At 40.1% G+C, this 144179-nt stretch overlaps 1 protein-coding gene across 1 annotated transcript; it reads right to left on the minus strand.

Annotated features, from left to right (window-relative positions):
- Positions 1–1913: 1913 nt before the first annotated feature.
- On the minus strand, positions 1914–105191 carry NOX4 (NADPH oxidase 4; the record flags this gene model as incomplete). The annotated part of the gene is made up of 18 exons (XM_079549175.1): positions 1914–2034; positions 7288–7388; positions 9429–9497; positions 10037–10145; positions 13568–13687; positions 38712–38793; positions 58644–58704; positions 75367–75429; positions 75576–75740; positions 77463–77691; positions 82759–82839; positions 87175–87247; positions 89408–89435; positions 91383–91480; positions 92114–92198; positions 93274–93384; positions 104562–104657; positions 105135–105191. The coding sequence occupies 18 exons, from the start codon at positions 105189–105191 to the stop codon at positions 1914–1916; spliced, it is 1749 nt and encodes a 582-aa protein (XP_079405301.1).
- Positions 105192–144179: the final 38988 nt, after the last annotated feature.

Raw genomic sequence — 144179 nt, forward strand, 5'->3', positions numbered from 1 at the left:
TTTCAAATTGAGCAGAGTCAGAGGCAAGAACTTCAGTGCAAAGTCCAGGCAGTAAAAAACATCCCTGCGGGGCCGTGCTGCTGCACTGAATCCAGCTGTACCATTTTGAGCAACTCCTGAGCAGAAACTGTCATGGAAAAGACCAAATACACGTTCACTAGTTACACACACAACATGCCACAACACCACCTACCAGAGAGAAGCTTGCCTCTATCCGCTGAAACCCATACTTGAAGAATCCTGTATAGAGCCTGTGCTGTGAGAAATTACTGATTTGTTTTTACTAAAATGAAAAATGCATGCATGGAAAGCTCTATGCTGAATCAAATACACTGTGCTAAATACAGGTGAACTGTGCTATGAGGGATGCTGAGCAATCATAGACCTGCACATGCTGCAGACATTACAGGCTTTGCTCCTGAGCAGCTGCTGAAGGTCCAGGTTTTCAGCAAGAGTAAAGCAATGCTGTTGTATTAAGATGCTCTAGAATGAGGTGTACTTATGCCAACTATGCGACTGACTCCAGCTTAAATGTCCCTTTCTTGGCAAAATAGTAAGAGAAAGAAGGTCAAGAGAAAATAAGAGAAATTGGTTTGGCTACCGAATTGAGTAAGTAAAATGCTGCTACTCTGAATCAAAGAAGTTTTGAAGTGTCCGTTTCAACCTCATGGCAACTATGAGAAGTCAGGAAAGCAGCTGTGGTAATGAGAAGGGAAGAAGACCTTAAATTTGGATGTTTCAGACCCTCCCTTTTAGAACACACTGAAAACTGCAAATCCTGCAAAGTTTGTATCTGTACACAAGATGCAAAGAGCCATAGTAAAGAAAGCTTTACTCCTACCCTGCTGCAGATCTGGACTAATGCTGCTTTCAGGGACACCAATGGGACTGAACAAACAAGAGATCAGTGAGACTGAACAAGCATGACTCCAGCAATGGTACTCAAAGGACCGCAGTCAACCAAAGACATTCCACAACTGCTAAAATAGGATTTCAGCCTGCTGCATTGTACATTAATCACTAAGAACATCTGAATGCTGTAAGTATTTGACATTCAGGGCATGTGAGTGCAAAGTGAGTGCAACTTCCATGCTGAGCCTGTGGTATAATAAAACATCATATCCTGTCTCCTCCTGTTAATCGCTTTTCTTGCTCCATCTTTCTGGCTGCATAAATCACACTTATTCTGCAAACTCACTGAATGCTGAATTGATGCTAGATACTGAGTTTTCCAGGTACAGCTGTTTCCTTGCCAAAAGGCTGTGATATACATCATGGCTGAGTCTGCCCAAAGGTGCTAGGGCTGTTGTGCTCACTTTTCCTTACGTTGATTTACATCTTCCCCTAAATTCCCTCTCTCCTCTATTCAAAGTGGGAATATTGATACCCATTACAGAGTATGTTTGAAATACAGAATCCCAGTTTTGTAACGCATAAAACCTTGAATATGGAGTGTCTGCATTCCAAAGTCACAAGGTCTATAGGCCAACAAAAGCAACAGTTCTTTGAAATGCCCTATGACTTGTCATTTGGATTAACCTGGGGGTTTCGTTTATTGATCCAACTTCAGAAGATTGAAGTGGAAGAACATTCCACAGATTTTTCTTCCACTGGCTTTTAAAGCAACTGCATTTATCGCCAGCATTAGTACTTTTTAATTAACAGAAACAATTCCAAAGAATCACCGCTGCCACAAATACTGTGTGAGCACATTTGGCTTTGAGCAGGAGTGCTTAATATTTGTTGGTATACTGCCATAACCATCATTTTCCAGAGTCTTAAATAATCATAAATAAGAAAAACTGTGCTACTCTTTGGTACATTTCTGTTTAAACCACAGTGGAACTTTAAAGTTATACGAACAAAAAATTGCACTTTTATCTTCTAGAGATTCTTCCAAGTCCAACAGACTTTCAGCTGAAGGACTCTTTATTATACTCAAACCTCGTCCCGTAAGGGTTGCTGCTGTTGCTCAGTTTATGAAGTATCTTAGACATCTTGCTTGGTCCACAACAGAAAACTCCAATGGTTTTCCTGTTAAAAAAAAAGAAAAAAGTTACAACTTTGCCAATAAGCACTGACTTATAACAACTGACAGAACTGGATTCTAAGTCTCACTGAATTATACAAATGCCCACTGTGCAAAGATTTCAGGGTGAGAACAGCTCACAAGGTCATGTAACTCATATTAAAGAAGCCACTATCCTAGCATCAAACTCTGTTACATATTGTGACAGTGATAACTCTTGCAAAAAAGTACCTCATCTCAGCCTCAAGATACCACGCACGAAAAAACTAATACATCCCACTCTCATTTTTTCTATAATTACTCACTTTTTTTTTGTTAACATGTCTCATCGTAACGACTTCTTCATTGTAACTTGTGATTTACACTGGCAGTGGAACTAGACACTAGTGATGATTTGTTACACTAATGAAAGCAGAGCACTACTAACACATGATTATTTATGGCAGTAGCAGGACAACTTCACTGCATTCATTTCACACCAGCATGCAGTCTTTCCTCCATCAGCTGCACTGGAAAGCCTTGTGAAAAGCCAGAAAAGAATAAGACCTTTGCTCATCATCAATAGCTATCAGGTCAGGTCCATTACTTAACCCAACTTTTACATTCCACTCCGCTGACATCACCACTTTGCTCTCTGGTCACTTCAAACACAGACCTGAAGTCAGACTCATGGTCACACTACCTTTAAGGGCTCAAGGCAGAAGAACAAGGCATGTATACAACAGCAGGACTGAGACACTCATGATATTCATCACCTCCTTTTTTTTTTACAGATGAAGAAACGAGTATGGATGGAGCAGGGAAAGATGACACAGTGCTGTCTCTTCTATACTATTAAAAGAAATTCTTCATCTTCCTGCTGAAATTGTGGCACCGCACAGAAAATTTTGTAAGATTTACTGGGATGGAGAGAGAACACAAAAGCGAATATGGTTCTAACTATTAAGATTTACAGCATTCACAGGAGGCTGAAGACTTGAATTCTGCTCCTTGCCTCAGGACTACCTTAGTATTTGTCCAGTGACTAATATAACATGTCTTAGCACACAAGGATACTCAAATGCACAGTTTAATGGTGCCTGTATACGTATTTGGTGAGAGAATCACAAAATTAATGCATAGAAAAAGAAATCTTGGATGCATACTGCCAAGTGTATGTGCTCAACGTTAAGCAGCAGCCCAAAAAGCACAGCATGCATACATGCTGTATAAGTGAATACAAACACTGGCTTAGCACATCTGAGGACTCAGACATCAAAAAGCATCACAAAGTTACAGAGGTAACAGCAACTGTGTCATTGTGCAGGCACCTTACAATGCTCTCACAGCAAGCCATGGCAAATATTCATACTCTTTTTTTTTTTCTCATTCCTATATGTATCTACTAAACTCTTCTCTCCTGGCAGAACTTCTTTTAATGGCAAAGGATGGTTGCACTGGTGGTTGGATTCGCAGAAATAATGAGAAAGCTACTGCTTGTTCTCAAACAAAATTCCACTAGAAGAATCTGAACATCCTCTGTTCTGTGCACAGAGAATAAAAGGGTGTGCAAGCTGCCAGAAAGAATCTGTTTCCTACTGTGCATTTGACTGAATGTTATTGTTTTCATTAGTCTAACTAGTATAGAAAACTGCTGAATAAAACCCAGAATTCATCTGCCTTTCTCCCTTTCATTTTCATTCATACATACCTCCCAAGCACAGACATACCTAAGCAGTGTACAAATGTCTAAGCAGCACATTCTGCTAATGTACCCCCATCCCAGCAACATCCTTCCAAAGTAAACAGAATGGCTGGAGGGTGAACAGAGTTGCAGAAAAGTGAAGTGATCTGCCTAAGGTAACACAAGAGATCTGTGGTTGACTCACAAGGTCTCCAGAAACACTAATTCCTTTACCCCAGGGATTCCCAGGGATACCCCCCTTGATGGCTATTCTGGACATCACTCCAGGTACCACTTACCTCCCACAATTCACCTCCCACATTCTGCCCTACTTATGCCCACCATGTCCCTACTTGCAGGGAAAACTGATATACTTTGTTACTCAAAAGACGACAGACTCAGAGTTGAAATATTCCAGTTTTTTTAATTCCACGTTAGATATTCCTCATATTCCACATTACATTATTCCTCATAGAGAGGAATATCTTCTTCATAGTGCATGGGAAACGTATTGTGGTGCTCCATGCCCTCCTTTCTTATGGATATTTATATCATTTTCTAGGTCAGAATCCATCTCAAAAAATCTACTTGAACTAAACAAAGCTAAGAAAGTACAGCAGCACTGGCATGGTGTAAGCTTTGCACTCAGGCTACAACTGACCAGAAACAAGTGCTGCTCTGTCCTAGGAAAAAAAACCAACAAAACAACAAGAAAAAGAAGACTAATAATTTATTACATAAAGTCCCAGTGTGCATCTTTGGGACTGCAGATGCCATATAAAATATCAACAGTAGATGGCATGAGTGTGCCCTGCTTTCTTCAGAGGAAAGAGTTAGGAACCTGATGCTGGGTTGACCAATGTCATGCTCTGAAGCTTTGGCAAAGCTCACACTTACAAATGCACTTTGACTATTTGGGACTCAAACAGCAACAACAGCAACAATCCACAAACCACAAAGCAATCAGATGGTTAAACTGATGACAGGTTTGCCAGCTGTGTGTTTATTTATGCACAGCTTTTACTAAAATCACAAGATAAAAAATGGAAAATATCTTGCCTTCTTGGCTGCCCATAAACAAACCCAAGGGATTGATTACAAATGCATGTGAACAATTGAACACTGGCACCAGATGCTGGAAAAAACTTGGTTGCCCAGCTTCTTTTTTTTGGTATCCATAATATAACAGGGTTGTTTAGGTGGAATAATAGGAATTGGAATAAAGTTAGTAGGAGACTAGAAAATTGGAAGACTTAGACTACAGAGAAAAATGCCTTATTCAGGGAAACAGAGAGAACATTCATCTCTAGCATCTGAATATCTCCAGGATACTGAGTTACAGGTCGTACTATCTATCATCTAGATGTCATACATCAGCATACAGGTAACTGTATCTATAAAGAACTACCTGTACCTATAAATTGTGGTAAATGGATGACAGATGGTGAGAAATCCTACATCTCAGCCAGCTGCAGGATGATCAAAATACGCAGAACATTATTTAGGAAATGAAAGACATCTCACTTAGAAATGGTGGCACAATTCAAAGACCTGACATGAAAATGCAGAGCAAATGGCACTTGAAAGGTCTAATTACGTATAATGCAACAGAAAGCACAAAAGAAAAAGCAAGTAGGACTACCACTAAAAGCTTCATCCATATTCTGTGCTATTGCAACCTTGCAAGGAAGTGGCAGAAGCACCACCATTTCCATTTTTACTTTATAAAACTCGGTTTGCACCGTTAAACAAAAGGTACTGGAACGTACCAGAAAAGGCTAACAGTTCTCTATACAGGAGCCTGAGACAAAGCCAACTTGCTTTTCTGCCCTCTCTATTTAACTTTCCTTCCCATGGATCTTTACTACAAAGCCCTATTTAAGTGGTATTCACCTGCTTTGCAGCAGTCTTTGAGGCATTCCGGGCAAGGAACCCTTTCTACAACATCCTTCCTCTAGGATGCGAACCAACTTTATTCACTACCAACAGTGCAACATACAGCTTACTTAATATTACTCAAGATACAAGGCTCAATATTCCATACTCATATTCAGCTCCAGAAGAATCAATAAGCCATGGGCAACAGGTCAGAAATGAAACAGAAGACAAAATCTTTTTGACGTGAGTGAATGAGACTAGGAGAGTACCTCTCACACTGGTGCACCCAGATTTCCTTCAACAGCTACTGCAGGTAGCCTGCTCCTACCCTACTGACTCTGACAGAAGTGGAATAGGGAAAACTCGTATGATCTTTTCTTTGAAACCAGCTTTTGAGGGTGTCAGTAGGGGGTCACATAACCAATCAATAAAGCTGTATCTGGAAAATATATTCCATGGTCTAAATGTATGCCTTCTCTGGTTTACAATTGTCTTGTTTTAGACTGAACTATAGAACAGTAAAAAAGCATTGCCAGGTCTTAACAAAGAACAAAGAAGTGTCAGAAATCCCCAAAGACAATATATCCTCAGAATAAAAACAATACAGGGCAGTCAGAGTCTTTCTCATGCAATTTATTTTTTTTTAATCCAGTGATATAAATCACAGAAATTATAGTAAAAATGGTTTAGGTTGCAAGTGAGATATTGTAGTGGATAAAGAATACACAGCCTCTGTGGAGTGAGATGGAAATCTATCAGTATTATTTTTGGGGCCACTGAATACCCAACCTGCATGAAAAGATGAAGTATTTTGAGCTTTTAAAAAATCAAAAATTCACAGAAAAAGTGGGTTGCAAGGGCCCTTATAATCATCCAGTTATAACTGCCTTCCACGTACAGCGATATGTCCTATTAAATCAAATTGCCGACAGCCCCATCCAAACTGGCCTCAAAAACCTCTGAGAACGGAGTATTCACAGCTCATCTGAGCAACCTGTCCCAGTGCCTCACTGCACTCTTACAGTGGATAATTTCTTCCTTATATCTCACTATCTGGATGAAAATTCTTACCCCTCTTCCTTTCATCTGTCCCTGACAAAGAGTCCCTTCCCAGCTTTTCTGTGGGCTCCTTTAGGTATTGGAAGACCACACTGAGGTCTTCCTGGAGTTTTCTCCAGATTGAAAAAGCCCAGCTTAGCCTGTCTTCAAAGGAGAGGTGCTCCAGCCCTCTAAGCATCTTCACGGCCCTCTGTTGGACTTGCTCCTACAGCTCCACATCCTTCTTGTCTGTCCTGGATGCACTGCTGCAGGTGGGGTCTCAAGAGGAAAAACAGAAGTGGCCAATCACCTACCTGAACTGCTGGCCACACTACTTTTACTGCAGCCCAGGATACCGTTAGCTTTCTAGGCTACAAGTTCATCCTGCCATGTCAGGTTGAGCTTCTCATCCATCAGCTCCCAAAAGACATCCTCCTCAGGGTTGCTTTCAATACAACTTCTGCCCAGCCTGAATTTGTGCTCAGGATTGCCTTGACCCATGTTTCAGTTTGTGCAGGCAATCTCTCACAGCAAAAATACTAGCTAATTTCAACATTACTACCTTGAACATTACACTCTAAGATAAAACTCAAAAAACATTTTCATACAAACACAGCTGCAAAGACCTAATATCCCCATCCTTCAGACTGTGGCATCCTACAAGAAGACTGGTACTCACCGCCTGTTATACTTTGCTATTTCATCAAAAAGGAGTTTCCACCGGGGTCGTCCAATCAAAAGCCTTGAGTTTAGAGCTTGATACTTTTCACCAATTATCTTCTGCAAGAAAAGAAAAATTCCATACTGCCTGATTTGCAGATTGCCTCAGATTACCCAGGGATCCCATTTCTGACACTGCCCAACCTGAGATATCGATGAGGTGTAAAACCTGAACACAAGTATCAGACAGTTGTGATTAAAATTGGAGTTATTTCATGCATCGCCTCTGCTCACTGCCTTTTCAATGGGTCTCCTTGGTGTTTGCTATACACTTCATGCAGCTGCTCATTAATCTACTCATTATTTTTAAACCAATTTACTTGAACCACAAAACAATAACTGTGCTCCTATTATTCATTCCCTCGTTGGCCTTTAATGCTTAGCTGGAAGAAACACTGCTGATGCAAAAGTTTTATTTGTTTTGTAGTTTTGTTTTTTTTTTCCACTTCATACAAGTAACTATTAAGACCAGGCCTGAAAACATAACTAGGGAAATCTCCCATTTCTCCCTGAGAGTCGTTTGCCAGCTGCTTTGTGCTGCTTCAACAGTAGAAAACAGCCAAAATCAGTCCCCATGTGGAACCCAACTCATTCCAGCAGCACTAGGTCACCAGCACTTTACAAGGTCAAATGCCCTTCCATTGCAGGGCATTACCTTTCCTAGGTTTTGTGATCCACTACAATAGGAATGGAGAGGGGAATTACATCTTCTCCAGGCTCCCACATTCCCTCCACTGCTGAATGATTTGAAACATGGCTCACGCCAATGCAAATACAGGCTTGGCCAACTCATCCTCCAGTGGCCTTTTATATTCAAGAGGTATTTGCTGAAGGATGGAATTGACTGCCTGTTGACACACTGGCATACTACTCCTGAGCAAAGGGAGCATGAAATGAAACTGCCCTGATTTTGGTAGCAGTCAGTACTTGGACTGACTTCAGTGAACACATAAGCTGTAAGACAACGGAGAGTAGAGTTTAACATCCCCTTGAGAAATCATGAGCAGCATTATAGTTCATGCCAGCTTTGTTCAACAGCCACAAAAGAAAAGTGACTTTAAAGGAAGACTTAAAACAAAGTTGACTTAAATAATAAATTCAGAATCAGCTTCAAACACAGTATCAGAAAACTTACACTGAATTGTCTGTTATTACAATCTTGCTGTGTCTTTGCCACACAATCCTGCTTCAAGTTTGAATTTTAACCTTACTGCTTACCAGGTTCACAATTAGGTAATTTTCAAGCAGGCCATTCAAGATGACATGTCATCCAGGCATTAAATCTGTTCATAACTGCTGTAGCTATCACATTATCTAAACTATTGCAAAGTGCCTGTGCTGGAGCTATAAATATTATTCTGCCTCTGCCTGATACCAGGTAGATCAAAATTCTCCGGGCATGGCTTCTCACTGCATTTCATGTTTTGCAGTAATTGTCAGGCTCACTCCTGGGCCTGTGGCAGTGAATGGTGAAGCTTCCAGATGCAGAACAATCAAGCTCAGGATTGTGTGCTAAATAATGTAAAATGAAGATCATAAGCATAAAGAGCTATGGGAGATTACAGGAGTAGAGGAATGAGCACAGTACTGTGGTTTACAGTATGACAATTGACAGTTCAGTATAATTTCCAGTCTCATGCATCAAAGAATTTGTAACTTCTATATCTCAGACAAAACCGATCAGAAGCTTTCAAAAGTAGCTAGCTTCTCTCAAAATATTTAGTTTAGAAGGAGATCTGAGCCACCACGCTCCTACGACTATCCTGCTTTGATTCTTAGCCCAGCAATGATTTAGATTTCCCATCAAAACCTGCCAACTGTCTGGTCTGTGGCCTGGCCTGGAAGGACCTCTTTCCTAGAAAAGGAAGATATGGATTTTTGCCCACATATAATCAAGTTAAGACTGCTAGACTAGATTCTCTTAATGCGGTGGGGAGGAACTTGCTCTCCTGCCCTACTAATGAATCAATCACTAGAGTTTATAGCCTCATTTCCTGTTTTGGCCATCTGCAGTAACTCTCTTTTGCATATGACTGACAATTTGCATTGTCTGCTACCCCAAGGTCTAGTTTGGTTTACAAACAGTTTTTAACCACATACCTGTATTCCATCTGTCTGACTGAGGTACAGCTGGATGTTTATATAGTCTGGTCGATTCTCTTGCCAGAGCTGGGAGGATGATAAAAACAGCTAGTGAAATAATATCCTTTCTTCTAATATAAGTATAAAGTAACTTGTGACTACTATCTTGATAGACTGAAGTTTCAGCATCAGTGAAGTAAGCTTTTTAATGAAGATGTGCTTGCATAGTATCCCTTTGTGCAGTCCAGAATGCTGCCCATCAGGCTGTGAACAAAGTATTATTTTAGAAAGCTACACTGCTTTTAAAATCCACTTAAAATTGTAAAACCCTCTCCCTTCTCAATCTGTGTATGAACCAAAAAGCAAAAGCCACTCAGACTCCCCGACTTGGCATGTTCTTCTTCTATCTCATAAATTTCACAGATAATTCTCCAGCAATAACGTGCAGTGAAATACTATGAGATATACTCAAACTGCTTTGTGGAGCTTCAAGCACAATGGAGTGTGGGTCAGGTAACTCAGGCAAAGCTGCAGTTTGCTTGCATTCTCTATAGCATGCCAGCTGTAGAATGAACAAATTTTGCATTTATTACATTATCAGCATCCTTCCAAGCAACACCTATTACCTTGTTATGCAACATACAGAGCAAATCTGCAAACCAGCGGAAAGATTCGACGTCCCTGCATACCCAGATGAAGTAGAGTCTTCTCAGTTTGTAGCATTTCCAGTCATCACTTGAAAATGAGATGTTTGAAGAATTAAAAATTATCATTCAAGAAGAGGATGTTAACTAAGATGCTTTATATTCATTTGTGGAAACGCATTAGAAGCCAACTGCAAAGCTGTTTTTCATTTTGTGATCTATCAGACACTGAAATGATCAGCACAGTCCATGTGGATGATCATTAGAATAATAAATCTCAAGCACATGACCAACACCCCTCACAGAATGTGTTTCTGCATTAGAAGATGTCAAGTATACAGACAATTTGGGCTGCAAATACGGATTCATGCACCACCATCGTCAGACTTTTATTTCAAAGCAAAGCAGACATTCTAAGTTCAAGTGTATTATGTCAAATGTTTATTAGATTTATAAAGCAACCCCTAGGAGAAAAATACTGACAAACACAGTAATGTCAGGACTAAATTCTGCCAATAAATGTGAAAGCCTGTGGTTGATTATAATACTGCAGCAGAATCACAAAGACCAATTCAAATTACAGCTCCATTGTTCCAGGCAACTGTAAGAAACGCTACAGTCCTTCCAAAAAGCTGGTGATAAAGTGCAGTCATGGACAGATTCTGACATTTTGTTTAGAAAAACATGAATATTATGTCAGATTTCGAAAGCAAACAAAATGCAACTGCAGCACAAAGGAAGTTTTGGAACAAACTGGAATAGGAAACAGAAATGAAAATAACCCTAATGATTAATGAGTTTAAACCAAACAAAAATGTCTAGGAAATCTTTTCTTAGCTAGCCAATGCTGTCTGCTGTTTTTCGAACATTGAAATGTCCAGTGAACAGTTTGTGTCCACATCCTCTACACAAATTTTCAGACTGCCGACTTCAAAAACCAGATCCAGGAGCCAACTTCAGTGAAAAGGCTTCATAACACAACCCACCATATTATTAAAGTTGCTTGCAGACTCAGCCAGGTACTGTACTAACAGACACACAAATGATAGATCCAGCTACTGTTCTACCTCCCCATGCCCTTCACTTACATATATGCCTAAGAAGCAAAGATGGAGATATTTTTAGGAACATACTGGGCTGAGAACTCATATTTCACAGATCACATGAAAAGAAAATGCATCAAGACTGGGGGGAGTGTGTCTTCCAAGTCCTAACTACAGCTTTTACAATTGTAAGCTGTTGACCTGTAGAGTAGGATTTCCTCCTACTCAGGATTTTCTTCTGATTGCTTCTAATACAAGCCCTTACAAAGGGTCATAGTCTGGTCAGATGTGACAAGATAACCATAAGCAGTAGTGAGGAAAGTAAGTGCCTTTCACCATTAAAAAAAAAAAAAAAAAAAAGGATAAAAGAGAAAAATGTAAGGAATTTGTAAGGAATTACTATAGCTCAGCAACGGAACGCTACTCTTGGTGATGAAACACTGCAGCTGGACTGTAAGATTTTAGGAAACAAGTCAAGCATAAATTTAAAATCTCAACTCAGATAAACACACTTGGGTCTAACTTCAGGAGGATATATTAAGGTGAAATCTCCCATTGTAAACAAATCCAGATGTATACAGTACTTCTCACACATTTTTAAATGTTACCCCTGCCCATAATAGCAGCCATTATTTAAAGCTCCTCCTGTTGTAAGCCACCAGCTTTCTTTAATGTAAGTCATGATTTCTTAAAAATAGGGTGTAGGGTTCAAGAGTCAAGTGCAGGGAAGGGCAGGAATTAAATTGAGAACACAGAACAGGAACATAATTGAGCAGGAAACAAACGACTTTCCTGCTTGACAGGATTCTGATCTCTCTGAGGTCTGCATGTCCTTGACACCACAGGACTGGCTTCACTGCTCTGCAGCGCTGGCATCCTAAGGCAGTTTGCATTTTCACACCTGCCAAGTTCTTCTCAGCCAGGGCAACGACAATAGGCAACTCGCCCAGGACACTGGCGTTTTGTTGTTGATGTTTAAATACTGAGAATGAAAGCAGGTTGAGAGTGTTCTGTGTTTTGTTTTGTTTTTTTTTTTGTGTCTGGAATCATAGAATTATTCCCCTGTATAATGTTACAGTGAACAAGAGGAAGATGGGCTACAAAGTCAGATTATAGGATGGGCTGTTTGGAAACTTATTTATGGCTTTAACCAAAAGAACAGACTGCTGAAGTTTTTGGATGCTAAGTATCTGCATGAGTTCTTATAGCATCTAATAACACACTGCTAGAGGCAGCCATCTCATTACCTGCTGATGTCCTAACATTTATGATCTGTGACATTTTTACTAAACATTGCCAAGGATAAAACATCCCAAGGAAAACGGTCAGAAAAACAGGCAGCTTACTCCTCTGGACTGTAAGCTTCAAGAAAACTGTACCCACATTTCACAGTTTTTCTCTTTGAGAAGATGTTCGATATACAGATAGGGAAAGAAAATGAAGGGGCCCAAGATGGACTCACAGGGATACACTATGAGACAGATGGGGTTGCTCATTTTCAGAAATGCTCAGCACTGGCAGGTCCAGCTCAGATCAAGGATGGAAGAACAACATGGCATTTAAATTGAGGTTTTAATTTCACTTTTGTGTTAGAATTGCACATTGGCACATCCATCTTAGTATAAACGCTTCAGATGTGTACTGTAAAGAGTTCCCAAAGCCATCCAGCCTTCTGAGACTTCAGGGAAGGACTGTTGCTTTGATTGGCTGTGATGTGAAATGGGGGTTCTTAAGTGACTGAAGATCTGAGCTAACATTCCAGGAAAAAATAAAAATAAAAAAACCCATCAACAACAATCATAAAAACAAGCCTAATTCATGCAGCGTAACATTTTGGGGATCCATGTTGCCAGTGTGACAGAGAAGCAAGAGATGAAAGGTTTGGTTTGAAGAGAATTTCAAAGGTTTCATTTTAATACAGAGGGAAGAAAGTAGAGAAAAAGGCATATCTACATTTTTAAATTTTCAGATAGAATTAAAATCCAAACACTATCTGAATCCATGTCAAGTCCATTCCTTTAAAACCCTAAGGGTGCACACTTAAAAAATTCAAACAAAACATGAGAGTTGGCCTGCAATTCCAGCTGAAAGACTGTCAGAAACTACTGACTGAAAAATAGACTCTATCACTGTCCACAGCTTCCTCTAAGCAGATGCTGGGCAACAAATCTAGCTAAAGGGTCTGTGGTTATAGCAAGCATCAATCATAGTCCATCTAGTGTAAGGGTATAAATATTATGCTATTGTCCAATTGATGTGCATTAGTAGCACAACTCTGCCAAACTCTGGTTTACATAACCCATGAGATTCCTTATGCTCCCAGATATCCTAGCCCTCTGCCCCTCTTCAAGGAAACATTCACTTGTGCTATGCTAAGTTTTGAAATACTCTGAGAACCCTTCTGACATGTACTATTATAGAAAATTGGTAAGGGAGAAGAAATGGCTTTACAAAGTTTAAGTTCACTTACAGCAGAGCGTTGAGAACTGATGCAAATGGTGTAACTCCAATACCACCAGCCACGCAGAGGCTGACTTCATAGTTCAAGGATTCCTCAAAGGGACTTCCAAAAGGTCCGTCCACATACAGTCTGCAAGAAAAGCAAAAAGAACACTTTTGGAGAAAGCTGCTAAAGGCTAAGTTGAAAGGGAAGAAGAAATAGGCTGGAATTAAAACTGCAAATAATTTGTTTCAATTTTTTTATTATTCTTGGGATGCAAAATATGAAAAGCTTTTTCCTGGAAAGCTTTGTGTGAATGAGGATTGTGGAGAGAAACCAATGTACAGGTGGTACAAAAAATTATGCCAGATAAAATTTCTTGGCATGACTGCCATGATTACACAAGCCTGTTTTAATTAAGCTGGTGGAGATGACTAAATTATGACTGCCTTTTCTACCCTTTATGTCTGGTATTAGAGGACAGAGAAAGTGCTCCACTGGAAACAGTAACAAGATGGCGGGCCATAAGCAGGAGCACAAAGGGTTTGGCTAACTCTGCCTAGAATGTTCACCTCTTGAACATCAGAAACAACTGAGATGGACAAAGGGATATGAAAATCTATTTTTCCTGGCTTCTCATTATGCTTTTCAAGGGCTTCCAGAGGAGAAAGAAGAGGTGACATATATCCATCTTGCAGCACTCAAAAGAAATGAATTAACATCTCTCTACTCCTTCATGCCCAGACTCTTGAGAATGTGATCTACCCCAAACATGGAGAATATATGAAGAGGAAAAAAAAAAACACTGAGCTGTATCCCTTTAACTCATGCCCCTCAGTTTTACAACACTTTTATCTAATTGCTTTTAAAAAGCACTCAGGAGACTAAGTCCCATTTCCAAACCATTCTGAATATTTCAAAGACTGCTGAAAAGTCAGCCAACTGTAATTCAAAATGGGTCTTTACACATCTTCTCAGCTTCAATTTCCAAACTGTTGCTATACTGCTAAAGTCTGACCAAGGTCATCCATAGATAATCAAAATATATGATGGTAATTTTTCTAACAGAATCATAATAGAATCATAGAATCATGATAGAAGCACTGAATGGCTTGGGTTGAAAGAGCCCTTAAAGATCATCTAGTTCCAACCCCCATGACGTAGGCAGGGTTGCTACCCACTAGACCAGGCTGCCCAAGGCTCCATCCGAAGTAAGATTCATATAAGGCCTATTCTGCCTATGTAATACCTAGCGCATCTTCTGACTTCAGTCACAGATTCACCTTTACAAATGAGGAACTCAAACAATGAGAGAACTCCAAAAGCAAATCTAGTCAAGATTCACTCTGTGTAGGAGAGCTAACCTAGGAGATTACTGGATCACCACATTTTAGGCAACCAGTGGGACCTGCACTATGTTCAGCAGTGCAGCAACTCACAGTAAGGCTGACTGTGATCAACCTTTGGCATGACTCCTGAAAAAAGCTCCCATTTATACATTTTTATTCATAAACATACTACTAGAATTATGCAACAAGGCTAGGTATACTGCACATCTAAAAAATGGGCACAAGCTTCTTCTTAATACAATCAGACAGAATTAATAGCTAAGGAGATGTCACTTTTGCCAAAAAATGTCTTCCAATTCCTACCTGTTTCTTTCCTATTGAGGGCTGGCTCTTAGTTGTAACTTAACGTCATACAGTCTGATTCTCTTTCTTTTAGCATTGTGGCTTGATCCTTGGCCTCTGACCATTCAAGGCGATATCTTGTCTGAGCAGCTAACACAATCCTTTTGGAAAAATTTCTTCCAGAGCTCTACTACTGCTGACATCTTGATGCTTTGTTAGACTCCTTATTCTAAAATGACTTATCTGAAGATGTTTAAGTATCTACGTTCTGATGGAGTTGCAGGTAAAGGGTCTGATCCCTTTCTATACTCTGTCTTATAATCTCCTCCTTGGCTCCTGGTGTTCTAAATGGAGAGAGAAGAAGAAGGCAGTTGGCCTATCATACCTAGTATCAGAATGCATCACAAGTGCCAGTGTTACAGATTAGTAGAATTTCATAACTCATCAATCCCTAAATATGCTTATTCCTATTTCAGTCTTTATGTTCTGAAGTCAGAACAGTATTCTACAAACGTTATCTTGGAGAATCTAAAACTCTTTCAGTGTTAGGTATGTTAGTACCAGCATGATGAGAATACTAGAAAAACTAATTAATTCCTGAGTTAGGATGGATGAATTCATTTGCATAATGGGGCCAAGAAAAACTTAACTGGATGTGTGCATAAAATATAAACAGAATTTTAAGTGTCTTCTCATGAAATGATTCCTGCTACATAAAACTTCATTTCCCATTTGCTTACCAAGGGTTTATCTTCCACAAATAAAATGGGACTGCTGCTGGAGGACAGTGCAGCAGAGCTTCTTTAAGAGATCTTCTCAATATTCGCTATCGTTCAACTTGAAGAGGTAAAATGTCATCTCTTATTTAAATAAACAGCAGGGGCAATGTAGAGAAACAGGTAAATACTCTGACAGGAATTTGGTCCAGGGAAATTTTGAGATAAGTCTAGAAATGCTATGGGTCTCTGATGTGTGTATGAATGGGGATCTAATTTGTGGATATCTGGGTTGGGCAAGAAGATCAAACTCCGTACTGAATTACCGAGAACAGCCACTGAAGCCCACTGCCAATCCTGGCATACTGCCTATACGTGTGCCCCTAAACAGATCCTGCCCAGCTGGTAAAACTCGGAGAATCACTCCTGAAAGGCACTTAGGGCACAAGCACAGCCCTGAGGGCAACTTCTTGCATTTCACACATGAAACACTTTCATTTCTATAAATAGACTTAAAGCCAGTATTTTGGGAGAAAACAAGCAAGCAAAGCAAATGCAAACAAGCAAAGTACAGTTTTCCCAGAAATGACCACGGCTGATGTGACTACAGTCATAAATTGCACGAATGCCATACAACGCACTCAGGCCTGCTTGAGGACTGTCTGAAGTATGCATTCCTGACCTCACATGGGATTAAGAAACCTCTGGAAAGTGTGAGTGACGTTGAATATTACTGAGGTGTTCATAAACTGAAACGTGCAAAATTTGAAATCACTCTAAACCAGAAAAGCGTGTGCTCTATTTCATGCCAGAAATTCAAGAAACAAGCCTCAATTAAACATGTATTTCGATCAGATTGCTCCAGTTCATGGCCTGTTAGCCAGGTCTGGCCTGCAAAATATTTCTTCCTGCCCACTGGTTCTTCTGACAAGGGGGTGAGGAGCAGTTGTTTGGACAGCAAATGCAGTCAGAGGAGCCAAGGGCCTCCTGCTGTGCCTGCATGTGGCCCAGCACAGAAGAGCCAGAAGTCGCTGCTTCCAATTGTGAAAATGAACGAAAAAGCAGAAAAACTGCTGCTATTGCATTAACTCACTGCACCAGGCTGCTTGAGAAGACTGATTCATAGAATCATAGAATGGCTTAGGTTGGAGGGGGCCTTAAATCATATAGTTCCAACCGCCCTGCCATGACAGGATTGCCAACCACCACTTCAGGCTGCCCTGGATCCCATCCTACCTGCCCTAGAATACCTCCAGAGATGGGGCAACCACAGCTTCTCTGGGCAACCTGCTCCAGCAGCTCACCACACTCTGCTTTAAAAAAAAAAAAACAAAAACAACCTAACCTAAATTTCCCCTCGTTTAGTTTAAAGCTACTTCCCCTTGCTCTGTCCCTATCACACAACATAAAAAGTTGGTCCCCCTCCTGCTTGTACGCTCCTTTCAAGTACTGAAGACTGCAATGTAGTTCCCCTTGAGCCTTCTCCTCTCCAAGCCCAGTTCCCTCACCCTTTCCTCATAGGAGAGGTGCTCCAGCCCTCTGATCATCTCAGTGCCCTCCTCTGGACCCGCTGCAAGAGCTCCACGTCCTTCCTGTACAGGGGGCCCCAGGCCTGGACGCAGTGCTGCAGATGGGGCCTCACAAGAGCCGAGCAGAGGGGGACAATCACCTCTCTGTCCCTGCTGGCCACCCCTTTCTTGATGCCAGGTTGCTGTTGGCCTTCCAGGCAGCAGGAGCACAAATGCTGGCTCATAACCAGATTTTTGTTCATCAGAATCCTCAAATCCTTCCCCACAGGTTTGCTCTCAGAGTTCTTCTCCCAGGCTGCGTTCATGTCTGGGATTAAGAATTCAGAGAACAATATGACCTCTTGGGTTGATTTTGTTGAATGGATGCCATAAACATACTATTTAATCCCTGTTTACTATAGGAACAATTTATAACTGAAAGAAATGTGGCTCTGATGGCCTGATGGCAATGGTCAGATAGGATTTCAAGACAGAAGAAGAAATCTGATGCTATATCAAGCAGCAGAATGAAGAATGGAGCATGGATTCAGGCATGGGCTTCTGCAAAGATTATGCAACTTGCATTTCCTGTCAAAGTGCTCTTCATTTCATTTGGTGGAAATGCAAAGTTCTGAATAAAAGCAGTCATTATAAATGAAATCTCAAAGCTTCAGTAAGAAGACAGACAAGCCAAGGGAGATAAGATGGCTTTTTGTTTCTTCAGTTGCATCCCAGATATATCACACTACTATATTATGGTCCCCCCCTAAGCTTTAATTTAATTAACATGAAGGAAGGGAATGGAATTTTAGTAAAAGTTTAGCAATTCCCCTCCAGGCAAACTTATTCAAATAAAAAGTTGTTCTTTTCACATGCATTCATTTCCAGACTTTTGAGTGCTTTCAGTAATTCTGGCACAACTTTTCAGCTCACAAAAAAGAAAAAAAGCCCTTCAGAACACGATATATCACAAAAATCAGCAGAACACCATATTAAAAAGATAGATGGTGAACGTACTTTCTGGTTAAAGCATACATATTCTACAGTATGGTAGAAAAGAAATATCCCAGCAAGCACCAAGACGGTTTTTTTTTTCTTTTTTTTTTTTTACAGGGCAATGCAAGTGCAGTATCACATGGCTGTCCCTGAACTAACAGACATGGTCTTGGTGACACAGGCAGCTGCATTACTTTTGTGACCCAAGCTATTCTCTTCTGAAAGGAACTGCATAGGGACATGTGGAGGTACCTGTCCACATCTGTTCAGCTTGGATGACAGTGCCATGCTCTGCTGTAGGGTGCCCTGAGAGAAGTTTACTGCCTATATTGCACCTCATTGCTCAACTTTACATTGTAGCTTAGGGAGCTATTGTGAGACATTATCAGGGATATTAGTGGAATAACAGATGGATAGAAGACTAATGAAGAATTTGTAGGAAATGTTAATTAAAGTCTCAGCATTTGGAAGCCGAACAAAATGCGTGGATATTAAGTACTGCATTAAGCAGACAGTGAAGTCCTCGTCTGATTTAAGTTATGGCAAAACTGTCAAAAAAGTAAGGACTTCCCCAAGCAGAATGAGGTTTTATACCCTTGGAGAAGTATTCAGTTTCCTGCTATGACCTAAGGGTAGATATCTTTGTATAAATATACTGAGTAAGTCTCCTGGAGTCAAAAGAGATGGAGACAGGACAATGTACACAGGGTAGGATGAGCTGCATGCCCACTGACTGCACTGGCTCAGCTCAACAGGATCTCAGAGATAGTCCTGCTCTGAACAGCAGCTGACGGCCACACAGAACTGAAGTGGTAGCATAAACTTACGCTGAGCCAAGGCCTCAGCTCAGTGCTGCCATGACGGATACAGACCGAGAAGTCCAAGGAATTAACTCTGATGGCTGAATCTCTCTCCTGCTCTGCTACTGCAATTCCCCTCCCCTCCGATGCACCAATGAGATCCCATCCCCTCCCTCTAATAACTCACAGCACCAGCCTCCACCCTCATGTGATAAATATTCAGACAAGTGCCTTTATGTTCCTCCCACACTGCTCTTCGTGCCTGGGAGGGAATTCTGTAAACATCTACAGAGCTATTTCACTATCTATCTCCCACCAAATTCCTTATGAATTCTTGCTTCCTTAGTACCTAAAAAACAATAAAACAGGAGTTTACAGCAGTGAGGCTGCTGGCTTGCTGGACACAGCTCAGTGATATTCTGGCCCAGTACTGTTTTGCTGTTGCCCTGAATTCTGCTGTCTGGTTGCATCCATCTCTTGTTTCCAGTTCAAGTTTGCATTGGTTTGGTGAGGGCAGCCTCTGCTGTGTGGCTGTTTGCACCTGGATGCATGGTAATACAGATGAATAATATTGGAAATTATCCAATTCTGAAACTTATATATCAGAAAATCTTTCATATGCTGGGTTGGTAGAAAGCAAAGCAGATCACTGAAGTGTTTAGACATACTTAGAGCCAAGGGTTCCATTTGCAGTTTTCAGTAAAAACCTAGATACAACAAATTACACTCCTTTACTTTTCAAAGACACTATAATCAGCGTTTTTCAACCATTTTCTGCAGCAAAAATCCACAGAGATGCTTCATCTTTTGAAATCAATATATGATGCTTCATGTCATTTAAACTTCAGTAAAGCACACACTCTGACATTACGCTTCCAAAACACTTGTGATTATTGAGAGAATTTCAGTACCAATATCCTTTTAAAGCTGAAGAACCAACACTGAACAAAGTATATAAGTTTATCATCCTTCGTTTACATGGATATCCAAAAGTATGAGGCCTTTTGCAGCTTCTAAGGGTAAGAAAATGTGACATCTGGCATGTGAGATCAGAGATTCTCATGTGATCATCTGACACTGTGAAGGATGATGTTTTCATTGCTGAAAACAGCAGTCCTTTAGACAAACAAGCTTCTAAAACCCAGTGGGTTCAATTAACTTCATATATTATTTTGCACAAGACTGCATATTATTTGAATTCAGATTTCATTAGGCATCATCTTTTTTAAAACATCTTGAGGTTCATTTCTGATTGATTGCATACATTATTTTTTCTTTTTAACATCATATTATTTAAAGTGCATGTTAGAGCTTGTAGGAGTTTCCTTTTCTCTTTTATAGAAATTCCTTCTTTTAGCTGTTGGTGCAACATCAAATTTTGACAAAGTATATGCCTTTATACCACAAAGAATCAACTGTCATTAGATTTTCTTCTCATAGTAACATGGCCATTTTTTTTTTCTTCCAAGTTTTAGTAAAGCCACTGGATTTTAAACCACACAGTTTCATTTATTCCTCTTTGGTTGGGTATAACAAAATCAACTGTTGTTCAGCTTATACCCTCAAGGCCCAGGAATGACTGGAGAATAATTTCGTATTTGTACAACATAGTAAAATATAGTATGTTGAAGGCAGGATGACTAAAGTAAGAAAACAGAAGAGCAACGCAGATACCTACACCTTAATGAACAAAGTTCACTCTGCAAACCTTGAACCAAGATTCATGGTTTTCTGAGACACAGTGCAGGTTCAAGGAGACTCTCACTGGAGCAGGCTGGAGCTAAACAGCAGTGACAGTTGTTCAAGTACCAATGGGGAGCTGGACATTTATCACAGAATTGAGGAAGATGGATGAAGGGGAAAAACTTGGTAACAATGAATGAAATTTTCAAAGAAGCACAGAAACAAAACTTCCGCCGAAGGCAACAGAAAACAGACACATTACTGACAGACATCGTGGCACGTACAGCTCTTTCTTCTTCAGGACTTCTATGGCAATCTGAAGGCAAACTGCAATTTAATACTGCCTTCCCTCAGAGCAAGTACTTTTTCATAAAAAAGTGAATAAAGCTGCCTAAAAATTGCCCCAAAATATTTATGAGTAGCCTGTATTTCTTATTGCTCCTTGCTGACTATCACAGAAGTATCAGTTTAGACCATCACTTACCTCATTAAAAGGTCTGTAAAATCAGTATGAAAATTGCAATCAAATATAATTATATATTCAAACAACTTTGCTCTCTCAAAGAAGTACATGTACTTTCTGTACCAAATTCTTGGTTCAATACTTTTAATTAATGTTACATTAATTCTCCTCCATGGCAGCCTTTTTAACTGTCATTTTTATACAATGTTTCCAAAAAGTATTCCTTTGATTAAAGATCACAAACGATTTAATTTTATTACAAGAAGAAATCCAATTTGCCACTTATTTCCTTAATAATGACAATAACTTCGGTGAGGCGCCTTGCCTTTCTGAAAATTGTCTCCTACCAATTCTGTTCCAGATAATGAAGTAAAATTAAAAGGAGAGTATTTGTAGTGGCCGCACCACCCATTTTTAACTTGCCTTTTGAAAATTTACTTTGTTGTATCATTAAGTGATAAGATACTGCTTCAGACCAATACCCTCAGCCAGGCTGAACATATCAGCCAGGTTTCTCCACAACTCATTCAATGCCACCATTGCAGTTACCTGCCCATCTCACTGCAGAAAGTATTTCTGATTCAAAGTAATTAACTTCAATATTTGACTTTCTGTCTATTGTAATAGTTAGAGGAAGTTTTTTCTTGACTATACTGTTGGCTTTGGTGGCCACTTCAGAGATGCCATTTAGTAGAGCTCCCGGATCCTTCTCACAAGGAGTGATGACATTAGCACTAAGCCCTTTTCCTCCCTTGACAAACCACACTCCCCTCAGCCAGTGTTCAGGTATTTTCAAGTTATTATTAAAATAAAAAATAGAAAAAGGAAAGTAGACAAATATTTCCATTAGAGTTTAGGGCTCAAGATAGCCTGACAGTATATACAAGAGATGTAGTAGCTTCTCATGAAAGCTGCTTTGCACTTACACAAACACACACAAATTTATATATAAGAAGCACATATTGTATCAAAGGTTAAACTACTTTACATGACAGAGTAGACTGGGGGGGAAAATCACTGTAAGAGGACATCCACACTGCTGGTAGTCTTTTCTAGCCAAGCTTCAATACACCTTAGGCCTGAGGAAATAAAAGTTGACTGACAAAGATGACAAGCAGAAACTGAAGCCCTAGACATGAAGATGCAGAAACAAAAGGCGAGAAGAAGCTGGCCAGAGTGCTGGTGGACAGAGTTGGCAGCAGATCAATCCAAAGACAAGGCCAGGCAGATCCCAATCCATTCAAAAGCAGCCCACTTAGTCTCTCTGGGCTGCACTGAGTAGACATAACGAATTAAAAGTGACAGCAGGAAGGAGAACAAAATGAAGAAGAATAAATCACCCAACAAATTCTGCAGTCACAATGAAGCAGTCAGTCCTGGAATAAAATGGAATCCTCGGCATATAGCAGAACTGAGCAGAAATACAATATCCCCCAGAGAAAAACTGCCATGTGCTGCTGCTGCTCCCTCTTTTCTGTCTTTGGATGTACAGTGGGTAAGCAAAGCAATTTACTTCAGTCATAAGGCTATCTGTTCTCTGGAAAACTCCATCTGTAAGGAAGTCTCTCACAACTGCACTTCCTTTAAGGAAAGATGCTCTCTGTGAGCCTTATATCCTAAACAGGACTGTTAATGTGCCTATTGGAGTAGGTTTCCTTCAAGGGAGCTACAGAGAATCATAGAATGGGTTGGAAGGGACCTTGAAGATCATTCGCTTCCAACTCACTGCTGTGATCAGGGATAAAGCACAAAGAAAATGATTACTGGTTTGGGAGTATGTAAAGCACATCTGGTTGAACAGAGATGCTTTCTATCAGAAAGCCTACAAAGAAGTTTTCTAAATATTGCTCTGACTGTAGAGAAATGAGGTGTGCAAAATTCTGAGAAAGCAACTTCAAATGGCTTCCAGATGTTCAGTGATAGACAAGCTCATTTCCTTAGATACGCAGCTTCTTATCTGGAAAGTAACATAGAGAACTGGATAAGCTAAACAGAAAGAATGAACACCTGTCAGAAGCTAGAGTGAACCACACACACACAGACACAATAAAATAGCAGATTAAGGATGAGATCACTGCATGCAGAAGGAATTTCTGAAGTCAATATAAGCCTATAGATGAATCTATATACAGACTCACAAGCAGAAGCTTATCAAGCTACTGGAGCATATACAGCATTACATCACAGATGAGCTCAATCCAGCCCTGAACATCTTGACCTCTTCATTGTTTTTCTCTGAACAGGCTCCAACTTCTCATTTTGAGTTCTGTTTAAAGTGAATGGCCCATTATTGTCTGCAGTATTCCAATTTCAGCCCTGCCAAGGCTCTATATAATGGCATAATTATTCATAGCTGGTAGTGTCATCATTATTACCTTTCCAAACATACAAAGATGCGCCTGTACCACCCTCTGGTCTCTTGGGTTAATCAAAAACGAAGCATTTTTAATCCCTTTAATTTTGATATTTCTTTGTACTCTTATCTTTCTGTGTACCATAAGAGGGTACACGATAACAAAGAGAATCTTATTGTTAGCATTTCTATGAAATTCTATTAAAAGATGAGAGAGAAAAGATGACTCCAACCAAGACAGATGAGCAAGAGAATTTGCAAGAGAAAAGTGGAAGGACCGTGTTTAAACTCACTCTAGGCACTTCAAATAGAGCATTTGTCTCGTAGTCTGCCCCACTCTTGCTTTTTGTAAATATAGTGAAGGATGTAACCAGCTGTTTGCAAAACACTGCTATAGGGCACTGCCATGAAATGGCAAGAGCAGAGGCGGGACATCACTGCAGAACACATCTGGCACAGATTCAGAGTCTAAGAGGAAAGTACCCTGAGGCTTTTGCTGTAGGTCCAAGTGCAGTTTCTACTGACCAGGAGCTGTGAATTTCTGTGAATATACAGAGAAATCACAGCGTGTCACAGGTCTTGTCACTCAGGAGACACACAGAAAATCTGATTTGTGAGACTTCTTGCATAAAATCAGCGTCCTGGAGCACTGCGCTGGTTAAGCTTATCCCTGTCATGTTGTTATTGTAAAATGCAGATCACAGAACTGTGCCCCAGGTCTGACCTCAAATGCCAGTTTTGATGGGTCTGAGAGGAACAGAAGTAGTCCTGACTTTTAATACAGTCTCGCTGATCCACTGTCATTTCCAGAATGTCATTCAATTCTGCAGCTATGCTCTTCATTTTGGTGTAATAAAGCAGCAACACTTTCTCAACTTCCATGAGCTTAATTTAATAGGTATCTGATTCATCTTACTTTACTTCAGCACACCTCCTGAAATTTGCCAGATCATTCAGAAGCTTCAATCCATCTGCTCTGCACTGTACTACCTTCCCTGTCCCAATACCATCTGAGCACTTAATTAACTTGGTGTTTACAGTTTCCTCCTTGTCAGTCATTACTTAAGATATTAAAAACAACAAGTCCCAAGATGAATTGCTGTATATTTGATACCTCACTCCATTATAAATTGTCTGCTTAAGAATTATTCACTGGTTTCTACCTGATAGTGATTTTTTTTTCTCTTCATTTTAACATACTATGCAGTATTCTGCAGTATTTTGCCTTGAGAGGTGGTGGATGCCCCATCCCTTGAGATATTCAAGGTCAGGCTGGACAGGGGTCTGAGCACATTAACTAGCTCTAGGTGTCCTGTTCATTGCAGGGGAATTGGACTAGATGACGTTTAAAGGTCCTTTCCAACTCAAACGATTCTAAGATTCTTATTCAGACAATAATTTGATAAACTCTCTATGAAAAGATAGAATTGTAGCATCATAGAGTTGCTCAGGTTGGAGAAGACCTTCAAGACCATCACGTCCAGCTGCAAAATAGTTTGGTTCAAGGACAAAAATGTAGCAAAAATGCTACTGATCCCATGACTCTAGGATTTTATTCTGCAGAATTGAGAGATACTATCAAGCAAATACGGATTATCGATTCTGTCCAAGCCTACTTTTTACTATTTTTCCTGGTACGGTACTTACATTTGCAAGTAAGCAGAGCAGGACATAGGAAGCACACAATAGGTTAAATCCCAGTGCTCTAGGTTCTGTGTATCTACCAACAGTAATTCTTTGCCCAGCCCATTCTGTATCTATCAGCTGAGATCAGCACTCTAAGTGTTTCGCATACCACTTACTTTCTTTCTGCTTAAGGGCTTCCTAAGCAGTTGTGATTTTAACAAACCATAAAGTAAAAATCAGGCTGGCAGATGAATACAGAGATTCTGAAATTGCATTTATGTTATGTTTTTCCTCATGACTGCATTCACCAACCATTTGTTAAACCATCACATATTTCTAATGCTATTGCTGCTCTATCTGCTGTGGAAGTGTGCAAAGGATCCAAATTAAAAATTACTCTTTCCCCCTTAGCAAGAACTTTACAAAGAGCACAAAAAGAAAGGATGAATGTGGCAGCTCAAGTGCTGTGCTGGGACTTAAAGACCCCAGACGAATCCAGTTCTCTGCCATACCTTCCCCAGGAAAACACAGGCATTTCAGTTTGACACTGTGTGAAAGTATTTAATTTATACACAGGAATAATTCTGTTTGTTTCTCCAACACTGCAAAGCACTGCAACAATGACCTCATTAAAAGGCTGAGAGGCCTGGAGAAATATCTTACAGTGGTCATAAACCTTATCAGTATATAGATGACACTATTTAATAAGTAAATGAAAGGGAGGGCAACAACACACAAAGGACTGTTTCTAGAATTCCCTTGCTTTATATTTTCTCTAGTGACAGTTTTATCTGCGGACCTCTCAGATACACGGCTTCAACTGATAGCTTCATATCTCATTGGAGAACTCTCAGCAAGCCAAACGTGAAAGAAAGGATAAAAATGACTTCAGATAAAAGCTTCAGTCCTGTAATTTCCCTGTGAATTCTGTTTCATCATTTTGGTTGACCTTACATGGCACTTGACTGAACAGGGTTTTTTTTAACCACTAGTGACCCAATGATAATGAAACCACACATAATTTAAAAGCACTTTTGTTTTGTTTTCTTTTGTTTTGTTTTGTTTTTTTTCTGTTTATAGTTGTTATGGATAATGTCCTTTGAAGTATCATCCATGAAGCCACCTTTGGTGCATTGAAAAACAGACCCTCATCTTACAAAAATGAAACCCTTTTTTAAAATATATGTTAAGTATTTCAGTCGTAAGTCTCCACTTTTGACATCATAAGATGGATAGAAGAGGGAAAGAAGTCAAATTTAATTGGCTTTTAATTGCCAAAGTATTTCCACTCTGTGCAGATGTTATTCACTAATGCCAGAATCTGAGTGCAGGGCTAAATAATTAATAACAGACAAAGTTAATCCAAGGAAGGGGGTTCATCTGTCCATGTATTGCTTGCACAGGCAATGAACAAAGGAATGGATTTCTTAAGGTCTAGTGATACTTCTTAGAGTTACTTGCAGCCAACCTGCTCTGTTTTGCTATCAAATGACTTCAGAAAGGCAGTCCAAATTTTGGTAACCACCGTTTACATCCGTCTCTTAAAGTAAGAGAGCTGCAATTCTACACCAAGAAAAGTGTACTATTAACTACTATAGAGCTGGTTCCCATTATTTGATCATATGAAAATAAAATGCATATTGTTAAAAACAGAACAAAACAACTTGCACATTCAAAAAGGAAATTGCTGCTGCAAATAGAGCAGTGAAAGTTAGAGTTTCTCACCTCAGAAGTGCCTCTTCTGCTGACTCTGAAAGAGGGAAGCAGGGACTGAGCCCTTGGGGACAGCCCTTCCGCTGCAATTTACAGCTTGGAAGGAGATGCTCAAGTGCATGCTAATGGCTCCCTGGATGAGAGAAGCCTTGGGGACACCAGGCTCAGCCTATTTTCTCCAGGGAATATAGAGCTCAGCAAATAAATTAGCCAGACATTCCTTAAACCCTCAACCCCAACAGAAGACAGAAGGATCTCATGTTGTCAGTGTGTATCAGCACCTCTTGCCTGTCACATAAGTGCCTACAAGCTCTCATTACAGTTAGAACCTTATAAAGCTGAGCAAGCTCATTAAATTCTGTTCTGCTGATCCCATAAGGTAAACCTGTTCGTTTGAATTAAGGTGCCTTTCTTCATGTAACGTGTGGACTGCATGCAAAATAGAAAGCTGCATCTGTCTCTCCTTTCTCCCTTCTCTCCCTTCCTCCTCCCACTCAGATCACTCAATATCCAGCAGCATTCCACTTCCTTTCAAGCCCTTCAGACACCAGATTCAAATACAGAGCTTTTTCTTAAGTTCATCAGCAATTCTGACACATGTGAGCTGAAGCAAAATTTCCTGGCCTCTCTTTGGCACAAAGCAGGGCTGATAGATAAGCAAGAATGTAATGACTGTCTTTCACCAAAAGTTTTCTCCTTCTGGAGGGAAAGCAGTACAGTATTTCACTTGAATGTAAGTGGAACATGTAACCAGAGATTTTTACACTCCCCAGATCAGCCATGATCTTTCAGTACAGCAGCACCTGCCCTTCCCACTCAGAAACACTGGCACAGCCACTGAATTGTCTACAGAATCCCTTACCTAAATGTTTTGGGCACATTGTAGCCTTTTTTCCAGCTTATTCTTAATTTTTATGGAGAGCTTGAGTTTGGTTCAGATTTGGTCATGTATCAGCTTGAATGAAGTGTTTATTTCCTAGATTTGAGCAAAATGAGTGAGATCAATACACTTCAAACTCCTACTGATGAAACGATTAGCAGAAAACTCACTTTGAAAACTTTGCAGTGGTAGGAGATACTCTTGATACATTCTTAAGATCACAGTTTCATCTTTACAGTGCCCAAATGCCCGGAATAGCAAGTTTATGACTCCTTCACATGATGAAATTACACGTACATGACTTGTCTCATCCCAGTTAAAGCAGCACAATATGGCCCACACACACACACACAGAAAATATGACAAATAGTTTCAAAGTCTTTTGATATTTCTGAGGGGTTGTAAGTACCCTTATTTTGAAGACGACTCTGCAAATAAATGGTCACATTTCCAATGCTGTTCACTTACCCATGTAAAAAAGGACAATTCAGCCTATTTGAAAGAACTTCAGAAATATCTTAGCGAAGTGGCAGCAGTGTAATTAAGACATTCAATTTTTAATGGCAATTTATCTAAAACAGGATGTAATTACATCGTAAACATTCCAATCTTAGAAAACAACACTATAGAATCACAGACTCGTTAAGGCTGGAAAAGTCCCCTAAGATCACCATCACCACCATGCCCACCAACCACATCCCTCAGTGCCACATGTGGCACAGTGTTCACATTTTTTTTAATATCTCCAGGGATGATGACCCCACCACCATTCTGGGCAGCCCATTCCAGCATCTAACCATTCTTTCTGAGAAGAAATTTTTCCTGATATCCAACCTGAACCTCTCGTGGTGCAACTTAAGGTCATTTTTTCTCATTCTATCACTGTTATCTGGGAGAAGAGGCTGATCCCCACCCCACCAAAACCTTCCTTCAAGGAGTTCTGAAAAGCAATAAGGTCCCCCCTGAGCCTCCTCTTCTCCAGACTGAACAATCCCGGTTCCCTCATCTGCTCCCCTTAAGTCTAGTGCTCCAGACCCCTCATAGATTCACTGCCCTTGTCTGGGCACACACCCAGGCCTCGATGTCTTTCTTGTGTTAATGGCCCAAAACTGAACACAGTTCTCAAGATGCAGCCCCTCCAGTGCCAAGTATATCTAGAAGTTATTTTATGCTTTAGAAATATGGTAAACAGTGGAGGGAAATACAGAGCTATTACATCATGACAAAACATCATGAGGCACTGTGCCTTACGAAAGCAAGAGGCCAGTGCTGAGAAGCACTCAGACATTTGGCCTCACTTGGGCAATTGAGTATTTTATGAACCAGACAGGACACAGAGAACACTTACACTGTACAGGCTGTAGGACAGGTTACAGTCTCCAAAATGTTGAATCAGAGTTAGGGCAGCAGGACTGACCCTATTCCCATGTATTTTTTGGAGCATGAAGCCATTTTGCTTTCGAAAGGTTCTCGGAGAAATGAGGAAACTTCCTTGTGGAGTTTGGCTTTAAATTATTTTCTACCATGCACAAACTTAATTTAAATTTCATATTACAGATACCGTGACAGCAATGGATAATTAACACATAAAGTGCTACATGAAAACTATTAGGCTTTAAAATAAATGATCTCAGTATCTCTTCTTTCCAGTTTGTGCCTTGTAACTCAGCTTCTGCCATTGCTTTGAGGGGAGAAAAAATGTCATTACATTTATGATACCAAGGAAGAAGCACTGTGAGGCACCTCACTCAGCACATGCAATGCCTCACTTTAGCTGCAGACACTTACACTAGTAATTTTCTGTCAAATCTATAACCCACACACTTTTTTCATTAGAAAACAGCCACCAGGATCTCTGAGTATCACTCAATTTATCTTCCCTATGCAATAATTGTACAAATCTTGTATTTAAGTTGCTGTTGTGTTAGGATTTATCTACTTCAGTCTCCAGTACTAGTCACAAGCAGCTTGAGCTAGCTGATTAGGCAACACTTAGAACGGATTTGGCAGCTAATATCACGGGCTGTTGCTGCTCTGCAGCTGCTAACAATGTTTTCCAGCTGCTGGCTGTCTGGCTGCTCAAAAACACTTGTGCTTCTTGCAAACCACTTGACGTGGATGTAGAAGAATTTTCCTTTGGGCAAGACTGGCCTACTAGGCACCATCTCCCAGGAGCCAACTCCTGTCCCAGTGACTGAAGATAATTAACTGCTGCAATAACTTACTATGGGATGAAATGAATTCTCTATTACAGCCAGTTTTTAAGACTTGAGAGAGACTTCTGAGCAAAGTTCTAGCCTCAAAGCTGAAGCACGTTTCTCAATGAAGTGTGCTTGATGTATGTGTTTACTTGACGATGCTCAGTCCAGCATGGCCTGGTAGACATCCCACAGCCCAGATCTCCTATTCATTTCTCAGAGAAGATACAGGATGGCTGTCAGATCAACATGGGCACTTCTCTGTTTCTGATTAGCACCGAGAGCTTCAAGTCCAATACTGCATGAAAAATAACTGTGTAGTATCTCACGTACATAAAGGAGCCTGGCACTCAGAACTGAACCACTCCATCAGTGCTTACTGTCAATAGGTTGATGAAACTGAAATTTAGGCTCATGTCCTGACGAGAAAAGAGCATCCCTGTCAATTTTGTGAAAAACTGCAAGCTTAACTATCTCTTTTGGCTTGAATATTCATGTTCTCCTCTGCTCTTACGCAGAGCTTATACTTGCTCTGCTACCTCTGGGGCAGCACCAGTGTGTTCTGTTTTCTGAAGCATTAAGTGGTTTGAAGGGGACTGGTGGTACAGCTGAGTCTCTGATCTCATAGCTTTCCTGCTTCTTCAAACCTTGTTTGGGCAAGAGCCAGAACAGAGCACTGCTATAATTCTGCCCTCCTTAGACACCAGGAAATACAGTTTTTGTTGTATCTTATATAAAATTACATGAAATACAAAGGAAGGCACAGTAAGCAGCTCCTTTTTCCTTTCCAATTTCTTTAACATCTTTAGGGGCATAATATTGTCCATTGTCCTCTTTATTCCAATTGGAATTCACATCTTTCTTTTCTCTCCTTTTCACTTCTTTGTTGTAACTGGAATTCACATCTTTTCCTTTTTCACCAAGACCAACAAAGCACCTACAAAAGATGCTGGCTCCTTGACAAGTTCTATGTGAAACTCAGCTTCAGCGGTCACATGCTGAAAGCAAGAGGCCACAAATTAAATTGCTAATGTGCAGGTAGGTGTATAGGAGTGAATGAATGAATCTTTCCTTTTGTTCATGGACTTAAGGAGGAAGTCACTACTGTCAATAACCACGATACGTTCGCATTTGTTTTTCTCTCTCCAGAGCCCAGTGACTGGATTTCTGTACCTACGGTAATTGTGAAACTAATTTTTTTCAACTACTGTAAATCATTATATTTAAAACTTTGATAAAACTGGATATGGGGCCAGAAGGGATCACTGAAACTCCCTCTTGCATAATGAATCAAAGAAGCCTACTAGTATTTTATGTACCAAACTACTGTTACTTCTATTCGAGCTACGTAGAAAAAAAAACTTCCTTCCAGATATCTGGTGGCAGTTAATTCCACATAGTCTGGCACTGCTGCTCAGTAGAGGGCAGATAGATATTAATTAAATCAACAGGGTTCATCAAGGACTGTGCTCATGCTCCCAAACAGCAAAATGAAAACCAGTTGCAACATTCTGTCTTCTGCCATTCAGTTTAAATAAAACAATCTCCTAGGTATTTTGAAAGGTTTAGGAATCTTTTATTTTCAGTCAACCCTTCTCCCTTCTCAACTGGGAGCATTGCAATATTTTGCATAAAGCAGATCATGCCTGCTAATGAGCCACAGCTATGATGTGATGAACAGAGCTAAGTTGAACTTCAAATGTAGATTGCTTAGTACTCAAAAGAGAGTATATATGCCCACAAAGCATCAACTTTGTATGTATGTTGCTCCACCAAACTCTCAGAAGATACAGGTTTCTCCCCACATCTCTACTTCTGAAAGATCTGTACTTGTTTCTTCGAAGTTCCTTCAATTTCAAGTTAAATCTGAACAGCAAAATTCCCTTCTACTTTGAGGGGACTCACTGCCTCTACACTGTTGGAACTTGAACTCAAGGCCTTTGGAAACATAACAAAAGTGTCTTTATGTTGCACTAGAACTTACTGGGGCATTGCACTGATACTATAAACAAATAAAGCCTCTGTCTCAAGGAATAGATGACCCATATTTGAATTTAATGTACCATTATAAATATTGCAAGATATCAAGCTGTCCTTGCTTGATATTATGTGGATATGTCCACATTTCTCTTTCTAGGATCATAGCTCAAACATACAGAATGAATTACAGTCCTCCTTCTTTCCATTTTCCTTCTGGTTTCAAGAAAACCAAGCCAATATTTGCATTTTTATTGACACTACTACTTCTACAGCATGATTTTTGTTTTTATAAACAGCTACCAGCCTTTATCCTGCTGTCACTGTTGTTTGTGCCATTTGGTAAAAATCCCAAATTACAAGAAAATATCCTTCTCTTACAGTGGAGATTTTGTGTTCATGCAACTCAATTCTGCACTGGACAACAAACTGTACAGGATAACATAATACGGTCGAAAGGCCAATGTAAAAAAAGGAAAATGGGTGAAAGGTTACAGCCAAAAAAAACCCCACAAACCACTAAGAAAGCACCCCAAAACATTCTGCTTTATAAACATGTTGAGCTTATTTAAATGTCACCGCTGATTCCTTCAGCAGGTATCTTTTTTTAATCACTTAATCAATCTAAATGCTCTGAGTTCCCTGAGACTCAGGCTTACTGAGGGCTCAGTGTTGCTGTGAGACAGTTAGCTTCCAGCCTGCATTTTGCAATAAATCTTGGAGCACTTCTAAAACAGAAGTTTTCACGCTTGGAGCACTCAGTACAGTACACAAAGCACTGTACTGCTTGTGTGGGCACTACTGAAAAGCTCCTTCACTTGGTATCTTCCTATGTGATTTCAGCAATATAAGCAGACCATGTGTTTTTGTAGCTGGAAACAGGATGAATACTATTTTATATCAAAGAGCCAAAGGCACAAATCAGAAAAGACAGCAGAAGACCTGATTCCTATTTCTGGTGTATTTCTATTTCTGTAACAACATAGAATACCTTTTGTAAAGCACTTCACAGAAACCCAATTTTAGAAAATCACTGTTAAATTTGATTCCTTTTTTTTAAATTATAAAACTTGCCTTATAATGAAGAGTGAGTGACAAAGGCATAAGTCATACTTTTATCCCTTGCACAACACCAAGGAAGATGTTGCCTTTGCTTCTAATGTGAACTGAACTGGGTTTCTAGGACATGATCTTGCTGACTACTCCTGAGTAGTAAATCTGGGATGCAGGGGAACCTCCACATATATGATGTTTATGCACTGTAACCTCCAGGAGCCACATGCCAGGACTCGTTGCTTTTTCTAGTTAGCCACAAATTACTTTTCTCTCTAAAAGGAAAAACATTCTCAAGACAGTTACAAATAAGATAAAACATTTATTTCTGGGGTATTTATGAAATTTTAGAAGCTTCTTGGCTCCAGCCTCAGGCTGTAGTAAATTGGCACGAATCCATCACAGATCCATTATCATTAAAATGAGTAGCGATTGGGAGCCAGATGGCACAACAGTTCAGGGCACTCAGTTTCAGCCGCCTATTTGTCTAGACTGCTCCATGATTAGAATTGAATAACATCATTTGGCTTTGCTTGAGCTAAAAATTTCAACACCTTAACAAAGATGACCTTCAAAGATATATATTTGAGCCTACATATATATAAAGGTAAGGGTTTGGAATTTTGTTTTTTGTGACAAGAAAATGACCAGTATTTTGGTACGTGCACACCAAGTCTACCTTAATTTATGAAAAATATATACCAAAGAAAGGCTTATAAGTTTGTGACAGATGGAAATTACATATTTTTGGAATACTCTTTTATATTATTATACCTTCTAGGTTCTTTTTTTTCCTCCAAAGTTCAGCATCTTGTTATTTCAGTTAAATACTAATACAGTGTTCAGCTTCAGTCATTTTTCAATTATCCATAAAGAAGTACTGCTATTTCTGTATACGAGCATAAAAGAAATTCCTCTCCATGTTTCTTAATTAAAAAAAAAAAAAACAAACAACAAACAAAAAGAATGGCACAGTTTTAAAAAGAGAGCATAAGCTGTTACAGAACTTCGCCCTGCAACAAAGTTTTGCCTATTTAATTTGTTCAAGAGAAAGTTGTGTTATTAAATGACCTCTATCCACTCATACGGAGGTATCACTTTCTGTAGAGCTTCCTTGTTTGGCAGACGGTGGTACAATGAAATGGCAGATTGGAAACTGATGCTAAAGAAATTCATGCTATACATACATGAAGCAACTGAAGCAAGTGGATCTAAAGGTTTACGAATCACTTTTCCACCAAACCCACAGAAGATAAGAATGAATATTTCCAAGGGGAAAAAAAAAACAAACAAATAATTCCTCTAAAAAATCACACACATATTTGAGTACTTTGGTAGTATCTTGAAAATAAAAAAAATGCATCTGCAATCTCAAAAGTCACTTTTGAGAAAAAACAGAAACTTGCTGAAAAGATTTAACGCCAACAGCACTTGCGACCCATTCCTCACAAGCAGAGTTTTCACAGAATAACAGAATGGCTTCAGTTGGGAAGGGACCTCAAAGATCATCAAGTTCCAACCTCCGTGCTGCGGGCTGGGCTGGGATGCGGACCACTAGAGCAAGAAATCAGACTGCCCAGGGCCCCATCCAGCCTGGCATTGAGAACCTCCAAGGATGGGGCACCCACAGCTCTGGGCAGCACCTCACTGCCCTCTCAGTGGAAAACTTTCCCGACATCTAATCTAAATCTCCCTCCTTTTGTTTAAAGACATTCTCACTTGTCCTGTCACTATCTAACATGTAAAAAGTTGGATTTCTTCCTATTTTATAATCTTCTTTTAAATATTGGGAGATTACTGGAAGTTTTGTGCAGCATTGGCCTCACTCCTGCCCTTGTAACCTACCAACTTAACTCCTAACTCTCAGACTTATAACATTTCTCCACGTGTTTTGTCCTTCCCTTCTGACAGACCAGCTAACGTCAAGGTCAAACACAGTATGACAGTGGAAATCAGCATGGTGCCAGTCAGTAACTTAGGAACACACTGCTGGCTAAGCTCAGTGCCACATGCTGGATCTGATTAATGGGCATTACAACATTTTCAGGCCCAACCTTCTGCAGCCTGTGTTAGTACTGCAGCATGTTTTGCATTTTATGAGTAATTTAATGTGATAAACAGTATGAAACTCCTGGGCTATGCAGGCAAACAGGCAATGTACAAACTTGATTTCAACTTCAAGAAAACTCCTGTGGAAATACCTGAAGAGTGATATTTTTAAAAGGTCCTTTAAGAAATTTACGAGTCTTAGTGCTCGCTGTCAAAGTGACTGGTCAGGACAAGACTCACTGCAACAAGTTCAACTTGTTGATACGCCTGACTGTGTTCGTGTTTGTGTGGCCCACCTCAGGGTCCACTGCAGGCTCGTGGAGGTGAGGGAATGAAGAAGAAAGCTGCAAGCACATCTGCAATTTGGTTTGAGGGCTGAGGATCTTCCCAAGTGGTACCATTTGGAGGCTGACATGAGACCCTGCCTGTCTGGCTGCCCACAGTTGCAGGTTTATTCTTCAGTGTTCAGAATGTCACTTCCCACAGACAGGAATGGTTTCATGTCAGCTAGGAAACAGATTTTCTGCACCAAACATTTTACTGTGGATGGAGAGTTTCCTGATGAGGGTCCAGTAATGTCCAGTTTCATCTTCTGAAGCTCACTTGAGATATGGATAAGACTTGCCTGGACTGGACTTCTCCCCCAAGTTCAGTAACCTATGTAGTACAGTATGTTTCATTATGAAACTCCTCTGCAGGCATTTATGGGAGAACATACTCCCATAACTCTTCCCTAATAACTGCAGTTTTCCCAAGACACAGTTGCACTGTCATGTGAAAGAAGCACAAGATGATGCTGAACTCCCACTCTGCAAGCTCAATATGAAAAGCAAGTGCTGGTGTAGTGCTCCATCTAAGCCCATGGGCTGCACTGATAACAAGTGCTCAAGTTGCCATGCTACTTGTGGACATACACAGCTAAGCCAAGGAAGCACTGAAATGTGCAAAGTGGCTTTTTCAAGCTTGAATCTTTGTAAGCTCTGGGTCCTCTATAACCTGCCTCATGTGTCAGAGCAGGTATTCAATTTAGTCATCAACAGCAGAATAAATTCAGACAAACACAAGGGTCATCGAAAGATCTAACGTTTCTTCCTGCATCAACCAAGACCGCAAAGTACAACTGACATATTTACCTAAAGAATTCAGAACAATGTGTTTGTATATGCTACAAAAGTACTTCCAGATATTCCAGTGCACAGACATCTTGGAGAACAAACACATACTCAAAATTAACATGCTGTTTCATGAGATGGAGTTCAGATCTTAATATAACAAGAACATAAGTCAGCCCAGAAGACAAAGCTTCTACCTCTTTTGAAACTGATGGATTATACTTGGCTCATTTTGCCTTTAATATTTCTACTGTAACTCTGAATATCCTGGATGATACTGATCACCTTCCTTTCCCACCTCCTTCTTTTGGTATATGTCTCTCAAATACGTGCAAACTTTTGCTCATTCTACCTCCTAAACCTTGCTCATTCAGGCTATTCATCTAAAACATTATTGTAATTGCTCTTCTATTTTTAACCTTCCATATCTTTAGGTTATTCATAAGTGTTTGAGGTTTCATCCTGTGTTCCACAATAAGGTCACATTAAAATGACCTTACTGCTCAGATCCTTACATGGTACAAATGATGACTGCTTAGCTGAAGTCAAGGAACCCTCATTTATGAGATGTGTCTGCTAATTATCTTGATTTCTGTTGACTGATCTTTTAATAAAAATGAGCACACTGAAATGCGAATAAGACAGAATATATCATGAAGATGAACATGTTTTCTACCTTGCCGAACACAAGGATTTCACTTGAAAAAGAACCCCCAGGGAAATTAGGACATGTCAACAGTATTCAACTAGCTTGTAAATACACGATAAATTTCTGTAAGCAAGCAAGCAAATATGCATGGATTAATGATGCTATAAGCAGAAATCTATTGTTTGTAACAACATATGCAAAATTTTCTATCAATCAAGTGCCAAAGTGTGACTCATTTTTTGCATTATGGGAATCACTCAATCTTCCCAAGTAATATGGCTGAAAACATTTATCATTTCATATACAGGTCCACTTAAGTTCAAATAGCTCCATGTATGATCTTGAAAGAGCTGTAACATGGACTGAGCAGAGAAGAACAGATACTCATTCCCCCACAGATTTGATAATGCTAGTCTGCTGCACTTGACAACAATATTAGCAATAAATTGCATACGAACATGGAAATTCAGGTAGCTTGTGAATGATTTGTACAGAGGTAAGGAGGATAAGCTTCCTTCTCTGGCCAGTCTGACAGCATCCACACCATGACAGAAAACATTTAAGCTAAACAAAGCTTTTTACTACTATGGAAAAATTACTATTCTAGTGCTCCTACAGGTGAAAGACCAAGGTAATAATACATGGAAGTCCTAATGAAACAAGCAGAGCAGACAACTTAAGGTATCTCCCAGAGTCTCATATATTGTACCTCCATGATAGTCCAGTAAAACAATAACAATAGGTGATGCAAAAAATAGAACTGGGGATAGAATCCTTTCACCCTTGAAGTCAATGCAAAAGTTTCACTGTTTTGGGAATAAGGATTCACCTGAGTGCTTTTATTTTCCAGTATTTACAGTGAAGAGGTGACTAGTTCACAGCACTCAGCTCTTCTATCTGCTGTATGCTTTTAAAAAAGTTATTAGATTTTAAGAGCTGTATTTAGCAAGTAGCTCCACTGGCTTCTTATGTATTACAGGAACCAGTTAATGATTAAAATAATGATGATTGAAATGAATAATTTTGCTGATTGCCATCATTGTTGCTGGCTTGTCTCCAGATATTTATATTTCCTTTTCCTCCTTCTGTTCATCCCACACAATCTTCCCTCCATGGCTCACTGTGGCCACAATTAATGTGAGGTCTATTTCTTCTTCTTCCTTTCCCCTCATTGCTTTTTTCCAAAACTTTATTGAAATTCACAGTTTTTTAAAAATAATATAGCAAGCAGTGCTTATTGTTTCATTCAAGTATGTCATTTAAGAGAAAGGGACTGAATCAATACAATTACACAATGAAAAAACACACAACACAATTTTTTTTGTTTTGCCTGCATGTATATCTATAAAAAATGGCAGCAAAAAGTATTTTCTAGAGCTTGTAGTCTTCCTGAGGGGGCCTGTTAAAATCCAAGGGAATCTGTCACTGCAAATGATGGAATCCCAGATGAGAAGAGTGGGGATTAGCCTGACAAAACATCTGCCTATGTCAACACGCAGTGCCAAGTGAAACAAAGCTCCACCAGACTGATCCAGGCAGCTTAATGTCTGCACTCTGCCACCACCTCCCCCTGACAGCTAGGCGTGCTTGCAGAGAATGTCTGCTTCTTCCTGACACTGCTGAAAGACTGAAAATCTCAGTGCAAGTGTGGCTCTGCCTTAGCACAGCTCTGCCTTAGCACTTTGCACCAAAAGTGCTATGAATGCTTTGCCCTCCTCAGCTGCAAAGAGGTAAGGATTATAACTCTGACAAGACAGTGTTACTTACTTGGGATAGTTCCTCTGCTGAAAGATGGGCAGAATCTCTGCATCTTGATTCGACTGTAGAAGCAGTAAATCCCGAAATCTTTCTGTCAGGACAAAGAAAAAAAGAAAGCAAACCCAGACTGTGACTCTGCATTTTATGTTCAGGCTACCAGTAAGCAAGCAGTAATACGAGTGAATTCCCTTCTCCAGCACTGATAATTAGCAAAGGGCCAAGCTAAGTTTGTAGTGAAGAAAATCTATATATTCACACAGACAAAACTCCTAAGACTAGAAATCACTCTTTCCTGTAAACTCCTTCACTAGTTTTTTAAAATGTTTTGTTTTTTTATTTCCATGTAATGCTGAATTCCAATAATACTCTGAAGTTTCTGAGGTCTGCATATAGGACTTCTGCATATCATACATAGCAAGAAATTGTCCCTGCACTGAAGAGATCAGTCTAAACACAAAGGAGGAACAACTAAGAATTCACCAAGCACTCAAAGATCATAGTAGTCTAAATGAATGTAAATTAATTAATCAAAATTAAATCAACATATAAGTCCTTGGGTAACTGACTCACTGACATTTCTAAGGAAGGCTGAAAGACTGCATTGCTTTTTGCTCATTACTATTGCCTTAGTGTCAGATGGGACAGATTTGTTCAGTGTCTGGTATGATGCTATGTTTTGGTTCTGGGAGAAAAACAATGTTAACACATCGGTAGTTATAGTTGCTGCTAAGCAGTGTTGTACAAAGTCCAGACCATTGATAGAGAATGGTCCAAGTACCTGGAAGGGAACAGAATTAGGACAGCTGACTTAAACTGGCCAAAGGAATTTTCCATATCATATAATATCACACGGGAGGAGTTTTGAAGGGCATGGGAGTTCATCTCACTCTCTTCTGCTGCTTGGGGGGGGGGGGGGGGGGTTAGCTGGGCATCAGTCATGGGGTGGTGAGCAACTGTGCATCATTTGTTATATACCTGTTATATACATTCACACACACACACACACGTATATATATACATACACATAGTCCTAACTATTATCCTTTTATCTATCATAGTAAATAGTTTTATCTCAACCCACAAGTTCTATTTTATTTTATTTTTTCCAATTCTCTCCCCCACCTCACTGGGAAGAGGGTGAAGGGAGCAAACTGCTGTGTGATGCTCAGTCACCTGTCAGGTTAAACCACAAGGACATTGTATTTGAAAAAGTGAACCACAGTGTCATTTGCAGTAGTCAAGTTACTTGTAACTTGGCTTCTCTGACCAATAGGTGTGGGGACAGCTGCTTTGGGTAGCTGCCCTTAATTGATGTTCTAGAGGTAGCTCGATGCAAAACAGATGTGGGATCTGTACAAGATTCTATCAGTATCAATTTTTCAGTTTGCTGTAGATGGGAACCTCCTCAAATTATCTTGATAGAAAGAAGGAAAATACACTCAGGTCAAACTCCCTTAGCACAGTTCTCAGCTCTCCACATCATGGGCATGCTCTGCTTCTTTCCATGCTCTGCAACTTTTATTTAACTACTCCTCTAGTAGCACAGATACTAAGGACGCTGCTGATATATTTCCCAGCTTGGCAACTCCTGCTTTTCCTGCAACACCTACTGAGCTACAAGTTTCTCTAAACTAGCCATCTTTTTCATATACCATTCTCTTTCTGGGAAGTGAACTTCCAACAAATGTAGACCTTCCTTCCTTGGCATCCCTAGGTATCTCAAAATATCCTCCAGAATAAGGTTTACAGATAAGGATATCGAGGGACAGAGAATCAATGAAGATGAATCTTCCAGCTCCAAAAAGGAGTAATTTCCTACTTCTTACAGTTGAGCATGTGATGGTTTTCTCAACATTAATTTTTATGTCATATTATATAATTACAGCTAAAATAGATCAATTTGGATAAAGTTCTACTAAGTAGCCATTTAAACGAAAAAAAATCACCTATGCTTCATAAATTATATTACTTTGATGAAGGAACAATAAGTTCAAAATAAAAAGTGTCCTGATAAAGGCTCAGTTGTAAAGGTCAAGCCCTTCTGATGGTATGACCTAGTCTTCCAACAGCTGGCTGGGAAGTTTAGCAAACAAACTCCAGCAAAGAAGAAACAAGGATTAATAGTTGCTACCTTCATTTCCAGATCTCTTCAAATTCAATTTTGAAGCATATGTACCTGTGAAATTCTTACCACATCTTCAAAGGTAGCTCTTAGCTTTTACTGTACCTGCCTGAGACAGAAACAGGATGTGGCCAACAACGATAAATATAATGCTGTAAAGATGGAAACAAAATTCATTGGGCATTTGTCAAGGAAGATCCTGCTGTCTTGACAAAAACCTTTATCGTTTTTTTACCTCTTTCTGAACTTTCAAGAAGAGGCAAAGATTTTTTTTATTGCCAGTCCCCTGACACACGGCAGTATGCTGCATACAGGCATGCCATCATCCTTCCAGATGGTATGCTATGATCTTCGAACGCCGCAAGACAAGAGATGAAAGATTTAACTAGTACAAAATATCCAACTGTTTATGTGTCAGAGCAAGCACATTAACTTCCTCCCCCACCTCAGGAATCCTCATGTATTTTTGATATCTCCCAAGACAACTCAAGTTACTGGTGCCACTCTAGGAACTCTTTATAAATAGGCTTCCTATGAACAACAGTAGCCTTTGTATATGCCTGGTGGAGGAGTGAGAGGAAGTTTTCAATGGCAAACACTGAACAAAAGGACTTCCCTCTGTGACCTGAGCGTTTTGACCTTCAGTGCACAGTTTAAGTCACGCCTATGAAGGATTTGATTAATAAAATGTCTTCTTGGTGCCTGATCTATTTGTTTTTAGCACATACAACCAGGTGAAAAAGCAATAGAAAACGCTGAGAGTTACTCTCCGTTCAATACTGTGCAACGCTACAGTACATTTAAGTGTGTCAGACTGCTCTGGCAAATGTTACAAGAGCCTGTAATTTGGGAGAGACGAAATTCATCTCATGTTGGGCACAGATGTGTCCCACACTAGCATTCTACTTGCATCCAGGCTGGGTTCCATCTCCAACCTCTATTCTCTGACTTCTTCTTAGGGTGCTGCCCTTTCTCCTTGGCCTAGGTCTGCTGGCTGCATTCCACAACTCAGTTCAACAAGCTGCCATCTTGAAAATATTTCAAATAGCAATGCGACAGGGCTGGCGAATATTGGGAGTGAAAGCAGCCAAAGCATCTGAAATTGGCTTAAACAGCCCTCCTGTTTGGATCCTCCTGTATCGTGTTTTAGTTAAACTCTATTTTTTTCTTCTTTTTTTTTCCCCCTGCCCTATGGCAAATTTCCCAGACAGATGTGTTTTCTTTTCACCATATGAATTTATCCATTTTTCCATAGCAACACTCATACTTATATGGTAGTATTCCACATCACCTCACATACATCCTACAACTTTTTCCAGTACATGGAGCCTCCACGTCCTATAAATCTTCTTAAGAGAAACGGCACACTGAACAGAACTCTTCAGGATTAATTTCTCCACAGGATCATTATGTACATGATTCACCCTTCAGGTCTAAGATATTTTCTATTACACATGTGCACACAGCGCGAAAGTCAAATTGGTACAAAACACAACTGCCTTTAAGGACAATCCAGCAATGTGATGAAGGAGGTGATGAGAGCTTCAGCTGCAACTGATGAGACATAGGTACGTTTGATGCTTCTACAAGAGTGTATCAGAAGCCTAAAGCACAAAAAGGGAAGGTTTTTCAAATTACAGTAACAAACAGATAAACAAGCAAAAGCAAACAACCAGTAGATCACAACATCTTCCAAGACAGACAAAGGTGGGAGATAAAGAGGACAGGGGGGTTTCAAAAAAGAAGATAGAATAGTTTTGCTGGAAGGGACCTTCAAAAATCAAATCCAATTGCCTGATCTCTTCAAAGCTAACCAAGACTTAAAGTACATTATCTAAATGACTCTTGAACTGGAAGGTATAGGACTTATAGCCACTTCTCCAGGAAGCTCATTCCAATGTTTTGCCACCCTCACAGTACAGAAATGGAACTGGAAAAACAAAATAGTCTTATCAGTTGTAAAGCAGAGAACATTGCAGTCCAGGAATCTATCTGTCTACCAAAAGATCTATCTGTATATTTATACCTTTGAAAAATTAGCAAACATGTTTCTGTAACTAATCTTGGGTTTCTGCTGTCACTGGAGACGCAAATCTCAGCTCCATCTTTCACTACATGGACATCTGTAAACTCTATTGTTTCTACCTAAAAACATCTCCGCCTCTTGTTTTGCAAAATGCAGATTAGTCTGGAACCTTCTGAGTTATGGATGCCTCCTCAGTGTCTTGGAACAATAAAAAAATAATTAAGTCAGCTTTCTTAAAACTGCCAATGGTATCAGAAAAGATTTGAGACCCACTAATCTGTCTTGTTCTCAAGGTCTGTAAATTTGGAAATACTGTCATAAGCACTTCCTCAGTGCTTTGAAAAGAAAAAGCATTTAGGGAGAAGCCTCTGCTAGTGAAGGGCTATAAAAATTATGAGTAACAAGATGGGATAAAACCGAAACATCCAGTATATTACTTTGACCTGTGACTTATTAATGGTCAGAACTTCTGAAGTAAAGCAAGTGTCACATTAAGCAGCCTCAGAGCTCAATGCTGTCAGAAATCCTGCACGTTATACAGCAGCCCCCTAGCAGAGCTGGGGATTAGGTAGACCTCTGGAGTTCAAAACTAGTATCCTAATCAATAAATTTATTTTTTCTCAGATGTACCATACTTGACGAGCATTTTCTTCACAGAAGTGTTTATTCCAGAACATACTAAAAGGTAACTTTAACCTCAAAATATCATTATAAATACATGCTATGAAAGAAATGTTATTTGCACTGAATTTCGTAGCAGTGAGTCCTACAAGCTCCCTATGGTTGTGAAGGGCTGTTCCTTCCTGTTTGAACACCATGAGTCAATGCAGGGAGGCTCAATTAGCTCTTTTTTCATTAGCGATGCACTTTCCTCTTTCACATGCCACAAGAAACGGTGAGGCAATAGTTCTATCTCTCTTTATCTGCGAGTCATGATACTTGATGTAAAATACTCTTATACTCACCAAAGAAAAAGACTCTCCAAGTACTTATGGGCAGGGAGGCTCAGCTGATTCTCTGTAATCTGTAATCTGATACAGAAACTAGAGAAAGCCTACTGAAATGAGCTACTCTCCAAGTGTACGATTACTGCAGTACTATACAGCACTGCCAAGCTCCAAAGGGTATGCCTTTAAAAAGCTGAGCTTTACATGGTTTGTCTGTTAAGCCCCTGGATTCTCTTTCAAGTACTTCTCCAGTTGCCCACCTAAACCTCTTCATCCCTTCCACATCCTCTGTCAGGGAATTCCAAGGTGTTTCTCACCTTCTACATGAAGAACCACCATTCTGTATTTGCTCTGAATTAGTACCTGCGTTTGATGGCCAAAAGTTCTGCTACTGACAGAAACTGTGGTGTGAGCCTTCCTATTCACTATGCCATTGTTATGCATGGTTTGGTACACCACTGTTTTCCTAAATTTTCCTGTGTACTGATGTACTGAGTTGTCACCTGTTTAGAAGCCTTTTCATGTTTTTGAACACTTTCATCACTTTTCCATGAAGCATGTCCACTCCTAATGTATGCTGTTTGAAACAAAGAATCAAACCTGCATATGGGATTCAAGGCTTGGGAGCACCACAGAGGTACACAGCTGCACTGCAATCTCTCTCTAAGTTATTTTCTGCTTTACTCGTATTAATTCTCTCCTACTGGGCACAGTGTTGATGTCTTCCTGGAAATAACTGTCATAACTCTGCAGTGTCATTTGTGGGCTATTATAGTCACATCACTTCCCATCCTCAAATAGATTAAAATTAGCATGCAGCCACATGCATGTATGTACTGGTATTTTTAGCCAGGTTTATAAATAGGTTCATAAGTTAATATATTCTATACATATTCATTTCAAGAAGTACAAGTGCTCTTAAGTCAACATATTTACATGGCAGCAAATAAATAACTGAATTAATCCCATTCAAGGTTAAATTTTTGTAGTAGTCAGAACAAAACACCACCAGTCACTGACAATTTCTCGTGCTTTTGTCCGTTTGTATTTGGTCTCAGTTAGGATGCTAAGTAGGGGATACTTTCACCCTCTCACTAATACATACCTTCATTATTACAGTGAAATATATTATCATGTAACAACTTTGGAGAATCACAGAATAGCTGAGGATGGGAGGCATCTCTGGAGTTTGCCCAGTCCAACTCAGTGTTTTAGAGTGAGGTCAGTAAGAGGGGGCTGCTAACAGCACTGCTCAGCTGGAATCTGAGCATCTCCAGGGATGGAGACTCCACAGCCTTTCAGAAGACCGCTTCCTGTACTCGAGCACTCACACTGCACAAACCTTTTTCTCACATTTAGAAATAATTCCCTGCATTTCAGTTGGCTTCCCCTGCCTCTTAATGGCAGTGAGAAGAATGGACTCCAGTTCGTTCCTCTTTGCTCTCTCCCAGGTAAAATTAGATATGACAAAAGATTTTGTGGGGAACGACTGCTTACTATGAGACTTGGATTTGAGACCACAGAATCATAGAATCACCAAGGTTAGAGAACACCTCCAAGATAATCCAGTTCAAGCATCCACCTGCCACCTGTATTTCCCCACTAAACCATATCTCTTAGTACAACATCTGAACATTTCTTGATCACCTCCAGGTACAGAGACTCCACTATCTCCCTGGGCATCCTGTTCCAGTGCCTGACCAGTCTTTCAGAGAACAAATTTTTCCTAATGTCCAACCTCAATGAAGATCTAATGAACCATTCCCTGTGCAACATAAGGGGAAATTTAAGGCTGACAAGATTTTATTTTCAGCCACTGTTCTCCTGGGGGACGGTGATGCACAAAATCCTCTGCATACCCAAAACACAAACCAAGCCAGTCTTATACCAAGAAACAGTATGTCATTAAAACAGACAGGAGGGAAGCACTAGCAGATTTTAGCCTAAAAAAGGATGCCCCTAAAGAGACATCACTGCTAAGTACATTATGGCTCTTTGTGCTGTCTCATTTCATAAAAATCCCACCGAAGTTCACTTACTGCTGCAATCAGTAGGTTTGAATATGAGGGAAAAGAGTGCATTTTTACACTATCAGTACTTGGTGCTTTTTCCTCCCTGCCTTCTAATGTAAAGTAGCCCTAAGATCACCAACTCTGCCCTCTTCCTTCCAAACGCTGCTGTGATAAATGCTGCTCATCACTGAGACTCTGCTCATTTCATTTCAGTAAAGTCATTAAGCGTATTACAGACCTAAGCCACCTTGACCTCAGTCAAGCATCTGTAAAACACAGCCGCCAACTTCCATGTCCTCACAGCTCAGCTGTGTGAATACCTGCATTAGAGGTGCTAAGTTGTTCCCATGGCCTGTGTCCGGGGCCAGGAATCCATATAATACCCAGATTCATGCTGAGAGAAACCAGCAGTGATACTCATCCTTGTGAAAATGCCCTGAATCCTTCTACAGTTGATCTCGTGACTATAACAAAATTCTGGAAGTAACAGTAACAGGGCTCTGAATAAGAAACAAGAAGAGAAATTGGGTACCGAGGGACTCCACTATGTATCCGAACCATTTTTCCTGTGTTTCCTGCTGTGTGACTCTCTCTGACAACACATACAAGTTCTTCACTTACACTGAAGCACATAACTCAGCAGAAAGTGATCAGAGCTCAGCTGGACCCTATTTTTTATGTAAATTTTGCTAGTCAACTGGAGATGATCCACTGGGAAGAAATGAGCAACTTTTTCAGAGATCTAATCACATCTGAGGCTCTGGCTCTTCCAAAGTTTCTCAAAGGGCAATATCAAAACCTTAGCAGGTAATTATTTTAATGACTAGCAAATGAAATGGCCCATTAGATATCGGTTATTGCTTTTTCTTTTCGGTAGGTGATAAAAGTTATTCACACAGTGTATCAAGAAATATACCACAAGTTTAGTTTAATTTCACCCTGATGTAATTCTGTTATTTCTTCTTACATACGAATTAAAAGAAGCAATTCTTGACTACTTAAACCAACCCACTCCCTGAAGATAAACTTGCTACTTATGACCTAGTCTGGCTAGTTTTATTTTACACTTAACTAATAAGTGTATGAAAATATATATTCTTTTTGTTGACTTTGCTGCAGGATGTTCTAGTGATTTGTTGTATCCACTTTTCAAATATCACGTGTTATGAAAATAATAAAATATTAAGCACACATGTTTTCGCATGACAGAAAGTCCACTGCTGAATATTTTAATATTTTCTATCAATAGGACAATTATTCCTAATCTTGAGTGGGAGAGAAAATATTGAAGATGTTGGTGTAATAGGAGACTGATCAAGATTGTCAAGAAACCTGTGGTTTAACATGATTTAACACGATTTTGTTAATTCTTATATAATGATGAACTCTCATTTGATGTGTCTGAGTGATTCCTCTAGCGACCTGCAATGACAATGCACTTGATGCACCATCACAAATTCTGCAATACAGAATGGCATGGGAGTAATAAAGCCCTCTGCTTGCAGAAAAGGTGGTACATATGCTTTGAGAGATATGGGAGGCTTTTAAATTACTGCTATACTGGTTTTTGGATTAACAAAATGCTACTTTATTTGGAAGCTGCACAAAGAAAATTCCATTTGCCATGCTTGTTAGTGACAGGGCACAATTAGCATAATCCCCTCAGCTCATCACAAAAAAAAAAAAAAAAAAAAAAAAAAAAAGCAAACATCAAAAAAACTGAAATTATAAAAACTTCCTTTAATTATAGATTTTGCTGTTTTTAAACCCATTACAACTGAGCTGCAGGGATATTCGGCTCACACAGCGCAAGTAAAATCCTTGAGGGAAAGCCCTGTGCTGTCAAGGCTGACAGCAGCCACTTAGCAGAGCACAGCAAAGCATCTCAACTTCATCTCCAAAACCATGTGTGGGTGTCTGTGGCGTTTCCCTTAAGGAAACAGTGCTTACAGTGCCTACAGGGAGTAAAGGAAGATGTTAAATTTATGTGAAGGGATGGAATTTAAGACTGCTTCTTGCAATGAAGAGCACAAATTTTATTTCATTTGCTCTTATAAGAAGAGGCTTCTCAGAGGATCTAGATGTGCTAACTATCAGCAGCAGCTCAGAAAAATCGTCACAGCAGCCATTTCAGCAAACTTCAACCAACCAACCAACGACGACTGGAACTCCTCCTCCAGCCCAAATCTCTTTCAGTGCTGAAAACTGTGCCCACAGCCCTCTGTAAGCCTCCTTCCTGAGCCCCCAGTTGTCCAACAAATAGCAACGTGACTATTTGAATTCACAGCCCTTTTCTCACCCTTCTCCCATGCCCATGACCACAGAGTTTAGTGCAACAACACTTAAAATGTTACAGCTTAAAAATAAGTCACAGATCCAAACAGTTTATCAATCTTGTCTACCACAAAGGCTGCTCTCAAATTACCAGGCACACATTAATACTTTGCATAAAGTACTGTCTGAATTTTACTCTTTCTAGATGGTCAAGCATTTTGAATCTGAACTTTATTAAAGATAACATAACGATATTTTAAGAGAGGAAAAAAAGAACACAATAAAAGGTAAATATATAGATGCTGGAACAAAAAACTGTGTATCCATGTTTATATAAATAAAATTCAGTATTTCATGTGAATCACAATGATACTAGAGTCTACTTGTGTCTCTGTCTTTTTCCACTTAAGAGTTGCCAACCTAACCTGCATCTGCCATGATGCAAAAGCCTTCTCCTCCAGGAGAGATCACAGCACATTATAGCAAATACATCCTACAGCACCCTGATGGAGCTGTAGGTGTCCCTGTTTATTGCACGGGAGTTGGACTAAATGGCTTTTAAAGGTCCCTTCCAACTCAAATAATTCTATGATTCTGTGAAATCAGGAACTCAGCCAAGAGAAGATAAGGAAAGCTGGAGACATACAAATGCTAACAGGCAGTGGGGACAGCATTTACAAGTCACTTGTATTGTACTGTATATATTTTTGGCCTCATAACAGTGTTTTTGGCAATCTCAATTTTTGGAAAAACAAATATTATTTCTCATGGAAATGGTAAATCAACTAAAAAACTGCAGGGTGAAGGAGGGCATTTGCTATTTATTTACTTGTCTTGCTCATATTTCTGAAGAAAACAAACAAACAAACAGAAACCCTTTAAAATAAGAGGTAATATTATTGTATTCCCTGTTGTTTGCTTTGACTTTTCTGCCTCTTTGTCAAACCCGCTGAAGGTTCTGCATGCCTGAAGGCCTGACAGTTTTTTCTGTTTTATCTGATCTAATAAAAGACATTACCTCTCCCTGCAAAACTTGCATCTCATGGAATATTACTCCACTACACAGTACTCTGGACTAATCTGGTACAAATGTCACAAACAATATAAATAAAGAGCATCATGATATCCTTTTTTAAGCAAACTCCATAACTTTACTCCTAGTCATAGCACAAAGTAGTTTAAATAAAGAGGAAGAGCAAGAATAAGGCTGAGCTGTAGAAATGTGGGTTACAGTGTCAGTGAAATATATACAGGGTGCACCCTGCCTTCAGCTGCTGCCTTCCACACCAGCGCACCATTAATTAACAAGAAAGCACACTCTGCTTCACACGTCCCAGTGCACAACACTGCAATCCTATTTACATTTTGGCTAAGGGAGTTCCAGCTTATGAATTCCCTCCTACATATTCTCCTCAAAGCACATGAGTTAATAATTAGATGATTGAGCCATTTGTCTCATTTGGGAATGTCACATTCAGCACGTAACAAGAGTCATTTCAAATTTCACTCATGAACCAGAAAATGTAAATAGCCACTTTGCTGCATCTCACACTCCATACAGTATTTAAGGCATTTTTGCTTTGCCTTATTCTGAAATGGCAAAGCCCGAGAGATAAAAAGCAGGTTTTAGTTACAAATGGATTCAGTGGACTGACACTCACAAAAGGACTCCTTTTTACTAAGAAATGGCAGTTTCACTCCATTCCCATTAGGAATGAGCTCCCACATCTCTCTTCTGCACTTTTCCGACACAAAGGGGCACTAAGTTCATAGCCCAGTACAGAGTACTGCTTGGCATGTGGCTGATAGTACGTGGTTTAAGTTTGTACAAAAAGCATAGCTATAATCCTTTTAAAGTAAACTTTTCTATTCTGCTTACTGCAGAAGCCAAAATACCTATTCTGCCAAGAGTGGAAATGTGCTGTTGGCCTGGGGTCATGACAGCTCTTTCAGTGCATGTTCTGAGGTTTGGCTGGCAAAGGAAGAATGGTAAGTAATATTTCTGAGGCTGTCACACTCATTTTTATCCACAGGAATCTTATTTCCGCTGTTGATAATTATACAGTTGGGTGGTGACAGGTTTTTTATAACCTTTATGATTGAATGGGATAAATCTCTTGGGAAAGCCTGGGACAGAGAAGAGTTGTGGTTGCAAGATACTCCTCAAAAATTCTTGGATCACAAACTGGCTGTGTTGCCTCATAGAAAAACTCAAACTCTTCAGTTAGTGCTGTATGAAGCAGAGAATCAACACACATGCAAAAGTGAAAGTCTAGAGAGAGTAGCAAGGAAACGTGTGCGACAATGGAAAGCTGGGTTGCCAGGGGCTATAGAGAACCAAAGTAAAATTTGCTTCTTCTGAAGAGTACCAGCACTGATTTTAATGCAGCTTGGAAGAAAAACATTTTAAATCTGATCATTACTGTTTTGATGCAGTACAAAGTTCTGGGTGAGGACAAACAGCTGGCCAAAAGCAGGGTACTTATCCTTAGAATGAAGGAGAAAAAAGAAGAAAACAACACAGGAGGAGAGGAGAGGAGAGGAGAGGAGAGGAGAGGAGAGGAGAGGAGAGGAGAGGAGAGGAGAGGAGAGGAGAGGAGAGGAGAGGAGAGGAGAGGAGAGGAGAGGAGAGGAGAGGAGAGGAGAGGAGAGGAGAGGAGAGGAGAGGAGAGGAGAGGAGAGGAGAGGAGAGGAGAGGAGAGGAGAGGAGAGGAGAGGAGAGGAGAGGAGAGGAGGGGAGGAGGAGGGAAGGGGAGGGGAGGGGAGGGGAGGGGAGGGGAGGGGAGGGGAGGGGAGGGGAGGGGAGGGGAGGGGAGGGGAGGGGAGGGGAGGGGAGGGGAGGGGAGGATATGGGATCCCTGACTAGAACTTGAGCATTACTATCATGCCTACAAGTAGCTGTACAGCATTTGCTATTTAAATAATATTAAAATGCAACTCTCATATCGTATTATCATGGTATCGCTTGCAATATTGTCAGTTTTATTAAACACACCACCATGGTTCTGTACTGAACACAGAACAAATTCAGATAACATGATAATACCCTCTCTCTTCCCATCCAGTTGTTAGGTAAGACATTAGCAGAAATAAGCTGACAGGTAGGAGAGACCAAAGATTAAGGAGCAATACAAGACAGCATGATAAACAGTCATCTGAGAGGGCCATCAATCACCACTGTTGGCAATCTGTATGGTAATAGTGCTACACTTCACATCATCCTCACAGCCCACATCAAAGATGACACTGCTATTGAACAGTGACTCCAATTCAGTATTTCAAAGGAATGTTAAAAGTAGAGAGACTGCAAACCTGGCACTGGTTGTCCAGAGAAACTGGGATGCCCCATCCCAGGAAATGTTCAAGGCCAGGTTGGATGGAGCCCTGGACAGCCAGATCTTGTGCAAGGTTTTGGAGCCCACAGCAGGGAGCTGGAACTAAATGGTCTTTGAAGTTCCTTCCATACAACAATTCTATGATTCTGTGATTTTATGAAAACAGTAAATCATGGGAACCATCACAGAGTTGAACTTCATGCACAGAAAGATCCCATGGACATCCAAAGGCTGAACCTGAAAAATGTGCTAATTCAATCCCAAGTTTTGTTTCTGGCTTATGCTAGCTTCTCTATAGAAATTAATCATGAAATTCCAAAGTGTCATGCAGGAACTGGGAGCACATATAGGTAACTGTCCCTTCTGCTCATGAAGTTTATAGACATCAGCAGTTTCTACAGCAGTTATTCTATTCCTTTGACATTCCCAATTTGAAATACTGTTTTCCTAATTAACTACAGCACTTTCAGAGTCTGCTAGGAAAGGGTGCCAGAAATAAACCTCTTCAATCTAATTTTAAGGTATTTTAACTAACAATTGTGATAACTCCCATTTTCAAGTCTGAAATGTGTTTGCATTTTTCATCTGCCCCTGAAGGAGAAGCTTCACTGAACTGGGAACAAAACAAGAAGTTGGTGTGGAAAGCATTACCCAGCAAAACCTGAGAGGCATCCAAGCAAGTGGGCTACAGCCTCAGGGTAGTGCAGGCATGCATGAAGAGCTGGCATTTTTGTGTCAACTCTCCCATTCCTTTGGAAACCATTACAAATCTGTTAAAGGTGCTCATACAAAGGAACCATGAAGTCCAGCTAGACTTCACATATTAAGTGCCTGAAGCAGATCTGATCCTCTGCACAGAAACTACCACAAGAATGGGACCCTCATATGCATGAATCCAAAGAACTGGCAACTCCAGAGCAGCAACTTTGTCTTCTCAACAAATCAAACACTGCATAGAAACACAGATTACCATAGCAAAGACTTGCATGGAAGCCCACTCACCTGCATCTCTTGGAGCCTTCCTATCCTGTAACTCTGCTTTCAAGGTGGAGTGTGGGTTGGTTTTTTTTCTGTTTTTACTATATTCATTTAGTTCCTATCAGTTGTTATGTGTTAGTGAGCTCCAGAGCAAGAGCTCACTAACAGGGAGTTACACATAACAAGGTGTATAAAGAAAGGACTGCAGAGACTTCAAGGCAACCTTCTGTCCTAACAAACTTGATTTTCTTCTTTGTGGAGAAAAAAATTCACAAATTGCTTAAATCAGAGTCGATGTAAGTTATACTGGGTTTGGTATTCAGTCTGCTGCAGTTCAAGTGTTCAACAATCCACAGCTGGAGTCAAAACTTCAGACATGTTCTTTCAGCAGTAATTCTTTACTCAGGGAAAAGGGGCTTTCAGAGCACAGCCAGTGAACTGACTCTGTTATCTTCCTTTTTCTCCATTCTCCTAATCCTGCCTTTAATGAGCTGTTTACATGCATAAATAAAAAGATTAATGAATGTTAATAGCACTGAAGAATAGAACTAGTATTCTTTGTAACACACTTTGGCTAATTATATTGTTAAGGTATTTCATCCTCCCGGTAATGTAAGAGTACTACTTTTATTATTAATATCAAATTATGTAAAAGAAACACAATTAAACCTCTTTAGCACTCAATTCTGAAATCTTCCTTAGAAGCATAAGTAAGATTCACTGAGAAGATAAGAATCAGCAGTCATAAAATGTAAGGGAAAAAATAACATCTCTACCATCTCTGCCTTCAGCTTTCTGGAACAATCAACACTAGCACAACATTAACACCTTTATACCCTGCCTGGAATCCCATGGAAGAACTAAACACAACAAAAATCATGTTACTACAGAATGAGAAAGGCCCAAACCAAACAGAGCTGGAGGTAAGAGGAAATGAGGTGAGCAACTGCTCATCAGAATTGACTAGATAGCTTTAGAAAAACTCAGTAGCAATGACAGTGACCCCAGGACAACCCTGGCACATCCTGCTGGCAGACTCTGTAGTCATATTATTCCTTCTTGTCACCTTGTCACTAGGATATTATTCCTTCTTCACACTTCTCCAGTGAAAGAAGATCCGCTATGAATACAGCTGATACTGACAGTGATACAGTATTTCAGTATCTTCCAAACTATTCCCTGCATTACTAAAAAAAATACTATTCCTTTGCTAGCTCCTACACCAGCTAAGGGCAGCAATGTGCAGTGAGCTTCAGATCTTCTCTGTATTAGGAGCTTCAAGGTCTTAGGAGGGTAATGAAGATACCAGCAAAGATATGACAAACCCTCCCTGCCCAGAAAGTTTAGATTATGCCTCCTTTGGAGCTACTTAGAAGGCATGTCTATTGTCTTCTGGAGGGCAGTCAAAAAATCCTTACTCCATCTCCAACAGGTCAAACAACTGCATTACAAATTAAGCCTGTTCAAGAAATTAGAGATCTAGATGAGAATTCTGTTTTGTGTACTCCTTGCTATCTGAGGTTTTAGTGCATAGGCGGTTAAACAAGATCCATGTTTTCATACATTTGCCATGTTCTGGGAAAAGAGTTCTGTTGTTTTCAACTGCATAATATTTTTTTCCTGAAACTACCTGCTCCAAACCTGGATCTTCCAGAAAAAAAGACTGTAACAGTCTCTGATAAAAATTCACAACCTCAAGGACCTCCTGACCATGCCTATCCTCATCTCCAGCAGGAAGAATTAAGATAACATCCGTATTTCCTGGTGAGACATTGCTTTCTACAGCAATGCAGATCAATACACTAAAATACATAGGTCTCTCCAGAAGTAACATTTCTTATTTACTTCCATGAAAACTACAATAAATACAAAGAGCACAACAGCACTATTTCCCACAGCAAATTCTCAGCTATGAAACACTATTTCTCAATATAGTCATTGTAATTTATGGAATGACAAACTATAAACACATGTTCAGAAGTACAGCTGTGCATGGCTATTCAGAGTGTAACTTATTTCTCACAGCACCACCACCACTGCAGAAACACACCATCCATAGCATCACTGTGCTCACATCCCCTGTTTGATTTCCAGAAATGCTGAGAAAACATCCATGAATGTCAATGGGTGCCATTCTTTCCACATGGAGGGACTCAGTGACACACCTCTGCTTCATACACACTTCCATGTCAGATGCGATTTTGTCAGACTGCTTCTCTGCTGCCATCTGCAACTCAGCAAAAAAATGTAGCGAAATACTGAAGGGTCAACCTCTACTGCTGTACTACCAGCATCCACCTCTGACATTGTGGGCCAACATAATAACATAGGAGGCATTACTTTTGGAGCATCCCCCGTAGATCTGTTGTGATTCTAGCTCAGCACCTCCTGTTGCCACAATGTGTACTAAGTTGAGCGGATAGAAATCTCTGATTTAATGGGTCATATTAAAGTGCTTTATAGGGCTTTCATAATTGGCATCTTGCTGCTCAGAATGGCGGATAGGTTTTGCAAATACTCTCCAAGATCATAACCACCTGAAAGGCAGGAGGATTTCACTACAAGATAAAAATTACTGCAGAGCACAGCACAGCAGCAGTGTTTTAAACACAATCCCATCCCAATTTGTACCAGAAACAGCCGGCAGCATAACAGCAATGTTCTAACGCCCTAAAACATGCAGTTCACCTCAACACTTCTGAGTGCTGTCTGCTTGTTTCCCACACAATCACGTTGTGAGGCTTCAGACGTCTGTCATTTCAACACCATCAGTACCACTTTCTGTCTAGCACCCTGAAGTCTGGCCAGTAAATGAGACACATTGTCTTGCATTGCTGTGTTTTCTTCACTGCTGTTGAGAGGCTGCACACATCAAGCATGGTCTGTGGGTTCTCTCCTTTTCCCTCCAGAGGTGCCAGATGGAATGTCAGCTTTCAGACTAAACAAGTGGCACTTGATGCAGCAGCGAGGAAGGACACCCTGACAGCTGACAATGCTAGGACAAACTAGGCGTCAAGTGAGGAAAAAACAACCTAAAATCCTCCTGTAAATATTAAGACACCAAATTTCTCAAAGCTGACTGAGAAAAAGCTAACCAAAGACATATGAGAGAAGCAGAACAGAACAGGCGTTCAGAAGGTCATTAATAGCAAAACCTGCTCATCAGCTCATCTACAGATCTCATTACGGATTCATACAGAAACCCTTGCAGAGACACCAGTGATCTGCAAGGTTTAAAGCCATCACCCACCAGCACTACCTCCTGGGCAGCTGCACTGTAAGATATGCTGGTGTAGCTCCAAATGAGAGCTAGTCCAAGCTGCATGGCTTCACATTTGCCATTACTGACATCAGCCAGCGGAAACCCACAGTAAGTACAGGGCTGCCCAGAGAGGTGGGAGAGGTGATGGATGTCCCATCCCTGGAGACACTCAAGGTCAGGCTGGGGCTCTGAGCAGCCTGGTTAAGCTGCAGATGTCCCTGTTCATTGCAGGACGGTTGAACTAGAAGACCTTTAAAGATCCCTTCAATTAACTAAGCTACCTCTAAAGTAGAGATGCAGAACTTGACTTCCCTTAAAATCAATGAAGAGTAAAAATGCATGCTTGGGGCCTGGTTTGTCTCCTGAAACAGACACAGCAATAGGCCAGAAGTCTACAAAGGAAGCCAAAAGAAGCAGTCCACTAGAAAGAATCTACATAGGCATCTAAGACCACATTACAGGAATTCTACTGCCTGTGTATATCTATTTTCAGTAACAAACTTGAATGCTAAACACAATACATTTACTAACTACCATAACACAGACAAGAAATGAAAGAGCTCAGATTTATATTGGAAATACACACAGTGCTTCTGAGAAGTGCAGGTTCTTGACTGTTCTAAGTTCAGACACCTCCATTTGATTTCAATAAAGCAAAAAATACATTGCTTAGGGGATCTGCATTACTCTTAGCTTTGCAAAGGTCTTAGAGATATAATTTCTGAAGATTTGTTCTTTCTCCCCTGCTTCTTTTGTAAAACAATTTGTGATATTCAAATCACAGCTCTAAAAAGAAAATGATTACATATACTGCCTTAAAATCCACTATGTACTTGTTTCTGTGCAGAAAGAAAAGATAATTCTAAAGGGACTGCTTTTTTTCAGAAGCCACTTCTTGCGAGTTATTGGCAATCTACAGTTTTATGTATTGGGATATGGACGATAATTGGCATTAACAGCAACATCTCACCAGTAGCTGATAATTCTATTACCCCTTATCTTTTCTCTTTACACACAGTTGCTTTCCCAGCTGACAAAATACAATCACTAAGGCCACAAGGTATTCTATTCAATTTTCAAAACACGAAACTCAGTGTCAGAGAGTTGACCTGAAACATAACTTGCAGAATTGATTTGCCAGCATTGTGCATCCATCCCCAGCTCATGTTCTTACAGCTAATGGCAGGCAATTGTTCTTTCTGTATGTGTTTCAGGTGCAGGCGGCAGAAACTGAACTCAGTGAGGAAGGCAACATCTCAAATGAACTGGTTCTTCTCTGTATTTCACACTGTATCTGCACTCTTCTTGCATCCCTTTAATTTAAGCCTGTAATTGAGATCTCTAAAATAAATTGCTAACTCTCTTTGGTATCACGCATAAACTGTCAGGAAAGTGAAAATGTGATACATAGAGAATCTGAATAAATAGGATAAAGGCTGAGGGAACAGGTTGCGAGAGGAGCTTAAATGACAGAATGCTGCATAAAAACTCTCCCAGCCCAATATCCCGTTTCTGGGAGCAGCCATTAAAATATGCTTAAGAAAGATTATAAGGAATGTGGCAAATGTCTTAGTACTTCTTCAGTATTCTCCTCAAACAGTCCGAAGATTAGAGACCATTAACTGTCAGAGGGCTTAAGGGAATGAGTGCGAAGAGGGCTGCTTGGTAGAGATGCAGGGTAAACAGCGTGCTTCGTGCCAGCACATTTGACCCACGGGGAGATATCCCTGTGTAGCTATACTACAACAAATGCTCTCTGTATTGTAACAGTGTCATGAGTTCTACTTAAGACAGTGTCCACAGTACCACTCAGGCAGACCTGCTTCATAGTGGAGAATACAGATACAGAGCTGGAAGAAAGACATTTGAATACTATTAAAGAGCAATTCACAGCACTGAGGGAGAGACTTCAAAGATGCCACTTCATTTGGAAAACTCATTTAGCTAGCACTTCTCTGCTCCATTTGGGGTACCTACTGTCCTGCCCCAGCCCAGGTAGGAGGGGTGCACAAAAACAGCATACTGAGGCAGAATGAAGACCAGTTAGGCCCATACTCTGCCACTGTCTGGACAACAACTTATGCTTTAAGAAAGGCCAGAAAACTGGGGTAATTATGCATTATACGTACAACTGGCATTATCCTCTTAACCTTTTCCTATTAAAGTTTCAGACACTTCCACAGCTGAGTACGCACTTGGACCAGTAACTTGAACAGACACTGATGCACTTATTTTCCCTGAACCAGTCTAATCCGTTTTAGGGTTTAGTTTATTTGACTCCATTCCACAAAAACATGAGCCAAAACAAATTAACACAGAAAACATTGCTTCTTAGGAAATGAACAAGATGGTGTTGTTTATTTATCTTCCTTACAAGGAAATGCTATGCTAAGCAGAAGAAAGTCATCTGCCAAGCAATGATGACAACTAGTACTTGAGTATACAACTGTATAGGGAGCAGGAAATTAACATTTTTCTCTGCAGGGAATCTTGGTTTACACCTTTGGTCTAGAGGACATTCAGAGAGCAATGGAAGAGCATGGAAGAACATGAAAGCAACCTGTAATCTCACTGTTCCATGGGTGTTAATTGACCTGGCAGCCATTCAAATCGCTGGCATTAAAATCCTCTTATCTGAGAGCTGCACATTTCAGCATTTCTGCAGTCTCTACTATGTACAGAGGCATTGTACAGGGGCAGCAGGCTACCAAAAAAATAAGAAAAAGAGGCAGAAGCTTGAGGATGACTGCAAATCAGCAAATTGTGATCAGAACATCTGTTAGTAGTTAGAGAAACATGCTATCTGGAGAAATTCACATCTCAATAAAGCAAAGGTTCCATCAAGAATGTAACAAGAAGATCTTTGAGAAAACAAGCATAAATGTTCTCTGGTAAGAGTATGCTGCAATCAAGGTAAAACTGTGCTGAAGCCAGAAAGTTTGAGTAAAGATATTGGTCTCTGAAAGGAATTTTTTTTCTACATACCTGTCCAGTCTCCTACTACTTTAAGGTGGACCCCAAACGTTGCTTTGGTATCTGTAGGGCACTAAAAATATTAAATATATTAAGGACCGATTCTATGTAATGAGAAAGTAAAAAAACAAATGCATTCAAAATACAGTTGTTAAGACAGAATTTGTTGTAAATATGTCATTCCTGAGGAGACACATCAGCAGCTACTCCCTTTATAAAGCAGGTCTAGCACCAGTATGGTTCCTCCACTCAATTGTTTACAGAAGAGTGTGGGATCGCTTTTGTCTGGACGTGCCATTTGGAGCAACCACTTCACTAAGCATTACTCAGCAATGGTATCAAACAAGAATACAGCACTACAGAAGTACTTCTCCTACTGCCAACCCTTATCATTCCACATCAGGAACTGCCCCATCATCCCAAAATCAAGGCATTTAAAGAAACATCTTCCTTTTTAGAGATTTCTGGTTTTTCAGGGCTCATAATTTCAAGCTGATCACTCTCATACAACTGTTGCTTTCTTCTATATTAAAACTGAGATTTTGGTGCACTTCAGAAGAGCTTAGAGCCTGCAAAGGAAAAACATCAGAGTGCATGACATACAGTAAAATCACTTTGCAGCCTCTATACTCTCACTTTACACTTATAACCTCACCTCAGGGCTACTGAAATGTAACTATCAACAAAGGAATTGTTATTTACAGTCTTATTTACACCATGATATCTAGAAACCTCCAGTCAAGCCATGTCAAAGGACTGAGGAGCCTTCTCAGTTCCACTCCTTGTCAGCCACAGGGAGAGCTCAAACTCAGTGGCTGGACAACTTCTGCTGAGACACCGAATGATTTCACACATGAACAGGATAAGCATTATTCCTCAAAGATTCTTTACTTTCCTTCTATAAATCAACACTATTGGTTTGTCTTTGACAGATGATACTACTACTTTTGACATCTTTCCATCAGAGCCTGTGAACAACTGATTTAAGGTCCATCATGAATTCAACACCCAATCAGTGACACTTCTGTCTCTACTTTCTCCTGCTACAGACAAACACTGAGGAAAAGGTTGAAATCAATGGAACATATCTGTATTATAAATAAAAGAGGCTCAAGGATGTAGTCCAAGCACTGAAGCCTCAATCATCCACCAAGCCTGTGAGGAGTCTTCTTGGCTCTTTTTTCAACCATTTCCAGCATGAAATCAATCTCAGATAAGGCTGGAGCGGGAAACCACTGGCCTCAGGGCTTGAGGATCCACTCCTATTCCTCCTTATACAGCAGAAAAGAAGTAGGTAATATTTTAATATTCTCTGCATCTTGCCAAAAACCTAGAACACGGACTAAAATGTCCCTGCTAGTCATTCAATCTTCCTGAAGAGGAAGACCATTCTTTTTTAAGAGTACTGATCACTACTAAGATTTCTTAACTGTCATCTTCCAAGTTTTCCTACAAAAATTTAATACAGATACTTACTCAGGCAAGTCTTAGCCTTCAAAAATGCAGTATTAAGGTCACGGACAAATGTCGTATAACAAGATCTGTGTTTGCTATGGCAATTTGCACAATCCTCCAGAAGAAAAATATAAGAGCAATTCTCAACATAAAAATAGATGTGTTTTCTCTCAGCTAGAAAGAAGCATTCTATCTACAAAAATATTTGTTTTCCTGGGGACTTCTGTAAAAGCCTTTGGCAGAGTTGATTTTTCATTCTGGGTTGTCCTGCGGTTCTCTGTGTTTCACAGGAGACTGAGTGGTTTTCTTAGTACAACCATGAAAAATCCTAGTTCAGGACATCTTCCATAAAACTGCCTGCTATTCCCTCATTCCATTACAGTTAGTGGCTGAACAACCCTTGACTCTAGCCGAAATAGGTTCAAATCTATTATACTTTATGTTAACCTTGGGACAAATCCCTTTTTACATTACATTGAAAAATAATAAAAGAGATTTACATCTCTTTAGCCTCCAGGAAGCCTATTTTGATTCCTATAACTAGATATGAGGGTTCCTCAGAGAGTTCTAGAAAAATCTTACTATGCTACTAAACCTTACCAGAAGAAACACCCATCATGCAGGCAATACAGTGTTAAATTCCCCACGTGCAATAGGAAGAAAAAGTGCAGATGGTCCAGCAAAGAGCCACCAAGATGATTTGGTTACAGAATCAGACATATGAAGAGAGATCCAAGAAAATGTGTTTAGTCCACAAAGAAAAGAAGGTTCAGAGTGATCAGAGTGGCCTCTGACATGGTCCCACACCACATCCTTATCTCCAAATTGGAGAGATATGGAACTGAAGGGTGGACTATTCAAAGGATAAAAATTGGGTGGATGGCTGCAGTTGGAGGGTTGCGATCAACAGCTCCATAACCAGACAAGGCCAGTGATGAGCGATGTCCCTCACCAGTCTTTGGACAGGTGCTCTTTAATATATTTATCAATGACACAGACAGTGAGATTGAATGCACCCTCAGCAAGTTTGCTGATGACAGAGTGGTACAGTTGATACAACAGAAGGAAGGGGTATAATCCAGAAGGACCTGGACAGGCTTGAAAAGTGGAATCACAAGAGTCAAAGGCCAAGAGTAAGGTGCTACACTTCAGTTGAGACGATTCCAGGTGTGTGTACAGACTGGAAGAAGAAAGCCTCAAAAGCAGCCCAGCTGAGAAGGACTTGAGAAGGTCTTTTAGAAGGTCTTCATGGGTAAGAAGTTGAACATGAGCCAGCAGTGCATGTCTGCAGCCCCAGAGGATGACAGTATCCTGGGCTGCATCAAAAAAGAGGTGGCAGCAGGGCCAATTAAAGTCATTTTACGATAATTATCTGCCAATATCTAAAAAAAAGCTATAAAGACGATGGAGATGCTCACTTTATCACCACATCTGGTTACAGGACAAGGGAAAAGCTGCTTCAGGAGAAATTCATTCTGGATGTAAGAAAGACATCCTTCACTGGAAGAACAGCTAAATATTGGAATAGGCAGCCCACAGAAATGGAAGAATTTATCTTTTTCCACTGCAGAGGAATGCCCTTGCACCAGTATGTTATACAGATGATAATCTGCAGAGGATCCTTCCATCTTAAGTGCTTTGAAACTGTAATTTGAACTTGAAAATTTTTATTTTTGCATTTATTGTAAAAAACCACTTATTTTATGCCTCTCATCTCCATAAAGACAGCAAGTCTCCCAACTGTGGCTTTTTCTAGACTGTGAAAATTCTGCATAAGCTTAAGAAAAATATTCAGACAGAATTTTGAAAAGTTCAATGATAAAAGTGGGTTAACTTTCATGTATTATCAACAGACAACTGTGCAAGTGTAATGAAGTACAACAAAAGTATCTTTACAGATTTGACTGTCTTCATGGAATCAGGAAATCAAAGAATAGCTGAGACTGGAAAGCATCTCCAAAATCTGGCTTAGCTCATTCCCTCTGCTCATGCAGACAGTGAGAGCAATGCCCAGTCTTGTTTTGCTTATCTTCAAGGAGGAAACTCCTCAGTATCCCTAGGCAACCCATGCCAGTGTTCATACTCTCTCACAGTACATGTGTTTTTTTCTTTTGTTCAGATGGAACCTGAAGTACTTCAGTTTGTGACCACTGTCGTGTCCCTGTACATAACTGAGAAAAGTCAGCTTTGATCTTAATTTCCCCCTACCAGGTTTTTATGCCCATCGATAAGATTCCCAAGCCTCCTCCAGGCTGAAGAGTCCCAACTCTTTCAGCCTCTCCTTATAGAAGAGATACTCCAGACCCTTAAGCATTTTTGTGTTTGTGCTCCAGCATGTCTATGTCTCTCTTATACTGGGGAGCTCAGAACTTGAAATGAAGCTCAAGATGTACTCACTAGTGCTGAGCAGAGTGGAAGGATAATGTCACTTATCTGCCTAACAGTTCAGGAGGCTGCTGACCTTCTTAACTGCAAGAAAACATTGCTGGTTCATGTTTAAGCTAGTGTGAACTAAGACTCTAGGGTCCTCCTCTCAATTCCTTTCCAGTAGATCAGGTACTCGTATCTGGGCTTAATCCTCACCAAGGGAAGGACTTCAGATTTTTCCTTGATATTCGTAAAGGTTCCTGTCACCATTTTTTTCTAGCCTGTCAAGTTCCCTCCAGTGGCAAGGCAATCATTCAGCATATTAACCACTCTTCCCAGTTTTGCAAGGTTACTGATCCTTGAGGCAGATCACTGCAGGCTGGCCTCCAACTGGACTGCTGCTCACAATTTTTCTAGATAGTTTTCAGTTTACCTCCACAGCCATTCATCTATTCTATACATCACTGATGTCTCCAAGGATCAGCATCAAAAGACATGTGAAATATACTATTGCCTGTTTTACATACCTCAATCTCTGATCACCTATTCCTTTTTATTTCATAGAATCATAGAATATCCTGAGATGTAAAGTACCCAGAAGGATCATCAAGAGCAGTTCTTCTCTCCATTCACGATCACCCAAAATCCAAACACTGTATCTGAAAACCTTGTCCAAATGCTCCTTGAGCTCCAGCAGCTTGGAGCTGTGCACACTGCCCTAGGCAGCCTGTTCCTTGCCCACCCCCCTCTGATCATGAACTATTGCTTTTTGCAGAACCCAACCTGATCCCCCCCCGACACAGCTTCATTTGTAATATGTAACATTTCATCTTTAAAACACCTCACAGCTAACACTGCTTCAAGATTCTTATTACAGTCAGCTCATGCACACACATAAACTGACATCTATTTGTTCTGTACAGTGAAAGTCCAGCACAAGCTGAAGTGCTCTCTTGAATTGGAAATCAAGAAAATATTTATGTGGGCGTTGGTCAAATAAGGGCATATCAAAATGCTTAAACAATGTATGATGTCCTTTCTGCAGTTGTGAATAAAAAAAATCAGTAAAACTGCTTTTAAAATGTGTTTTGGCAAGTTATGTTTGGCTTTTCCCTTCTCCTTCTAATCTGGAAAGCCTAAGACAGAAGCCAGTGACTATTAACTGTACTGAAGCAAAAGCTGCATTCACTTCCTTGTTTATCTCTTATTTCTCAACAGAATGACAAAGAGGAAATTGTTAAGATTAGACAGTCCTGACATAATAATAAGTAAAAACCAAAATACATAATTCTCACCATTTATTTTCCTTAAAAAATGTTTTCCAAACAGGAAAATCAATAACTTGTAATAAGACAGGACACTGGACATTATCAAACAGAATGTCACACATTTTTCAGTCGTTCTTTCTTCACTTTGAAGAGCAGTAATGAACCTCATTTGATACACTCTTTGATTAAAATGCCACAGTACACAAATTAACTGTGGCAGATAGGTGTAATTACGTGAAGCTATGTTAATCTTATTCTAACCCCAAGCTATCTGTATCTTCAAGAAGTGAAAGCTCTCACAGGTAGGAACGTCTCTGCTAATCGGGTTGTTCGCTTGCATTTGGCCATCCTCCAAGAAACCTGAAGACCAAAGGAATTCCGCTAAATTTAATAGAGCTGTGCATAGTTACACCCCTGGAGAAAACAATGTTCTTAGCATGGAAAATTGGTAGGTTTTCACAGAGTTGCTAATTGCAAGTGGGAAAGTTTATAATATATATCTTCACTCTATTTTTTGCATGCATTTCACGTTCTGAGCAATGAGAATGGTATTTTGGGCATAGAACTTCTGGAAAATAGATTTCTCTATAGCTTGACAGAAAACAGATTTAAATTTTTTCTTCCTTTTTTTTTTTTAAATGCTAATCATAGTAGAAACACAAATTATCATGTTGGGAATTAGGAACACTCCCTGGAGCAGTAACTGAATTACCATTACCATTGGTTATAGCTCTGGTATTTATGTCTATGCTGAAAAAAATATATAGATGTACTTTTAATTAATAACTTAATAATGTATTAATGTTGAACTCAGTACTAGATTAACATATAGTTGAAATATATTTTTTAAGTTTTATAGAATGAATGCAGTTCTATACTTTCCTCTATGCCTTGCTTTTATACGAAGTGAGGGAACTGATTACTGTGAGCTCACAGTGGTAAGGCTTTACACAATGCTTTATATTGATATAAAAATTTGCTGGCATTTATGAGCAATGGAAAATCTAAGCATATGAAAGTACAACATATAGGAAGTGAAAATTATCTTGTCAGCATCTGTGTTTCCAGCTTCCTGTACCCAGATATCGCTGGTACCTATTACCAGTCAAGAATCCTATCCAGAACAAGAATGAGGTCACATCTTATTGAAACAACAGTAATTCTAAACACTACTGAAATATTTTAAAATATTCTTTTATACCTTGAGGTGTTAGGAGAGGAGTTAAGTCAAAAGCAAACTATCAAGAAAATACAAACTTAATTCCTTAAAGTTTCTAGTTCTTCTGTACATCTCTACCTTTGTCCATAAGAAATGTGAAGAGATGTTAATTATTTTAATAACAGTTCTGTCATGGAAGGTGTGATGGATACATAAGAACTACACTGCAGAATATCCATTAAAAGAAAAAAGGAAAAGGAAAGGCAGGTCCAAGTACCCCCACGTGACTGTGCACATAAAGCACATGAGAAGCTCCTGTACAGTTGCACTCACCTACAGGCTGAGCAGTGCAGGAGATACTGCTCTCAAACTGATGCAACAGAGCAAACACCAACTTCTGCCTGGTGCTGTATCAGGTGGCCTTCATTATTCCCAAAGTTACTAAGATCTATGCCACAGCTGGAAGAGCAAAGAAAAACCTCATCTTGTCCAGTTTCAAGAGCTATAAAGATGTTTGCAGAATTTGTTCAAATAAAGGTAAACTGCTTCAAAGGAGGTTTACACTTTTTGAAATAGCCGTTATATGATTGTAATATGGAGTTTGCAGATAATCTAACAGGGACTGTAAACACTGCTAAGTCCCTGATCTGCTTTCATGTCTATGACAGCCTGCCAGGGGGAACCAGCTATGCTGCCAACCCCTGCTCCGTCAGCCTATCCTTGCTCCAGACTCAAGAGAAATGCTTGCACAGATCAAGGGAAACATACAAAAGACAGCAAAGTTGGAAAAGAAACAGAACTGGAAGAAAAACAGAACTGCACACAACAACCTATTTTCCCTCCCACACCGGGGGGAAAAAAAGGTTTTTAAACCCTGTCAACTGACAAGAACATGTGAACTTCATAATCTCAGTAAAATCGAAAGCTGTAGCTTGTCTGGTTTCATATAAAACTGATATAAACATTCCTAAAATGATTCATCCTGGCATTACAAAATGAAGAGGAGTGATGACAAACACAGGCATGCTATATAAAGGTAGCCAAGAAGTAGTAGCTAGACTTCAGACTGACTCACAGGAGGTGAACTCTGTAACACTGGGCTACCCCCCTTTCAACAAATGAATCCCATATGAAGCAAATTTCAAAGGAAAAAAAGGTTTATCTGTGGAGTCTGTCCTTTAAACACACCTCTGCCTCAGAAGCGAGGAAAAGCTCAAAAAAGGCTCTGTTTATTTTTCTGCTTAGTTACTTTACAAATCAGATTTTGTCTAAGAGCTTTCCCTGTTGGAGAGCTACACAGCTATCCTAATTTTACTGGCATACAACAGCATGTCTCTGACTGTGGGAAAATTCTAACCATGGAACATAATTTAAGTATAAGGAGTGTCTGGATGATCAAGGCAAGACCACCGTGTCTTCAATACTACTTCAGCCAGAGCCCTCCCATTGCACATCTGACTCTTTGCAAGCAGCCCAGCTGCAGAAACATATCCCAAGCACTTTTCCCTTTCACTTTCCATTCCTTTACACTACTCACTGCCCAACTCGAAACACCTGCAGTCTAGCTAGTGGGAAAAAAACACACCAAAATATTGTGGGATGCTTGGGATGCATCACTGGCCAGCTGCAGCAGCAAGAGGGATCATTCTGGTCATCTGAGGTCTAACGTTGTCTGTAACAAACCACAAATCCACACCCACTAAATCCTGTGGGTCCACAACTGAGTATTTGCTACTTCATTCCCTGCAGTTTTCAGTTGTGAAACTACTCTCAGTATTCAAAACAACATTTTTTTTTCCTTTTTCTAGACTCAACCTATGAGCATTTGTTCCTTGATGTCACTCTTGCACCAGGGAAAACCACAGATTTTTAGCATAATATGTGTCTTAAGACTGTAAACAGACCAGCAATTGAAAATGTGAAACACTTCTTAATTTTAACTGTCCCTGTTTTTGAATAGGTGAAAAGGTGCTCAGCCTTCGTGGCTGCAGAAAGTGAGAAGAGGCTGTGGAAATTCAAACACAGACACTGGAGAAGACTTGTCAGAGGCTTCAGATACTTAGCAGTTTTCATTAGTCATTTCAGAAAATGTTGTTTATATTAAGTAATTAATATTCAAAGACTGTTTTCTAGTCAGTCTATAGTAGTCTCACTCATAAAACGTCGCTAGTATAGATGCACTACTACTCCACACTTACACAGACTAGTGAGTTGTTTTTTTTTGTCTCTGTAGCTTAACCAATGCAGAAAACCTGCAGGCTACTCTTTCATTCCCAGCAGATACATTACATTTCTCAAAACATAAACTCTTAACATTCAGCCCATATTATGCATTTCAAGTTGCTACCTAATAGGAAAAACAAACCACAATTTTACAGGATGCTCAGGTTGCAAACGTTTGTCCTTGACAGAGCAAAAGGCAGCAGAACTGCATTTCAGCCCAGCATTGTTCTTTGAGTCCTCTGTGGGAATATAAACCTATGGTCAAGCAGCACTGCCTTGAGTTGACAGATGCATGGCCAAGGAAACCGAATGGCACATCAGGTTCCATCTCCATCATCCCTAAGCACTTACTTATTTTTAAGACAGCAAGAGAAAGTGCTCTGTTTTTTTAATACTTCCTTCATGTATTAATTGTATTAATGCTTAGAAGTTACACCTTTTTTTCCATCTTAAATTTTCTCCTTCACTTCCTAGGCTTTTCTCTAACCTAACCTAGAAACACTGCTTTTGATGGGAGAAAAAACTCTTCTCTGCCCAAGTCAGTGAAGATTTATTATATACTGTAAATTTATAATATCAGAAAAAAACATGTCTGAGTGTGACACCTTCTGTTCAAAGTATCTACATAAGGAGAACATAGGATTTAGTGAACCTGAATGTAACAACTTCTCTGATCCCTTTATCCAAAAGAAAAAGATCTGTGAGTTTAAATGAAAATGGAGGTTTACTTATGGTTTTTATGCAGACCCCAGAACTATCAAGCCCAATGCGAAACCAAACCAGATAAACACGTCTAAAGAAGCACTCTAAAGGCATCTGAAAGATTGAACTATTCTATTTTTGTTTTACTTAAATTCTTTGTTGAACAGCTGCTAGACTCTCCTTCTATGAAGAGCAGACATGCTCCAGGGATTTCTTCAGTTTGCCAGCAAGATACTTCATAATATCTGCATTTCCCTAAATGCTCTGTGAATCATCTTATAAAGCCAAATTTCATAACCATTTGCATGAGGTATTTAACAAAGCTTACTAGAATGTCATCATGCTAGAATGTTTTTATTGTATTTATCTTAGCTCTTCATGTCCTTACATCCTTTTCACTCTGGCAAACTTCCAACAAGTTCTCCATTTTTTTTTTATGAAGTATTTAAGATTTGTGCCCCTGGGCCTTTCCTGTAGTACTGTTTATTTCTCGGGTTTTTGTTACAGAGTACGTATTTCTACATCAGCTCCATAAACTGTCAGTGCCCTCACTGATGAACTTTGGATTATCCATGGATAGAGACAAACTTGTCTCTATCTAAAACTCTGGTTTTCTGTTATAATAGCAAATATGTTATTCATCGTGACATCGTTGTTTATACTTGTGTATTATTGGCTGAGACCTCCCTGACAAGGCATCAGGCCCCAAACTGTAGAAGCAGATCACAGCCATCACTTTGCAATCCTATCAGGCCTAAATCCGCTTAGTACCTGTATCAAAACAGGCTGTAAGGGAAAAAAGAAAAGTCAATCTAAAGAGGAAAAAATAACCAAAAACTTAAAACATGCAATAGCTTGGAGATACATAAGTAGAGTAAGATTATTCGTCCTGAACAAGTACACCTCCTTCAGCTAATTCTCCTATTTACTCTGAGATGATTAATGGATTTAGGAGTTTCTCTGCCTAGGGTTCACTAATTTTATTACTTTACAATTTTAATTTGGATATAAATCAAACTAGGTTTTCTTCCTCAATAACGTAGATTTAGATTTTATGCTGGAATCTGCACCTGGCAATGGGGTAACCCTGGATGTACCTGCAGACTGGGGACAAGAGGCTGAAAAGCCCCATGGAAAGGGATCTGGGCATTCTGGCCAACAGCAAGTTGACAGCACTGTGCCCTGGAACCAAAAGGGCCACCATGTCCTGGGGTGCATTGGGGCTAGCACTGCCACTGGGAGAGTGGAGAGATTGTCCCCTCTGCTCTGCACTGTGCAGCCTCACCTCCAGCACTGGGTGCTGGTCTGGGCACCACAATATAAAGACACAAAATAAGTGTCCAAAGGAGAGCTGCAAAGATGGTGAAGCATCTGGAGGGCAAAGTCTACGAAGAGCAGCTGAGGTCCGTGGTGTGCTCAGCTCAGAGCAGAGCAGGCTGAGGGGAGGCCTGATGGCGGCTGCAGCTCCTCACAGGGAGCGGAGGGCAGCGCTGAGCTCTGCTCTGTGTGACAGCGACAGGGAACGGCATGGAGCTGTGACAGGGGAGGGCGGCTGGGGGTGAGGGAAAGGGTCTGCAGCACAGGGCGGTGGGCATGGAACAGCCTGCCCAGGGCTTTCTGCAGAGCAGAAGCTTTAGCTTTCACTGAATCTCAGATGTCAGTCACACCAAAGTTTAGAAGAATTCAGTTCCTGGTCATGTCCTTACTTCATGGTCTGTCACAATCTGAGTTCTGTCTGAACTGATGTAATTGTTTTCTACCTTCTTTTGTCACAAGAAATCAACACTGATAAAACAAGATTCTTGTTATATGAGATGCTGGGAGTAGACACCAGAATCAATAGCTAAGCTGTCAAAATGCAGGCTTGTAAGAGTTTGTGGCTTGTGCTGACTTTGCAGCAGAGACCATATGAAAGTATCCAGCATGTCTTTTGACTCAACATCTACAAAACACAAAGCTATTTCAACGGGACTTACTGTCAGCCTTCCATGCCAATGCAAGAAGCAATTCCAAAAACATACAAGCGCATCACCTTATGTTCTAGAGACACATATATATTCCAAATGAGAATCTACTTGTTAAGTTACTTATTAGGAAAAAAAGAAAAAAAGGATGAATGCAGTTATAAATGGTTGGTATCACGTTTTTTTGCTACTGCAAATAAGCAGGAATGTGATTAAGTTTCTGGAAAGACGGGGATCTCAATTCAAAGTGGAAGGTCCAAGATGGGAGTGGAAAGAAAAGTAATGCTATTTAGGCAAGCCTTAGTTCTCTTCATACAGGGTATAATTAAGAGAAACCATAATGAAGTTAGAGAAATTGAACACTACATGTTCAAAAGAGAAGGGAGAATTTCCTGAAACTCATATTACAAAGGCTGCTCCAAAAGTAATGCCTCCTATTTATTTCCATGCAAACTACAACAGATTTGAAGAGCAAGAAAATGCTATTTCATAAAGCCAATTTTCAGCTACAAAACATTATTTCTCAACAGAGTCATCACGGTTAGTCCAACAAAGGATCACCAAAACACTGCACCTTTCCTGCGAGGAGGGGATGAGAGAACTGGGACTTCTCAGCCCTGGGGAAGAGGAGGCTCAGAGGGGTGTCATCCATGTCCATCAATATCTGCAGACAGGGTGCAAACTGGATGGAGCCAGGCTCTTGTCAGTGGTGCCCAGTGCCAGGACAAGAGGCAGTGGGCACAGGTTGGAACACTGGAGGTTCCTTCTGAACACCAGGAAGCACTTCTGTGCTGTGCGGCTGATGCAGCACTGGCACAGGCTGCCCCCAAAGGCTGTGGGATCTCCTCCTTGGAGATCTTCCAGAGCCACCTGGACATGGCCCTGGCCAACCCTGCTCTGGGTGTCCCTACTGGAGTGGGGGTTGGAACAGATGGACCCAGAGGCCCCTTCCAACCACTCTGTGATTCTGTCACATAAAGTTTTGACAGCAGAACCAAGTCATTTGGTAGAAAGGAAGCCAGATTGGCAGCTCTGAGGTCAGAGTAACATGAGTTTTGCTCCTCCAAATTCCTGTGTGCATTCTGCACCAATTACTTCTGCTCATTCCTTCCACCATCACAGGGAGGAATGCTTTCAGTTGACAAAAGGGAAAAGAAAACAAACACCACTGCACACATTTCTGAACAATGCCCACATCTTTATGTTCACTCAGTTAAAATTCATAGCTCCCTCTGGCTCCGACTGAAATACATGGGAGCTTTACAAGAATACAATAAGAGTGGGCTCAGGCCCTTTCGTGCGGTCTCCCAGAGATTTCCTCCACCCTGGCATTATGTAAGAGAGTGAGCTAAACTGTAAATATGACATAACCTCTAAAAGGGAAGGGACTAGTAAAACATCAGCATGACTCCTTCAGGCCAAATCACCCCTTCCTTTCTGTTTCTACTTAGTGTTGGCTGAGTGAAGTGGTAAGCCTGAACTACTCATTTCTCTTTTGAGCACCGAACAGCACAACGGTGCTAGGGAGAAAGTTGCAACCTTCCTCCACACCTGCTGCAGGCAACGCTGCATTGCAATTCAGCACCCAAAAGCTTTCATTAGGGCTTTTAGCCCCATGTTCCTGTACTAGCCAAGAAGAGTAATCCTGGGACTACCATCACTGAAAAAAAGGAGCAGTAGTAGTTTTCCAGCTTGCTAGGTAAAAACAAGTAGGTCAGATGAAAGCAGACAAAAAAACACCCAGCGAAGACACTGCATACATACTCTATAAGCACAATCCCATGTCTGGAATCGTATTAGATCAGAAAATGCTTTCTGTGCAGTACTGCAGCCCAAGACATGTTCTATGACCTAAAAAGACATGGAAATGACTGTCCCCTGCTTACACTGGGCAAGAAGACTCGCACTCGCAAACCCAGACATTTAAAATCCTCATGATGCTGTAAAACAGACATTTTTTTCTCTAGCATAGCTGAGGATCTGCACATCTGTAGCAATAAAAAAAAAATGAAAGTTAGAAACCTAGTAGTAAATTCCTATCTCAAAATTTCTTATCTTAAAATAATTAAAATACACATACAATCTTCCAACAGTTATGCTGAAGGATATCATTGTACTTTAAAGTGTAAAGCATTCAGCATGAATAGAAATTGCCAGGTCTGGTATTATATATATGCATTATATATATGCGTGTGTGTGTGATACATTGTGGAAATGGAGTGGAACTGGCCAGTTCTAACGTTACACATCTAATATACGTGTAAAAATTACACCACCTGCAATTTATCAAGTCGAATTGTGTATTTAACTGAAATGAAAGGTACAAAAACTGAATATAAATTACTTATTTATATTCAATAAGACACTCAGAACGAGATGCTTTTCATAGCTCCTAAATTTAGAAGCTTTCATTCAAAAATCATTTTTTTTAATAACAAGCAATATTACAGTATGCCATTTTAAACTACAGATGAAATCCTCAACTCATGCAAAGAATCCAACTTTAATAAAACACCCTATTTAACCCATGATCTAATCACATTGTTCCATATCAGCAGTCTTTTTTTTTCTGAAAAATAACTCTGAAAAACAAGTAAGAAGTTTTGCCAGAGAAAGACTGCTGAACAAGGTCTAACATTTTTTGATGACATTAGTTCTATCAGTGCCACACAAACCAGTGTCCTAATACAAGCAGAGTATACCTTTGAGAGCTTTGTATTTTCCAAACTGTGTAACTATTATTAATGATGAAAATATTACTATTATTTTAAATTCCATTGAGTTGAACAGACTGAAAATAAGAACAAGATATTTTGAGATTAACATTTATACAAGGGACATCTGCTAATACACAACAGGTGTAACTTATTTAAGGTTATTTAATAAATATATCTATGCTACTGTCAAATGAACATAAAGAGCAATCTGTGGATTATGCTGAGTGTTTCAAATTCATCTTCTGATTGCTGAATCAATCATAAATATAAATAAATATGAACTAAGTAATCCTGCACAAAAATCTAGCTACCATTCCATCAGTACTGCAGTGTATATCATTTTTAGCACTACATATCTTGCTACGTTTAGGTGCTCTAGAGAGTGCCTTAAAATGGCTTACTGGAGCTAGTAACAGATAAATAACACACGGCTTCGCTTTCTACTGTTAATGCAGCTAGCCAAAAGCACTTTGCAAATGTTAGGCTTTGCAAATGCCAATATTGCTTCATCAAGCTATACAGAGGCAGCTTTCTCTAGGAGATTTTGCTGTACAAGGTGTACAACAAAAAGTTTATTTGAGTGGAAAGCGCTGTGGATTGAACTGTGACAGTATTAGCTTGCCTGCCTGGCACTCAGATACATCAAAACAAAACCACAAAAAAAACACAAAGAACTGGAAGTGGACAGGACCTATTTCAGTGTATATTGCCGCTGAAAGGAAAACTCTGCCACTAATATTCCAACCTAGACTCTGCTGCAGCATCTCTAAGGACTCTGTATTCCTCACTCCTCAAGAACTTTGGGTATATTAATGTACCATTTCATCTTATTCCAATCCATCTCCTTCGGACCCAAACCGCATTCTAGATAAATTGAGCTGAGGAAGTAATAATCCCAGTGTTCTACAACTTCACTCATAGAATCATAGAATCATAGAATCACAAGGTTGGAAACGACCTGCAAGATCATCCAGTCCAACCACCCTCCTATTCCTATTAGTTCCACAAGTACTAAACCATCTCTCGTAGCTCCTCATCCAGACGCCGCCTGAACACTGCCAGGGACGGTGACTCCACCACCTCCCTGGGCAGCCATTCCCGTGCCTGACTATTCTCTGAACGAAAAAGTTTTTCCTTATATCTGATCTAAACCTCCTCTGGTACAACTTGTGGCCGTTTCCTCGGGTCCTGTTTGTTGCCTGGGATTAGAGGCCAAACCCCTCCTCATCACAACCTCATCATTCCCCCTTCAGGAAGTTATAGCATGCAATGAGGCCTCCCCTGAGCCTCCTCCTGTCCAGACTAAACAATCACAATTCCCTCAGCTGCTCCTCATAAGATTTGAGCTCCAGACTCCTCACCAGTTTCATTGCCCTTCTTTGAACACGCTCCAGGGCCTCAATGTCTTTCTTGTAGTGAGGGGCCCAAAACTGAACACAGTACTCGAGGTGTGGCCTCACCAGTGCTGAGTACAGGGGGACGATCACCTCCCTGCTCCTGCTGGCCACACTGTTTCTAATGCAGGCCAGGATGCTGTTGGCCCTCTTGGCCACCTGGGCACACTGTCGGCTCATGTTCAGCCAAGCATCAACCAACACCCCCAGGTCCCTTTCCTCTTCACACTCATCCAGCCACTCATCCCCAAGCCTGTAGCACTGCTGGGGCTGTTGTGACCAAAGTGCAGGACCCGGCACTTGGCGTTATTGAACCTCATCCCATTCACCTCTTTTTCTTCTGGAGTCTCAACAACAGTTCTCAGCACATCCACACCAGTCTTCTTCCCCTATGGCTCACCTTATGGCATTCAGGAACAGCCTGTTCTTGTGCCTTTAAGGAGTGTCCAGTCCTTCTAGAAACCTTTACCCTTAAGGAGCAACTCCCAAGGGACCCCTGCAACAAGCATCCTGAACAGGTCAGATTCCACCCTCAGGAAGTTCAAGATAGCAGATTTGCTTCTGACGTCTCCAAGAATAAAGAATTCTACAGTTTCATGGTCGCTCTGCCCAAGACAGTCCACAGCCTTCACATCTCCCACCAGTCCTTTCTGTTAGTGAAGAGCAGGTCTAGCATGGCACCACCCTGGTAGGCTCTCGTACTGTCTGCATACCTTTCATACACTCTAGAAACCCCTTGGACTTCTTCCCTTGCACTGTATTATATTTCCAACACATAGCAGGGAAGTTGAAGTCTCCCATGAGAACAAGTGCTGGCGATTGCACAACTTCTGCAAGCTGCTCACAGAATTCTGGTCCTTCTCTTCATCCTGCTTAGGCAGTCTGTAACAGACGCCCACCAAGATGTCACCCCTGTAGACCCACACCCTTACTCATATATGACTAAGTCACTGATGTATCTCTTACAATAATAAAGCAGAAGACTACTTTAGAAACATTTTAGAAAAAACTATTGAGGGAAACTATTTTAAAAACAAAACAATAAACCAAACCCTGATGCTTTTCTAACTCTGTTTGGAGAAGGTTGTTGAAGAATCTCTGTTCGTTTTGATTAACAGCAAAAAATCCAACAAAAATTCATCTGAGTTCATGTTCATTGTGTATTAATGTCTACAAACAGATGGTAAAACTTCACTTATGAAATAGAATGACTAAATACCACATGGATTCTATTTATTTATTATGTTTTTCACTTACGGAAGAATTTGAAAAAAGTTCCCCTTATTATTTTCTCAACAGTGGGGAAAATTGAATATATATTGAGTACTATCATACATAATAATCATGCCATTTCATATTCATTGGTATCCTCATTAATCAAAAATAAGCTCTCCTGAAGGACTTTCCACTTTGAAGGCAATAAAGACCATTTGTTTACCAAATACAAATAAATGGGAATGTACAGAAAAAAGCTCTTATTTCTTACCATTGTAAGGGTGAATGGATGGCTTTCCAGTCCAGACACTCTCGGACAGTGTAGAATAACATACTGAAAATCAAAAAGAAAAAAATAAAAGAAAGAAAATATATGTCCAAAACATTCAGTGATGGATTAGTACACAGAAAGGGAAAGTCATCCCTACAGAAGATGCTACATGAACAACAGTGACTTGTTTTAGGGGCACGTCAACTGACCTGACCAGGCCTTGCTCGGAAGTCATCTTTGATCATCCTTACTTCGAGGACATTGGAGGGATGGCTTATCACTGATGTTATTGTGACTGGCTTGTTGCTGCGGATGTAGCGGTACAGTCTTTCTACACAGTACAAGCACAGAGGTCCAGAAATCCAAAACCAAGTCTATGGGAGAACAGTGGACATTTAATTTTGTTTCATTCTAAGCCACCTCATTTTACATTTTCTAATTTTAAAATTACATGAGCACCTGCAGGATCTCATTTCTCATTTATTGCAGAACAGTGTTTGATCACAAGTCATCTCCACATCCTTCCACACACAGAAATCCAAGCACATCATGGGAACTTAGTCAGATTAACTGGCAGCAGCATCCACAAGCACGAATGATTTCATTCATAAAACTAATCAGGAATAAAATGCTATTTATCTCATTTGTCACCATGTTACTCTGGTGTTATGCAGTTGGATTGCAACTGTTTTCAGAAGTGAATCACAAAGTACATAGACCATTTCAAAATCTAACAGACCAAAACACTATAGAACTGGTTAACTTCCAAGGAAGAACACTATCTGACTTGCAGTACTATGAGACAATTACCTTATTTTAATTATCTCAAGTACATGCAAAAAGTTAAAAAGAACAAGCAATCCTTGTGCTATAGAATTTGTAGAAAAGAGTACAGAAAAGTGAAAGAAATGGAAAGTTAAAGCACTGTTCAATTGTCTTTGTGGAAGATGCATATGATAGCACAAATGGTTTCCTGGAAGTGCCCGTAGAGTGACCAGCTCAGATGAACACATTTGTAGCAAAATCCCATCCCAGCAGTTAGTTAGCAAGAGTTAACAAAATACAAATCCAAAGGACTTTATTGGAAGGCTTCTGTGTAGCATTGACTGCTTGTTATTATGAATACACGCTCAGTGGTAAAATGGGTTACCCCTGCAGCTAGCAGAATCATAGAATGGTTTGAGTTGGAAGGGACCATTAAAGGCCATCTAGTCCAACTCCCCTGCAATGAACCGGGATACCTACAGCTGGATCAGGTGCTCAGAGCCCCATCCAGCCTCACCCTGGATGTTTCCAGTGATGGGACATCCACCACCTCTCTGAGGCAAAAGGAATATACAAGAAAACAGTAGTAATGATAAGGAGAAGCTCTTGTAAAGTCTGTTATGATAGGCCTTAGACTTGGCAATGCAGTTCCCAAGCCTCCTGAGGCTACTTGCTCATATAGCTCCGCTCATCTTTTCTGAAAAGAAATGAGCAAATCTGGATGAAGACAAAGATCCTGCACAAAGCATAAAAACACAAGAGGAAATAAAGGAAAACAGAAGGCTTGCCTGTCCGCACTATCATCATATTCATTTACCAATTCCACTTATAGTAGTATTCTCAGCAAACAAGAGACTACACAAAGCCAAACCACAACCAACCACATCCCAGAAATGCTATTAGGACTTGAAGCCACATGGTTAAAAGAGAGAACAAATGGAATCTGATTATTTCAATTAATTAATGCCAAACAATTCAAAGAAAAGAGTCATACGAATGTTATATAAATGTTTGCTCTGAACTACTATGCTGTAATTTAAGGTCACATTTGTAGCAAGACCAATACACCTTTTATCATGTACCAAAAAAAACAACCATTACAGTCAATCTCTTGATATTTTTCCACCCTTTTCTGTGCAGCACATTTTAATGCAATACAAGATTTAATACAGATTGTTTTTTTCCCCACCAGATCTCTGAATGCCTGAAAAGGTTTTAATATTATTTTCCATTATTAAAACATCTGGTCTGGAAAAGCAATAATTAGTGGTTATGGCTGACTGAAAGACTTGGCATGGCTTGTAATACCTGAAATGTCGGATCATACAGACCTCTGGGAAGTGCGACTGAAACTTGGGTTCCTTGGAACAAATTCTCATAAAGTTACTTTGTACAAGGGGTTCTGGAAATGTTAAGTCCTCTGGGAAAGGCTCAGTAGTATAGTCAGGAAACAGCTCTTCAAAAGGCTTCGGCACTGTCATATTCCCTAGCAGCGTTTTGTTAGGATTAAAGCAACCAGGTGGGTGTTCCTCTAAGTTGGTCTGGTACTTGAGCACTCCCCTACAGGAAAAGAAAAATAACAAAAGATGCTGAAGTAACAGTTCAAACCAAGCAACTTCTCTTAATTTGGAGAGGATTTTAGAAAGCTGTCACAATGCTCATCTTCTATATTTGAGAAGTCACGGCTGTCAGGTGATCACTCCCATTTTTAAGACAGAAAGAAAGGAAGACCCGGGATCCTCATGCCTGTGACTGGGAAGATCATGGAGAAGACCCTCCTGTAAGCTATGTTAAAGCACATGTGAGACAAGCAAATGATCTGAGACAACCAGCATGACTGCATCACGGTCAGATCATGCCTGACCAATCTGGTGGCCACCTATGATGGAGTGATGACATCACCTAAAAAGCAAGGGCAAGTGAAGTCGTCTGCCTGGACTTGTGCAAAATCTTTGATAGGGTGCTGCATCACATCCTTATCTCCGATTTGAAGACTGGACTATTTCGCAGATGAATAAATGGTTGGATGGCCGTAGCCAACAGATTCATGAAATCTGGTAACTAGTGGTATCCCTTAGCAGTCCATCTTGGGACTGGTGCTCAGAAGCCAGCACAGTGTGACTGAGTGCACCCTGAACAAGTTTACTGATGACACTAAGCTGAGTGCAACATTTTATACAGTGGAAGAATGGGATGCCATCCAGACACACCAGAATAGGCTCAGAGAATGTGCCCACAAGTACCAAATGAGGTTCAACAAGGCCAAGACCAAGTTGTTGCACTGGTAAGACCTAATTGTGGCTGTCCAGTACTTGAAGGGAGCTTATGAACAGGAGGGAGAGTGACATTTTACACAGTCTGATAGGGATAGGACAAGGAGGGGGTAGTTTTATTCTAAGAGAGGAGAGATTTAAGTTAGATGTCAGGCAGAAATTCTTCACTCACACGGTTGCGAGGCACTGAACAGGTTGCTCAGGAATTGTGGATGCCCCACCACTGGAAGCTTTTAAGGCCGGGACAGATGGGGTCCTGTACAGTTTAATGTCAGGGGTGGAAACCCTGCCTAAAGCAGTGGAGCTGGAACCAGATGTTCTTTAAGGTCCTTTCCAATCAAAGCCATTTTACGATTCAGTGATTTTATACCACTTGCTTTTGGTGAGATTGAACCTTTTTAACTATAGAGCCTTCTGTCACTAGAGGCAAGGATTAACTTCTCTATCTCACTTGGCACTTCTACACTGAACAGCCTCAAGTTTAATACGTCTTGAAAAGTAGAGATGCTGGGGGAGCCTTGAAGAAAAATTAAATAAGGACATTTGCAGTTCCTTCCCATCTAGGTTGTTTTCAGTCATTCTTCCCACAGTCAGAAAGTTTTGTTTTTAAGGCAAACTGCAGCAGAAATGTCTTAAATTGCCAAAACATAAACTGCAGTAATGTTCCCACTACGTGATGTGTATCAAGTTTACATGCAAAGGCATCATTTGTGAACATGACTGCTTCTTTGAATATCAAATTGTCAAAAGGTAAAAAGAAAAAAAATAGAAAGGATCTATCATGCAGAACTATCTTATCTTGAAAATTATTTTTAGGCTCCTTGCTCTTTTCAATCTGAAATTAAACATGTAGTATAATCAAGTGAGAATTTTGCAGCTTCAGCTAGAAACCATAAAGAAAGAAATGGAAATCTAAGACACTCTAGGATATCTCAATACACTCATGAATCACTGAAAGAGGGGAAGAAATGATAATAATAGTAATAAAACTCCCCAGGAGTATTCCTTGCTTCCAATCCAAATTTGATGACAGTAAAAGATGGATAGGATGGTGCCTAGAGAGAAATTGGCACAAGGTCTGACAAGTGCTTGAGCATGTTCAGAAGGCTTAAGTACACAATAAGAACACACGCACAGCAGCAGCAAAAGTGACAGAATCTAATTCACAAGGACAGAGAGAAGTAGGAGACATTTGCAACATTCCTAACTGAAATGGCCTCTGACCAGCTACTGGCATCCTTCTCTATCAACAGCTGGTAACATGCTTCCCACTTGTTCTTGTGAATGATGTACAGGTTGGAAGTTAAACTTACTCACCCTAAATCTCATGTCTGACCCTTGGAGAATCACCTGACAATTTCTGTTTGTCTACACCCATGTTTCAGGCTGTATCTGTTGCCCAATCATCCCTATCATTTGTGTCTGCATTCGTTGCTGCTCACTGCATACTTGCAAAGTGACAGAGACCCTAAGCATTAAGTGAATTCCCTGCTCCATAAACATTATGGTGCCTGATAGATTTAGCTGGAAATCACAGCCCATACAGCATTTTTCCAACCAACCTCATATGTATGCTTGCCAGCTGCTCACACAGCTTCTCTGGCCTCTGGACATCCCAAAAAGGGATTCGAAGTTTTTCCTATGACACAAATAGCTGAACTGCAAACATGAGCATTTCCTCCAGTAATCTCTAAATTGTTCAAACTATTACAAACATGCTATCTGAGTGGCAAACTGGGATAACAAAGCTGCCTCCATTGGCAGCTGCAATGACTTCCATTTCTGAAGATGCCAGGGAAATACAAGTGTTCTCACATGTGCAAGGTCATTTCCCAGAAATGATGAGTTTTCCATAAGGAGTCTACAATATACTCTTGTGTATTTATTTAGTACAACATTTGCGCCCATGAAATCTCGCTGTGGATATCGATAAGTGGGAGATACACATCTTTAGCAAAAGGATGAGCCACATGGAAGTGGCTGACATGCTGAGCATTTAGACTATCTGCCCCAATTTTTCACCCTAAAAACAGAGGTAACATTTACTTCTGGCTTTTACGATATGCTAGATGCCAAAAATCATTGAGAGGTTTTATAGGTAATTACACTGCTCCTATTCTCGCAACTGTTTTCTGCTGCTGAGCTCAAGGTCAGCTGCTTGAGGGCTCCTCTCTCTGCTAAAGACTGATGTCTGGAATTTTCACCCTTCCAGAGATAAACCCTTGGATAATTCTAGCAACAGCACAAAGGCCTTATTCTAGCTTCTACTGAGTTAACTGTTAATAACAAATTAGGATCAACTGAGTTTTTGGTTCAAAATGCTTTGTAGATTTTGTACCTCCTGGAATTAATTGGTAATAGAAACATCACGCTTTCATTTTACATAAAATACTTTTTGTTGCTGCTACTAAAGGTTTAAAATATAGATAAGTTAGTGTAGATATGCAGCAAGCCCTAAGCCGCTAAAATATCTGAAAGTCATGTTGCAAGAAATACAAGATGAAGGAAAGTCTTTAAGGATAATTTCCCCCAAATATTCTTCTCTTCTTTTTGGTAAAGATAAAAGAACAAACCAGTAATATATGACAAATGAATCATATCACTTCATATATTGCTGAGAAGTGTCTGGCTACCCTGAAAATGAGGATACAATAAGAACATACTCATAATGGTTTGAAACAAGGCAACAATCTAAGAATACTGTAGGAATACTCATAGAACAGATTTCAAAATAGGTAAATCCTCACCCAGTCTGCCTACGCCGTCCACTCATAGGAGTGTCTTGCTCTGTAGGCTAGCTGACTATGCATCCCTTAGATGTGCCATGTAGGAGTCAGTTGGGCACATAAGAATGACAGTCAAATTTTTCTTTATTCTCAGAATAGATCTTCCAATCAGTATAACAAATGGAGCCCAGAAATCAATCCAGATCACTTGCATGTACATGTTTGTAGCAGATTAGCTTAAGCTTTCTCCAGGCTCCATTGGCTGTATTTCTTAGAACTAATTTGATTACAATGGGAGGTAAACACTCAGAAAACATGCAGAGATCTAAATTTTGGCATCTTCAACTTTAACTGACTCCCACTCTCCATGACTCAACTTTCTCTCACTTTCATCTGATTCTCAGTTCTTTCAGATACATTCTGAAAGATCTCCCAATTCATCACTAAAGAGCCTCTGTAGGAGGAGATGCCTCTTCAGTGCTTGGATTCCTGCAGTCTTGGTTTGCAGACTTGTCCAACTAGTCTCCCTCTTTCAGGAAGTGGCTGAGAGGACAATGGGCAAAGGATAAGGCAGAGATGATTTAAACTGGACATGAGAAATACTTATAAGGTAATCACTAAAACTGACAGCCTAAAGAGGTAAGAAAATCTCAGTCATCAGAGGTTCTCAAGAAGAAAACACCTGTCAGGAATAATGTAGCAAAAGTTCTACCTGCCCCAGGAAGGTGAGAGCAGATTAGATTCACCTTTGCCAGACCCATGCCACAGAAAAAAGAAAAATAAAAGACAGAAAACCCACAGAAAACCAGAATTATATCCACGAGTTTCAATGTTTTCAACTCATTATTTCAATTCAGCAGATCTCAAGCTGCGTTTATTTTGTTCAACAACATATTCCTACTGTGATCTGGCTAGGCCTAATTACCTTTTACTGTTTAAACAGCAGTGCTCAGAGCTGTGCAGACATTCCAGTGTTCCACGTTTCAATAGGTATTTGATGACACACAGAAATTAACCTTGTTCAAATATACCTTCTCTTTCCTATATCAAACTCTGCACTTACATTCACAGAGGAAAGTTTGTTCATGTTAGCGGACCACATTTCCACACAGCATAGTTTGTGAAAGCTGCTTTACCCTTCAGTAGATCTGGGTTTTTTGGACCTCACCAGAAGAAACCATCTTGATGACGTATCAGCATCTCATGTTTGTGAAAACAGTAAGAAAGTTTTTTATTAAAGCAGTGAGCAATAGAGAGGCCATTCCTTCTCTCTTCTTAGGGTTGAAAATGGAAGACTGAGACTAAAAAGAAAAGGATGAGCAACTTCTTAGCTGCCTCTCAGCAAACAGGTGATAGGGCACATAAAGAAAAAATGTTATCTTGATTTCCCTGTAGAAAATGGTAAAATGGACAATAGATGAATTTCAAAGTGAAGAAATTTGTGCTAGCTGATTCTCCAATTACAGTCTGAACTTTACTTTAAAAAAAAAAAAACTTTTTGAAGAACTGAAGATGACAGTATCTTGTCAAGAAGTTGGCCTATGTTGCACGAGACATCTCAGGAAAAACAAGTTAAGAGAACAGCTCCTGTGCTTCAGGAAAAGGGACAGTAGTTTTCATTTACTTACCCGGAAACATGCAGCATCAGCAGTATATAGAAGACAAAGAAAAGGTTGTGGGTATACCAGAAGATGTCATAGTTTGAAACCCTGAAAAGAATAAACCATGGTTCAATGCTATTTCACTCAGACAGAATCATTGCTGGTTAAAAGCAGATCTGTACCCACAGGACACTGTTATTCAGCATGTAGTCATGTAGAATAGTGAAAGTCCAGTGTGTATTCCTACAGAAATACAATCTTGGTAAATAAGCTAAATATTGAGGAGAAAAGGTGACTGGCACACAATTAAATAGCAAAAGAGAATGAAGTGGACATTCAGAGCAGTTGAAGACTTGTTTCTAAATTAGGAGACTTCCCTAGTTTCATTGATCTTAAATTGCTACAACACTTCTTCAGCCTTCTGCAGCCACAGGACTGCAGTGTTCAAAGTACCATGACTGCATCCTAAAAGGTAGACAGCAGAAGATAGGCTAGTGGGAAAGGTACAAGAAATGTTTGTGGGTGTGGAGGGAAAGGAGACGCAACAGAAAAAGGGACTACAGCAAGAAGGCAAGAAGAGGACAGCCAGGAGAACTTTGGAGATAGGGGAAACGCATATGGTTGGACTCTAGGACTGATGGCCTTGAGACATACAAGAACATCACCACTATGAAGACGAGGGCATGTAAAGAGGAAAGTGGATCATCAGTAATTTGTTAGGAAATTTAAACAGAACCAATTCCAATGAAAATGTCCATTTGGAACTGAGGTTAGGAATTCGCTTTCTCCTGAGTAAAATATTCATCAAAACAAAACAACAACAATCCAACCAAATGATTAAGAAAATCCTTCACAGCATACAAACATCTCTCACATTCACAGCATGGTAGAAAAGTCCGTTCCAAAACAAAAAAGCTAGCTGATGAATAAGCCAAAATAAGTATTAAATAAAAAGCAACCCAAACTCTTGAGAATATCATTTAAAAAGCAATTCTTCTGAGATAGCTACATTTTTCCAGATTATTTTCCCCTCCTACAGTCTTTTAAATAAACAGTAAGCTAGTACACTTCCCCGTTTGCCTGTAAATACAGGGTTTGTTTCATTTCTCAAGACAGAAAAAAATCTATTCTGACAATCTATTTGAGGGCAACCTGGAAGAAAACCCAAGCAAGGGCAGTTCTTAAGAACCTAGCAACAACAAAAAGCTTCTGAAAACCTTTCATCATCCCACCATCCTTCCCACATTCAGCATCACACTAACACTAACACCTTTCCATCCTTGAGGCAGCTCAAACCATTTCTAACTACCCACAGCCTAGTAGGCATTTCCACACAGTCACTCGTCAGAATCTGTAAGGAGCTGTGGGAGCAAACATCAGTAAGATAAAAGTAAAGAGCGTTGATGTGTGGAGTGGAAGTACATTACAAGGAAGAAAGAATACCTCTGCTTAGCCCTAAACGCAAAACAGGTCTTGGGGCTCTTGCTTAATTTGGCATCTTGCTGAAATACCAGAAGCTACACACTGAACTTATTTTTATTGGATCCTGAGCACTTTTTTTTTTTCCCAGAATGGACCAAGTTTTCAACATTTCAGCAATGGAAAGTCAATTCCAATTTCTTACAAGTTGATTTCAACAGCTAATATTATCACTGATAAGAATGTACATCATTGATCTGAACATGCCTACGCATAACCTTCCAGTCACTTGAACATTTCACCCTCCTCACAGCTTTCTTTGCAGATGCCTCTATTATAAAAGCTGGTTCCTCAGAAGAAATGTCAACTCTTCTTAAACACTATCAAGTCCTCTCAGCCTCACCTCCCTGAACAAAAGACATCAAGACCCTTGAGTCTTCTACTGTGAGGTGCATTTTAATGGTTGCATTTTCTTGCTTGTATTCTTTTTAAGCTGTGCCCTACACGTGCACACAGTACTCTAACACACTCAGTAACTTTCATACTGTCATACGCATACAGTTCTTCAGAGCATTGTTTTCTTTACCTTCCTCTTAGAGTTAAAATAGATAGTAATCAAAAGAAGTAATGTTATTTCTCAGCAACCCAAATTCATGGAAATTGGAGATCAAGTTGTTTGTATAATTTTATTTTTTAAAATTTTTAATTTTTTTTTTTTTTTTACTTTAGAATGTAGCAGGTGAATATCAGCAAGAGGGAACTTATTGAGAAATGTAAGATTGTGACACTTTTAAAGGGATACAGTAAACAGCATAGCTTTGGAAAAAAGTTTTTAACCCTGTTACAGATAGCTTTGAAAGGGAAGATATATGTAGTAGTTTAGTAGATGAAACTGAATACTGGAGCATTTTACTATAAAAAGAGATGTCATTTGAGCCATTTTAAACATACAATTTCCAACACTGCTAGTAACGGTGTTTAATGGAAATGATCTTGAACAACATTAATTTGAAAGTTAGCTAAAATGTCAACATTTATCCACATGATTAATTGCAGCTTCTAGCAACTTTATATGCCTTCCAATAAACAATTACTGAACCAAAACATGGTGATGTAATTCTCAGGTACGACATGGTAAAAAATTTTTGAACAGAATTCACTTGCCACTTTCAAACCATTAAGAGCTAATTCAATTCTCTCAGTACTTACACAGTTCCCTAAACAGGTAAAGACATGAAAATGGTATGAAAATCAAGAACAGAAAAAAAATAAGGAAGAACATATGAAGGAAGACTCCAATGATTAAGGAGTTCAGTGTGCAAGAGTGTGTTAGGGCTGAAATACAAGACAGTATGATCTGATACAACTTTAATCAAGAAAAAAAATCTGTTTCCGATAATTAATTTTCCTAAAAACTGTAGCATGAGTTTAGCCATCGTCAGGCACCTGAGAATCCACATGGAAAGAAATAGAGAAGAGAGAGAGAGATGCACACAGAAGCTCGTTTCCTTAGCAAAACAGACCACAAAGACAAGCTTGAGCCATATGCCTGAGAGAGAAGCCAGAACAAATCTTTAAATAAGAATTACTGATTAAGTAATAGAAGATGCTGATGTGCTCAGAGCTTTGATTCTGTTGGCTAGATGGCACAAAAACACATTTGCAGTTAGAGTAATCGAAGAAGGAAATAGCAAATATGTAACTCAGAAATCTGGAAACCATTGTTGCATGAACCTTAATATTATTGTTTCCAAAGACATGCATGCAGTTGCAAACATTTCCTCAAGTTTCCCAAACCTCAGTAGAAGTTGGGGGCTTGTTTCCTGTTTTCTAGTTTCTAATGGCCTCGGAGAAAACAGGACTGTTCTGGCTCACTGCTGCAGCGTGAAGTAATTGTTTCACTTTTCCATCCTCCCTGAACTGGCTCTCTTTTGCAAGAAGAGCAGCCTGCGTGGACTATGTAACACGCCACTGTGTCTGCCATTTTGTGTAGCAGTTTTATCCTGTACTTCTGTACCTTCCAGTTCCTCACAAGGATCTCAGTGTGGAAGGCTGAGGAGGCTAGGAGGAATATAGAAGTATTTGCTGAACTGCTCTCCTGACTGAGCACCCAGTAACACTGCTTCTAAGAAAATACATTATTTCAACATGGTTCAACACCACACATCAAGCTCACAGCAGCTGAGCATCTCCTATGTTTGAAGACACGGAATTAAAATACCCTGCAGTGTTTGCAGAACTGGGATGATGTATTCACAGCCAATCTTTTAATTCACCAAAGACTGTATCAATAGCAGAACACATGCCTATAAAAGGCTACTATGTTGGGTTAGATCCTTGAAGGTACTGCTCACCTGATGAACAATACATATTCAATAATGTTGGTGCAGAATATGAACTCACCAGGGGACCAAACCTCCAGGAGGAATCCCAACAGTTATTCTGAGTCAGTAATGCACTGCACCTTTTAAAGTATCATCTACATTAAGAAGAACATATTTGATAACCAGAAGTCTAGTTGAAGAACTTAAAAACAAAAACAAAACAAAACTGCATTCTACTTTGGTAGCACAGTTCTGTTTTTGTTTCCTTTGCTTTGGCTGGTTGTTTAAAAAAATTGGTTTTTTTTACAATTAATTGGTGAAAATAATTAAGATGAAGATGTCACTATTTTCCAATGGAGGCTATTTATGCATTGTTTTAGTTTTCTGCTTCCTCAGACAAATAGGATAAAAGAATTATAGAAATTTGTAAAGTTCTAGACTTTTAACTGCGTGTGTTCTTCAGAAAAAAAAAGTTTATTCTGAAGAAAATTTAATCAGTTTTGTAATTAAAAATTCTCTGCACTAATTTGCTTGCAAGTTACATTAAAAAAAAAAAAAAAGGCAAGAAAGCTGGTATTTTTAACATTCATTAAAATATTTCTCATCTCATATTGCACTTGCCCTTCATTCCCTCCACTCTGTGTAAGAATATGATTATTTAAAAAGCATTCTTCAGCATAATGATCAGATTATGTCTTACCTGATGGCGTATGTAGATGCTGTACACATTAGGAATAGCACTAAAACCATAATGACTCCAGTCAGACCTGGAACTAAAACAAACATTATATAACTTGTATTTGAATTTTGGGGAGGTATACTTATCTACCAGACTGATAAGTAAGAATTAATCCTGTATCTTTATTTGTAAGACTGACTATCCAAGTTTTGGCATTTCTTTTTTATTCCAAACTCCAAACTCTGTTGAACACTACAATTATAAACTTGATCAGGGACAAAATTTCAAACAAATCAATTTCAGTGCAAGCTGTCACTGCAATTGTTTGCCAACCCATTTCATCCTGGAATGAGAAAGAGTCTGAAATTATTCTCTGTGGCATTGTAATATGCTTGAAATTGTTGCCTGTAGAGCAAGGTCTGTGAGAGTGATCTACAGCCAAAACTGAAGAAGGTTAAAAAAATTAAGGATTGGACTCATCTGCTCAAATACGAACTCCAGTGTCAGAACTAGTCTATCCTGGGCTCCATTTTCAGACAAAGGAGAGAATTAAGTTTTTCTAGGATATGATTCATCTCATCCTAAAGTAGAACCCTGCTCAAAAAGTACAGTATATCATCTGCCTAAAGACAGATTGGACAAATTCCAACCGGAGTTACACTTTGGTGATGAGCACTTTATCATAAAAATTGCTCTCCAAGGAACTAAGTGTCTGAATTGAGAACTAGGAACCTAGAAGCCATGAGGCATTACGTCAAAACATTTCACTTCCTGAAGAATGTAAACTCTTAGAAGTTTTTAAGCACAGTTCCTGGTCTAAAAACCACGTGTTTAGATTTAAGCAAAGTCAGCTAGGCCAATCACTGAGCACAATGGTATGTAACTATCTTTTTAGCATCAGAATATAAGCGTCTCAAACTGATTTCATGGAAGTACAACAATAAAACCAGATTTGAGGAGGTTCAGGATCTTTTCAAATGATCACGTCCTATATTTAAGAACAGGCTAGCCTTTTTAGTTTTAAATAATTAATTGCAATTTTAGACTTTCTAGTGATAAAGAGACAATTTTCAATCTCATCCTTTCATAACCACGCATCATTCACTTGCTGAGAAGTCTTATAACCAAAATCTGATGCATTTCAAATCAAACCTCAGCTTTTACAAGCTGTAAGTAAAATCCTCGGCCTACGATCAGTGTAAGTTTTTGCATAGACCTCATAATTTTATCCTTCCATGGAAAGGTTACAATTAAAAACAGTTGCATTAGAAAATGTGCGTTCTTCCTGCTGCCTCCTTCCTTATAGGTAGTCCTTTGTGGAATATGGAGCTGGACATGACAATCCTGGTGGTTCCCTTCCAATTCAGTATATTTTATGGTTCACTTCTTTCTTAATCTAGTGGGATTCGCAGCTTGCAATCAATCTCCCCTCTGACACAAACATTTCCAATTCATTTGTAGTAACATCAATTTCAACTATCTCACTTTTTTACTTCCACTAAACTCATCTAAACCTTGCTTAAGGTTTCTGGAAAGCACTTTTCCCAGAGTCACTAATAAATGGCAAACTTATTAAGACTGGCACATTTACAAGCCTATTCAGTAACCCAAATTCACTGCTGTTCAGAGTGATTCCTTTCAGTCTTGCTTTAAATGCTACCAAGTCAGTAGTTTTGCATTTGTTAAAATTAAGAGTGAAAGATATAACATCAGGAAAGACCTTTATGCACTAGCAAAGCACTACAGCTCAGGCTTTTACCTAACCCGTCCATAATTAAAATGTTGCTCTCTTTCAAATTCCTGCCCCAAATACATCTTCATTTATTTACACTTCAAAAGTGCTGAAGCTTGATAGCTGAGTAGTGGGCTTAAATTTCTCTGAAGTCCAAAAAACTTTTTAATAAACCTGCTGAAGCAAGAAGACTGCTTTTTTGTTTTGTTTCTGTTTTCTAGAAATTGAATCATTTAGGAATTTGGTTTTAACATCACGCAGAATCTCTGTTTGAAACTAATGATATTCTACTGACTCATCTGGACAACAGCTTTGAAGATGTTGCTCATCCTACTACAGAGGCTTATGTAACTCCTCCCTCATTACTGCTGGGTAAGCAAACCCTGGGTATATTAACACAAACAACATAGCTTTGCTGAAATACAACAAATGCAGCATGCAAACAGATAATCAAATTGTTTTGTCTGGAGATTGATGAAGAAAACCAGCAAACTTTCTCTTTCTACTTTGCAACAGACTTACCAGTAGTAAAAAGCAGTTTCCTTGGGTCCTAAAAAACAATTAGGGGGAAAAAAGGTCAGTAAATAATTTTATATCCATGTGAATAATGTGAGGAAAAAAAGAAGCTCATATGTAGCTCATACAGCTCACACACAGTAGAAAGCATAAGTAGTCTCTAATTCTGGATGAAGGAATGGGTTTGACAACAGTTTATTGACTGCTTATTGCAGTGTTGCAGTGTTGACTGCAGTTCAACGTAAACTAAAACTTCTGTCCTTGCATTTCCTGAGCAAAGACAAAATACAATGTTATGAAAAGCTGGGACCCAGGTAATTTTGCAGATAATTATTTCTTGAAAGCTTAACTTTACTCAGTTACATCATACTTTTGGAAGGACAGAGGAACAGCAGAGTGAGAGATTTGGAAGTTAAATGAAAGAGCACTTTACTGCCAACTACATCACCAAGTGATATGCAGTGGGTCCCACTGAAGCAAGACTGACCTCTAAGGAGGTGACAATAGAAGGCCAGATGCTCCTGTGTCCTTCACAAGCAAAAAGGTGGAGGCAGAGAAGTTCGTTGGGAGGGGATGAGGGATTTGTCATCCTCACAGAAAACTGTCCCACTCCCCAGATCTTAAGTCTCATGAAATTTGTCTTCACTGCAGACTTTTTTAACAAGCAAACTTGTAGCAAAAGGCAGTGAAGGGAAATGAGCACTTTTCATACAAATCAGGAAAAACTAAGCATCATCTGCATCCAAACATGCACACTCTTCCAACCACAAACACAGGATGCTGGTAGCATCCAGACTGCTCATCAGAACTAATGGAACACATTTAAGAGGAATTCAAGAAGAAATGCTCGAGAGCTATTAAAGTACCTAAAATTAAAGTACCTAAAATAATAAAAAACCTAAAATCCAGGAGCCTTTCATCCCAGAGTTACTAAAAACTTGTTTCATCTCCATTTTCTATTGCAAAATTCCTAAGTCTGTTTAGCACAGGCTGCCATCCATACCCTGGCGTGTTCTCCCCTGAGGCAAGCTCTTGACAACCTTCCTGATGAGACTATATCTACCAGACCACTCCTAGCACACACAGACTCCTGAGTTCAATCAGCACAACAGTTGGTGTTGGTATGTCTGCCTCCCATAGCATAGCTCAGGAATTAGGTCATCCACCCAGGGAGCAAAAGACCTTGGTTGTTGGTCCTTACGAGCCTAGGCTGACTCGAGTTTTCCTTTTTCAGGAAAGGATGCAGCTGGGATGGGATCATTTTAAATCCTTCCCAATGAATTTGGTAGAAAATAAATGAAGACTTGAGACTAGAATGAATGTAAACAAGATCATAGCCCAGGGAAGAAAAAGTTCTGGATTTCAATCTTAATCCTGAAATCTGCACATTTCCAGTGCCAAACGCAGAAGGGGACTAGGACTCTGATATGCCTTCAAAAGATCTGCATCACGGGCAGACTTCTGTAAGTAGAAATTAGCTTCCAGCCCAGTTGATGCAGACAAGTAATTCCACACTTAGCACAGTTCCCACTGCAGTTTAGAAGTGCAGATCAGTCTCGAGTCTCAGCTGTTCTCACTGTCCCAGTACACGTTGGCACTACAATCTCAACACTGGAAATGCAGAATGTAGCTCCCTCAAAACAGCAGCAGAAGCCTTCCAGCTCACTCCTCACAAGAAATAGAGAGAAGTAGGAAAGAGCAGAATGAAGAGCAAGATTAAAGGACTTGGTGGCAGCATTATCCACCTCCTAGTGAAGTAAGTGTGAATACTGCTGGCTTAACAAGATTGTCAAAACATGTTTTGTACAGAGATGAATAAAACCCACAGCAATCCATACAACAGTTTTTTCAGTGCAAAAAGCAGCAGTGATCTATATAGTGTAGCTCACAGGATGGACTGTACAAAGCAATTGCATACAGCAACACTCAAATATTTAAATTATGCATTTAAATTCAAATTATAAAAGGATAGCTGGCTCACCTCACCACGATAATTTGCTGCATTTATTGCCAGAAAATCTTCATTGTAATTCTCAGAGAAGTTAAGAGCATTCACCAGATGAGCAGCAACATGCAAGACTAAAACAAATAAAAAAGCCACAAATGAAAACTGAGATCAACGAGAGGTGTATTTTGCTCTGAACAAAACAGAAGTGGCTCCACAGATGCCAAGTAACAATCCCATCAACTATGAAGGATGCATCAGGGATTACAGAAGATAATAGATATTCCTAGCAGACAGTTGTATGTATTTTTGACTTTTTCACACTATAGCAATAATTTCTCACTGAAATGCTTCAGCTGAGAAATAACACTGCAAGATGCCCACCAAGGAATGTTTCTTCTTCACTGAATGGGGAATCGGTCTCCACTGCAGAACACTCTGCAGTACCTTGCCTCTTCATGTAAATTTCTGAACCACCATCTAGGATCACTTACAATGGCAGATTCTGACCTGATCTCATTTCCTTCCAAATTTTAAGGAAATTTGGAATTCCTGCAATTTTAAGGAAAGCTTTAGATCTAGATCATAACTTCATGTGTTTAAACAAAAAATAAAACCCACAGACAGCTGAAAAAGCATTCACAATTTAAGGCAGGAAAGCACAGAGCACGACTACCCCCAAATGCACTGTACAAGAAAAACCACAAAATACTGCCTTGTTCAACATATTCTCAAAGAAGGTACTGCTCACAACAGTAAGATCTCACCTGAAAAGATGCATATTGTAACACCACATGTCACATGAAAAGTTTTACTTTTGTCTATCAGCCTTCTGGTCTTCCTGCTGGCAACCTAATAAAAGAAGAATTCAAGCAATCTCTCTTCTAAAACAAAGCAAGAAAAAAAAATACTAACAGCAATTGAAGGGATTTAACAGTAACTTCAGCTTTTACTATGTTAAATAATCTTGTAAGCATAGCACCTAATCTAAAAACTACAGGTTTATGAGAATAAAACAACTTTGAGGTGTTGATTAAGAACTTTCAGTTTCATCAGTTACAAAGATGCTACAAAAATGTTAAGTGCATATAAAGTAACATCTCTTCTGCCTTTAAAATTCCTAATTCTAACATCAATTGCTGTACTGTCACTGACTCCTCAAGTGAGCATCTACAGGCATCCAGTCTTGTAAGTACTGATGAATAGGACTGGTGGGTTCAATTTTCAGCCATCTAGAAAACACTCACTTTCCCCAAAATCATTACTTATAATTCTCTCATAGTAACCTGTGAATCACAAACAAGCTCAGTTACTGAATACATGCATAGAAAAGAAGCCCTCTTAGCTTTGCCAGAAGTTTTTTTCCTCCCATGATAACTAATATAACAGTTTGGGTATTTTTATCTCCAGTGGCACTTTTCAAGTCATACAGAGTTGAATTTTTTTGCTCTTGAACTCTACCACACTCCTACTACAGCAGTAGCGGGGACACAGATTCTTTTACATTAGAGTTGGGAAAGGAGCAGAACTCATCTGGTCAAAATTCCTCAGCAAGCTCACATCCTACCAGGAAGAATTAAAGAAACTTTCATCGCAACAAGTCCAATCAAACCAGACAATGCCAGCCAAGGCATTACTGTCAATGAGGTCATGAATTGAGGTTAAATTTCACAGAATCATAAAATCATTTGAACTGGACTAGACGACCTTTAATTGCCCTGTCCAACTTCCCCGCAATGAGCAGAGACACCTACAGCTAAGTCAGGCTGCTGAGAATCTGGTCCAGCCAGAACATCTGTGCTACTGCACCATGCTGGCATATAATGTAGAATAAACAGTGATAAAACATTTAGTTCTTATTACGTTTAGACAATATAAACCAGGGCACTTTACTTCTTAACTGGTGAGTTACGAGGACAGTACTCACTTTCTGAGATCCCCTGAGGAAGGCCAAGAGAATGCGGCACATTGGGAGCAGGACCAGGCAGCAGTTGAGATTGAGGACAGACGCTGAAGCTCTGCTAACACACAATCCTAGCTGAACAAATACAGCAAGAGTTAGATAACAGGGAGGAAAGATGCTCTTAACATTTTAAACAGTACTAAACATCCTTTCTGTTTCTGCTTAAATAGCTCCCATGTTCTCTTGGCTTATCAGAACAGTGGAGTTCCATAACATTTTACACATACAACAGTGCACACAGCACATTACCCTGGTCTCTGAAAAGAAATAGCTCCCACCTTTCATCAAAAAATTACTCAAAATGAGTTTTGAATTAAAACCAGACTTCTGAAAGGGGCTAAGAGATTGGTTTAAACTGAATTGATGACATTTCAAGGACTGTCAGGGCATCCTCACTGAATTCCTCATCCATTCACACCATCCCATGCCACATTTAGACCCAAAGAAAGCAGGCTCTTTTAACTACTCAGTATATGGAAAATTAATGAAATCTAATTTCACTAATGCTTTTACCGGTATATTTGGAACCTACATAATTAGAACAAAAACACTTGTCAAATAAATGAACAAAGCACACATTAGTGTCATAACTGTATTTTTTCAGCTTATTTTAGTTTCTCATTCATTTATGAATTTTAAAGAAGTTAGCAATTTGCCATTGTTCTCCCAGCTATTAGGCTGAATTACCATTTACCAGCTTTTATAACAGGTGCTTTTAGAATGTCAACAGATTTCTAGAACAATATTTCTTACAGTGTTCTCTAAATCCAAGTTTTCCAATTCCTAAAGAAATTAATAAAAAACTGATGTAACTCTGTACGGTAACTAAAACGCTGCCTAGGTATGAACATACAAATATTATAACATACAAGTTACTAAAGATCTATCACTTTTCCAGAATGGAACTTCAGGATGAAAATTTTCTGTCCCAAAAATAAAGAAAAATTAATTAAGTCATGTCTTTCTTATCAAGCAAAATCGGAGAAAGAGGTTTTATTTGCTTGGAAATTTATTTTTCAATTTTTACAAAATGATCACACAAGCCTTTTCACTTCAGGTTATTAGGTGCTTTTTCAGAGACTTCTCTACTTGCTACAGAAATTGATAAAACATAACCTAGTGCAACAAAATAAAGCAACAGGAACACAGTGTGTCCAGTGCGACTGCAAACACAGCTGCAGAGCAGGAGCTCCTCCATGCCATGAAACACCAAAAGCACTATGCTTGAAAAGATTATTTTTGTGTACAAATGGCTGGTTATTACACACAAAGGGACAGGAGCTTTGTGCCTGCTCTCATGTTTAGTAACACCCATGTATGTACCTGTCTTCCAAAGTAGATCTGGACAACTGCCACAACTCCAGCCAACTGAAATTTCCACTTCAAAGTATGATTTAAGCAATGATGTATGCAACCATAATAAGCATTTCTTTGTCTCTGCCCACATTCGCTTTGTCTCTGCCAAACATTATGGTCTGAAGTGAATTTTAAACATCAATAAGTTTTTTCAGACTATTAGGGAAACCAGCAGTACCCTTGAAACCATTAGACTTAAGAAAAAGTAAAATGTCTCTACAATGTGCTACTTGCATTATACAAAACTGTATAATCATTAATCTTCCCTCTAAGCTAAAAATGTAATACATTCAAAGCACGGTCATTAAAAACATATATATGCAGTTTTATTACAGCTTGCTGATGTGTTACTGAATTCCAGGAATAAATGAGCACATTCTGAGAAACAATCATAGAATCAGAGAATGGCCTGGATTGGAAAGGACCCCAATGACCATCTAGTTTCAACCCCCTGCTATGTGCGGGGTCGCCAACTACCAGACCAGGCTGCCCAGAGCAGCAGAACTCAGGAATAAACTGAATTATTCCTGTATCTCTTAATGAAGACTCAAAAGAAAAAAAAAAAAAAAAAAAAAAAAAAAAAACCAACATGTTACAACTTTCTAATTGAATTACTTCAGTGTAATAACTTCTGCTGTATGATCTACATGATACATGATGAGTTTTTGAAGAATTTATGTTGTCTCAGTTTAGACATAAACTAGGCAAGATATCGAAGATATCGGTCATCCAGTGTGTATCAGCTATCCTTTATCAGGCACAAGTATTGTATTTGCAAAACCTCAACAGAACAGTCTAATTTGGAATATTCTGGAATATTTCTACAGGACATACCAATAAATAAATAAAATTACTTATTATACGAAATCAGGAAAATGACAATTTCACTGATGCGAAAGGACATCTGTGAGTAGAACAGCCTCAATGCAGCTCTTCTAGTCCTTCTTCAAACACAAGGAGACTACAGCATGAGCTGTGTCCAGAGAACTTCTTAAGCTAGGTTTGATGAGAAGAGTGAAATATTTTTTTCTCTGGAATCTAGCACAGCTTGTCCATCACTAAGTTTGCATTACGTGTCATTCAAATCCACTTTCTGAAGAAATAAAAATTGTTTCAAATTTTTGGAGCCAAGTTTTCATTTGACTGGTACAATAAAACCTGTCTTTTTTGAGAACAACTCACAATATGCTCCATATAAGAAGCATAGAACTGTTTACAGTGGAAGCAACTGTTAATTGCACTGAATGGAAACACGTACAGCTAGAATGCTAGACATGCACACAGACCAAGGATGGAGCAGCACAGGGAGAAGGAGCAGTACTCACCCCCCAGTGAAATGCAAACTTCAGTGCCATAGTACGGCTGTCAAAGATAACACCCTACTAATCTTGCTTTGTGTTTTTCTATGCCATTCCTTGACAAATAGCAAATACTAATTCCCAGAGTCATTCCTAGTGAGCAATCACCTTCCATTAAATCCAATTCCATGCTATCAGCATCCGTACAAAGGTTAAGAAAAAAGCAGGAAATGACTTTTCCAGAAACGCAGCACACTTCTAGGAAAGCGTGACTGAAATAGTTTCATGAACGGTTCATTTAAGGTTTTACTCTTAAGAAATAAAATTGGGCAACGTATGCCAAAAGAAGCTCGTGAGCAATTTGAAAACAAGAGTAAAGAAATACAGTTAGCAATTCTGAGAATCAGAACTCATGCAAGTCTGAGAACAACAGAGCACTGCATTTGCTCTTAACATATATCCAAAGGCTTAAAATATCCACACGAAACTAATTCTTTCCAAATGGTTTCCAAGTGGTCTCTTTCTTGACTTCCTTTGCATTGACTGGGTGGCATAATAACTAATTAACATAGTGCATTCCTGGATTGTAAGGCTGGATTGGAACATTCTACCACTGGAACAATGGGGGAAATACAGATTTTTTGCTCCCAGGCAACTTAATGCTTCTAGAAGGAAACACATAGCAATACTAACTAGTTCAGAAGTGAGAGAATTATAACTCTTCTTCCTAAGATTATCACTGCATTAAGGAACAAAAACTGTTACTTCATGTATATGCATCTGAAATTGCTACAGGATCAAAAACAGAGGAAAAACATTTCAAAAATCTCTGCTGGACACCCTCCTTCATTTGAGCATCTGACAACATCCTTCTGCATGTTCGGTATTACACATGCTTTTATCTTGTTTCATAGAGGGGAAAGGAGGCATAGAAAAGCTAAAGAATTAACCAAATTCACCAAGGAAACCTGCAGTATCTAGAGGAGGGAATTGGACTCCTTACTGACTTGAAGCTGAAATCCCAAAAACTAGGCCAGATATCTTCTCCACACAAGTATGAAGAAATCAGCGTTTTCCTACTACACAGCAGCAGAAAAAAGCTCCATAGATATATAGGGAGCACAGTTCTCCAGCTACCAGTGCCTGCTGTATGCTAACATAACATGCTAACTAGGACAGCAAAGCAAGGAATTAGCTCTCATCAGATGTTCTGAGTGTTGCTGATAGCAAGTGAGGTTCTCCATAGTGAGAGGAAATATTTCAGTATTTGATGGAGGGCTAAAATAATTTACTGTGTATCAAAGAATTCCCCAAAGTTTGTTAGCTGTAAGCAGAGATGAACATTAGCTGCAACTCCAGGTCTAAGATCCAATATTCAATACATGGTTGCAAAATACATTCTAGAGGAGAATTCGGGAAAACCAACAAATACTGCTGTCTCTCACTTTTTAAGCTCACCTTGTAGGAAAAATGGGAGAAAAACAGACACACCTCCATACCTAAATGTAGGATTTCTGATTCTCAGGCCTTCACCATTTACATGTAACTATCCTAAACAAGGGAAAAACACCACCTTTGACTCTCTCTCTGAAGGACTTCCTTTGAACTTCCTCAAATCCATGGGTCAGACCCTATGATCCTTGTGAAGCCTTTCCAACTGGGGATATTCTATGATTCTATGAGTCGCAACAACCTGAATGGGAAGATCCATAAGCAACATGATGTCCTACAGACAGATTCTGAAGACCACCTCCCCAAATAAGTACTGGAGCACATAAAAATATTTTCCTAGGCAGGAAAAATTGTGCTACACAGTGAGTCTTCATTTGACACAGCTTCCTTTTCTTCATAGAATACTTTTTTTTTTTTTTTTTTTTTTGGATAACAGAGCGTATATAATCTAAGATGAAGACAGATCTGAATTACACAGGATAGCAATTATAACCCCTAGACATGTCAAAGCTAGCTGGAAGGCTTCAAGGCAAGACTGTAAATGTCATCCTGTGGTACTGCAATCCTTTAAAATTATTCTAAAATTAAGCGATGTAATATATATATATTTTACAAGTGTGATTCAAATATATTACATATAAGACAAACCACTGCCGTTCTCCACATGAAGAAAGTATTTAGCAGAAGCTCAATTTTCAATGCCAACTCAAATTCAGCCTTCTGCATGCATTTATAAATCAAGATTTGGATCTGGTATAACAGAAAGGGAGAAACATCAGGAGTGGGCAATGGTAACGATGTTTTTAGTTCCTTTATGAGGTACGGTTTATCTTCTGTGCACTACCAAGAATCAATATTGCCACTTGAACCCCACCTATCAGGCAATCCTCGAAAGCTGTGTTTCTGTTTTTTTTTTCTCTTTGGGTTCTCATATCTAGGTCATGTTCTTTTTTTTTTTTTATATACAGTCCCTCTGTGGTAGATGTACTCCTCTCTCAGCTTAAGTCAGTCATGCAATCTAAAGAAAGCAATTAACTCAATCTGGAATTCAGTATTAGCTTCCAAGTTCTCTGACAACCTCCAGACAAAGGACACTCACAAGATTTCAGATCAAATGCTGCCCAGGAAGGTGGTGGAGTCACTGACCCTGGAGGTGTCTAAGGAACATTCAGACACTGTGTTGAGGGACACAGTTTAGTGAGAACTACTGGTGATGGGGGATGGTTGGACTGGATGATCTTGCAGACCTTTTCCAACCTTGGCAATTCAGTGATTCTAAGACTCTACAATCATGGTCAATTCAGAAGTAAGAGCAATGACATTAACACGATAACATGGTAAAAAATTCAGTACTCGTTTAAGAGGCACCTCTGCTAATACTGCTACTGAAAGCTTCACAACAGGGTGGAAGTTGCCCATGTTATTAATTTAAGTGTCCTCCACAGGACTAGTGCCACTTGATCTTAAAAAATAAACCACAAGAAAACACATGCATAAGAACTATACAGTACAAAACTCAAGATCTTCACTGCCTTGTAACTTACAACAGTGTTAGAAAGGATGCTGAACTCCAAGCTGTCCAGGAAGGACAAAGAGATGGAGGAAAAAATGTTTTAATAAACAACAAAAACAAAAAACAACAGGAATGAGGCCATGAAAAGGCACAAAAAGATCAGTTTACAAATTCAGAGAGACTGTCAAGAGAAAGTATTGTGAATTAACACTCTCAGCCGTCACTAGGAAATCCTACATACACACGTATATACATGTACACACACATATATAGTTACCATAGTAACATAAATCTATCAATAAACATTTTTGTTGCATGCAATAACCTGAAGAACAAATCCCAAATGCCTGGGTTACAAGGCAGTTACTAAACAGCAGGAACACACCAAAGAAAACAGTCAAGATAAACTCCCTTTAATGCTTAATTGCTTAAACTCCCTTTTATGCGAGGGAAATAACACTGCCAATGCACAAGCATCAATGAAAGCACAATTTGGCAAAATTAGTATAATCTCAATTGTCATAATAAATGATGAGAAAAAAGAAGCTACTAGAACATCCAGAAAGTATTCCAAGTTTATTCCAATAAAAAAGGATGTCATAAGTCTGAGTACAACGCAGTATGATAGCAGTGTAACTACAGTTAAAAAAAAAAAGCAGGGCAGCATTTTCCTTTCAGCCACATCCTCCGATTTAATCCATTCTTGAAGAGATCCTTTTGAGAATGCATTTTCTTCCTCTGTTGTTAAATCCCAAAGCTTATCATATTAACAAACATCTGATACATTCAAGTTATTTGAGCAGTGACTAGTGAGGGAAAAAGGAAAGAGTTTGCCATGAGAAAATAAGTCCAGCACTGTTTCTGTTCACAGAGAAGTCACAGGATCACAGGGGTCAAAAGGGAACTCTGGAGAACAACAAGACCAATGCCCTGCTAAAGCAGGTTGCCTGGGAGGTCAGACTCCATGACCCCCCTGGGCAGCCTGTGCCAGTGCTCTGTCAACCTCAGGAAAAATTTTCCTCATGTATGTGTAGAGCTTCCTATGCTCTAGTTAGCACCTGTTGCCCCTTGCTCTGTCATAGGGCACCACGGAAAAGAATCCAGCTCCATCTACTTGACTTCTGCCCATTAGATATTCATAAGCATTAGTAAGATACCCTCTCATAGAATCACAGAATCATAGAATGGCCTGAGTTGAAAAGGACCACAATGATCATCTAGTTTCAACCTCTGCTATGCGCAGGGTCACCAACCACCAGACCAGGCTGCCCAGAGCCACATCCCGCCTGGCCTTGAATGCCTCCAGGGATGGGGCATCCACAGCCTCCTTGGGTACACTGTTCTAGTGTGTCACCACCTTCTGGGTGAAAAACTTCCTTCTACTATCTAACCTAAACCTTCCCTGTATCAGTTTAAAATTATTCCCTCTTGTCCTACCACTATCCACTATAAACAGCCGTTCCCCCTCCTGTTCATATGCTCCTTTCAAGTACTGGAAGGCCACAATGAAGCCTCCCCAGAGCCTTCTCTTCAAGCCCAGTTCTCCTCATAGGAGAGGTGCTCCAGCCCTCTGATCATCTCAGTGCCCTCCTCTAGACCCACTCCAAGAGCTCCACGTCCTTCCTGTACTGGGGGCCCCAGCCCGGGATGCAGTGCTGCAGATGGGGCCTCACAAGAGCCGAGCAGAGGGGCACAGTTACCTCCCTGTCCCTGCTGGCCACCCCTTTTTTAATGCAGCCCAGAATACAGCTGGCCTTCCAGGCTGCAAGTGCACACTGCTGGTTTACGTCCAGCTTCTCATCCACCAGGACCCCCAAGTCCTTCTCCGCAGGGCTGCTCTCAAGGAGATCTTCCCCCAGTTTGCATAAATACCTGGGATTGCCCCGACCCAAGTGTAGCAGCTGCACTTGGCCTTACTGAACCTCATTAGGTTCTCATGGGCCCTCTTCTCCTGCCTCTCAGTCTTTTCCAGACCCAAGAGTCCCAGGTCTCTCAGCCTTTCCCTTCCTGAGAGATGCTGCAGGCCCTTAATTGTCTTTTTGGCCCTCCACTGGACTCTCTTGAGGAGATCCTTGTCCTTCTTGAACCAGGGAGCCCAGAACTGGACAAAGTATTCTCAACGTGGCCTCACCAGGGCAGAGTGGAAGGGGAGGATCAGGATACCCAGATTCTTCTTGGCAGAGCTCCTCTCTAGCAGGTCAGCCCCTATCCTGTACTGATGCATACAATTAAGCCAAGCAACAAGACACAGGTATTTTGTTCAATGATATCAAAAGCAAGATTTAAGCTCTATGATAAAGCCAACTGTGAATACTGGATAAAATTTGTTGGTCAGATGCAAGCAAACTTGTTTCGAAAACGACCTGTGTAGCTAGAGAGAAGGGAGAAATGTGGAAGTCTGAAAGGAAATAAATCATCTGGACAATTTACCTGATCAAGGAGACATAAAATCTCCAACAATTAAAACACTGAAGTTACATCAAGTAATCCATGAATCCTCCTTTCTGTAACTTACATCTACTATGTCTTGTAGTGTCTCTCATACAGAGATGAGAATACTCCTTTCCTCTTTCCTACACTCTTAAATTTAATCAGTGCCTGTTTCATACCTTCCCATTCTTTTCTTTAGGCTACATAATGTCAAAAGTTGGCACTTACTAAATTATAAAAATTTGAGTTTCTTTATCTGTATCATATTCCTGAACATGCAGCCCTGAACTATTTGTAAGACAAGATTATGATCAGCAGTGCTACAAGCAGTTATCGAAAGAGGCAGTTCATCATGACAGAAGTACTGGGGAAGGTCTTTACATCCAATAGGTTCTAGTTTAATTTATCCTGCAAGAATCATATAATCACAGAATTAGTCAGATCAGAAGGGACCTTGGGAAGTCTCTTTTCCAACCTCCTACTTCAAGCAAGTTCAACATGAAATTCAAACTAAGCTTAGAGTTCTGCCCAATTTGTTTTCACGGCACTAAGGAACACGATTTAGTAATTGGACTCAGTAAGTCGGGTCAATGTTTGGACTTCATGATCTTGTAGTTCTTTTCCAACCTGAATGACTCTATGAAAACCTCAAGGGATAGAGATTCCGCAATAGTTCATGGCCTCTTCACCAAGATTCAAACTCAGCAAAGTGGTAACGTCTGATGTAACGTAAATCTACACACAACATTTTGTAGTGTAAAATGATGTGCTCTTCCCAACCACACCACTGTCTCTGACCTATCTTTGCACTCCCAGGACACCACTGTGCTATTACTGCCTTTTTGCAGACACTGAATAGCATCAAACACATTCAGAGACTTACCTGAGTAAGAGTTCAGTAACTAAATAACTTTAAAATCCCATGCTAAGCATCTTGTTTGAAGTGACAGAAGATACAAACAGAACAAAACTGAGCTTCCCTCTTCTGCTGAAGGCTGATGGAAAGTGAACCATTTCAGTGATAACTGAAGGGAAGAATAACCTCATTCTTCACATGGAAAAGTAATAGTGTAAAAGCAAGGCAAGTTGAATACATTTTGGATATTCAAGTCTAAAACCATTTCATATGGTTATCTCCTTTTCTACAGCAATTCTTGTTCTCCATCCTGTTACTTGGAAAACAATAACATAACATGTGATAAATTTTTCAGTGCTGCAAGTGAGAATACTCTTAAGAAGATTTTACTTCAACATGGTGTACGAGAGGAGAAAATAACTCCTGAGTAGACCTCACAAAGACAAGACATCTTTGTTTTTTCAATTAAGAAAAATGCAAGCCACTCACCCACGTGTGGAAGAGAAGTGAGGATGGTTATAGAGATGGACCAAGAGATGGCAAGTGGCTGTGCAAACTGATGTATAGAAGGTCAAGGAGCAAAAATCCACATGCAAATCACAGCAACTGTAGTACAGCAGTGCTCACTCTGTTTCCTAAGGAGGCTAAAATTGGGCTCAACTTTTTACAACTCTAAAAACAATCTGTATGATTTATACACACATACAAATATATTAGAAGATAAAGGAGAAAACTAACTTTGGCATCTAGAAGTGATATCTAGACAAACTATAAGTAACTGAATTGTGGGAATGCTTTACAGTGTTTAATGTTTCCCAAGTTTCTAAATTAGTTTTGGTGTTTTGACCAAAAGTATCTTTCAGACTTAGATCTTTACTTTCCTCTTCATTTTTAAAGCTCTCAAAATTCCCACAGTTGAAGACACTGTGTTAGTCAAGCTAACCACATGGCCTCCTGGTCCTCATTTCCTAACCAAGACGATGAAACTGTGGCTTGAGTCATCTCATAGGTACTGCACACACAGGTCCAAATGCAGTCTATTAACTGGCTCATTCTGAAGCAAAAGAGAACCAAAAAAAGGACAGAAGATGAGCTGGCACAAGGCAGATGAGTCTTCTGAATTGAGAGGAATTTTGCTGATTGATATAAGCTGACAATCTGACCCAACATGTTGACCCAACAACATTTGCTTTATAAACAACACACTTGCTCTGCCAGGAACCAAACTATTTTCAAATGGATGCACTGGGCTGCAAAGCTATTAGAAATAATAGTAAAATTAAACATGTTTTCTGCTTTTTTCCTCGTAAAAAAGCCATCGTTGTAAAATATGCAAACATTTAATTTCCCATGTTTTTCCACTACCTATGCAAAAGATTATTTATCTGAACACAACTGAGTCGGTAGGAATTAAAAAACCAGACAAGTATAATCACCACATCAGCTCATTTTCAAGCTAGTTTCACAAGGATCTGTGGAACTAGCTAATTCTGGCAATACTGTCAACCATATGAAAAATATATATCCTGGATCTACCAAAGATAAAACAGAGATGATGCACGCAGGTTAGGACATGCATCATCTCTGCTTTTGCCCCAGGTCAGCTTACCATTCAAGTCCACTGTGTCAAAAAGCATAGCATTATTCATTCACTTGTACCTGGATTCTAAAAATCTCAGCCACTCTACAGACTTCTTCAGAAAATTGTTATCTCCAAATCTACCTCTTTGGATACAAGTCATTCCAAGCAACCGTGACTGCATAACTGTGGATTCAGAACCGATCCCTATCTCACTTCCCAGAAACTAACTATTTGAACTCTTTTGGTGGTCGTGGATGTTATAGTCAACAGTCGAGTCTTCAGTAGATCACTCACCTTCCAATATGCTGTTTTCAAACAAAAAAACCCAAAAACGTATATAATTGTAGTGATTTATACTGAACCTAAGAGCATTACAACCTGAGATTGAAAAGAACCAAAACTTATCAAGAGATCCTGAAGCAAATTGGGATGAAAAAGAGCACGTGCCTATCAGTTTGACTAATGTTTTGATGACAAGAGGTTTGGCTCCAGTCTGTTCTGCATGTTTGTGTTCCTTTGAGCCTGCCAGCAGCAGGCAGGATGGAGAAGGAAGGATTGCTGTCCTACACTTAAGTGGCTCTTCTCAGCAATGGCAATTTTCTAATGCTAAGTCATTGTTAGCAGTCTTGCAGTAATCTCCTATATGATCTTCCCCAAATTTAGAGGGCTTGCAGGCATTCCTTGTCATTGCAAATGCTTTCTGTCCCTTTCCTTCCTCCCACAATCCCCACTTCCAGAGCAAAACTCAGTGTCCAGGTGACTCACCCCTAACATCTGATGCAGATAGTAATACTGCAACCCTCGGCAGTACAGCAGGAAGGTCTTCCAGAAGAACCACACGTTCAGTGAGAGCCAGAAAAACTAAAATCAAAAGAAAAGAGAGTCTGGAAGTTATATGTACAGACTGCTGTATTAATTCTGTTTGTAAGTCACATGCGTGTGCTTTCATAACGATTTTTAAATGGAAAACAAGCTTAGAGCAGCTAGCAAAAGTATTTTAATAGCAATGCATGTGAACGGACAGCCTTTAGGTGAGACGTTTCCACTGACACCGAAAACACAGAAGTTTAACAAGTGAGGGCGAAGCACGAAACGCAGCTCCAGGATCAAAGCACAAAAACCGAGACAAAAGCAGGAGGAGCAGGACCTGCGGACCCCTCTTCTCCCCCAAACTTTGCCCACAAGCGCTAACAAAGAGCACCCGCTGCCCGCGCCCGGACACGCAGCGCCGTGCGCCCGCCCACCCGGCGCCGGGTCCACCTCGCGCGCGGGCGGGAAGCGGCGCCCCTCAGCGCGGGGCTGCGCGCCCCCGTCCCCAACCCCGAGGCAGCGCCCTACCAGAAAGAGGTGCTTGCTCCCCTCATTAGCCAGCCAGCTCCTCCACGACACGGCCATGGTGCTCTGCCCGCCGCCCCCACCACGAGCAACGCCGGCGGGGCTCGCGGGATGCCGGCGGTGGGGGCGACGGGCGAGCGAGCCCTCCTTTTCAGCCGGGCCGGGCCGGTCCTCCCCTCTCCCCACCCCTCACCCCCCGCCCTGTCTTCCGGCCGCCGGGGCGTGCGCTGCGGACGGGACTCGTCGAGCTCCCCGTGGGGCCCCGGCGCTTTGTCCCGAGCGGAGCGCGCAGCGACCGCCCCCCGGCGGGTTCGGGGTCCCCAGAGCCTCGTCCCCGACCGGCGGTGCGGGACCGGAGCGCTGAGGCTCGGCGCTGCCCTGCCCTGCTCTGCCCCGGCAGACTCCTCGTCTTCCCCCCACCTGGAAAAGCATCGTGGTCCGCTCCCTGCCTTACAGCCCCAGAAAGTCGGGGAGCGGTGTGGAGTGCGAGTAGACGGGAAACAAAGAGACTGCCTGAGGAACGGGCTGTGTGTGGGGTGCTTGGAAATGGGAAGGAGCAGATTTGGCTGCTGTGGGTTTGACTCTGCTCCCTCAGGTGTCCCTGGGAGTTTAGGGGAGAGGTGGGTCCTTGTGCACTGGTGGATACCATGTCCCATATGGAGTGGGTTGGGTTGAAAGGGACTTCAAAGGCCAACTTTATGCATGTATCAGTATGGTTCAGGGGCTGACCTGGTAGAGAGGAGCTCTGTGGAGAAGAATCTGGGTAACCAGATGGTCAATAGGTTGGCCATGAGTTAAAAGTGTGCCTTGGGCCAGAAGGCCAATGAGATCCAAGTATGCATTAAGTGTGGCCAGCAGGATGAGGGAGGTGATCCTCCCACTCTACCCTGCTGAAGCCACGTTGAGAATAATGTGTCCAGTTCTGGGCTCTCCAGTTCAAGAAAGATGGGGATCTCCTTAAGAGAGTCCAGTGGAAGGCCACAAAGGCATTTAAGGGCCTGCAGCATCTCCCATGCACGGAAAGGCTGAGAGACTGTTGCAAATATCCAAATAATTTTCTAGGACAGTTTCTCTGATAAAGCAGATTTTATTCGCAATTGCAATGGCAGGCTTCCTGCAAGCAGGAGAGCCCAGAGAAAACAGTGCTACATCTTTTATCCCCTACTGCCCGATGCTGATCTCTTTCTCCCCTGGCTCCTCAGTGGCTGAGTACTGTAGGTTCACACTCTTTCCTGACGCTTCACTAATCATACAAATAGCAAGTACACACAAATCCTTGCCTTCCAAACACAAATATCTTAATTGGTTGATTGCCTTCTAGTAATTACTTTCTTAACAAACGTTTGGTCGGATGTCTGTTTTGCAACATAAACATAGCCTCTTAATTGTTTAATTACTCCCCTAACATTTGTACCCCTTTTATACTGGGCCATTGTTCTGGTCATTCATCTATCCTTGCATAGAGATAAGCTCGGAAGGAGGATAGAGGGGAGTATCTTGGTGCCCACCTATGGCATCCTAACATTCCCACAAGGTGGGACAGTTCTGCTTTGTGTAAAGACCCTGACTCCTTGAAAGTTTGTTAAATGTATATCGCTTCTGTTGGTCTAATGAACAACCTTACAATATGTTTCCTAGCTCAGAATACTATACCCACATTGTTTAGAACATTTAAAATCTGTTGCAGCTTTGTGAGAAAGAATTTGTTAGGTAATTCAGTAACTGTTTTAAAATATGTTAGTAATATGTATATGGTATTCTTACTTTCCACATCGGCTATTTCTAAGGGTATGTTACAGCTTAATTCTTTAGATCACTTGCCCTTTTCAATGTTCAATGCAGAAACAACACTTTCACTTTCCACAGAGACCAAGCGCTCTTGAGTGTGGAGAAGACTGAGAGGGCATCTTATCAATGCTTATGAATATCTAGGGTAGGAGTCAAGTAGATGGGGCTGGGCTCTTTTCAGTGGTGCCCAGTGACAGAGCAAGGGGCAATGTGTACGAACTAGCATAGAAGTTCTGTATAAACATGAGAAAAATCTTTCATGTGAGGTTGGCAGCATGCTGGCACAGGCTGCCCAGGAAGGCTGTGGAATTTCTTTCTCTGGAGGTATTCAAAACTTGCTTAGACACTTTACTGTCTGACCTACTCTAGGGAACCTGCTTTAGCAGGGGGTTGGACTCAGCAATCCTCAGAGGTCCCTTCCAGTTCCTACAATTTTTTGATTCTGTGATCTGATTCCAACCTGCCATAGACAGGGACACTTCTCACTAGACAAGGTTGCCTAGGGCCCCATCCACCCTGGCTTTCAGCATTTACAGGGATGGGGCATGATCCAGGCCCAGGGAGGAGTACCCACAGCAGTTCCGCATTCAGAATGGTTCAGGTTATGATTGCTCTACCTTGCAGTCAGTGTGCTTTCTGCGGTGGTCTTCATGTTTTGGTTTGGCATAGTTTTTTGTTGGATGAGGGTTGCTCTGGGTACTAGCCTTTACGCTAAAACTTGAAAAAATCTTTGTTCCAGTAGCTTTTAAATGCAGCCTCCTCACTTGGAGAACTTCATCTCTATAGCAAGCATCATGCTGTTCAGGCTGCTCTTTGAGACATCAGCAGCAAGGCTGTTTCTTTAGGGGATGTTAAGTCTGCTACTCAGACTTAACAAAGAGTTCTTATCCTGTCCAGCTTGAGCTGGTTATCCACCTCTTAAAACTGGGTATGTGACCATGTCCATAAGGAAGAGGCACATGTAGAGTGATAGAAGTATAGAATGGCCTGGATTGAAAAGAACTATAATGATCATCTGGTTTCAACCCCCCTGCTATGCGCAGGGTCACCAACCACCAGACCAGGCTGCCCAGAGCCACATCCAGCCTGGCCTTGAATGCCTCCAGGGATGGGGCATCCACAGCCTCCTTGGGCAGCCTGTTCCAGTGTGTCACCACCCTCTGGGTGAAAAACTTCCTCCTAATATCTAACCTAAACCTCCCCTGTCTACCCATTTGTCCTTGTCCTATCACTGTCCACATGTGGGCAAGATTGTATTCTAATGACTAAGGTCCAGAGAAAACTGAGACAAAGCTAGGCCCCATCTTCCTCTCCAGTCCCTTTGAAGATGGACAGAGTACCTGGCCCATAAGAAGCCTGAAGTTTAAGGACTAAGTAGGACTTAGCTGTTGTGAGGCTTAGATGGAGTTTTTGGCTGTCTTAGAAAGTAGCTGAATTCCTTCAGCTGCAAGTGAAGTTTTGGATCAGTGAGACAGAGGGGTGCAATTATTTTCCATCATCAAATGACACTAGAAGGAGAGTTAGTGAAAAGGAAAATGCGTACCTTGAAATTCAAAACTCACCAGAATCATAGTTTGATGCCAAAGCAGCTCTAATCACAGAAGAAACGCTTTAGCTTATGTATCGTTTGCTATTTCCATTCACTTCCATCTTTCTACTAGAGTGTAAAAGACATGGAAGTTGCTTACAGAGAACAAGGTGATGTGGCTTTCCTAGACAAGTACATCAAAGCCAGAATGACAGAAAATAAAACTTGTAGGATGTTTCATGCCTAATAATGTGGGGCCTTGACTAAAGTGTATGCCACAGCGAGTGCAGACAAAACCAAAATAATTTGATTGTGCCATAGACCATGGGTGTCCAACCTTTTAGCTTGTCCAGGCCACACTGAGTGAAGAGGAATTGTCTTGGGCTGCAAATATGTAGGTCACTCCAAAAGTGATTGATGTCTCTTATTCATTTCCGTGGAAACTGCAACAGATACAATAAACACAGTAACACTGATAGAGTAAATTCTCAGCTATAAAACACCTTTTTCAACGTAGTCATCACCATTAGCTCTCCGTTTTCATAAGCAATGAACAGGAGCCTGTATGCTGTCCTCATAAAAGCCTGCACCAGTGGAGGTGAGGAGGTGACCTGCTGTTGCCAGTGCTGAAACGCACCACCCACTGCCTGTTTGGTCACATCCGCTGTTTGGTCTCCATAAACATTCAGCAAGCATTGATGAATGTCAGTGGGTGCCATATTTTCTGCATGGAGGAATTCAGTGACACACCTTTACTTCATACATTCTTTCATGTCAGGTGCCATTCTGTCAGACTGCCCCTCTGCTGCCATCTGTCACACAGCCACAAAATGTAATGGAATACTGGCATGAATAAAGTGTGACTGTGAAATGAGGAATATTTCTCTCTGTTAAGATAGGTCTTTTGAAAGCCCCATAGGGAGACATGATCAGATTTTTGAGCTGAATGTCTGATAGCAACTCTATAAATTCCACTTGAAAATTTGCAGGTCATGCATTTATTCCAACAGAAAATGGAGTGACAAATAGACCAAAAATACATATATATATATATTTTGCAATCTTCAAGCTGGTTCTCAAATTCTTTTATCACAATGGAAAGCAAGGCTGCATATTTGTTGCTGTTCAGAGGACTGTGTTTAGCCAGTGAATCAAAATGCATAAAATTATTTTCCATAACTTGAGTTAGCACTGCACTTTTCCCTCTCCTTGTCCTGGTTTCAGCCCAGGGTAGGGTTAGTAGCACACCAGTGTCTGATCATTGCTGGTATATGTGTGCTGCCTTCACAATGGTGTGGGGCAGGAGCACGCTGCATTGTAAGTTGTGCTGGGCTGCATGCAGGCTGTGAGTTGGACATGCCTGCCATGTACTATACTTCAAAATACTCATAGATATATCTCTGAAAAATCAGCTTATGCAGGATTTGACTGCCCACTCACATGAAGCTGATGACTCACGCTCCAGCAACTGTACTTCACTGCCCACTTATAAGCTCCGTACTGCATGTAGAATATGTGACTCATGCTTTTGTCGATATTGGATCCTACATGATTCCTATGTACAGAGCAAGGAATGTCTTTTCGTCTTTGATTCTATAATTCTATGAAAACATTTCCTTCTCTTTCTCCCTGCAAACATCCAAGCGTTTTGAATCAGTATCCCAGGTTGGCAGAGACGAGTGTCAGACCTCAGCACAACTTTGTTCATCCTCCATAGAAAAAGCTGAGTTTGCAAGTGACTGAATCAACACTCCTTCCCAGCAAATTTTCTGTCTTCATTCTCTGTTTAAACCGTCCCAGATATACGTGTTTTAAACTTCTTAGTAAGAGTACTCAGAAATGGCTACAGATGGTAGTTATATTTGGAATGATTAGAGAAGTTTTTTGACTCTTAAACATCACTTGAGCACCAGCTCATCTCTTCTTGCCTTCCTGAAGATCATTTCTCCAGTTAAAATTAACTTCTGCTTTGTCCTCCACCAGTTGGACAGACCACTGTCAAGACAGGCATCCCCCTTAAGAACTGAGCATGTGTTTTTTCTTGTAAGCTTATTTTAACTGCAGGAGCTGTCCCCTGACATCACATCCACCTTCCAAGTCTGCTTCCCAACATCTGCAACACACAAATCTATTCTTCCAGAACTTATTCAGGTGCTGTACACTGCTTCGCGTGTTATGTTTCTAATATTAAAGGCTTAAAAGACTTTAAGTACATAATTTTTCCTCAACTATGTAAGAATGATCCAGAATCTAATCTCCTGAACTTCTACATGTCTCCATGTCAGTCTGCAGTGATCATCCTGCAAGGTCCTGCAGTGGCTGCCCATATTGTGAGAACAACACTGTCCCCCAAGTCTGGGGAGCCAACTGGGGTCATCATTGGTTCTGTTGCAGTCTGGATTTTGTCAGGCCCCTAAATTCTGCCCACATCCCAAAAGGTGCTGAACTATTACTCCCAGTATTTATCCTCCACACTGGGCTGGTGGAAAGAGAAGGAAATGTTTTACTGGTTTTGTTATGGAGAATAGGAAAAGTGCAGTTTCAGCACAACAGCTGAGTGATTAAAGCACTTGCCCAACAGCCGGAGAGCTGAGCCTTTCTTAATGCACTGAAGCCATTGCATTCCCATCTCAGACAGGTTTCTTAATCACTGTGCTTCACCAGGATCAAGGAGGGAAGCAATCACCAAGTGAGCCACTGTGCAGTCAGAAATGCAACGGGGAGAGGAGAAAGGGAGGCTGGCCAAATGGCAGCAGCACACATCTGTGGAAGGGAAAATGATCATTGAGAAAAAGGAGACGGAGGATGCTAATTCTGCTTTCTTTTCCACTGGAAGACATAATACTGAGCAAATTTCAAAATTCAAAATCTTGACTAGAAAACTGAAATCACAGGAGAGGACAGAAACAGACGTAAATAGACTTCTTGTATTTCTTAGGAATTTTCTAATTAAGCAACGTGCTGTTTGCGTTTCTTCTCATTCCTGTAAATCCAATGCTTAGTCACAAAAAAAGTTTAAAATAGCAATCAAAATACGTCACTATTATGATCTGTGCCATCTGAGTAATATACTGTGAGATGACGTATGGCTTTTATGGCACTACACATTGTGTCATTTCTCTCCTATTTTGAAACTGGATATTTACATTTGCTGCATACCACGAGATCAACTTTCTGTCTCATATGCTCCCTGCCTGACTTGGAGGACTCCTTTATGTTAAGTGCTCTCCCAGATCTGGGTGGTAGACAGGTTTATTAGTTTCAATGAAGCCACAGTGATTCATGGCAGTGCGTTATTTACTGCTTCTATGGTGTGTAGGAGCACTTGGCACGGCCCAGACCCTACTTTGCCTTACCTGTGCCAAAAGTTAAGGAAAGCCAAATCTGTGCATGAAGACCTGAAACGAATCAAACAACATCAGATAGAGACCTCATCCTTGACTCTCATAGACACAGTGAAAGCAGCAACAAGGCAGGCTATACTTCGCTTCAACTGAAAATCTCCCCCAAACCAAGCCATTGAGCCACTGCTCAGCTCCATGCTACAAGCATAAAGTTGAAAAATGTAACAGGAGGTCCTACAGTATTCTGTCCTCAGATGACCTACACATTCCTGATCCAAACAAGAAAGATAGCATGACAACTCCAACACACAGCAGCATCGTTCATCATGAAAGAATGCAAGCACATAGCACATGGGGAAAATGTGTATAAAAAATACAGCTGGAGTGCATTCCACAACAGTGTAAGAGAAATGTCAGTTGTATTTATTTTTCCAACTGTTTGAAAGACCTTCTTGAACACTTGCTACAGAACTGAACCACATATCAAGGGGTAATAAACACAGCACCTTGTGCCTGGTTGAAGCTTTAGGATCCATCCGCCATACAGAATTTATGCACCTTTCCTTGACTTCACTGTGAGTGGGGATCAGGTCTGAGAACAGCGCAGTGGTTAAAAATGTGTCTTGCATTGGTTTTAGAGGTGAACGGAATAATTGGTATATTCCCCCAAACAGGGATTCCAGAGGTTATTTTTGTATTTGGCAGACCAACTCCCCGTTAGGCTGTTCTTTTTGGAAAAAAATAGCCAGCCTTATTTTAAAACGCTCCAAGAACAATATAAACACAAGGTATAAAGCTAAATTATTAACTATTTATTAACTATTCTTTGTTTTCCTTTCTTCTGAACACACTACATTTTTAGACCCAACAGGACTAAAACCATAATGGGAGCACAAGCATTATCACATATTTTGCTGTTACACAGAAACAAATCTACCCTCCAAAATCCTTTTTCTCTTCAGTTTCAAAGAACATTGTCATGTCTCCTTTTTATCTGTTTCCTGCTTAACTGAATAGATCAAAAATTCATTTCTTAATTTTTCTCTGTGGGGCAGAGTTTCCAGAGTTGTAGATCTTTCAGAAGACATTTCATCTTCCATTTCCAAAGGAAAAAACTTTTTTCTTTAATAGTTCAAAACCAGTCTTGCTGATATTACATGGAGGATTATTTGTATCTTAATACTTTACAGGACACTGTTCTGTCTATATGCCAAGACACTGCATCTGCCAATTTAGCTACAGCTTTGTGCTAATGCTTCCAGACCACAAATAAAAGCTATTAAACAGAGTTGGTGTGGAAAAATTGTTTCTGAATGATCGCAGTAACACATCACCACCGAATAACAATCCCATGTGATAGGCACCTAGTAAATATGCAGTATCCTTCAAAGAGAGGCCAGAGATTTAATAGAATTATTAATATCCAAGTCTTTGAACAGTCCATGAAGTAAGTAAAGACTGGGCAAGAAGTGCTTCACATCAGCACAGTCACTTCTCAAGTTGAAGGGGGAAGCTGGTTAAGAGTGCCTAGCAATATTTAAGACAAGAAATAAAACATTCCCTTACATCTCTGTAGCTTGCATCCAAGGTGACATAGTGTATGCTAATGTTGTGCCAGGCACCCTTATTCCATGCCAAGACAGAAAGGTGAGTGCCAAATAATCTGCAGCCTCCAGATTTCCTGGGGGGCTCATCGAGAACACATCAAACCTGGTTAACTGAAACAGTTTAAGCAATTACAGTACAAACTGCAGCTCTTACAGTTTACAGAGCATAGTTTACAGAGACTCTTAAAAGCTACAGTACAAAATATAACAACATACTTCTGCAAGTATCATAAATATCAGTGTTGACTAAACATTTGTAATTGCCCAGTTCTTGGAAAATCTTTTTCGTCATAATAGTGTTAAGTTAAAAGCATCAAAACTGCAGATCTGAGAGATGGCTGCATTCTTCTGCTTTAACTCTGCCAAACTGGTGTTTGCACTCTTACTGCAGAGTTAGCAAGGCAGGAAAACATCAGAATGGCAGGGGCAGAGGAGGGCATGGGACTAACAGAGAGCTCTCGGGACTAAAGCTGACTTTTAGCTGTGATCCAAAGAGTAAAATCAGAAAAGCACTTCAATACAACAAGGTGATCCGTCCTGAACTAGAGCTCGTTCTTTGACTCTTCACGTTGTCTCACCTCAGGCTCGTCTTGTAAAAGTGCCTTGGCCAGCTGTGTTACTCTTATTTAATCTGGAGTTAGGTTTGCCTGTGTAAAGCTTGCCCAAATCACTAAGTTAAACTGCTTCCACAGAAATTCACTGCTGTTTCCATATTTGAGAAAGATATTCAGATGGGAATGCAGAAGAGGGCAATTTAGGTGTTTCTCCCCTCCTTATCTTAAATAGCTCCTAAAGTTTGCCTTCTGCAAGATGCCTTCAGGCTGCCTTCAAGATGAGTCTTGCTGCCTGTACAGAGAATCTGAAGCATGATGCATGCTACTGCCAGAGACAGATATCTCCAAATGCCCACGTGCAGCAAGAAGTTTAGAACAACACCAGAAAATGTACAAAACAAATGAAAAAAGTCCTAACCACCACCACATAAACGATGTTTGGGGTGTTCCAGGACAGTACAGATCCAGGGCAGAAGGGCTGAGGTTGCCATGCTTTCATCTGCACCTGCTCAGCTGCTTAGTCTGGAGAAAAAAGGCGGTATGGGGTTCATTCAGACAAAGCAACTACAGTTGGCAGTAGAAGAGTAAACACTAATGAGGAGAAGCACTCTACCACTCCTTAAATAAAAGGAAATACCAGCATATGAGTAAATATTTATGCTGTGATTATTAAATTTAGCCTGAAAACCAGAAGAAAAGCTCTGGAACTGCTTTCCAGGGAGACTAAGGGGGAAATAAGAACTTGTTAAATGTTAGCACTCTATTCTTTTATGAAAAGGACTGTGTAATGCCTGCAGAGTACCCAGAGAACTCTTAAATGATCCAGCTTAGAAAATGTCTTTCAGTCCAAATGCATCTTCCAGAAATTGGTCACGTGGCAATGGCAAGGGACCTGCCTCTGTCCCACTTCAGCGTTTGTTCCATATTGTTATCAGTTACGTGAGTCACAATTGCTGTGTCTGAGTTTTCATTTTCAATTTAATGTAGATCACAGCATCTCTCACTCTGTTGTTTAAAACCCTCTTGAATTTTCTTGAGGATGATCCCATGATTGTCACAATTTTTTTTTTCCACTTTTTTTTTACTCCAGAATCCAACTACTTACACAAAAGTAATACTAAATATTCTTACCTGGCACTGCAAATCTAACATCTGTTCACAAAAGGATGTAACTCGCATTCTCCGCTTCATACAACAACATAAAGAGCCAACCTCACCAAGTTAAGACTATCCCAACTTCTGCTCAGTTTGATGAAGCCTGACGGCACTTGGAGCCTTCTGTGGATCTCACTGCATTTAGAGCTAAGACAAGATAAACAAGATTGGGCAGGATAGTTTAGAGGGAAAAAAAAGATTATGAATGTTATAGAGGAGATTATAGGGGATAGAACTGAATCCCCTCTTGCGTTCAGTTAGGCTTTTATCCATCAGGCTGTAAGTGCACATTTAACTTCAAAACACCCAAGCAGATACGGTGAGGTCCTGTCTAACTTGCTTACAGTTCACTAAGGGGATTTTGTTGCTCAGTGAGTGCTTTCAGCACATATGTAAGTGCTTTGTTGTATCAAAGTCCTGCACAGGAGTAAATGAGAAGCAACATTACTGAAATTCATATAATTATGCCAGTTTAACAAAACATGGCCAGCACTTCTCCTTGTTCTCCCTTCAGTACTTCATGTAGGCAGAGCCAGATTTATCACAGGCAGCCAATACATGACAGACCCGACACAAAATGCTGCTGGCTTGGGAGCTTTCATTTTGAAAGCACTTAAAGTTTAATAGCACGTTTAAGTGTTACTGGAAATCTAGAGGTTTATGACTTGCTTGCACAGATAGATATGTATGCAGCTGGTGCTATGACATTTTTTCAGACCATGCCATTTTTTTCTGGTGTTTCTAGTAGAAAAGTTAGGATGAATCTTTGTTATCTATAACTACTTTGGGCTTTCTTGCAAGACACTCCTTTGGAAGAAGCAGAAGGTCTCCTCATTGTATAATAAGGACTTACATTGCAGTTAATTTTCTTAATTCCTCTGGAGCCGCAAGTATTATATGAGCCTTTGCAAATTAATGAAACAGTACTTCTGGTGAGAGTAGTTAAATTGAAGAACACAGCAGCATCATGAAAGGTTGGGGCTGTTTTTATGTGAGACCAGTTCCATGGCTGAGAAGTACATTTGCAGGGCAGTCACACCTACTCAGTGAACTATTTCCACAACTGTTCTGTACTCGCCAGTCATGTTTTATGACCACAGTGTTCTCGTTTTCCCTATTTACATGCTGCCTCTGAAACATTGCTGCAGTCACCTTTCTGTATTAGAAGTCCAGAATGTGTTTTCCAAAGGCTTCCCTCTGAGAACACTGCCACTGTGGATTATGTCAAACCTCACTGCATCCAAGGGCTGTAACCAAACTCACTTCCCTCATTTCCCTCACTTAGGAAAAGTGTAAGAAGTCACTGAGATCATCAAAAAAGGCTGTTGAAAAGAAAAATCCCCAGAAAAGGGGACACACAACTGTGTCAAAAGGCAAGATTTTGCTAGATATCGATTTCAGATTCACAGACTGACCAAGGTTGGCAGGGACTTCTAGGTCCATCTGTTCAAACCTCTGCTCCAGTGGGGACACCCAGAGCAGGGTGCCCAGGGCCATGTCCAAGTGGCTCTGGAAGATCTCCAAGTAGGAGACCCCAACAGCCTTTGGGGGCAACCTGTGCCAGTGCTGCATCAGCCGCACAGCACAGAAGTGCTTCCTGGTGTTCAGAAGGAACCTCCAGTGTTCCAACCTGTGACCGCTGCGTCTTGTCCTGGCAGTGGGCACCACTGACAAGAGCCTGGCTCCATCCAGTTTGCACCCTGTCTGCAGATATTGATGGACATGGATGACACCCCTCTGAGCCTCCTCTTCCCCAGGGCTGAGCAGTCCCAGCACTCTCAACGCCTCCTCACAGGAGGGGTGCTCCTTCACCACTTAGTGGCCCTTCCCCGCACTCTCTCCAGTGCATCTATGGCTTTGGGGCCACAGCTGGACATACAGCTCCACATGCAACTTCACACAGAGAATTGAGATCACCAATCTTGACCTGCTCACAGTAAAAATGAATTAAGTTGACATTTCATGTTAGAGCTAAAAACAAAAGAAACAAATGGCAGAAATTGAAAAGCTGGGACTCTTCGAATAAGATTATCAAGATCTGTAGCTGGTGAGTTTCTTGAAACAAGTATGGACTAAGGACGAGAACTAGATCCTTTTCTCAGAAAACAGAAGTGTACATTCTTCTTGGACAAGCGTTTTTTATAAATACTTTTCCATCAAGTTAGAGCTTGATTTATTCTTCAAGCATTTTTTCGTTCTGTGAATAACTCCAGCAATTAAAAAAATACAAGTTATTGTGTAGATAATAATGTCATGATTTCTGCGATTCATGTGCTTTCAAAAATAATTGTTCAGTAATTCAAATTTTCATCTCAAGGAAAATATATAACAAGTTTTATAAAATAACTTTTTTTTTCCCATAAAGTAAGAATTCTTCTATCATTATTCATCCTTTTTTTTGTTTTGCTTTGTTTTTGTTCGCTTAAACTATTATGAATACTTTAGAATAGATGAATAGCATCTATTTTCAATTATGCTAGATTTCTGGAAATACATCAGTAATTCCTCTTGATGTAGTAATTTGCTGCTTTAAAGCAGTTTCACTCTTGAAATGTTATTAAAAAGCAAAATTTTTGTCTCTCACGTATACAATTTGAAACATATTAAATCATTTATATGGTGATTGATATGCCAAGCATTCTTGAGCAGATTTTTCGGATGTTCTTTTAATTGCCCTATGTCCTCAGTGGAATTCAAGTTATCACCATATGCTTTGAAAGCCAAAAATATGAATTGTGGTATCAACTATACTAATTAACTAATTAGTTTTCAATACTCTGGTATCGAAAGATTTATAAAAATATTTAAAATCCAAAGGTCAGCAAGCAGCCACATTTTTCAATAATTCAAGAGAAAGCAAAGTTTCTAAGTTGATTAAAAGAGACTAGGGGAAGTGAAATACACTTGTCAGGGATAAAACTCAATAACATTTTCCTGCCAGTTAACGGTAAATGGCTGCCATTGAAGGCAAAAAGAAACAAACAAATAAGATAAGGTCAGTTCTTTGTGAAAATATGAGTTTTTTTCTTCTCTAATTAAATTGCTTCCCAAAGGAAATATTCTTCAGTCCTGTGTTTTTCATCAGATAACATTCTCCATCGTCTACAAGGAGGGTGCTGTAACACTACAGTATTGCTATTCTTAAATACATAAATTTATATGAGTTCAGCAGAAAATTGTTTTTATTAGCCAATTGCTGCTTGCTTGCATTTTATCACAATATTTTTCTCCTTATTTATGGCACAATGGCAAAGGAAATCACAGATGACAGAGTCTCATCTGGTTTCTCTGCAAGTTGAGCTTTGTGTCATCCAGACTGTCCTGGGTACCTCTTCTGTCAAGACATGCTGTCTGAGTGAATCTGGGGACTTCGGCTGCTCACCTAAAATTTCCAGAGACAGAGCAATTTGATCTATTTCTAGCTGTTGGAAAGTGCTCAGCTCTTTTTGGGAAGTAGATCCTCCATGAGGTGCTTTTGCAAACAGGATCAATTCACTCCAACAAACCAAAACTAAGCCATGGCAGTAGTGGTTGCTGGGAGCAAGAAAACAATTGAATGCATCCTGGATAATGGAGGGTGACCACTAGGTCAGACCTACAGCTTATTCTGGGTGGCAAGTGATGCTGAGCATAAGTATTTTGTCCTCAGTTCATGGAGATTTAAGCTCTACTTCCCTACCACCAGTTTTTATGGTTGGTTGGAGTGAGGATATGCCATGGAAGCTCTCACCCAATATGGTGCAAAATTCAGGCAGTGAGAAGGAAGATGAGCACAAGTCATATAGTCAGTAAGTGTGGGGGATCACAAATAGAAGGCATCAGTTCCCATCTGCATTCCCACCTCCTAGCATTGCTGCTCAGTAGCACATCCACAAGTTAACTTGTTGAAATCAGTTGTTCACTAAATTTTAGTTCACCAGGTACTCATCTTCTTATTTTGTCTGACATGTCACACCATCACAGTAGAAGCAGATGTATCCATAAAATCAGAGGTTTTTATTAATATTCAATGACTGTTGTAATTTGAAATACAGAATTTCACAGTGCTTTCTTCTGAGGTTCTGAAATGTTTCAAGAAAATGTGGTCTGTTTTAACGAGATGTTACAAAATATAACAATAAAAATTAAAAACAACTTCATCTTTTTCCAAAACAAGATCTTCATAATTTCTGCTTCGGCGCAAATTTGGAAGACAGTTTTCATTGTGATTCAAACAATAACAATGTTTTCTGCAAAACACATTTATTTTATTTTTTAAACCACTTCTGAAAGAAACACGATGGGCAATAAAATAATGCTGTAGCAGTAGCACATGCTGTAGATGAGGTCAAAGCCTAGAGTAGAATCCATGACTGTTCTGTCTCTGTACCAACTGCCCTTGCAAGATCTCTCTCCTTTCTCTCCTCAGGTGTCTGCATAGGTTTCCTTCTCTTGTAGCTGGAAGAACACTGCAGCAGAAGCAAAGGACACATCCACACCCTCCTCCCCAAGAGGTAATGTTTGTTCCTTCCCCACGGTAGTATTGCTGAGCATTTGAGATCAGCAGTCTCAAGAAGTAGGAATGGTAGATGCTTGCAGTCCTGCATATTGAAAAAGTAAGTTGTAACTTACTTTTCAGTACTGTTCAATACATGTTACAGAGTAACATGGAGTTCCCAGCAGCCTTCTGCAGCCCCGGCCATGAGATAAAGTTCCCAAGGAACACTTTATCATCTTAGCAACTTTGGGAAGGGAAGGAAGAAAAGAAGGAGAACGGGATCTCTACCTACAGCCAGAGCTACCTAGAAATCTATAGAACTGCTTCTAAGGGGTTTATTATGATAAGAAAAAACAGGAATATAGAATATATTTTTATCTCATAGGTGTTTGAGGAACACCAGCTGTTGCTCTAACAGAAATACATCTTTAGCTGAAAGCAGTAGTGCCATTAGATTGTTGCAGTCATCTTTTGCTATACACTGATTAGTAGGATGTTTGGTAGGGTATGTTACAAGGGCAGCAGATGTGCTGAGATGGGCTGAGCAGTGACATGCTCGCAGCATCCCCTCAAACACAAAAATGGGCATCACTCATTAGCAGTGCTAACGCAGAACTGCTACAAGAGGTCAGCCTATCTTCCAGGGCAAACCCTGTGCATCAAGTGTGCATCACTGTGATCAAGAGATCACAGAATCACAGAATCACAGAATTGTAGGGGTTGAAAGGGATCTCTAGTGATCAACCCCTTGCCAAAGCAGGTTCCCTACACCAGGTCGCACAGGTAGGCGTGATTGAACATCTCCAGAGAAGGAGACTCCACAACTCCCCTGGGCAGCCTGTTCCAGTGCTCCGTCACCCTCACGGTAAAGAAGTTCTTACATACATTCGTGTGGAACTTCCTATGCTGCAGCTTATGTCCGTTTCCCCTTGTCCTGTCTCCACGTACCACTGAAAAGAGACTGGCCTCACCACTGTGGCTGCCACACCTCAGGTATTTATAAACCTGGATCAGGTCTCCTCTCAGCCGTCTTTTCTCAAGGCTGAACAGACCCAGTTCACTCAGCCTTTCTTCATAGGAGAGATGCTCCATGCCCTTCACCATCTTTGTGGCCCTCCGCTGGACTCTTTCCAAGAGATCCCTGTCTTTTTTGTACTGGGGAGCCCAGAACTGGACGCAGTACTCCAGATGAGGCCTCACCAGGGCAGAGTAGAGGGGAAGGATTACCTCCCTTGACCTGCTGGACACGCTCTTTTTAATGCACCCCAGAATGCCATTGGCTTTTTTGGCCACGAGGGCACACTGCTGGCTCATGGCCAGCCTGTCATCCAGATGTTTGCACAGCCACAACCCTAGACCTACAGTTCTGTGTCACATAATTTCACATTATGTTCACTTATGTGTGTACAAATACAAATATACACTTACTGATAATGAGATCTCTTTGCTATCAGCACAGTGAACCAAACCACTTTAAAATGCATCTTAATGGAATGCATTTCATACTTATATCATCTTACTTTATGTCCCACGGTATTTGTGTCATCATTTTCAATTTTAAATACCTAATAGGAACACTTTTTACATCCATTTCCTCTTTTTATGATTGCTGTACCTATAAACATATATATGCAATCCATCTTTTTAAGTAAAGGACTCCCAGAACTTGGGAATAAAACTGTTCTCATCAAACAAAGAATCTGTACCTACCACAGAGAAATTCTCATTCGTGCTGGGGAGTGTTTTGATTGTTTACCTGTTGTTGATTTAATTTCTAAATGATAGAATTCAGCACTGTCTATTGAATGGCAGGGTAACCTTTGACTTTAGGCTTCTCAATGAGCTTTATTCTTTGTCTTTCCTACAGAAATAAAAAATAATGCTATTTAGAAATGTTATTGTTCACAGAAAGCAAATAGCCATGTATTCCAAGGAACATTTCTTGCTCTCACAGCCTCCCCTCTGGAAGAACAAAGACAGCAAGAATGACTTGCATGTGTAGATTTACTGAAAAAGTATTAAAAAGCAGTTGGAGAGCTGCAGTGGTGCTCTGCATTAATTTACACAACTCACATGGCACTTAGGCTTTCTAAAAGCAAGAATAATTGTCAAAGTGTTGGTGTTATGTAACATTTCTTAGCAGATAAGTTGTTGTTACCCTTTCATCACTTGCATTATTTTGAGTTTGCACAGACAATGAAATTCCAAAGGATCATCACACACGCACTGAATTGATCAATCCAGTTCCCATGTCGTCGGGTATTTCTCTTGTTTATCAAACACTGTAAATGAAAGAAACACAAAGGAGTCATAAGCTGATGTATAACTAGTGCCTTTACCACACCATGCAAAAGAAGAAAAGAAACCACTTTGCAGTATAAGTTCCAGAGGTTGTTTGCTATTAACCTCTTTGTTACATTAAATTTTGTCATGTTATTTTAGTGAACTAGAATGAAGTAACCCTGAATAGAATAACAAACTTCCCAAAAATGTCAGTTCCTTGGGGTAACCTAGCCTAGGGGCTGGAAAGTTTGCTTTTGCATTCGTTTCATTCCAGAGATAATAAAGCTAACATAATACGGAAAAGATCTAGCAATATGGCACCACTGGTTTACAATAAGACTCATCTGTTTAAGCTTAACAAACACACTTACAAGACACACTACCAATGAGTGACTGAACCAGGAGAATGACAGAAGTATTATGTATATCTAAGTAACCACTCACGATCAGAACATAACCTGGCTAGTGTTATCCTTTACTGTGACTTTCCATCCTTTCCAAAAATAGGAAAGAAACAAGAAGATGGACTGAAATGGCAGAAGGAAATATCAGGGATTTAATAAGTGCACTAGATGGTACAAGCCCATTAGTACCGCCAAGTTCTTTTGTAATACTGATTCTAAAGGACTTGAAAGAAGGCAGAATAGTGGCTTTGGGGAGTCATACAGCAAGCTGCCTTTAGCAAGAAAGTCACGGTAAGAAACAGCCCAGCTGATGCTTGTTGGTGAGTTAACAGGCTGCTTCAGTCTACAGTGCTACAGTCACTACTTCAAGAAACATGTAGATGTGATACATAGTGACATGGTTCAGTGGGCATGGTGGTGGTGGGTTCATGGTTGGACTATAGGATCTTAGTGGTCTTTTCCAACCTTAATTGGGTTTGGCAACTGGACTGGGAAGGTTGGTGATTCAAACTGTGTTAGCATAGGAGAGTTAATAGCCAACATGTAAATCACAGCCTAAGCATTTTTGTCTTTGATCTGTCAGTGAAAGGGAGCAATTAATGACAGTGAATTATATAAATTATTAAGAGGAATTTTCCATTTGAAGAAGGGTACTTCACAAATCAGTGTCAAAAAACTTCAGTGGTGTCAGGAGCAAGTTGCAATGTCTTCCAATCCAGCCAGGAAAAGGAGATCCATAATATGTCCCTCATCTTTAAATTCTCATATAATTCTGGAAAATATTACTGTTTTTACTAATCCTGAAGTGATCAGAGCCATGGAAACCTAGATAAGCAGGCAAAGGCAGTTGTGTTTTTTTGTTTTGTTTTGTTTTCATTTGCTTTTCCTGTGGGACTAATACCCATGGTTCTTTGTAGCAATTGAGGAGACAAAGGCGGTTTAAAAATAAAAAACTAATTTGAATTTGAGAGACTTGAAAAAAAAAAAGCAGCAACAACAGTACATTAACACCTCTATGTCTGTTTTTAGAATCAAATGTCTTAGACAGGCATCAAAGACTGTGGAATAGAGACTGGAAATCCTATTGCTCTCTGCTCAGAGAGTTATCTTATCCCCTATATTATCCTGAAATGAATCCATGTGTAGAAGGAAAGCAGAGCATCATAACTTCACTGAAGGGAAGATGCTGCCTCCATTCCACCAGCCTGATGGCTTGGGTACCCTCCTGCATAGCACATATGGGAGCTTAATTCCCTGAGGCTAAGGAAGACATCCATCGGTACTCTTCGTGCATCTTCCATGTATGTTCTTACTATCAAGGTTCTGAATGAAACAGGTGTTATTTTATTCTGCATTTGAAAGCATAAAATTCAACAGCATTTAACGACTTCACCAGTCTGATGGGAATTCTGAGAAGGTCTATCACATGTTGCCCAACTGTAGTTTAAATTTTCAGATAATAGGACTTGGGTGAGAAAATGTAATTGGCAGCTTGATACCACTGGGGAGAAGTGCCTAGGTAGGTACAAAACATTAAAAATCAGCTGAGAATTGCCAGTGTTAAGATTATGCATCTAAAATTGCATAGAGTGGTAAGCATGGGGAAAATGGAGATATCATCTTACTGTGCAGGGAAAGAAAGTCAGGAATCGTGTTAATTGGAGCCATACAATTGCCCTTAAGACATCCAGAACTGTAAACATGAAGATCGAGCACCAACAAAATGAGCAGTTTTGGTATATATATATATGTGCCATTATGTCATCTCTTTCACATTAATCCAGACCCTGCTGTAGGTCATGATATGTCAGTAAGACTGTTTCCTTCTAATCCTAAATCTTATTTATTTATTTCAGTTAGACGCTTTGATGCAGAATGCTCAGCAAGAAGAGCATCTTTCCGTTCAGAATTATCTATTTTATTCACTTCAGTCAGTATGTGGCCTCACACTCCTCTGCACTTCATTGCATACAGAATATTGTGTTGCTTGGAATCTTTTTTACTGTGTGCATTACTGCAGCAAATAAGCATCTCTAATTTACTCAGATTTGTTTGCAGCCTTTGTGAGATATTATATACATAAGAAGTTAAAGCTGATACTTGTCCCTAAAATTCTTACTGGTTCTGAGTGGGTGAACATCTTCAGTTCCAACATCCTTCAACTTTTTCCTCTTCTGATCTCCGGCTATGTTGGCTTTCCACTTGTTACATTACAAGCTTTGCAAGACCAAAGTCCCTCTTCATCTTTGTGCCTTGTCAAATGTAAATAAATAAAGGAGGATGATAGAAGAGATTTTTTTCCCACAGAGATCGAGAAGGAATTTGCGGTTCTAGCCATCTTGCCAGGCACATGTCAAGTATTACTTAGTTAAACAACAGTTTGTGGAGGAATGAAAGCTTGGACCCTCAGTATCTTTTCTTTCCTTCCACTTTTTCAAAACAGCTCTGTAATTCAGGCTATGTGACATACAGGCAATGGGCGAGATTCAGTTCACAAGGCAATTCCTTGGGGTCTATGTGCTCTCCAGCCCAAAAATACATGTGCTTCAATAGACTAAACAGCCCAGATGTGCCTTTCTAACACTGCCAACAAAACCAGTCTGTTTTTTAGAGTTGACTGTCCTGGAGGCTCCAGCTTCTCTGCAAAGTTAATTGACCCAAAATGCAGAAAAACAAAGTGCATTCTGTATTATTTATTGTATTCCAAACATCCAAGTTATTCAGGATTGCAAAAGCCTGAAAAAGTGCTTTAGCAAGCAATATCCATTTGAGGTCAGGCAAATGGCCTCATATATTGCCCTGTATCTGAGAGCAACTAGGGTCAGATGCCAAAGGAAAAACAAAAGAATGCAAGGAGAGTCTTATGGATGCTTCCGCAGAACAATCTCACTATCGGTGGTTCAGGGAGTTTTCGAGTCTTTTATTTGACCTTTTTTTGATATATTTTTCCTACCGTGGATTGTCCACAGAACCGTGTCTACTAGCAGCGTCCACTTCCTCTGCTGGTAAGAAATTGGTAAGAACAGCTGAACAGTAAGGAATAAATAACTGGATGAATAAATATGTTCTTTGCCTGCTGAAAACAACTCACTTAGCACTTCCATCTGATATCATCTGTTTATTGTTTTAGAAGTACATTTATTTTGTATTATTTTTTACTAAAGCACCGAGGATTTTGAAGACCTGTATGTACCCTCCTCCTAAGATAAGTTTTATTTCTTGGGCAAAACTCCCAAATTCTGCTTTTGTTATAGAATCATAGAATCAATAAGCTTGGAAAGACCTTTAAGATCATTTAGTCCAACCACCAACCTATTCCCACCATGCCCACTAAACCATGTCCCTTAGTACAACATCTGCACGTTTCATGAACACCGCCACAGATATTGATTCTACCTTTTCTCCAGGCAGCCTGTTCCACTACCTCATCACTCTTCCCGAGAACAATTCTTTCCTACTATCCAACCTGAACCTCCTGTGGTGCAACTTAAGGCCATTGACTCTTATCCTGGAAAAAGAGGCCGACCACCAGCTTGCCACAGCCTCCTTTCAGGAAGTTCTAAAGAGTGAGCCTCTTCTTCTTCAGACTCAACAATTCCAGTTGCCTCAAAGCTGTCTCGAATTTGAATGACTTCTCTTGCTTTCTCTATTGCTCCTGCAGTTGTAGTATAACGTTTTGGAAACAGATGAACACTCTTTGTGTAGCACCTGGTTTAATGGAGCCCTGACATTGCACTGGACTCTATAATTCAAATATTTGTAATATAACTAAAAAAAAAAAAATAAATGAGTGCAACCTAAGTGAATGCCCAGTTTGTTCAGAATAGAACCAATTAACATCTTCATGGATAAAGCCAAGTAAAACACAGCAACGTGCAAAGTGTTTCTGCTGAATATACAGAGAAAAGAAAATTATCAAAAAATGCGGAAGAGTAAATGTCACACATTAGTTTGAAATTATGAAATTTAAAAATGAGCAATTGTAAGTAAAAAAAGAAGGGCTTATTCTTTGCAATATCAACTAAACTAGAAAAGATATGCATCAACACTGAGTAACATCAAAGACATGAACATGATTTAGCAAGCTGATTTTGAATTGCCAGAAGATGCATTGACCTAAATGACAAACATTTTGGATGTTGTCAAGCCATTTCACTACCTGCTAAACCCAGTAAAGAGTCCTATTTAACTAAGTGATGGCACACTGTGGCTTCACAGGAGGATAAGCTAAAGAAAAGCTGAAGAAAATGAAGCCTTAGAAATAAGGAACAATGTCAAAAAGTATCTAAAATCAGGGGGGAAAAAAAAAAAAAAAAAGATATATCATTACAGATGGATTATATGTTGGAAATGTGAAGAAAGAGGCTGGAAAGAGGCTGAAGAAATACTTCATGAAAAGATAATGGGAAGAGATGTCTTACTGCCAGCTTCAAAGAAGCTCAGAATGACTGCCTCCAATCACACAGTTGCACAGAAGAAAGATAACAACTAGGGAAGGAAAATGAATATGATTTAATTATCTCAAAATGACTGTTTTTAGCCACATCTGAAGACAAATGGAAGAAAGGTCAACTGCAAGAATGTGAAACTGCTAAGAAACAAAGGAAAACGGTAAACAACATTTGAAAATGAGAAATGGCAATGAGGAGAGAAAGAACTCCCAGTCCTTGCCCCTTTTAAAAGTGAATTTGTCGAGTTTAGTTCTGTAAAACATTCAAACATAATAAACAATCCACAGAAGGCATAAAAACAAAGATGAGGCTGCTGCTGCAGTTCATACACTGAGTCATCAGGCCTGGCCCCTCAAATTGACCAAAAGTTGCGTGCAGGAGAATACCTTTAAAATGTTTCAGCCAAACCACCCTAAATACTGACTTGGACTTCTGTATCAGTAACTTGGAATGAGAGTTCTTCTTGCAAAACCAGGGATTTTGTCAAGCATTGTAAGACTGTTATTTATATTATGATCAGTCATTTTGAAGCCATACAGATTTCACAGGGCGAATCACACAACAATGGGAAAAAATCAGATTGAACTGTATTGCAGTTACCTTCATAACAGGAACGTCATTCTGAGGCAGAAAGCAACACAACCAGCTTGCATTTTAAAAAGCAATTCAGATCCTGATGAAAACTTAAGAATGTTTTTGTCTTCACAAAGAACAAAGTTAACAAAACCATTACAGAACAAGTCTCCATTAATACAGAGAAAGTATGGAGAAAGAATGGAGAGTTCTGAATTATATACGCATTCAATGCAATCAAACTTATTGTTTGCACTTTGAGCTTTGTTTAAGTGAAGTTGGGTGAATCTGACCAGTAAAGGGCATCTTGCATTTGCAATAGAATAGTGCTATGAATGTGTTTTATTTTTGCTTCAAGCAATCCTCACTGCATGCCATTGCAGCAACAGGAAATAGTGCACAAGTGGCAAGACATTAAAAATTAGCATATGGTGAAAGGCAAATGGTAACTTAAAAAAAAGCCACAATGTAATGTGAGAATGCAGACCCAGCAGTAAAAGAGCAAGTGGTTCCCATCACGACTTCATTAAAGAACCATCAGTTACAGTGTCCATAATGCTCACCATAAGATGTTCTACAGCACTTTACACAATGGATGGTGATACTCGATACATACCAGTACCTTTGGCATCAAGAGGAATTCCTACAAATTATTAAGCATTTTTTTTCCCAAACAATGCGCTGCTGAGCACCCACCTGTTCTGTCACTATTTGTATCTTCACTTTCTTCAAAGGCATGGGATCCAGTGGTCTTCTTCTACTCTATTTCCACAGCTTGATCCATTCATTCAGAACCTAGTGTGAAGTAAATGGGAATTCTTCCCTTTACATTGGTCTTCTCTGCTCTACACATGACTATAACAACACTTACCTATTTTAGCTGGAGCTTCTCTGATGGAAGAGCCAGTTACTTCAGCCCTCACATTTGAGGTTTGCAAATGGTCTGGTATGGATCATGTCCCACCTCTTGTCTCAGAATCACTGTTGTCCAGGAGACAGTTCCTCGCTGTGTATGGGTGGCCATTTACCTTGGCATACAATGTGGCTTTATTAAGCAGCAAATTATTCACAGGTACACTCATCATGCTGTAGAAACCTATTTGTACAACTGACATCCTCCAAATTGCATCTTATTTGAAAAGTGCATCTTTTTTCATTGTAAATTTTTGTTTGAACTATTGATAATGAGCTCAGAAGTAGATCATTTATATTTTCTTCCAGGAAAATAACAGTAATCTTTTTATCATTTAATATATGTTATGCTTCAGCACGTGTGAGCATAGTTTCTTAACCAGTCTTCAAGCAATGAAAATTTATCAGTACATTAAACAACTGGTATAAATGATTGCCTGGAGACAGTCCTGGCAAAAGTTAGTAAACTTGTACACTAAGTAATTTTGAAGACTAAGTATCTTAAGTATCCACACTTCAAGATTTAGGATGTTTATATACTACTACTATTTGAAGTTTAAATATTGTTATGATGTTTTTAAACTCAAGTTGGAAAAGAGGAAGCAGCCAAAGAGCAGAAGAAAAACAGCCATCGGTCCTTCCAGCTGAGATAAACAGAGGCTGGATAACCAAGTCTTAATATCTTCTTTTTTTTTCCTGGCAAGATTCTCTGTTTTTAATTTGCTAGGACAACTTGTTGATTTAAAAAAAAGAAAAAAGAAAAGTTAAAACGATTTGCCTGTCTGGAGAGACACACGTGAGCCTAAGGGAAAAGAAGATGTGCTCAGAACAGTAGCACTGCATAAAATATTCAGGAAAAGGAATGAGATGACTTCATCCTATTTCTACATAAGTTGGCCAATTGCAAAAACTGAGTTGGCCGTGGATCCGCTCTAGCAATTCTTTCTAGAACTCAGGCTCACCATAAAGAGAGGCAGTGATGGCTGACAGCCAGGTGAACACAAGCCAGCAGTATACCCAAGTGGCCAAAAAGGCCAATGGCATTCTGGCCTGCATCAGAAATAGTGCAACCAGGAGGACCAGGGAAGCAATTGTCCCTTTGTGCTCAGCTCTGATGAGACCACACTTTGAGTATATGATTTGATCTTGGGACTCTCACTACAAGAAGGACATGGAGTTGTTAGAAAAAGAGTAGTGGAAAAGAGCATTTGGAAAAGAGTAACGAAGCTGGTTAATTGACTAGAAAACAAGAATTAAAAAGAGTAGAACTAGGGCTTTTTTGGTCTGGAGAAGAGAAGGCTAAGGAGACCTCATCACTCTCTACAACTACTCGAAAGGAGGTTGCAGTGAGAAGATATTTGGTTTCTTTGCTCGGGTTACAAGTGATAGCAGGTGAGGAAATAGCCCCAAGTTGCGCCATAGAAAATTTAGATTAAGAATTTGAAAAATTTCTTCATGGTGAATGAAGACGGTGGTCAAGCATTGGAATGGGCTGCCCAGTGCAGTGGTGGAGTCCTCATCCTTGGAAGTATTCAAGAGGCGTGTGGACATGGCACTATGGGACATGGTTTAGTGATGGGACTCAGTATGGCAGATTGAGGGTTGGAACTGGTGATCTTGAGGGTTTTTTTTTCCTATCTGGCTGATTCTATGATTCTATAAGTGCAGATCCTCCTCATACACATTAATATATTGGCTTTTCTGGAAGTTTAGGAAATGAAAAGGTTAGTTCTTCCATAAGAACATCAACCACATCAAAAAGGAACACACACACACATTAAACAGCACACACTTTAAACAGAAAAAGAAATTATCCAAGATATTTTTTGCAACAAGAAAAATATGAACAAATTAGAGCAAATAAATTCTGTGCTGAATGCCCACATGCTACTTAAGATACTGTTTACAAAAAAGTTGCTTTCAATGTCTCTTCGAAGAAAAAAAGATCAGCTTTCACTTTAAAAATTGAAAGAATCCAATCTAAAAGTTATTTTCTAAGAAAGGTTCCTCTGCAAGTTCATCTTACATTGTTCGTGTTCCTGCTTCCTGCTCTCCAGGCTCAGATACGTATCCCCCCCCCACACACACACACAAAGCAACTATAGCATTCAGTTTTATCCATTTCCCTCTTAATAGAGTCAATCCTGTTACGTTTGTCCAAGTGATAACTTATGCCTCAGCTTGTTTTCCTCAGAGCTTCTTCTACAGTTTCAGTGAACAAGCTGTATCCATCCCTCTCCAGCTTCCCAGTGACAACTTTCTCAGATTAACCATGAAAACTGGAAGAAGGCCACGCAGTATGTGAGTTAAAACAGCCTTCTTAGTTATAGTTACGTGCATCCAGAACGACGTCATTTGTCCACACGTGTTGATTCCAGCAAAGCTGTTTCTTCCAGTCAAGCTGGGACATACATTTCTCCTTTTTGGAAGGAAATAAGAGAAGCACAAGTTGCAGACTGTGAAGGATCTGCACGTTTCTCTCCTTGTTACAGTGATGCAGAAGTATGCATGCACACACAGATAACCTCTCTCCAATATTTTGACAGAAAACAGTACTGAAACATACCTCCTCAAAATAGTCCAGATTTGTGATTCATATTTCCTGTCAAATTATCAAATTATAAATACTATTCCTGGAGGGGCTTATTTTGGGTTTGCAGGGCTTTTTGTAGTGATATTTTTTGAATCATGACAACATTGTGTGGCCTATAAATGATATTTTCCTTGCAGCCCTTTACAAGTGAAAAACATGTTAAAATTTCTGGGGAAATATTTGTAAACCTGGAGTCAAGTTCTGCTCCCATTTCTTCAAGCATAATCCAAAACAATTTCAGTAAACTCAGTCATGTTTCTCTAGTTCATCCTCGTGCAAACAAAATGCAGTTTGACTTCAAATCTCTTAAGTTGTTTGCAGTGTGCGTAGTCACTTGGGCATCCAGATGTTTCTTTCCTCTTGCCAAAAGGGTTTATGCTCACAGCAAGACAATAGCTGAGGTGAAATTAGAAGACTGTATACCTTGATCCAAAGTTTGTATGACAAATTATGTATGTATGCACAACTAGCTGGCAAATTCTGAAAGGGTTTTCCTGAAAGTTTTAAGTACCTCCTTCAGCACATCCTCAACTCTGATAGTAAAACTTGGTTTTCTACCAGAGATGCTGCATGTAATGGAAGAGGTTTACATTACACACGAGGTTCCTAGATTATACAAACTCTGTAATGACAGTGAATCACCTTCTGGACCATAAAGCTGAAAGCAGGATGCTTTCTTCCAGGGAAAACAAAGGACAATTTATGCGCACTGTGTCATCCTTTTAAACTGTTTTTTTCCCAGCGGGGTAATAAAGTAACTCTGCACAGTTGTGGAAGGCAGGAAAGCATTGCGTTTCCTTTTTGCCTTTTCTTCAGAAGTAGCAGCTGTGCCAAAGACATGAAGAGATGAGAAATAGAAAAATGAGCAGATTTAGGCTGCTATAATTCAAACTGTAATAGAGAAAGATTGTATTTACTGTGCAGAGACACAAGGTTTATGAATATGAATGAGTGAAATTCATATGTAATTAATTCTGAGATGCATAATTAGTTAATGGTATGATGGGTTGGAGAGTGTTGCTTTCTATACACTCCTGAGCAGCAGGGTGCCAGGAACCTCGATGCACCCTTATAGGAATTTCAGTTGTAAAACACACAGTTGCTTCACAGAGATTCTGTCATCTGAGCCCAACGTTGCAAAGGTGCATCCTGTACTGTACACACAGCAAAGGACACGCTCACGCTTGGAAATAATTGCTGTACCTGGATATGCTTTTTATGGGCCCCTCGCTACAAGAAAGACTTTGAGGCTCTGGAGCATGTCCAGAAAAGAAGAAAGAAGCTGTGAGGGGTCTGAAGCACAGGTCTTATGGGGAGCAGCTGAGGGAATGGATTGCTCAGTCTGGAGAAGAGGAGGCTTGGGAACACCTTATTGCTGTCTACAGCTCCCTGAAAGGAGGTTGTGGTTGTGGTGAGGTGGGGGTAGGCCTCTTTTTTCCAGGTAATGGCGATGGGACAAGAAGAAATGGCCTTAAGTTGTGTCAGTGGAGGTTCAGGTTGGATACTAATACAATTTTTTCTCAGAAAGATTGGTGAGGCATTGGCACAGGCTGCCCACAGTGAAGTCACTGACCCTGAAGGTGTTAAAGAAGTGTGGAGGTGTGGCACGGAGGAACATGGCTTAGTGGGCAACACTGGTGGTAGGTAGACAGTTGTACTGCATTGTCTTTGAGATCATTTCCAACCTTAATGATTCTATAATTCTGTGATACCTGGAAGTTATCACCAACCATAATTCTGTGAACTCCATGTTGTCCCGAGAGCTCGAACTACATTTTCTCAACTGTGGGAAAAATGTGCACGATCTTCAGTATTTACAGGAAATGTTGCCTCGGCCCCGTGACACACATTTTCTTAGAAATTCATATGGACTCTACTGTACTCAATTTTCCCTTAGTACATTTTCCTCGTTAGGAGACTAAAGAAGGTCCAACTTTTCCTTCAGAAAAAGAAAACTCATTTCACTAATACTGGGCATTCAGTAGGTTGTTTCTTGGCAACTATCTAAGTTCTGATATTTGCTTCAAATTTCTCATCAACAAGATACTTCTACGAGCAGCAATATTCTTGTAGCATCCTGTGCATCACTGACAATCACTGGGGTTGTTTAGTTCAAGAAGAGGAGGCTCAGGGGAGACCTTATAGCTCTCTACAACTTCCTGAAAAAAAAAATGTTGTGGTGAGGTGGGGGTTGGCCTCTTCTCCTACATGACTAGCAATAGGATGAGAGGGGATGGCCTCAAGTTGTGTGGGGGAGATTCAGGTTGGACATTAGGAAAGATTACTTCTCTGAAAGAGTGGTCAGGCAGTGGTATGAGCTTCCCAGGGCAGTGGTGGAGTTACCACCCCCGAAGGTGTTCAATAAACTTTTAGATGTTGCACTAAGGGACATGGTTTAGTGGGGAAATATGGGAGGTAGGTGGACAGTTGGACTGGATGATGTTGGAGTTCTTTTCCAACTTTGGTGATTCTATGATTCTATGACTTACTGGCTGAATTCAAATACAGGCACAGAATGTGAGTGGAAACATCTCAAATGTCTCTTTAAAGTTTATTTCCTTGTAATAGTTCAAAAGCAAAAAGGTCTGTTGATGAGGCTTCCTTAGGCATGGAATCTGATAACCAAATCCCTGCATTCCAGTGACATCATTTCTTGGTGTGACTGGAAAAAAATATTTCAGCTTTGTGGACCTCAATTGGTTAATTCCTTGGAAATAAGAACAAAAACATTTTTGCTATTGCTTTTGAAGATGTGTCAGGTCTCCAAATACAAAAATCTCCAAGTACTTAGAAGACCATTTGTAGTTTAAAATATTTTAACTGCTCCATCATGATTTGTTTATGATGCATATCTTCATCATAACTCATTAGTAGTTGAAGAGGTGTTGTTCACATTAGAAGAAAATCATAAGTACTTTTTTTTTTTTTTTACTTTGTGTTGAAAGGAGACTGTGGAGTCTATTAGCATTTTGCTCTCAGTACAACCTTGCCTTGCAGCTCTACTTCTTCAAATGCTGCAAGGAGGCAGCAGAAGCTGCAGGAGGCTGGCAGACAAGAAAGAACTTTTAAGATAAATACGTGTGAACATGTGCAGCATCCCAGCCTTCCTGCTACTCTTAAGTTCTTTCTTCATTTCTTTTTTCCCCCTCAGCCTGGTCCATTGTGGCACCTTATTGCATGCTTTCAGGGCAGCTGCCACTGTGACTTTTCACTGCTTCAATATGGATAAGGAGGGTCAGGGAGATGGTGATGTGTTGTCTCAAAAATGTCAAAAGGAGAAAACATGGGAGTTCCCATCTTGTTCCCATTCTGCTTTTCCCAGAGGTTCGAACCTAAATGATGCACTGGAGAATCCCAGTGCATTCAGAGGGGAGGGCTGTAGGATGAACTCATGCACGTACGTTTAGATATTACATACTACGGGACATGGTTTAGTGGGGAAATACTGATGGTAAGTAGATGGTTGAACTGGATGATCTTGTAGGACTTTTCCAGTCTTAATGATTCTATGATTCTATAGGCGCAATCATCTGTTCAGAGCAAAGAAAATAATTTTGCATTGTGTGGACTTTCTAAATATCAGAGTGAACACAGACATATCACCACACAACAGTGGGAGAAGTTCTCTCCTCAAGTCATCGCCAAACAAACACAAATACAGACCCGGGTAATTTTGCATAACAGGTATTTCTCATTATGTCAGAAAAGATCAGGCAAACTCATTGGAGTCCTCTCTTTGTTTGCAGTTTGCAATGCAGTCCTTAATAACAGCAGGTGTGGAGCAGCACACAGTCTTTGCAACTTACTCTATGGACTCTGCTTTAGCAGGAGGGTTGGACTAGATGATCTCCAGAGGTTTCTTCAAACTCCTATGATTCTATAAATCTGTAATTCTGTGGTCAGGGAGGCTGAAAAGTTCGGTGAGAAACTAAAGCCTAAAACAGTACGCGAGAGACTAAACCCAAGTATAAAATGGAAGTGACAACTATCAGTTGCTGAATAGTGTTGTTATCTGTCAGAACCAATCATTCTCGGTCCACTGCAAAAGAATCAGAACATGATGGAGAGGAACCTTTTCAGTCAGTGAACTCAGATCTCCAAGGGGCAACTCAGCGAGATTTTGTTTCATATCCTGATTAAGTTTTGTCTTAAAATTCCTTATCATTTCAGTTTGGTTCCTCCTGTTATTACTGAAAGATCATCACAGAGCTCAGTTCCTCAGATAGCTAGATGCTTTTGATACTTACTTCTGTTATGCAGCTTAAATTTATAAACATCCTCAAAAATCTGCCCTGAATTTATTCCAATACTCTCTTTTAGCTTATATATCTTTTTTTACTTCCTCCACTTCAGTTTTTCCTTCTGAATACAATTCATGTAGCCATGAGCCATCCTTACAAGTTCTGCTTCTCTAAGCCAAACACAGGACAGGGATATTCTCCTGGGTAATCTGAAATCTTGCATCCCACTTGTGTACCAAAGCTGTGTTATGACTCCTTGCTGGGAAAAGTCTTAGCTCAGACATGTTTCCAAAGCCTTGGTCAACAGCATTAATAACTCCTTAGTTCTGGTAGAAATGTGTTGTTCAATACATTATGTTTATTGTTTTTAAATTATTTACTGAGGCCCAGATAAGGGAAATTTATTGCATTTCCTTTATTTAGAAAAAAATCATAAATCTTGTCAGAGAAAATATTTGTGTTACTGAATAATGTTTGTTTTTGGAAAAGCCATGTTGCCTTCTTTGGTTCCATCTCACTGATAAAGGATTTTCTTCAAGCTATATTGCTAAACTTTTCATATAACCAAGGTCACTCTTAAACATTCAAATTCTGCTTTATCCTTTCCAGAACTTGCATATGCTCTCTCCTTCACGTCTTCCCTTCTTCCCCTTGCATTTGTCAGTAATCCTCATTAATACATTCATGTTTAATGCAATCAGAATATCAGAATTCTGAAATGAAATGAATTTAATTTTCCACAAATATACACTCTGTCTCTCTAATGTGCTAATCATATGCTAAGCTAAGCATGCTAGCTTCCACTTCAGTTGTGATAATTTTCTTTTCTATTATCAGTTTAATCAAGTTATTGATTGACTGGAACTTGAGTTCTGGCTGTTTGTAAGACAGTAACTAAGCTCTTACTCAGAATTATGCAAATAGGAAAAGAAATGTTTCACATGTTAGGTAGCAGCAAGAGGAGGACTTCTGCTTAAGGGAGGATGAGCTGGGAGCTGCAGTTGGATGGAACACAGACAAAGTACCAATCCTAAATACCTGAGCAGAGCAGAATGATGGTAACAGAATCCATCAGCAGTCCTCAGTAAAGTGGAGTGATGAAGGTATCTAAAGGATCTAAAGCAGCAAGAGACATGATGGAAACAGAAACTGGACACAGTCTGAAAGACAGGTCCAAAATCCAGGCAAGCAATAGGGCTAGAGATCATAGAATGTGTTGTGTTGGAATGGACCTTAAAAGATCATGAATTTCAATGCCTGCCATGAGGAGGATTGCTCCTTACTAAACCACACTGCTTATGGCCCCAGCCTGCCTGTGAATATCCAGGGGTGGGACATCCACAACTTCTTGGGCAGTCTGTTTGAGTGCACTCCCACAGTGAAGAATTTCTTCCTTATATCTAGTTGAAATATATCCTCTTCCAATTTAAAACAGTTACTCCTTTCCTTATCACTACATGGCCTGGTAAATAGTTTCTCTCCATCTTTCTTATAAGCCCTCATTAAATACTGTAAGGCTGCAATGAGGTCTTCCCAGAGCCTTCTCTTCTCTAGCCTAAACAATCCCAACTATCTCAGCCTGTCCTCATAGGAGAGGTGCTCCAGCCATCTGATCTTTTTGTCCGTGTACATTTACAACATAGTTCAGGTAAGGCATGAAGTTGCATTCCAAGCTTAAAGCTGGAACAATTAGCAGGGAATGCACGGAGTGGAGGGCAAAGCTGAGGTCAGCCAGGACAGTTAAGGCTTACTGGTGTCCTTGAATATCTTGAAAAATTGTACCTACCCTTCTACCACTTGCTGTATGGATTTCACAAAAAGAAACCATAGAAAGGAAAAGGATAAACAGGAACTTGAGAAAGAGCTTAGTAATAAGCATATCTATATGTATAATTCCTTTCCTTTGCCCCTTCAGAGCTATCAATTTCTGCAAACATGCAGCAGACTGAAGAACTCCTTTTCTGTTCTCCTCACGTTCCCTCCCTATATATATTTCATGGTCATCAATACCCTGACAAGTGCAATGCTATTTCACATTGTTCTTTCTTTCAATGCTATGTAGTCCAGGCTACAAGCAACAGACAAATCTCAAAGAGATCTAAAACAAGGATCAAAGAATCAGGTGCAGTCATATTGAAAAGTAATGGTTGGGAAGGGGAAGTATTAAAGTCTTTCAGCTGTTCAAATTTCCCCTTTGGTGAAAAAAACATTTCTTTTTTTGAGGGTAGCAATCTTAACAATATTTTGACACATGTACTGAAAATGTTTTGTAAAATTTTGGTGCTTATCCTTTAAAAATTAAATATGCAACCCAACACTTACTGAGTTGATAAATTTCATTCTGTTTATGTGGATGTAACATTTTATCATAATAATTTTCATCCAGGTCGCTCTGAATCCTATTAATTCTGCAGTTTCAAAAGGAACCGTGGAAAACAAGCAAACCATATGCAAACACTGTAACAAGATTTCAAGTCAGTTTATATGGGACTCCTCTCTACCTAATCCCTGGTAGAGTTTAATATACAGGATGCAGCATTCTCTAAAAAGTCTGACAATGCATCAGTGGACCAAGTTTCTTTTCTCTGTGCTGTTCTGCCATGGCTGCAGTCAGCCCATGTTTCCACTCTGCAGCATCAGGTTGGCAGTATGATTTCTGAGAGGGCATTGGAGTACTCAGACTTGGTTTTTCATCTCTCCAACAGAAATGACCTCCACCTGGTGACATTCTGGACCACCATAAGGACCACAAGTGTAACGGACTCCTTGGAGAAGAGTAAGGGTGTGCTTCATGAAACAAACATGCTGCTTCTACAGCTGAAACAATTTCTTGCAACAGCAATGTGTTTAATTATAATGCCAAGCCTGGAGCCTTGGACAAGGATTTATTATCTTAAATAGGCTATGAGTATTCCATTGCGCTAAGGTACAATTGGTAAAGAAACCTAATTGTTTTGCTTGAGCAACTACCTATTAGAGATGTGCCATATAGAAGTGCACCCAGATTAAAAAGAAGGGTTTTATAACATTAGAATCCATGACAGTTTTTACAATCACCTCAGTGTTCTGCCACTTCTTCATTTAAGGCTGCAAACACATTTGATATTATTTCTAAATTCCCATTAAATGTAAGGGCTGGCTTATGATCTTACTGACAACAGGATCTCACCAAAGGAAATACAAAGTGAAAATGCTGTGACAATGCTTTCCAGTTCATTGATAATACAGAATAAGATAAACAGATATTTTGATGGCATGGGGATACATACTTGGATTTGAAGGATTCTGAGTTTATAGGTGGAAGAGCAGGCCTGAATAAACAGGTAGATGTTCAACCCCAAGCCAGGGAATGCTATGACAACTGGTTTCAGTGTTTGGAAGGTGGGGTCAGAGGAGGAAGAAGCGAATGAAATTCTTGCTGATAACTACTTCAACAAGGCTCTTTCTTGCTTATATTGTATCACTGAATTTTGTGTGAGGTGCTGGAACAGCTGCCCAGAGAGGTTGTGGATGCCCCGTCCCTGGAGGTGTTCAAGGTCAGGTTGGATGGGGCCCTGGGCAGCCTGGTCTAGTATTAAATGGGAATTGGTTGGTGGCCCTGCCTGTGGCAGGGGGTTGGAGATTCATGATTCTTGAGGTCCCTTCCAACCTGTGATTCTGTGATTCTGTGATTCTGTGATTCTATGATTCTGTAATTTTTTTTGATTGGTGCCTTTAAATCTCTGTAAGCCTTTCTTAATTCCTCTTTCCCACTTTATGTTGATGCTCTGGCAAAAGTATTTGACAACTCTTAGTGTAACTTTCATCAGTGAAATACTTTATATGAGGAAGTTCCAAATCTGATGGTACAAATACAAAACGGGACTGCAAACACCGTGCTGAACAATTAAGACAAAGTTTACGAGGGAACAGTTTTATCTCAGCCCATAGCCTACACAGCGTCTACATCTTGTAGCTGCTTCCCTCTGTGAAGAGAAAGTAGATGGGGATGTCATGATATTTTTTATGGTGCGAGACCTAAAACATGCTAAGACCAATAAAAAAGGAAGAAAAATCCCAATGATGTACCGAACACTAATATATCCCTTGCTGTGTGACACAGCATTAATTTATCAAAGTGCAGATTAGGAGGAGTACTGGGACTGAAAGGTCGCCAGGGAAGGGTCATTACTGACTTGCATAGTCATATTAAAAAAGAAAACAAAACAACACACTTGCTTCTTGGACCGTGCCTGGGAACACAGACAATTTCTCATGGATAATCTGCAAGGTAGTCCCCATTTCTGCTACTCAAAGCAGAAAATAGCAAGCAAAATAAATAAACACCACCAGGATCACACAAGGATGCCAAATTTCAGATAATGGAGGCTCCAGCTGCAGAGTAGTAAAGGTTCCCAAGAAAGTCTGGCTCCACTTAGAAACGTCACCTATCTCCTTCTCTATTTAGCTTCCTCTTGAGACTTGCCAAGCCCAGTAGCATTTCCTCCGAATAATTTTTCATATGCCAAGGAATTGCTCCCAGAGGGAAAGAAGCTTCCTTATAGACCAGAAAGGGCATCTGGTTCAAATCAAATCCTGGATCAGAGGGCAGGAATACTTTGCCTATACTGATAATAGATTTCTGCAGTTTCCTTGCAGCAGAACAAGGTACAAAATGCCAATTCAATTAAGCAACATCATTGTTTCCTCTGACACCAGCAAGGAAGTCTGTTGTTGTAAGGCAGAGACTCCTGGGACCAACCAGCTCCTTGCTAGGTGACCTTGGGCAAGATTTCTTGTATTCCCATACCTCAGTGATCTGGCAAGAGTGCTGGAGTCTTAATTAACATTGTAGAAACACAAAGATGACTGTAGAAAAAGTGTGCAATTTTGTCATTATGACTTTCACATTCAGATTTGCTGTGCATAATTCTGTTCCTGTTGATCACCTTCCAAAAATGTTTCAGATTTAAACATAGGGTGATTGTTTGAATAAGGTAATTGTTAAGTAGGAGTTATACTGGGCCTGGTATGGTTGTTTTGGCTGCCAGGGCAAACTGCTGACTCAGATTCAACTTACACAGCTCATGTTATCAATGTACCATGAGCTGATAACGCTCACTGAAACTGGGGAAAAAAAACACCAATCTCCACGAAATCATTAATTTTCTTTAAGAGTAAAAAAGCAGATCTGGCTCACCCAGATCAGAAGAGCTCTGGAGATGGCACACAGGGATCAGCATGGCCGTGTTTCCTGGGAATGGATGTGGGCTGGAATGGGGAACAGCCCCTTCTTCCCACTAGCAATGAGGTCCCGTCGTACTCTCGGCCTTACTCACAAATCATCTCCTCTGTTCAAGTGGACTTCTCCACCAAAGATTCAGTTTTCAGAAAAGGAACACACAACAAATAATGTGACTCTTTTCCAGGAAGCTTCAAAAGTTATGATATCTAAAAATTGAGTAGTTTTAAAAGCAACACCAAGTATTGCCCTCTGGGCACCCCGTGGTTCCAGCAACCAGTGCTCATATTTCCCAGTGCTCACTTCCTTCAGACTTCTTCCCGAAGAGATGGGGATTCGATAAGTGAGACTGAAAGAGTTGCACAGGAAAGTCTAAGACTAAATCTGAAGTCTCTAATAAATATGCAGACTATTTGTTTGTTGTTACAGTTCGGAGCTAAGAGAGTTTGCAGATTAATCTCACATTTTTCCTATAAATTTTTCAGTTCACTAAGAAAAATAAAAGATTCTCTTCCATCTTGTTGTCAATGCATCCCTTTGGCCTAAAGCTTTCAAAAGCTATTTCACTGAAAACTAGATCTTAATCCTTAACGAAGTAACTAAATGGAAAGAAACCTTCAGCAGTTGTTTTGGTTCAAGGCTTTCTCATGCTCTTCTATCATATTGTTAAAGCAAAAATTTTCCATCAAAGGAAAAAAACTCTACCTCATCCAAGGTTCTTCTGATCCCTCTTGTTCCTTGAAAGTCCAAATACTTCCTGTAACTACTGATGTATCAGATAAGTAAATCTACAGTGCATAGCCATACCAACACGCAAATTACTTTCTCTTGTTCTTACTTTAGAGATGCAAGTGAGGTTATTCTGTGGAATCTGAGAATTAGAAATTGTTCCTTCTCATTGTTTCTGTTGCTTTTAGAAGGAACCTGATTAGAATCAAACTATATTTCCCTTAATTTCTTTATTTTTCTTCTGCTTGTTCCCACCCTTTTTTGGAATCCTCTGAAGCTGGAACTTCTCATAACAATTGAGTAATCTCCTATTTTTACCATCCTTCATCCTTATTTTCAAAGTTCAGCCACTACGTTCTATAAAGGAGAAAAACAAAGCTCTCAATCCAGAATAGACACAGAGAGTTCATAAGTTGTAAGGTTGTGACAGGTAACACTGCAAAGACAATTCACCTTAAAATAGCAAGTCCAGGAGATTTTACTAAAATGGCAATTAACACTAATTGAGAGAACAGAAGGTGGGTGTTCTTCAGAGATCTAGCCTTCCATCTTCACGTCTGTGTTTGAAATTAAGTTAATTAACTCCAGAAGATAAATCAAGATATTTAGTATCCCACTAAATCCATTATGAATCCCTTGGAAGAGAGGAGCTTGCAAATATGTTGCCAAATTATGTTCTTTTCTCTTTTAGCAAGGAGAGAAAGACCAAGCATTTCCTGACCCATGTTAATAATACCATAACTTCAGCTTTACAAACAAATACAGTATGGCACCCAATTATGTGTGCAATGGCTCAGGTTCATTGGAAGCTGACCAGTTGCCCTCCAGTGAATATAAGGACATAACTGCTTTGTTTCTGGTGCAGCAGGTCTGTTTTCATGCCATGCTGTGCATCCACTCCAGCCCAGATGGTGCTCCACCAGTTGGCTGCTATGAAGTCCCAGCTCTGAACTGAGGAAAACCAGAAATAGAGTTAATTGGCATAGCCCTTACACAGGGAGAGTACCAAAGAGCACTACTCACATAAGTACTTGCAGAGCTTCTTTTCACTGAAAAATGGAGTAGGCTGTTGATCTGTTTCTGTGGCAGAGTTTCAGCAGGGATGTAACAACTAGTCAACTGGTGGTCCGTCCTGATGCCTTTTCTTACTGTTATCAGGCTCTCCCCTAAACACCAATTGCAGCTTTCTGGAATTTGAGACTTTCAAGATACAAATTTTTTTTGAGACAGAATGAAAAGGGAGTCTGAAAAAATCAAGCAATTATAATACACAATGCATCAAATTTCAAAAGATTCGGGAGATATTTCTACATCTTAACCACACTGTGAGATTCATTGGGCTGTGAGATCAGCAAGGTTACACTATCAGCCATGAAGCAGGACAAATACTGAAGCTGTTTGCTAATATAATGATGAGTCCCATGCTACTCTGCTAAATTATTCCTTGCACTCCAACTGACTTACATGAAAGCAAGAAAGACAACACTGAGTATGGCTGACCAAGTCAGCCTTCCCAGCTTCATTGCCTCTTCCAGCAGTGAGGTGCACCAATGGCTCATTAACCTCATGCATTGAGAAGCCAACATATTTTTAATGTACTCAGAGTGACAGAGGTAATCAGTGCACAGCTACATCCATCATGCACATGGACAGAAGGACAAGTGGAGGCAGCAGATGCACTGGCCATTTTGTTTGGCCATACTCATTCTCTTTCTCTCACCTATGTGATTTTTCAGCAGGCCCATCAACACCCAAGGGAACCCAAAAAGAAAAATGTCTAAGATTAATATGATTGCTGTGGACAAAACAGCTCAAGGGGTTGAATATTTAAATGCAGTTAGCTACCTCATGGCTTTTAAAGCTTGGGAAACCTTACAACTTTTCAGTGCAATCGGAGATTGAGATTTTAGTTTTGCTTTTCAAGGTAACTGGAATGCTGTGATTGCAATCAGAAGAGCTGCTTCTTTTTTAAGCACACACATTCTGGAAAAAATGGTTTAACATTTGTTTATTCACAGTCGCAGTCACTGACACCCAGGATGACTCATGTCTGTGTGATTCTCCAGGCCACCACGGATCTTCTACACAACTTTTGAAAGGTGCCACAACTTGCAGTTTTACAGCAATGTAAAATTCTGTAACGAAACCATCCAAAACCACAAATCCTAATGCTTTAAACTACAGCAGTGACATTGACATTACAATAATTCTTTCTTGGATTCATAATAGCAAGGCTTTGCAGCCTTTGCTCACCCAAAATGGTTCAAAACTTCCTTTTTATTAAAAAAAAAAAAAAGACCAGTGATTCATTTTAATGCTCTGAGCATTCATTTGTTGTATCAAATTTCAAAATCAAGGAATCTTAGTCAAATTTAGCAGATGCTCAGATAAACATCTGTTGCTCTTGTTAAAATAATAAAAACAAAATTTGTTTTCTTGGAAGGTCAGCCTAAATGTCAGCTTCCGTCTGCCTGATTTTCTAAACTGGGATTTCTTTAGAGAAACGATTCATGTGAAACAGTTTAGTGACAAAAATTCCCAGTCCCAAAGCTACCACGACTGTCTCCTGGCTGAATATCATACCTGGCTCTGGTACAGATTTTCTCATTTGTCTCATGCTTCAGAAAGAGCTCTTCCATTGTTACCTTTAATATTAAAAAACTGTAAATGCTTAAAAAGATGAGAGTAGGTGCTGTCTGAAAAGCAAGCACTTATACTGTGCTCTGCTTAAGTATACTGCAAGCATTGATAAAAACACAAAAAGAACAGCTTGAGTAATGCTGTACGTACAAAAGCGATGGCGTTCCTGTGGCATAAGTTTACTGCTTGTTAGCTGTAGAACTGAGGCAGTTTACTTCCCAGCTGCAGACATCTAGCACTGATTACCGAGTCCATCCCCACTCTTCAGAATGCAGGTAGTTTACCACAACAAAACAAAGCATTTTTAGCTGCCCAAACAGACTTTGAAGGATCTTAGCACAAATTCTGAGTCAAGAATTATTTTCAGCATCTTTTCAGCATCTTATCTACACTGCACACCACCACTGAGTGTAGAGAAAATAAGTTAGCTTGGCTGCAAGAACAGTCCAGTCATGTGAAGTCAGAGCTCAGCACAGGCTACTGTATGCATCCAGCGGTCTGAATACAGCCTTAGAAATGGGGCAGGCTGTTAGCTCAGGTCTCTGTCC

Source organism: Tetrao urogallus, assembly GCF_951394365.1.
Source record: "Tetrao urogallus genome assembly, chromosome: 1".
Lineage (NCBI taxonomy): Eukaryota > Metazoa > Chordata > Aves > Galliformes > Phasianidae > Tetrao > Tetrao urogallus.